The 110334-nt window shown below is 40.5% G+C and overlaps 1 protein-coding gene and 2 long non-coding RNA genes across 14 annotated transcripts in view; 1 reads left to right on the top strand and 2 right to left on the bottom strand.

The window, feature by feature from the left end:
• The window catches only part of LOC117000459, a 13500-nt gene extending 6956 nt beyond the window's left edge, over positions 1 to 6544 (bottom strand). For 3 of the 6 annotated variants that reach the window (XR_004418784.1, XR_004418780.1, XR_004418779.1), the window contains exons 1-3: positions 5902 to 5974; positions 4590 to 4979; positions 1 to 109 (exon numbers count right to left, since the gene is read on the bottom strand). The exon at positions 1 to 109 is cut by the window's left edge and continues 32 nt beyond it. This is a non-coding gene — a long non-coding RNA (uncharacterized LOC117000459). Of the gene's footprint in view, positions 110 to 4589; positions 4980 to 5901; positions 5977 to 6303 lie in introns of those variants that run through there. The other 3 variants (XR_004418782.1, XR_004418783.1, XR_004418781.1) reach the window with 3 other exon arrangements.
• A 14826-nt stretch (positions 6545 to 21370) lies between these two features.
• ZNF644 (zinc finger protein 644) lies at positions 21371 to 98019 on the bottom strand. Of its 7 annotated transcripts, XM_033068070.2 has the most exons (9): positions 97825 to 98009; positions 53249 to 53304; positions 41183 to 41255; positions 37928 to 39974; positions 36943 to 37498; positions 36169 to 36774; positions 33503 to 33625; positions 26263 to 26365; positions 21371 to 25793 (listed from the first exon to the last, which is right to left on the bottom strand). In XM_033068070.2, exons 4-9 carry the CDS (start codon positions 39941 to 39943, stop codon positions 25601 to 25603), a joined length of 3597 nt encoding a protein of 1198 aa, XP_032923961.1. In that variant the 5' UTR covers positions 39944 to 39974; positions 41183 to 41255; positions 53249 to 53304; positions 97825 to 98009; the 3' UTR covers positions 21371 to 25600. The 7 variants fall into 7 exon arrangements, with proteins under 7 accessions (XP_032923961.1, XP_032923955.1, XP_032923956.1 ...); XM_033068064.2 differs by lacking the exon at positions 33503 to 33625 and adding an exon at positions 65732 to 65846 and having other exon boundaries at positions 36943 to 39974; positions 97825 to 98019; XM_033068065.2 differs by lacking the exons at positions 33503 to 33625; positions 97825 to 98009 and adding exons at positions 65732 to 65846; positions 72315 to 72364 and having other exon boundaries at positions 36943 to 39974.
• On the top strand, positions 72592 to 76631 carry LOC117000444. The gene is made up of 2 exons (XR_004418763.1): positions 72592 to 72748; positions 72895 to 76631. It is a non-coding gene; the product is annotated as an uncharacterized LOC117000444 (long non-coding RNA).
• Positions 98020 to 110334: the final 12315 nt, after the last annotated feature.

Genomic DNA, 110334 nt, shown 5'->3' on the forward strand with positions numbered 1-110334 from the left:
CGCAAATAATTCACTGCAACAAGGCAGATAATTCACCCGGCCAATCGCTCCGCTCCGCTCCTCCGGGCGGTGACATACGAGTCCTCCTGCCGCACAAAGAAGCATCATTCTCCAGCGTGAACAGCGGTCGGTGTCACGGAGGGGGGAAGAGGGGGAGAGAGAGAAAGAAAGGTGGAAGAAGTGAACACAAAAGGAGAGCCGAGAAAGGAGAAGTTGCTTTTGGGCAATGGGCACAGCCGTCTACCTTTTCCGTGCTGAGCACAGGCCGAGCCATTCAGCCCCAATTGTCATTATCATATTGATTAAGTTCATCAGAGAGCAATTTTAGGTTTAACGCCAGCGGATTGGGAGAGGGAGCAAAGAATTATCTAAGAAAAGCACAACATTCTTACCTCAGGGACGTTTCCCTGTTCCAGTTCATTGAGGGAGTTGATTAAGTTTAAATGAAGCAGACACTGGATAAAAGTAAGGGTATTGACCACTGGGCAGCGCGGTCTGCGCTTGAAAAGGCCTGATACATGCAGAAAAGCAAGATTTGCTAAATGCTCTAATCTTCAATCAAATCTTACATCAATACAGACAAAGTTTGGTAATGAGAGATTCAATGAAGCATGCGGGAGAAAGAATTAATCCTCTTGGTCTAAACTGGGTTCAACTTTGAAGCCTGCTCCGAAGGAAAGACAGTTATCTAAATGCTAAATAAGAAACTTATTGTACTTTTCATGGCATGCTAATCTTTTGTCTATTTCATCTCTATTATTTGTATGCTTATAGGCGGCAGTTGTCATGGTGATTATATCAAACCACTTCTGTGTGGATGGCTGCGAGGAATCAGGGCCTCCCTCCAGCCGTCCGCCGGGGCCAGCTCGCCCGCCCGCTGCTCTGCGCGCCCGCGGCAGCGCCCGCACCCGCGGCCGGCCCCGCACCAGCCCCGCCGCCCGGCCCGCGGGGACACGGCCGGGCCACAAATCGCCTCCCTGGCACCAGCGGCGTTTTGACAACGCCGGCCCCTTCCTCCCTCCCCTGCATCACCCAAACCGCAGGGAGCTCCCTCCATGAAAAGGTACATCCCCCCAACACTTTTTTTTTTTTTTTTGGTGAGCTTGCCTTGATAAGCTTTTGATGTCACAAATCAAACACTCGCCAGGAGGTAGATAATGGGGAGTGTGATCTCCTCTATTTGTACATAGACAGCGCTTTTGCACCGATGCTGCCTTGAACCAGTGCCGAACTCGCCGGGCTTTGTTGGACCCTGCCCGCCGGCCCCGGCCCGGAGCCCGCCCCGCTCCCCGCCCGGTCCCACCGGGAGTCGCGGCTGCCCCGGCCCGGGCGGCCCTGACAGGCGAATTCAGATTCACGTTATGCAAATGCCGAGGTGAGTGCAGACAGTCTAATCGCGAAAGGTTTGAAGAAAGAGAAGAGGGGCCGGGGGCGGGAAGAGAGGAAGAGCGCAAGGATTTATCTTTTTTTTTTTTTTTTTTTACTGCACGTTGCTGGCACCTGAGGGAGCCAACCGGACCAAGGGCAGCGCCACCCCGGCAGCCCACGCCCAGCAGAGCCGGGTAGAGCTAACGTGGGAGGGGGTGGAAATTCCAGGATATGGATTTTAATTTCTCTCCCGGTACCCATGAAGCTTTTTGCACAACTCCTGAGGGGAGGGAACCAACTCAAATAGGTGGGTGCGGGATCGAGGGGGCCTTCCCCTGGTTTGTTCCCTGCGACATTATAATCTGAGCGCACAAGGCTGGCACCCGAGCTTTTATGTTTTCTACAAAAGTTGCCAAATTAAGGTCGGATTAGGGCTCCATTCAGGATTTGTGGGCTCTTTAGAGACTGGGAGCTGCCCGTATAGCCCGCTAGTGCTTATGAAAAGCTTAAAAAGTAATAAAAGGGGGAGTGATCCCGAGAGAAAGTAACATGTATAACTCTTATTAAAGGAGCAGCAAGAGGGGCTGTGAACTTGAATAACTGTTTGAACTTTAATTTGTTCATTAACAGGATTTGCCCCTGACTGTGAATGTTATTACTTCTCTTAAAGGCGAGGTGCAAATGAAAACCCATAATGAAAGAGCCTGGCAAAAAGTTAAACGCCTCGTAATTACACCAGCCTCATTGAAAACGTAAAGTAACACAAAAGTGAAGAAAACGGGAGCCGGGCTGATACTCTACCGGCGCCCCAGCCTTGCACAACGGTGGCGTTGAGCTCCGGGCCCCAGCTTCCGACAGCTCACTGGATCCGTACGCCCAACAGTTGTGTCGAAACAAGTTTTAATCCCCTTAAAACATTAAAAGAAAATTCCATGTTTTCCTCGGTGGGGCAAGCCCGGTTTATTCCTCTGACTGTCCTAAATCTTCAGTGAAACACGGGGTCTGAAAGTCTGATCTAATCTGCATGTTTGTATCCTAAACAGGGCACATAAGCTCCTCACTACCCCATTACACCGATAGGAGACAAAACTCTGGAGCACCGGAATAAAACAAACTACTCCTCCTCTCAGAAGGAATCTGACTTTGTACCGATGCGTTTGCCAGTTAGCTCCGCGCTGACTCTCGTTTCATCTGTCAGTCATCCCTTTCCGGGGCTTGTCAACTGCGTTTTTATAGATTCGCTTGTGATCTGCATCCCTCCTCAACAGGAACATGCAGCCAGGTCGCAATTAAATATACAGATACACGAGCTGTTAGCAAGATTCCACCCTCCCATCCGCAGCCGAGCCGAGGAGATGATTGCCCTGTCACTTCTCCTCTAGACTTAAAGTGCCTTAAAAGTCGCCGGCGGAGCCCCGCGTGGGGAGCCCGGCGCTCGCTTTGTCCGCTCCCCTGCCCCGCCGGCTCCTCTGAAGCCTCCCTGGAGCGGCGCCGGGTCCGCTCCCCGGCCGGGGCTCAGCAATGGCTTTGGCCGGGCTTGGGAGCTCGCCACGCCGGGAGCCCCCCGAAAGCGGGACAGGGAATGCAGAAAGCGGGACAGGGAATGCAGACGGGCCCTGGCAAGGCCTAGAGCTGCCGGGCAAGCGGCGCTCTGCCAACGCCGGCGGCAGCCCGCACCTCCTCCGGCCGGGCGGATGTGTTTTCCAGCAGAGGTGCACATGGACACTCCCGATCGAACCAGGTTTGCAGTCACGTTTAAGACCAGAGGAAAAAGCAAGACGGCGCCTCATTGAGGAAGCGAATGTGAAAATCCCTTTGCTAGTTTAAAATGCTTTCCTACTTCTAAAGCTGCCTGTACCATAAGGAGATTGTACTACACACTAACAACTGGAACGTCTTCAATTAGAACACTAAAACAAATACCCTATAAGTAAAAATTTACTTACTATGTTTTAAGCACCATTAAACTCACTAAAAAAACCCAAAACAAAACAACCCACCAAAACTGTTTAATTGAATTGGTACTCAGAAAAAAAAAAATTACCATATTACTCACAAAGCCAAGTAACTTTAACTCTACTTGCCAATTCCACCATGGACAGTGAGCACTGCCACCCCAGGGAAGATTTTAAAACCCGGCCAACCCAGCTACCTACCATTTGAGAAGCAATAAATATAGCCTAGGCTTGACCAAGAAGACATCAGGCAGGACAGGTATACCATTTTCTGTACTTCAACTTATCAGAATCGTTCTATTAACTTGGAATTGGAAGCAAACTTCCTAAAATAACCAGGTCCCAAGACAGTAACATCTTAACCAAAAAAGCCCCACCCTTTTTCTACACCTGTAGGTGAAGCAGCAGGCTGGGCAGGGCATGAAGCATGGGTGGAGCATGTCTCCTATAAGAAACAGGACAAACTCACGCTGCCATTCAGTGCCACATTTGAGCGGCCTTCAGCTCCCGTCGTCCCCTCCGTGCACAAGCGGAGTTACCTCATAGCGTCCTTGAAGGAAGAGCCCCAGCCTTCTCACCAAGCAGACGAAAAGCATTCCTGGCAAGGTTTGCTAAGTAATGCATGCCCAAGCTGTAATCTGGTTAGGAAACAGTAAGAGAGTGCTGTTCCTGTCCTGGGAATAGGAGCCTCACCTTGGCCGTGAAATGGCCACATCCCAATACAGGCTGCTGCGCTCCTTTGGCTGTACTGAGATGGAACTACACAGCATTTCTCCCAGGATCAGGGTAGGAACTGCACTGCGTTGTTAGTTCCCCCCATCTAGCCTCTGAGGACTGCTTTAGATTTGAAGAAAATTTGATATACCACAGATATATCCAAGGCTTCATCAGGCACTGATTAAAGTGCTGAACTTCACCAAGTAGGCTTGATTAACCACAGACTTGGAGCGGGATGTGACCTTCATGTGAGCACCACAAGCCTACCTATGGATAGGAAAGCGTCTCTGCAGGGGAGTGTGGCAGAACGGAGCCTGCAGGAGCACACAGCCCCAGTCCTCCAGAGCCCTCGTGGGCACAGAGGCTACTGAAGCTTCTCAGAGAGCAACTGCTTATGGGAAAGCAACACCCTCGGAGGCTCATAGGCCCGAGGATGTGTCACCTGCTGGTCAAGAGCCCCTCAAAGTCAGAAAAGATTTTTTTTAAATGAGGAGGCATCTATTTGGCTCACAGGAGGTGTTTTTCACCGTGGCAGGGCAGGGTGCTTACCGCTCCCAGCAAGGCTGTGGTGAGGGTTAGGTCCTGGGGGTTTGTTACCAGGGTACAGGATTGCTTTGCCACAGCTTCTCCAGGCTGGTGGGTTGGAAGATGCACCTTCTGGCTTCTGCTCCCGTACATCTCTGGCACCCTCACCTTTAGAGACAACATGATGCTTTAAAATAAGCACTGGCACATTAATCCTCTACGTACTTCTGATCATATAATGCATGCAATTCTACCTGCAAGATTACAGACTGTAACACTTTTATAAATCAGCATTTTACACAACACATCCGGCTTCTGTGAGGTAACCTTGTCTTCAGAGCTGACAATTCCCAGCACCATCACTTTGAAGCATTGAAATGGTGAGACAGCAGTCTACTGAGCCAGAAAGTACCTCTGAAAATAAGTATATAAATACTGTACAATGCATCTAGAGTTGATTTATTAAATAATCAGGAGTTAAAATCTTTATATATTAGCAAAAATAACTAGACCTTTAAATCCAATAAGCCCTTAGGCTGTAGTGAAAAATCATTGATGTAGGAAAAGCATCTGTATTTTGATGACAGTACTATCACACACAGGAAAAAAAAACCCATAAAACTGTTTTTCTTTTCCCGTAGCTGAACAGTAAAAGCCAAAAACCTTGCGATTTTGCACCAGCTGCGTTAAATGCTTCCTAGTGAAGCGTTTGCGTTTTAACTTTCGATTATTAGCCATCCAACTTTACATCGCCGCATGAAAACACCGACTTCTTAGCAGTGAAAATCAAGAGAATGACAACAAACACCAGCAAGTCCCGGTCCGGCAGGGTCTGCAGCCTGCGCGGGGGCTCCGTGCCCGCGGTGCCGCTCACCTGCGCGCTCCGGGCGGGCTGCAGGGCTGATCGCCGCTGGGCACTCACCTACGGATCGACCCCAGCGCCCTCTGCCTACAGCCTTTTCGTTTTTAAAAAATAAAATTACTAATGCGCTCGGTTGTTTCATTTTCTTTTTTTTTTTTTTTTCTTAGTTTTTTTTTTTATTTCCACGCGGGGACTGCAGCCCGCAGGTATCGTTCGCAGCAGGGCGGCACCTGCGAGCATCGCCGGCGCTACCTCGCCGCGGCTCCGGCGCCGTGGCTGCCGGGGTGGTGTCCGCGGCCATCGGAGCCCCGCTGTAGCTGAACACATACATGGATTTATACGTATTTATAGCGACAATGAATCTAGCTAGCTAGCGAGGGGACAGGGAGGCTGGCGATACCCGCCCGAGCGCCGAGGCCGTGCCGGGCGGTGTGGGGTGGGGCGCGGTGTGGGTGTCGGTATCCCGGTACTCACGGTACTCCCGGTGTTCCCGGTATTCCCGGTGTTCCCGGCCTGCCGAGGGACGCGCGGGCACCAGCGGGAGCGGAGCGGCCGCGCGGGAGCGGCGCCCCCTGGCGGCTCTGGGGGGAGGCGCGCCGGTGCCGGTGCCGGTGCCGAGGCGGGCCCGTCCCGCCGCCCCCCGTGTCCTTCCCTGGCCGCCACTCGTGCCGCACTGTCCCCGGGCTGTGGCATCAATTAGCGCCGCCAGGTCAATTGCCTCTCACCCCGTCGGGGGTACACGCGCATGGAGCGCCGGGAGGTGCCCCAGTGCCGCGCCCGCGGGCCCGACACAGCCCCCGCTGCTGTCCCCGTTACTGTCCCCGCTGCTGTCCCCGCTCCTCGCGGGGATCCTCGCCCGGCCACGGCCCAACTCACCCGGCCCGCTCGCCTTCCTCGGCTCCGCTCGGCTTTGCCCGCGCAGGGAGCCGCCCGCTCCCTCCCCCGCATCTGGAATCTGCAATCAAGAGCCCAATTTTGTCATTTGGAAACACTAATTATCTAATCACGCCACGCTGCAGAGCGTACTTGTCTGCCCAATTAGCTAGGACAATTATTAAAATTCGGGGGCCTAATTATGTCTCAATTTAATGCTGGCAAACTCGCGCGCAGCGCAGTAATTAAAATCCTCCCCTCGCCTGTGCCTTTAGGGCAGCGGCTGATGGGACCTGTCAGGGGCCGCGCCGCGCCGAACCAGCCGAGCGGATTGCGCTACATGACCCCGCATTGTTAAGTGTGTCAACATATTAACCTGAATTCCCTTCAGCCCCCGTAATCACATTTGGAAGGAGGACGAAGAGGGGCTAAAACATGAAGCATTTTATTAAAAAAACATAAATTCTTTTTAATTAATGCTGTAAGAGATCTGACGCGGCTTGAGCTACCAAATGCTGCAAGTCATATAAGACTGGTGCTTCTAATTACCAGTAAAGGAAGGTTTGCTCTTCTCTGTTAAAAAGACTTCCCTCTCCTCTCATTTAAAGCAAATGATCTTTCTTTTGGGTAGTGTATTTTTTAAAACCCAGCTAGTTGGCTTCCAGTGATAAAGTTGATTACCAGTTTTTTGTTTGATGATGGAGCACAAGTGAATATTGACTTCTGTGAGAATCAAACAGACGACCGGAGGCATAAATAAAACGGTCAGGATTTAACACTTGAAAGAAGTTAATAAAGTTGAAAATTAAAAATCATAATATTGGGATAATTTCCAAATATTTATTTTTGCTCTGCTCTCAAATTTGATAGGAACTCAGTGCTGAAACACAGTGAAGAAATTGAGTTAACCCTGTCATCTGCATTCCCACCTGCTGTAGCACAGGCACCTGCCATGGACCAGAAGCCCTGAGCCCATATCCCTTAGCAGTGGTCACTGCAGGCAGAAAGCTCCTCTGGCCTTGCTGGCAGCAGCAGTCCCTTTTAGCACGTCCCTTTCTGGTTGGAAAAACACGGTGCAGAGGAAGGTGGCACCTTCATCTCCACTTGGTGAGTTCTCTGGTGTTTGGGACTACAGCAACAAACCTGAATTCCCTGGGCAGGGAGGGGGAAAGGGGCCCTACATCTTGGAAAAGGCCCCACTCCCAGCCTTCTCAGGTGGTAAACTGAAGTGCAAACCTGTGTTCTGGCTTGTTCCAGTGGCTGTCAGCATGTTTTCCTTTTGTCAGCAGCAATTGACTGGTCAGGTTCACCCTTGTACAGCAATTGTAACAGCTCATTGACAGACTAGTGACCCAGCCGGACCTGATAATGGAAAACTATTGATTTCTGTGGGCTCAGCAGTTCTAAAATGAATGCCCAATATAATGTCATCAACTGTCTTGGACTCAGATATCCCTTGGACTTGGATAAAGAGACGATTGCCTATCTTGACAATTTATTCACAAGAAACATACTGGGTACAAACAACGAAGTGGTATCGCTCAGTCTTCCCCCTCTCCCAATAAGCAACGAGGAATCAATGTCCAGGAAAATGTCAAGAAACCGCAGCCCACATGTGGTGGTGACTCCAGCTGTCCCTTTCACCAAGGAGGCCCAGGACAGCCTCTCCAGGTTTTAACCCTTGCCACTGAAGAATAAGCATGTAGGTGAGTGACACTGCACTGCACAGCCATCCAGCAGCCTCCAGAGAGCAAGAAACACGACAGGCAAAGGCTGCCAGGAGATGTAACCCAACAGGGACGACAATTAACTCCCATCTGCAGGAGAGCAAAAAGGCTTGAACAAGTCCATGATGCTTAAGTTAATCATATCCCCTTCTTGTGTCACAACAAATGCTCTGAACTCAGGAGGATGTCAGGTAATAATAACAAATTTTGGTTAATAAAAATCCAGTGAGGCAAGGTGAAATTTTCAATTTGTACAGCAGCCCTCATTGAGTTGAGGTGATTTGGGATAAAAAAGTACTGCAAGTCCAACTGAAATTTTTGAATAAAAAAGTATGCAAGTCCAACTGAAATTTTGGGACGTCACTGTTTAAAGATTTGCAGAATTGGATGGATTGTTTGCCATAAACAGCACCATGTATAATTTTAAAGGGGGAGAGACATGAGTATGGCAGCCTTCCTGGAAAATGTTTAACTTGGGAGCAAAAAATCAAGTGCTCAAAGATGCAAAAACGCAGAACATTTTTTGGTCTTAGGGAGCCAAAGTGTGGTCTGTCCTTCCTAGTAGCTCGTTGCACACAGATAAAGCAGCTGTCACTTGTATCTCTGGCAGAACTCAAACCTCACTGACACCTTGGCAGGAAGACAGGGACGTTTACCAGCACAAGGTCTAGGGAAATTCGGATCAGACAGGTACTGGCTTTCTATGGGATACCAAGAGTTTGCAGGAAAAGTTCTACTGTGCCCCAAATCTCTTCCTCTGGGGCATGAAGTCTTCCAGAACTTAAATTCTTCCAGATGAACCAAGCTTCCTGTAAGGGTGGGAGGAGGAAACAAAGATACTTACCCTGGCAGATGTAAGCAGACATTTTATTCAAGCTCAAACATCAGTGGAGGTTAGAACAGCTTTGTGATCCTGGCAAAAAAAAAATTAAAGTGACCTTGGCAAACATATTTTTAATTATGGACAACTGGTCAGTTTTATCACAAAAATACCAGCCCTTCTTGAATGCACTTTCATCTTTCGCAGCCTTCTGCTCGGTGGTTCTCCCCACGTGTGCCTCAGCCCCGGTATGGTTGCTGTCCATGACATGCACACGTGTGTGTATTGCCTTTGCCTTGCCCTGACAACATTCCCAGCTCTGTGATGTGCTGCATACACTCGTCAAGAGGAAATGACTGCACGGATTACACTGACATGACTGCTGCTGAATACCTTTCAGTTTCTACATATTTTCATTTTCTACACACTTCCCACCGCGTAGCCTTGGCTCCCTCTCCTGAAGACAGCTCCTGAACCCACCTATCTCCACTCAAGCTTTTACTTCGTGTTCAATTTCCATATGTTGTTTTCAAGCATTTCTCTTCTTGGCATCCCCTCAGGGCCTGATCCTGTGAGAGTAACTGTGCTGCACCTCAGAAGTGTTAAACAAGGCTGTGCGAATTGCCAAGTATACTTTGGGGTTTGCTTTTTCAATGATCATTTTGAATTAAATTAAATGTAATTTTTTTCATATCTTTGTTTTGTTTATCCAAAACAACCCCCAAACTTTTCATATTAGGTATAATGAGGAGCCCAAATCCCTGGAGAAGAGTTTTTCAGAGCACCAGAAGCTCATGGGTGATGCTCAGACCCAGATGTCTTGTCCCTGGAGCAGCTCAGGTCTATTCTCAGCTCCCCTTCCTGCCCATTTCTCAGAACCCCAAATCTCATGTTAGGCCAAGCGTGGATGACATCTCCACACTACTCCCTCCCTGAGTATCACAAATATGTTCAGGCCTTCAGATAAGAAGCTCCTGAGGCAGGGATTATGCTCTGTAGTATTACTGTTGTCATATTTTCCCTGTTGTAATGTTCCATGTACATTCATGTCATTTATAATACACAATTAACAGACACAGTGGAATGCACAATGGCCCAAAGAAGGGAATAACAGACATAGAGTAAGTATGTTAATTTTCTTCCTACAACTATGCTGGCTACAACTATGTGGTGACTCCCAACCAGCAGATGAGTAGTAAAAATGAAACACAATTCTGAATATTTTAAAAGTATGCTAAAGTTGTCCATACCTCTTTTACACTTAGCAGAGGCTTCATAATGATGTTCAGCTTTTCTCTGCCTGAAGACACGGATCTCACTCTGTCTTCACAGCACACCTCACCTCCTTCCAGTGACTAGGTCAGAACTCCTATGACCTACTGTCTTGTCCAGCCACCAAATAAGCATGAAAACAGTCACCCAAAATGAGCCACAGGAAGGATTGTACCAGGCATTGTCCTTCCCCAACAAAGGCCACTGCAATGTGGATCCAACAGCACTTCCTGAAGAGAATCACTCTGGGACCAGCTGTCACTTGTTTTCAATGAAAGCCACCAAGGGAATATAGAGTGCCTCTTATTTACTAAAGTTTCTAAATGGATGTAAATATATATTTCACAGTGTTCAGTATTTCAGCAGTGTGTACACATACCCATCTACTCACAAGCCCATGCCTACTGCACCACCTCAGTGAGCTCTGCTCAACTGGAAGTTATTGTTGGGGTCACAGTCTGCCAGTATAGGCTGAGATTTTGTAGGCAAATGTCCTCCAGCAAAGCCCAAATTTACAAATTGGTTTGTGCAAATAATTGATTATGCTCTCTAGCAATGGAATGAAACTTAAGGGAGAAAAACCCCCCACCATTAGATCAATCTGAAATAATATTTTCTGGCTTTCTTTGCTGAAATTAAAACAAATCCCATATATCTTGCAGTGAGGAAAGTGCTCTGTTTCATCCAAAATGTTTTGTTTCAGGCACTTGCAACAGAAAGAAAAAAAAATCCTCAAAGATATAAGAGGTTGGATTCACCACAGCTGCTGTCATTCCCTTCTTATCCCCTAACCCAGTAATTAGGGCAGTGACCCAGGATGTGGGAGATCCATGTTCAATCCCTTTTCTGCCTGAAGGGATTTGAACCTCCATCTCCAAGGAGAGCTTTAGAGCCATTGCTGGAGGGGCCCTTCCCTGCTGTCTGCTCTCTGCTTGCCCCTCCTGCACAAGTGTTGGGCAGGAACCGTGGGTGCTGTGGGTGCCCCCTCTCACCTGGCTACAGCCCAGCTCCCCAAATCTGGCCTTACTGCCCTCCCTCTGCCCGTGGCTCCGTGGAGGCAGAGATGCTCTGTGGCAGGTGCAGGAGTTTCAGTGGGTCAGACCACTCTCAGCTACACAACACCAAAATGTTTAAGGTGCATCCATAACCGGATCCCCGAGGTGATCCTAGGTCTGGGCATGGATGCTGGAAGGCAGAATGTGAGTCCTTCCTTGTTCCATACCATAATACCACGGCCTTCCCCCAGTAAATGAGAAATAAGCTAGTATTAAAAAAATTAAAATTATATAATTTACAAAATATCATATTCCTTTAAGCCTAAATTTCTTCCCACATTTCTAATTGCACTTTGCTACTGTTTCAATTACTGTCCTAATTAATTTTTTTTCTATGCTTGTAAATTGCCCGTGATGTTAGGAAGGATTGACCTTAAGAAGATTTTAGTAATGTGAACTTATTACTTTCTTGCCATCTTTTCTTGTACCTTTTAACCATAATTAGCATCATAAGCAGCTTACACTCACCCAGAAATTAGCTGTACAGTACTGAGTATAGAACTGAACACATGAAACATTCAGCCTTATGCATATCTTTGCAGGGAAGATTTGCACATAGTAGTTCACATGCATCATTTTCATGTCACCAGTGAGATCAGCTGAAGTTCTTTCTTTAATTAGGAAAATTTGGCACCTCAATGCTATAATTTTGCCAATTCTAAAATCAGAATAATTTTAATAATGGTATTTAAAATTATTTTCTACTACGTATTTCTATTGAAAAAATTACCCTCCTTTATTGGGTTTTTGCTCTGTTGTTTCCAGAATATAAATAAATTATCTGGCACTTCTTAGGAGCAGACTTTGATTACTGAGAAGCCTATAATTTCTTGGTATTTGATAACCTTTTATTAGGGCTGACCTCTGGGGACTCTCCAGACAAGTGGCCACACAAAGTCACAGTCAGAGAAGGGGATTCACCCATCCAAGTGTGAGAAGGACTCCTTTGTAATGAACATTAAAAAAAAAACCCCTACTTTCATCTTGCTGTAAGAGCCTCTAGCACAGCATATTTACAGAATAATAAAACAGAGCTTCAGGCCTTTTCTTCTCATACATCAGTAACAGGATTCTCATCTCATGCTTACGTGCTCTGTACACTGTATAGTTTTTGCATCTCGCTTCTCATAGTGAATAGTCCCAAATACACTAAATGAAATAAATCTTCTGCTACTGCTCTCATACAAGAATTAAATCAGAGCACAAAACTGGCTGAGAATATCCCTGTGACAACTTCTGCCCCCTCCTTCCCCTGTGAGTTACCCAGTCCTACCCTGGCACGCCTGCTTGCGTGACTCATTTATTGTTGCCTAGAACAAACCATTGTGAGATTGCTATTTATTCATGCTATGAAGAAGAAACTTCAAATGAAATCCCTAGTATCAAAAGCTACACAGATACAAAGCTAAGATGCTTCCCCTATCAAAGAGCCAATGCTCTAAAGAGACAGGAGGTGGGAGGAAGGAGCAGGGTGTTTTCAAGTACAGTCATCAGAGCCAACTGTGTGCACAAATAAAGGGAAACCACTGCTCCTAGAATTAATGTTTTTTCTCCTTTGCACCAATTTTAGAAATTATAAAAAACTGTGGAGTTACTAGAGTTAGAAATGAAAATAGTGAATGAATGGCTTGTTCTGGGGAAAAGCATGAATCACAACCCATCAAGCTAAACTCAGACTTTCATCTCAAAAGCAAGAAACATCTGGGATTTTTATAACCACTTATGTTGGTGGGAAAATGCTATTGAAAATTATCTGTATCTGATGTGCATGTAGGAATGGATGTGTGTGTGTGTGTTCATTGTTTCGTTTAAACTTTGTATCTATCAAAATACATTGAACGGTACAGAAAAATGATGGTATTTATTCTCATGGTAATTTTAATCTGAGCTAGTACAAGAGAGGAAAAACCCAAAGTCTCATGCTATTTTGGATCATAAGGAAGGGGTAGATTTTTTTGTAGTGAAGGCTCAGAGAGGCTGTAAACACTGAAGGAAGTCACCAAGCTCAGGCACCCTTGAGCCCAGAGATGTGGCCCTGGCCTGCAGACACCCAAAGCCCAGATCAAGGAGGGTACAGCACCCAGTTGTCAGCACAAAGCCTACAGCCCCTGCCTTCTCAGGTCTGCAACACTAAACCTGCCACAAACGTACGTCTGGCTCTCCTGAGCCCTCTCAGTAAGGAGAAACAAGGAGTCAGGGCACAGATTTGGAGGTGCCGGGCAGGGCTCCTGCAGCAGCGCTGCTGCTCCGTTGCAAGCTTCTCTAGCAAACAGATTGAAAAAGGAAGGAAAGCCTCTGTCATTCTGCTCTCTTATGTCTCCACCCATTAGCTCAAATACAGTTTTGAAGTGATTCAGGATCATGGCCCAGGAGTCCATCCACAGAATGATGGACAATGCATTAGTGTGATCCTGCTGCCATCCTACTTTGCAGAGAAGTGTGAAATAACACTTCCATTGGCTACTGACAGTCCCTGCCAGGAACACCCCTATTCCTAAGTGGTATGGGGCACTTTCAATTTAGTCTCACTTGGAGCACCAGATGCTCTAATTACATCATCCTGGTCTTCTGTAAGGAGTTTCAGATGAACAAATGCCACATCTGTAACAGTGACAAGTACTATTTGTAAGCACATCCACGATGGTTTTGTTTCAAAGCTCAAGAATCCTTTCCCAGCAGACCCATTTAATGCTTTTACAAGACCCAAGAGTCTCAGTGAGGAACTCCTGAGATACATTCACTTGTATCTGTTTACCAAAAGTTGAAGGCACATAAGGCTATGAACATTTCTGGCCCATCTGCCCCATAAATTTTTTTGTAAGGCTTTTCGCAGAGCGCAGTAAATGAGTTATAGGCAGCCAGCTTCAGCTGTTGCTTTCCATATTTGGCACATTTGTTGCTCAGCAGGCTGCAGGTAAAGCCCAAACCTGCATCAGCCTGCTTGATACAATCTCTGTCCCAGTGAAACTCTTACATGCAGTATCCAAATTACTGTACCTGCATCATGTCTTAATTAGTCCTCTACCCTGGTTATATACAGCTGCTGGAAATGACCCTGAGGTCTGTAAGTTATTTTATTAGAATATTATAGAAAACAGATGTTTTCCCCCTAATCCTGATGACATGTTTAAATACAGCCTGGGACAATTAGAAATACAATGCCCTGGAGACTAATTATCCATCACTGACAATTTTCCAGATTATCCTTTTCTGTTTTCACATTTGATACTTGTATCATTACCTGCCTCCATCCTCTTAGTGTAAAGAAAACTTCTGAAAAGCAGTTCTCTCCTAAATTGCTTCAGCAACAGCAGCAGTAACATCCAACCTGGTATCTGTTCAGAAATAACGGATCAACTTTGTTTAAATATTTAAATTAAAAATGTATAATTTACAGAAACAGTTTATGAAATTGTTGTTTCTATAAAATATCCAGTTACATGTTTGCTTTACAGAATAATTTCAACTAACAAAACTGTGTGGTCCAAGTAGAGTCTCACAAATAAGGTGACAATTATGCCTCTCTATTTATGACATGTAAGGAGAAAACACCAATTTTTCTACATAGTGCAATCAAAAGGAGAGAGATGTAGGAAGACAACTCCCTTCAGAGCCAAGACAAAGCAGAGAGAGAAGTGACTGAGGTCAATTCTCAAAAAAGTTGTTTCCCAAGAGGAACCCAGAGCAGCTTGGGCTGGGACTTCAGGAATGGGAGCTGCCCTGCTGTTAGTGACAGTCTCTGAGGAGCTGCAGAGATGAATCCATGACACTTTAAAGGACAGTAACATGTACCCACTGCAGACTTGGGAACACTCAGTAGATGGCACATGTGTAGATGGCACAGGAAGTTTAGAAGTACCGTGTCCATGTCCTGTGTCCTGTGTGCCCGTATCCCATAGTCCGTACCCATATCCCTGTATCCCATGTCCTGTGTCCCATGTCCCATAATCCATGTCCCATATTCCATGTCCCTGGCCAGGTGCCTGGGGCAGAGCCCTTTCAGGGGCACAGCTCTGCGGAGGAGGCTGTCCCACTGCACTCGGTGACCAGACTGTCACTGAATGCAACTCCGTCATGGTATTTAAATCACATTAAAGCTTTCTTTTATTACCTATCCCCTTGTGATTTTGCCTGCTACATTCTAATTACCAGCCTTGCTGCAGCACACGTGGGCTCCACTGCTTGCTCCTCCTCCCATTTTATGGCAAATGGCTTATCTTGCACAATCCTAATCAAAATACTGCAGTGAGATAACTCTCTCCTTTCATATTGCAGCTCCCACTCTACAGTGTAAAATGTTTTCTGTGGAGGGAGAGACCACAAAATATTCAGGGTTTCATGCATTTTTAGAAACAGCAGATAAATCTGCTAAGGGTCCCCAAGGTAGTTTAATAATTTTTATTATTCTCTTCCGTAATATCTAATCTTGAAGTATCAATATGTTTTTCCATATCAGATGTTATGTGCAGCACATTAGTTGCACCTGTTTTTTAAAGATTTTGCAATTTTTTTATTTCTTAAAAAAAATTGAAACATTTTGCTTTTCTTATGCCCCACCTATTAACTTCTCAAACAGAGTATTTTAAAGAAGATGCATCTCACTAACTTCTTATGACTTACATATTTTTTTTCTGAGCAGTAGGCACAAATAATGTTTTTTTAGCAGTAGGCACAAATCCTCTCTCCTATTCAATTAGCTCCCAGTACTAATCAGGTCAGAGATCATGTGAATTTTAATGCAGAACTTAATAATGTTCAGGAAAGCTTAAGAACTAGGATGTGGTGTCCTTTGGTGTGCCCATAACCCCATCCTTGTCCAGGCTCTGCCATCCCCCATTTTCCAATTACAGCACTAACCATACCTAAACAGCACAAAGTTTTTATACTGCCTTTCTCTTGAGCAAGATCAAAACAATTTTGACTGATAATCAAGGCAAAGTTCCCATGTGGCAAAAGGCTACATTTACACTTGCTATTTCATTTGATTTACCACAGTTCCAGATACAGATCCACAGTTCCTGGGTACAGGTCTGGAGATGGGTCTCATTAACCTGCATGGAGAGACCACCTTCGGGCAGGGCAGTTCAGATCTGCAGAGTGAAGAGGGGTAAAAATCTCACCTTTGCAAGTCTTCTGGAATTAAGACAGAATTTTAACAAGAACTTTTCCAGTTAAAAACAACACAACTAACACTTTCCTGAGGGCAGGGGAAAGGAACTGAGAGAGAAAGTACATGCAAGGAAAGTTAAAAAAAATGGGAAAATGCTCAGGTTTGCTCTGATAATAAATGAGCTCCGTGTGACAGCAGCAAGCAGCAGCTCTGGCTGCAGGCAGCACGTGCTGCTGTTTCTTTGCAGCAGAAACATGAAGCAGTTGAAACTCTGAATACATCTGGTTCAATTTTCTTTAACAGCTCAATTTTTATTGTGATTCCAGACCTGTCAGGCTTTCTCTCTGTGCAACAGTGATAACAACAACAGTAGAAAAGATTTTCAGCTTTGGTCAAATTCTCAGCTTTCAGAGACACAAAACAGAAATAAAGCTCCTGTGGTGGGCTGACCCTGGCTGGACAACAGGTGCTGACAAAAGCTGCTCTGTCACTTCTCAACTGGACACAGGAGAGAAATATAACAAGAGGCTTATGGGTCAGAACAAGGATAGGGAGAAATCACTCACCAGTGGGCAAGAGACGTATGGAAATTAGTTGAATTTATTACCAATCAAATCAGAGTAGGATCATGAGAAATGAAAAAATAAATCTTAAAACACCTTCCCCCACCCACTCTTTTTCCTGGGCTTAACTTTTTCCTCCTGAGGACTACAGTCAGTTGATCACAGGTTATCTCTGCCTTTTCTCCCTCTGCAGAGGCAGGACCCCTTACACTCTTACCTGCTCCAGTGTGGAGTCCCTCCCCTGAGAGACAGTTCTCCATGAAGTTCTCCATCGTGAGTCCTTCCCACAGGCTGTAGATCTTCATTAACTGCTCCAGGTCCTTCATGGGGTCACCGCCTCCTTCCGGCATTTACTGGATCCAGTGCGGGGCCCTCCAGAGGCTGCAGGTGGAGCTCTGCTCCACCCTGGACCTTCATGGGCTGCAGGAGCACAGCTGCCTCCCCATGGTCCTCACCAGGGGCTGCAGGGGAATCTGCTCTGGCACCTGGAGCACCTCCTGCCCCTCCTTCCGCACTGACCTTGGTGTCGGCAGAGCTGTGGCTCTCACATTTTCTCTCTCCTCTCTCTGGCTGAAGTTGTACAGTTTTATCCCCGAGTCACTGCCACCACCGCTGATGGGCTCAGCCTTGGCCAGCAGTGGGTCCATCCTGGATCCATCCAGCACTGCTCTATCAGACATAAGGGAAACTTCTAGTGCCACCCCATGACCCCTCCTGCTACCAAAACCTTGTCATGTAAACACAACACAGCACTTAAATTCAAATGCAGCCTTGACTGCTTGAGTATGGGGAGTTCTCACAGGCCATTCAGGCATCTCTCTCAGACCAGGACTCTAGCTCAGTGCCTAGCATCAGACAGCCAGGATTGACATTCTCAATCTGTTAAGGTAGGAGGAAAGTCTGAAATCTCTAAGACACAGCAAGATGAGCATCTTCCACTTTAGAAGAGGAAAAAAAAATGCCCACTGTAAATCTGGGCACTACAGCAGCAAGTATCATACACATCTAAATTGTAGATCCTCTCCTGTAACACACTCACTGCTTTTAATTTCTAATGCAGCAAGAAGAAAAGTCTGGGCCACCACACAACTCCCACAGCCCAGCACACAACACATACTGCAGCAGGAGCCAATGGAAAGCAGGGCTGACCTCTCCTCTCCCCACCCTTTATGAACTGGGTGTCAACTGCTCCATAACACAGGAAATTACAGAAACCCGTAGGTTGCTGATTTTGCTGCTGGTAATGGAGAGGGCTGCTCACATACTTCTTGCACAGCTCTCCACCTAAATCTAAAATCACAGTTTAACTTCCTAAGAATTTCATGCCATCTATCACATTTATCTTTTATCAGTAAGTAGGCTGAGATTCTTATCTCCGATGTTTTTAATAGATATCCCTGTTTTGCTTTGCTCAAAGAACCCAACCAGTGGTACATTCACAAAAATCATTCAAGCAAGTGCTCCATTTTCTAAATACTTCTGTGATTTCAGAAAGGCTGCCAGAAAAAAAGAAAAAAGAAAAGACAGTAAATTCAACCCTGTGCAGACAAAACAGAAAGGTAACTTTATGAGTTCAGCTCCCAGCAGCAGTATCAAGGGTTGGTACAACTGTGTAACTTGGGATTTTTGGTGTGTGTACCCAAAATCACTCTAAAATCTAAATATTTCCTCCTCCCTCCAGGTACACAGAGCTACTATATAAAATAAACCATAAATCGGGCCAATAGCTATGCTTTCAAGAATACTAAGCAGTACTCTATCTGTTTTTACAGTAATCTAGGGCTTTCCCAAAAAGTTTCATCACTGGTAGCCAGCGGTAAAATAAAGTCCTAAAGAAAAAAAAAAAAAAAAAGAGATGAAAAATGAAGACAAAAACCCAAATGTGGATATAAGCAAAAACTGAGGAAAGGGAAAACAAACGCAGCTGGGAATGAAGATAATGAAAACAGTCAGGTTAGCAGCCCAGTGAGACGCGGCTAAGTACCGTTCCCAGATGGGAACCTGGGCCTGAGGGCAAAGAAATGAGTTTGGGATCCTGCAAGAACACTCACATTCTGGGTCAGGGTCTTCAGTCATTCATTAGCACTCATGGTCAGCTGCAGCCAGAGAACACTGATTTGAGTAGTGGAGGTTATTTCCATGAGAAGAGAATATTGCAAAATAGTGGATGTCGAATAGTAAAGGAGAAAATTTTTGGAGGCAATGAATGGCAATCTCTCATGAACAGAAGCTGAAAAATCAGGTTTCAGTAGCAAATTCATAACTGAGGCCATACATGGAGAGAGCAGCTCACGTTCTTCCATGATTGGACTAAGGATCTATGGATTTATACAAAGTGCTTAAAAAGCTTCAGTGAATGCACTCCAGATGGCAAAGGGAATGGGTACAGTTGACTTCCAACACAAGAAATTGGACTTAAAGCCTCTTTCCCCTGTCACTGCCTATCTCTTTAATAGTTTTGGGTGAAAACTCCTTCCTCGGCTGTTCAGCTAAGGATAGTATTTGCCCTAGCCTCCTCTGTGCCAGGAACCCAAGTGCACCCCTGAAGATTTGGAGGCATAGCAAATGCAGCCATCAGCTAGATTTCAGGGACTACAAAATAAGTGTCAACCCCAGGCTTATACTGTCTTCTCCTCTTTGCAGTTTCTTTTTCAACCTATGGAGTTTTTGTTTGTTTTTAAGATTTTTTTTCCCCAGCTTTTTAAAATCCAAATAAGGCTGTTTTCTTTCTCCTGCTTTCACACAATTAAGTTGTTTGGTTTTTTTTTTTTCAGAGAAGACAGATGAAAGAATTATTTCTTGTCATTAAGACTTATATACCTGGGTGACACACAATTCCTTATTTGGTTAAAATACAGACTAATGCTGTTAGTTTGCATTCTCCTTTATTAGTCTATTATTTTCTGAAGCTGTTTCAAAGAGCACAGTGGGACTCAGAGCTTCAGCATTTGTTGCTACAGCAGTGAGGATGGATTTGGCTGGGTTTCACAGAGAGATACAAACATGATTCACAGCTGCTGCTGACTTAAAGATATATAATCAAAGGCTTACATGCAAAGTTTTCAGTCTCTAATAAACAGATTTAAAAAAAGAGGTAGATTATATTTAGGAATACATGCCAAGAGTATGATGTAAGCCTGTTTTGTGTTGCGGGTCTCTAACGCAAAAGCAGAAGGGTTATCATCACTTGGTACACAAACCTCAGATCTTACAAGTTAAAAGTGTACTTTTAAGTGAAAATACAGGACAGAAAGTGCAAAAGTGTTGTGATTTATACAACATAAGGAATACAAGCATCTTGAAAGCTCTGGAAAGGCTCCAAGGCTCCCTTTGAGCCCTAACTGGACAGTAAGAGTTGGAATTTTGGTACCTCTGGACTCACAGTTACTGAGGATGCTGTTTGCTTGGGGTTCAATTGCAGTGAAAAGAGCATGGGAGCCTGCATGAGGAAGATCTTTCAGGGGCTTTGTAAAAAAGTTTGCCTCTACTTAGATAAGAGCATTCCCACAGGAATGCATTTATTCCTATTTCTGTTTTTAGCCAAAATAACTAAATTTCAGTCTTCAGGCAATGTGTGCAAGCCACCCTCACAGGCAGTGACACTGCCCAGATCCCTCCACCTGCCCTTCTGGCACCCTGGAGCCACCTGCACACAAGCTAAGGTAGCCAGGACCACTTCCCTGAGGGGCCAGCACTGCAGCCAGACACCAGCTACTGGACCACAAGGTTTTTCTACTTGATGGACTTGAGTTACTAAGCAGTTTTAGAAAAAGGCTGTCAGCTGACTTACCCTAAAATCTTAATAGGGGAGTAGGGCACTAAACTTAAGAGAGATTTCTTAATTGCTTTTTAAAATACAAGCTTATTAGTCTATAGCACAAACTAGAAACAAAAATAAGCAGTGCCAGAGTTCAACCTCAGCAAAACATGGAAGGGATCCCCACTCCAGCACTTATTTAAAGCAAACAACCCCCCCAACAGTCTTCTGGGCTGTATTTGATCAACTCCTGCATTTTTTTCTTACTCTGTGTGTGAATGGCTGTGGATGGCAACGAATCCTCTCATGCTGCAGGAAGAGACCAGAACTTGCAGAGCACCAGGCAGATTGGATTTTTCAGTATTCTCTGTCCAGGTACATGTGGCAGACACTGCGCAGCCAAAGCTGCAAGGAAAAATTTCTCTTAACTGGGAGAGAAGGCGGCAGTGAGACCAGATTGTAGAGAGTGAAAATTAGGCAGATGGGCACAGATGAGAGCCCTGTCACTTGGGATTCAGCGTCACATTTGGGCCCCTGGCTCTGGTGCCATTCCCTCTACCATCAATTTTCATCCTCAGTCTCTAGCACTGGAATGTAAATACCTCCCCCTTCTTGCCTCACCTCTCTGAATTTTCAGGTGACTACAGCCAGCAAATCTGCCCTGTGCACCACCACAAACTGCTCTGGTTGGGGTGGAATTCCCCAGTTAAATGACACGTGCAGTGCAGCTCACCTCCGAGCAATGGGAAGAATACCAAGAAGCCTGCAGTGTTAAAAAGGAACATTTTATTGCAAGAGATTACAAACCCGGCACTATGGCCAAATGTTTCCATTACATCACAATTGCTACCCATGTATCAGGCAACAGCACCTACAAAGCATGGTGGATTGAAATATCTGAAATCATAATGCAGTCAGCTTCTTAAAGTACCACCCAAAAAAGTTTGGGGTTTTCTTTAAACAAACTCAAAACTATATAAATCAATTTTTAAAATACGAAACTGGTGTTTAAATATCCAGGCCACTAACTACTGTTATAAAAAGTGGAAAAGTATGTTAACCATAGTGCTGAACTAAAAGGGGTTTGTTCACAGCCCATAACCATTTAGTTAAAAGCAAGTACTGGTTATTCACTGCTAATGCTTCCACATTTGTTCAGCCCAATTTATCTTCTGTAGGTTTTCAGAATCAGGTAGTTAATGCATAACCCCTCTTTAAAGCACTGCAGGAAACCTAGAACCATAACTAACCCACGAAAAGCATCACAGTCAAAACAGCATCACTTTTTTCCATCTCAGTCCTGTGAGAGTGACCTTTAGAAACTCTGGATGCTCTTCTCTGAGCCCTAATTCATAACTCTCATTTCTCCTGTGATCACTTACCTCAAAGAGCTTGGTGATTTCCCTGAGCATGGCTGAAACAGCAGGAATTAGCACAGGCACACGGCTCAAACACGACCCGCCTGGCCCAGCACACCCCACTGGCAGTGCCCACCTTCGGCATGGCCGCGCTCGCTCTCCCTCCCCACACCCAGCCAGTCCTTCCTCTCCCAGCGGGAGCAGCCAGCAGCTCATTTCCTGACACTGCTGCCTGGGCAAGAAGTTGGATCTGTGGGCACAGCTGGGCCCCCTCAGCCCGTGGGAGCAGCCCAGCTCTCCCAGCTCCCCAAGGAACACAAAGCACCGGGCAGGCCGCAGGAAGTGCCCAGCACGTGTTGTCTGCTCACCTCAATTTCCCGCGTGTTCCAGCCTCAATACACTACACTTGGCAGCAGCTACCATGGGCGCTTCAAATTAATCACCTATCCAGGGTTCTGCAGAAACATCTTCCCAAGGAATACAAAGAGTTTTAATTTTTGGAAGAGGATTTGGAAATATCACTGGGGCTAGGGAATATAGGCCATCATCTTATGAAAAGTGTATGGGAGTGGTCTTCTACAATTTTCCTGAGGCTACTACTAAAGAGACCTTGACCAGAAACTAGGTTAACTTCAGAAACAAGTAGGACTGTGATAATCAAAATCCACCAAACAAAAATCACTGTGCCACTGTGGCCTTTACCCCAAAGCAATCTAAGCCAACCTGAACAGACTAACACTCGTGTGTAGATGTGCAGCTCTGGAAGTCCAGCTCTTTAGCACAGAGTGTCACAGAGCCCCTTAAGCCACATAACATCAGACTGGCACCACAAAGTGACAGTTAATTTACCCTCTTCTACCACATTACTTAGAATTTTGGTAACTCAGAGAGGGAGATTTATAATTCCTTGTAGATAATGATAAAAAACTACCTGTATTTCCAAACAACAGAAACCAGGAAAACAAATAGTCCTACATGAGAACTAGAACCTAAGGACAGCTAATAGTACTCTATTTTTTTTAAAAGATTATTCAGCCTGTATCAACCGCATTTGCAATTAACTGAATAATCAGAGAGTTCTAGAATTCCTACACATTTTTTTAACTATGCCGCAAGGATCTGATGCCAGCAGGGCACACAGCCTGTCACTGAAAACTGCTCCTCATCAACAGAATCTCATTTTGGAAACTGATCAGCCTTAGAGTTCTTCAGACACAATCTTGCATTTTAGTATTACATAAAGCAGCTCACTATTGGGGTTTAATGAATTAAATAGAATTAAGTAGGGTTTTAAAAATTATTATTATTATGATTCTAGTAAGAATTTTTTGCTAATGCAAAATTCTGCACAGTATGGCTTCACCTTACAAGCATTCTTAACAATACTAGATAAATATCATTTGCACTTAATTGATCTTTTCATTTGCTAAACAGCCATAAAACATGGTGCTCTCACAAGCACCTTTTTGGTGAGAAGGGTAAACAAGCACTCTATTAAAGCATTATAAACATTCAAGGTGATGTGGTTACTTCCCTCTATTCTGTTTCAACACATTGCTTCAAATCTTCAGCTTTCACATTGTATAAAAAAGTCCCACAAATATCCACAAACTCAGAAATTTGTTACTCTGCATACACATGATTTGTCTGCAATATGCTTCAACATCCCAGTTATCTTTTCTAGAATCTCTGAAGTATGTATTCCTCCAGCCTTCAAATGTAACGATGTAGATTTTCCACTTACGAGAGAATAAATTTCAACAAGAAAGCTAAACTTAACTGTAGCAATTTGTACAGTTAAACACCTGACAGCACTAATCTAATGATAACCTTGACAGAGCTAGGATGGCCTTGTCTGAGGCCTCTGCCTTGCACAGCTGTGCTTTTTTAGCCCATCTATTCTATCAGAACATTAACAAGTCGCTTGTGTTAACTCTGAGCTCCATGCATCCAGGAAGACAGACATTTATTCATACTTTCCACCAATCAAATGTAATGCATCTGTGAACAATTCAGTTTATTGCAAGTAAATGTATTTTTACTTAAGATCATGAGAAGATTCTAATCTCAAGCAAGACAAATCAATTCCACAAACTTAATTCACACAATGCAAATAAATGCTTCACATTATAGACATTTAGATTTTCTTTAAACCTTTTTATTTAGAGATTTTTCTGGTAAGGAGATATACCATAGGAAAGCAATTTCACTGGCAGTGAGGTATGTATATACTCTACCAAAATACTCCTCTTGCTTTAACTGCTTTTAACTTTATTTACATATAAAGAAAATATCAATGCATATCCTTGGCTTAACTACAGTATCTGTTACCCTATATGAGTAAAATGAAATGTTACTTGCATACAAAATTGATTTGTAGAGGAATCTAATTTGATTTAAACAAAATTCATGTTCTGAAGACAGTTTAAATGAACAAACACAATTCATCATGACCAAGACACCTGCACCATATTTCCATCCTCACAGCACATTTATTTCAATAATTCTGTAAGTAGGTCCTTAGCATGAGCATAGTGTTACAGTTTTCATACATATAATCACATCCAAAACAAGCTCTAAAATTTAAGTTGTAAACATTCTCTTCATATGTAGAAACATCTCAATCTGTGTTTGAATTTTCTAAAATGATCAATCTTTTAAACAGAATTATAAATGAAAAGCCTACTCTAACCGTGTAGTGAGCAATGCTTATTAGTACATTTCTACAGTGTTAAATAAAATAGTAGAGGCAAACTTCTGTAAGCAAGTCAGACTTTAAGTAAATTGTCATAAAAGTAACAAACTTGTTAACAAAAAGATGCTTTGTAATAAAGGAAGTTGGATTGAATCTACTATGATACAAAAACATAAGGGTAAATACCATCTTTGTTGACAAGTAGGAGGTAGCATGGATGCACCACTTTATTGTCAGTGAGAAATGCAACTGAAGTAAAGAATATTTCCTTACCACAAATTTCCAGTATTATGTACATATTTCTCTTTAGAAATTTGTTTAAACAAGTTTCCCTCCACTTTTTAGTAAAAAAAGCCTCATGTGATTTAAAAAAAACACTTACACACCTAGATAGAATAGTACTAATTGCCCTATTTGAACGAAACAGTCTCTTGAACTATGAAGTACATGGTATTTAATGCCCTAAATTGAGTAAATTGTATTAGCAGTTCTTGGTATTATACAAAACACTACATACATACAAACAAAATATAATAGTATCTTATTTTACTATGCAATTCTTTTTGGAATAAACAGAATTTTGATTTGGGTAACACTGAAGAGAACGTGGTTTCTTTGTTTTATTAAAATCTGTCTTTTAAGTACCCATGTGCAACAATTCAAAAATGGCTGCCATACATATAATGGTCTTGTATTGATAGTGAACACAGTAACTGACAAAAACATAATAAACCTTAAAAACACATCTTCCACCCTATATAAAATATAAAGACTACTTACTGTAACTGTTAAGTATTCAATTTATTTTGATGTTACTGTAATCCACTTCCTCTATTTTCTGTCTTTAGCATTTATAAACATAATTTAGTGTAGCAATTTATTTTAAAAAATGATGAAGTATTTCAAATTTACACCCAATTAAAATTTAAAATGTTTCTGTGTTCTATGATGCTGCTTCTGCCATCAGTAAAGAAAATGAAGTTTCAGTAATTGAAGCAGGCTTTTTAAGTAGTGATGTGACCTCGACCATGCCAGCTCCAGTCCGTGGAAGATTTGCGTTGACAATGTGTCGCTGCAAGTGCTTTATCCAGTCTTCTTGAACAGACAAAGGTCCTCGAAAGACCAGACCACAAAACCTATGCAAATATCAAAATTAATCCATCAAGATACATTGACCTCTACTGAAAAGTTATAAAATAAAGACAGTAAGAGGAAAGCATTAATTTTCTTGAAGCTTGTTTCTACATGTTTTAGCTGGAAAATGTAGTAATTGAGTTCATTAGTAGTAACTGTGAGCACAAAACCCTGCAGCTTATACAACTCACATTCTCACACTTTCAATGCCAGTAATAACAATCTGTTGTTCTTCTGTAAGGTTTCTTTTGAATGACAGAATATTACTCAGACATGACTAGTAATAGTGCAGCTAGAGAAACAACTGGCAATCAAATTCTCTTGTTTAAATTAATGAAAATGGACAATTCCTTTCCCCCTTATTATTCAATTTAATCACAAACATTTACAGATACCATCACAAATTTTTTTATGACTAACATTAGCAAGCTCCTAAGAATGTATTCTTCCAATTAAAGTAACACTATGTACCTGCATCTGAGTATGTAAACTTCATCAGCACTATGAGGTAACGGCAGCATTTTCTTCTTGCTTCCAGATCTTGACCTTGACTTCTTCTGCTTACAGTCTAAAGCTAAGAAGAGAAATTTTCATATGTGAAAATAATACTTCAATGAATATTAGTTATTCAGTAAGCATCCCCTATAGCAATAATGAAAAGACATCTACCTCCTTGTTTTTCTATATTTAATTACAACGTAAATCCAATACAAGCACAGTGTATTCTAAGAAATACACTGGCAAAACACACAAAGCTGATTTTTTTAGCTTAACATTGTGCTTGTTCTTTGAAAGACTAGATAATTGAGATTCAGAATTAAACTGTTGTTTTAGTATCAGCAAGCACCTACAAACCTATTGAAGAATTATACAGAAGCAAAGCACCATTGGAAATTCCCTTTCATGCATAAAACACTGTCAGAATCTCAGAACTTGTTTTGTAGTTCAAGCACCATCATAAGACCACTCATGTTCAACCAAGTTACAACTTTATGAAGTTGTACCTTTCAGCTAGTACAATCAGGAATTTCTAGTTTGAATAAAACACCTGCCATTTATTTTCAACACAAAGCAAAAATTTGTCTTTTTGTTCTAAGAATTTCAAATGAAGCTTCCCCTTCACTCCTGTCTGAATTCTAATGAAGCTTATAAAAAGTATGTGTTAGTCCTTGGCAGTGGGAGCTGGTATTAGGACAATCAACAAGGATGGCAAGGCCAATTTTTAAATTCAGTCTAAGCATTTGAAACTGTGTATGAAAGTAACGTGTGTGAACAGGAAACACATAACAAATGAGTTCAGATAGCTTTGAGGTCTGCATCTCCCATAAACAAATGAAATGAAAATCTGAAACAAAATCTGGAGATCCTAAGAAGCAGGCAAAGTGGGGGATTAAACTGAATTAATATTGTTATGATGCAAACAGCTAATAAAGCTCAAGAAGTTTGTGACTGCTTGAACTGAGAAGTGTATCTAGCTACACTCTATTCCAAAACACCAGACACCAACAACAGAACTCCAACACAAAAACTTTTTGCAAACAAGTTACACCACTTCAACAAAAACTCGACAGAAACCAGAAAGACAGTACCAGGTGGTATTCTTGATACCAAGAAGGCATAATGCTATGCTACTGAAGCATCTTAACAGTAAAATGGGGAAAAAGAAATTGTTACACTTGGCTAAAGTTTTGACTCCTAGAATATAAAACAGAAGAATTAACTTCTTAGCATTCTGAAGCATAAGACATCATCTGGCGAGGTAAAACATGTTGATTTAAAGAACACACAGTCTTGATTGTATCCTTAATTTTCCTCATGCCCTCCAAATGAGCACCTCTCAAGCTTTTACCTTGTAGCCCAACTTTTAACTTGGCAGACATACTATACATATCCCAGTTCTATCCCCAGATTTAAGAATTTCTACCTATCTAAAATTTAGAATGAATTTCTGATATTTGAAGGTATCAGAGAACCAACAGAATAAGTGGAAAGCAGACACCATCCTAGAGAGACTTATTCAGATCAACATTAGGAAAATGAGGCTTAACAGCATTTTTCTGACAGCAACAACAAAACCGGTCTCGATTAAAAGGCAGTAACCCAAGGTGGCAGGGGGCAGAGAGAGAGAGAAATGGCCAAGATGCTTCTGGAAAAGCATCAATGGGTTCTTAATACATTATTCTCTCACCAGAAACATATTCTTCATTTAATTACGAAGAAAAAAGCTAACTATTGTATCAGGTAGGAACTACCACATACATAAATATTTTACATACCATAACTTCAGTAACACCATCAGCAATGTAAGTAGATAAAATACTGGAACCCAGACAGACACTCATGCTTTGAAGAGAACTGTTTGTATGAGGGGCAACTTATCTGCAGCAGTTATTACAGCAAAAGCTTTGCCAATTTTGTGGAGTATCACGGGAAGAAGGGAAACAGAAGTCGGTATTACCAGAAGGCAAACACGTCCACGAGTTGAATCTGATGACAGTTAGTTGATGTTGGTTTATATGCATGGAAAAACAAAGAAGCAGTAGTGACAACAGATTCCTCCTAGAGAGGTCAACCTGCATTTGGAACAAGAACTTGCTGATTTCCTTGATGTTGGCAAAGACATTCATTCTCATCAAGAAATTTGATTCTACTTACATACATCTGGAGCATTTCAGAGAGCTTTCCCTTTCCTGTAAGACCTGGATTGGTCTTCTGCAACAGATTCCTGACACCTAATGGGCTCGTGTGTGTGTATAATCTTCTTAATCTTCTAAGAAAAAACTCCCTCTGAACTACTGTGCAAACAAACAACAGCAACACTGACAGAAATTGCCATAATGAACCAGGAGAGGTAGTTTCTACTTCCTTCGAAGTACCTTTTCCATGAACAGTGAGAAAACAAGGAAAACAAAAGAAAGGGCACGTTCTCTGAGCCATTTATGATAGAGGCTCTATACAAGGAAATTATAAAACAAAGAGAAGAAAATATCACCATAAAAGACCACAAAAAAGAATTCAGATTATGCTATGAACTCTCAGAACAACTTAGCTAAATCTGAACATAGATTTGCCCAAGCAAGAAGCTGTTATGAAAGACAAAACACTAAGGACACTAAGCCCATGTTCTGCAAGGGTCATTTTCTGTTGCCTTTGTCTTCTGAGATAGTGCACATATTCTTTCAAATTTTAGGGAGCTCAAAGCAACACTAGTATGTTTAGAATTTACTCCAGTGAAGACGGAGAGTGAAGGAGAAGGAATATCTGAGTAAAGCTCATTGAAAACTACAATTCAAACAGCAGTTATGAGGCATGGGTCACTGTAACCACCACATAAATTTCATTTTGTCTATCCAGACAGCAACAAGTTTAAATAAAGTCACATGCACACACTTGAGTACTCTGTTGGTAGGATGCTTATAAGTGGTTGCAAACATCAAGTAAATCACACAATTGCCTCAGCCATTTCCACCCCATAAAGTAGCCATGTTCTGACCAAAACTCAGTTCTGCTTTTTCTGTGCCTTTACTGTAACAAAACATGACCTCCTCAGAAACTGTATTTTTTATCACATCTGGGAAGAGACCTAGGATAATTTGGCATGGAAACTGCAGCAAGTTGCTAGAGAGACGCAGGAATTACCTATCCTCAACACCTACTTTGTAGTTATAACAGCTTCCAAACTATCATTCCTCATTCTCCATAAAGGCCTACTCCTTTTTGGAAGAACTCTCCTTCTTTCACATTTGGCCACCTGGTGTTTCCTAGTTGGTACCTGAAAAACTTCTTGTAAACAACCAGTCACATCACTTCCTCAAACTGCTGACAGAACATGATGGAGAAACAACCCATTTAAAACAAAAGACTATCAGACTTTAGAGGAATCTCCTTGAGATACTTATGAACAATTTCAGAGCGCACCAAAAAATATATGCTAGGTATAAACACTGCATACAAAAACCTCTGCGATGACTTGTCAAGAAAGACTACAAGCAGATGGACACAGGAGGTTGCAATGAGCGTGACTAAGTGAATTAGACAGGTCACAATTACAGGCCCTTTCATGCCATGACATTTGGTCTGCAGCTCCAAATTAAAATGCTCTGCTTCCTGATGTCCTCCAACATGCAATGTTTCTTATTTCAGGAAACCTGAAGCTGGATCTTTTATTCAGACTTCATTACTTTTGTCAAAGCGCATGTAAGCTAAAACAAGTTGAATAACTGGACACAGAAATGGAACTAATTAACCATTTGAAAACACTACCAATTAAAAAAGTAAAAAAAAAAAATGGACTATCTTTCTCGTACATTTTGTCACTAATTTTCAACATTCAATCACCTGCACGTCCTCATCAGTACTGCACAGTGAAGTACATTAAAAAAAACCCTATCACTTGCTCCCTACAGGATTTTATTTATAGGATACTGAAAATTAGCTCATCATTCCAGTGGATTCATTATGACTGCAACAGCACAAAATAATGACACACAAAGCCAGCGGATCTCAGATTTCTGCATACCTGACATGCTTCCACCACAAACATCCCAAAGCCACATGTTTGACAGAACAACATTTGAAATTATTTGAACACATAGTAGCCCTCATGAACTGCTACCTCACTCACACTCTTGCCTTGAAGACCAAACTCCTTGCTATGTACTTTAATTTTCCCTCCCAAATTTCTGACAAAGCAGTCTCCACCTACAGAAGCAGAGATCAAAGAAGAAAGTGGTGATTTCCCAGAAGATGAAAGCCAGTAAGAAGAGACTGAGAATGTGAAAAGAGTCAATAAAGAGAAGATGTAAAAAGCCAGGGTGCAAGAAAGAATCAAGAGACTTAAGAGCCAGGGCAAGAGGGAGCAAGAGAAGCCCAGAGAGAAAAGAAGAAAGGAAGCTGAATATACAACTATAACAAAGAAGAGTGAGAAGCATTTTGAAGATTTTGTGTAGGTTTGTCCACGGTCTAAAGATACTCAGAAGAAAGAAGTAAGTTAATCACCTGCTCTGAAAAACACCAATATGTTGCTATACATCAAAATAGTTATAAAAGCAAATTAACATCTACTCAAGATGAGCAATTAGATCATTACATTGTTAAAAATTGGACTGAATAACAACAACAACAAAAGTTCCAGCCAGACATCTGAAGACACAGGTATTTCCTCTGCAGTAGAGCTATAATCCATTGGTATAGGCACAAATATTAATAAAGACTAACCTCAAACAGCCAACAGGCTAGGATGTTTTTCTTGAGTTCCTTCTCCAAAGCTACCACTAGGCTTCACTATGTCTACTACCATACTGCCAGAACTGTCAAGTTGCATTTGGAAAGAAAAATAGGCTAAGATTTAACTAAATATGATGACGTTACTGACTGAAGAAGCAGGGCGTCTGCTAGAAGTACAATATGGTAACAGTCAATACTAAAAACATGTGCAGACAAATGGAAAATCTGAGATTAGTACGTAAGCTAATGTAATGCTCAGAAAGGTCTCACATTGGTAGCATGCAGAGATCACATAATTCTCATGCATTTCTCCTAAAAAACAGCATAGATAGGTCCCATAAAAGAATTACAGCATTCATGTTTAGAGACCATTATTTTATAACAGCAAGAAACTGAGATAACTATTCAACTGATGTGATTTGGTTTTGGTAGTTATGTTTGTTGCAGAAGATATAAGAAAGGCTTAATGAGAAGGAACATGTATAAACACGTCCTCATTGTCTCCATACAATGGTTGAGGACCACTGAAGGTTCAGCTGTGGCTGAGGCCCAACTGAAGACATCTTCAATCAGAAATTGCTCTCAAGCACAACTGTATTTAATCAGAAAACCTGAGATCTACCCAAGAGCAACACTCATAACAAGTGTGTAGTTTAAAACTAGCATACTAGTGAAACCTTGCATTAAAATAATTCTCTTCACAAAACTTATCAAGTGGAATATCAAATAGAACAACTGTTTAAAAGTGTATTTTTTGGTCTACAAGCCTTGCATTAAGCGTGCTTGAATGAGAAGGCAATGAATAAAAGTTTACAACCTTCAGAACTGAAGAAGAGTAAAGACTAAGTTACTACAAATATACATTGGTTGCATGATGTTATAGCCAGAACTCAACATTGACTCCTTAAGTCAATGGTTTCAGTGACAGACCTCTATCCATTTATCTGGCTTAGCTCCAGCTTCTGAGAGCAAAATATTTTTTTCCCCAAACTTCTGTTTCCTACCTAATTCAAAATCACAAGACTTGTGTACATCATGCTTTCTTTACATTCTTTTAAGAAAAGTGGTAACTCTTCTGATGACTATGCAACTGCTTCACTAGTAAAATATGTTTCTAAGAGAAAATGAACAAAAAATCCCTTGAAGTATCTAAACAAGCTTCCTTCACTTTTCCCACTTAGCAAAAGGGAAGCAAAGTGCTTGCTCAGGATTCAATGTCTGTGTACTAGCCTGTTTGCAAGTGTCTCTTTCATTGAATTACTGTTAAGTTATTAATATGCAATTTAAAAATACTTCCTTGGTATGTATATAAGAAAAGTAACTTACTACAGAACTTATCAAATCACAGCAGTGGTAAATCAAGTTCGCTACCATCACCCTTCTACTGAAAAAATATGAAAATTTTCAGCATCACTGACTAAAGGCATATTCTTCTACATGTTAGGTATTACTGCATATGCTGACTTCCTTCCAAATCTGCTTTATTATAGCATTAACGTAGTGCAACGTAAGACCTGGCAGCCACAGGCCCATAGTATAAAAATATTTATTTTAGCCTTCCACAGAAAAAGCCTGCTACTCGGTTTGTCATTCTTAGCATAATGAATTACATTTGCAGATAAAAAAAGGATTATGCATTTTCCAAAAGCATTATGTAAAAGTCTGTGTTTATTGACACAGAAATCTGATGGTTGCCCTTCTTAATTACAGAATCTTTCAGGCTTCATATCTCCAAATTTTCCTCATTATATTGCATCTCTGGTCCTCAATTTGTTGTTGATCACGTGAAGTCCCACTAATCTCAGCAATTATCCAAGTAAACTCAGAAACTGCCTACAGCCAAGCAAGCTCAGGTCTCTGAAAACATACATGGCATAGTAGAAGAATTTCAAAATGAAGTGTGTTTTAATAAAAATATTAATAGCAGTGCCAAATGCTGTACTACCCTCACTCAGTGTCAGAGTAGGTAGTTTTTGGGTTATGAGCCAAACAAGATATGAAACCAACTACATATAATATGTTGTTAGAAATACACAAAGTGTAAAATTACTTGTTTTTCCTATTTTACTGAAGCAGTCTTTGCAATTGTATGTACTAGAAAGTAAAAATTACTTGTATTGTTGCCTTTTTTTTATCCCCACCGCTCTCACATCTGAGATAATTTAAAACACTTCATTAGAAGGCAAACTATCTGGTTTGTAAGTTGTGATATATCACAGGAGAATGAATTTAAGCAACCATCTCTTAGTTTTGCTTACATACCTTAAGTGTTGGATCCAAAATCAAAGACTAAGAATGAAAATCAGACATGAGAGTGGACAACAGCAACATACATTTTCTTACAAGTTGCTGAAGTTTTATGGCAAATAAATTGTTTACCAGCAGAAGCTTCAAAATTATTCTGAATTAACATATGCTTTTGTCCAGTCTGATGAAGAAAATGTATCATAGACAGACTTGCTTTTACATCTGTAACAAAACATACCTGTCCCAGTCAAAAGTCCAGCACTCTTCTTTCGTGCATAAGCGCGTAAGTGGTTGGACAGGCTAACAGCACTTGTAAACGTCGTATTGCAATGCACACACGTTCTAAGCTTCACAGGCATACCTATCATTCAAAAGAAAACTATAATCCAGTTCTCTCTTCAAAAAATGAAATTCTCAAAGCGTTGTAAAAAGTTTTCTGCAATAAAGATGGTTTAAAATATATTCACTGCATTGACGCGATTGTTTAGTATATCAGAAGGATCCAAGTTAACCATTATTAGTTTTCCACCTAGTGCTTTAAGCCAAACCATGTTATTTGAAAAAGAACAGAAAGGAGGCAACTTAAACCAGTAGGCTACTCTGCATTTAATACCTACTATCAAGCTCCTACAGAGCTCCACATAATGAACTCTAATTCCAAAACACAATCCTGCAATTTGAATAGCACAGTTCTGTTGAGAAATTTCAGAGCTTTCAGAACTTCCAATAAAGAGAATTTGAAAAGTCAAGTTGACAAAGTGGTAATTAGAAGTGTTTTACCCATAAGACCAAAGTGCTCAATACTAAAATTAGACTGCTGTTGAAGGCTTGGAGAAAAAGGTGGTAAAACACACCACTGAACACCTGTTAGACAAAACATTTTGTTTAGGGCATTTTCTATTCATTACTTTAGATGCACAACTGATAATGAAAGTAAATTATTTGAAGTTTTTTGCTAAAATCTTTGTGCTAAATAAATATCAACAAAGCAACATGCTATTTATCACACGAAAACAATGAAACAATACTGAATTCCTCACTTACAGACAAAGAAACCATTATAACTTATCTCCTGCTCAACTTCACCATAGTATTTCTCCCTGTATGTTACCAAAGATATATTGTTTTGGTCAACTAATATTTCAGGTTCTCTACTAATAAATTATTAAAAGAATAAATGAAAAAGCTAAAACTACTCAGCCAAAAAGTCTCTGCAGGAAAAGAAAGAATGCTATTCTCCAGCAGCCCACAGAAGACATGCTGTTTTTTCAGGCAAGTTACAGAAGAAGAATACCTGGTTGGTAAAAGCCTTTTTAAAACTAAAACCAGAATTAAGAATATTTGCCCTTTTTAGGAAAACCAGAAGATTTTCAACTTGATGTTAAATATTTTCTTATTAACTCAACTGGCACAGTGCGTTAGTTATCAAATTCTGTTACCTCAGCCACAGAAAACTATCGGGCCCCATTCAGAACTGTTAGTACTATGCGAGCATATGTTTATTTTTACTTGGTTGTTCATCATAACCAAACAGGTTCTACCTAGTATTGAGCAGTAAATATTACACAGAAAGCAAAACACAGTGTCAGGTTTGGCAAGCTATTCCATGAGCATTGTTTTTCAAATCATTAAACCTGTCAGATACACTTCCTTTATTAAGCAATCTCCAGTCTTAAGGGACAACCACAGACGTACAGAAGACATAAAATGTAATTCTTTCCCACTTCTACCATGTCATTTTAGAAAGCCACCTTTCTTAAGAGATTTACTGCCACACTTTTATAGCCCTCTAAAAGAACTTCTGAGCACATCAGATTGTTGGGGTTTTTTGTTTAAAGGAAGAAAAGAATATAGGTGAAAAAGTACTAGGCACTGCCAGTTTTACTAACCTAGTTAATAACAAGAAAAGAAACAGCACCAAAAAAAGTCAGGGGTATAAAAATAAGAACCTGCTCCTCAGTCTAGAGAATCCTGCAGCATTGGTGGTGTCCAACCAAGAAACCAGTAAATGCAACCTCTACATACACATTAAAAAGGATGTTGTAAAAGTTCCCCAAGACTAGAAATAACTCTTATGTGACAAGTAACTTAAAAACATCACCCTAAGAGCCTGCTCTAATAGAGTCTGTATACTAATAGTATATGGAGTAGCTAGGAAGTTGATTATAGAATTGTTTGATTAGCACAATTCTCAGTGGAGGGACAATCTAGGTCCTTATTGGTCAGAGGCTGTGCATTGGAAACCTGCTGGCTACAACTGTATGCCAACAAAGCTTGAACCAGCACAGGTTGTCACTCAGGATAGACAGGTCCTAAGCAAGCACGAGTTTCTCACAGTAGGCACAATTTGCAACAAACAAGAATTAATCTATGTTGTAAGAGTTTGCTAGCCTAAAATCACCAAAATTAGTTGACAATGATTCACCAATTTGCAGTATTTATAATGGTATCAACAGTTCTGTTAGTTTGAGCAAATGCTGCCTTGCACAAACCTTGAAGACTTAAATGCAGTATTCCCAAACCAGCTGTTTTAACGTCCAAAACCAGGGTCGCAAGCCCAAACATTTCAGAACTGTTAGTCTACCAAATAAGCATGGACACTTCAACTTGTTTACTGCAGGATATGTCTTCTTCCTTACTGAGGCTCACTTTGTGTCCGCTTTCAATATGCATGCCCAGTCATATGCAGAACAGGAACTATATTCCATGCAAAAACCCCTCAGTGCTGCTGAGGGGTTTTTTCACTTTAGGAAAAACATGTCAGAAAAATTTGCTGTGCTACCTCTCGCAGTCAATTGTCCTCTGGAAATGAAACAAGAATTAAATGTACAGAATCCCAAACAAAATTTACATTTTCTATGAATTATGATTCTTTGGAAATGTTGTGAAGAGACACCTTCTTACCTGACTGCATAGTCAAGTCCATTTTTTGTGGCTGATACATCAATGGACTGTCTTCATTTAATGGAAGAACACATTTCTGAACAAACCTCTTTCTTGCAGTTTGATTATGAATCTTTTGAGGGGAAATATCAGGATTCCTTTCTTCTCCTAACCTCTTGTTTTTCAGGAGTTCTATCAGTGTAAGCGACTGATTTCTTTTTTCATCATGTAGTACTGCTTTTGCTTCGTCACATTCATTTAGGAAACTCAGCCCATCTTCCTCCGATGCAGACACAGATATATCTTCAGTCTTTAGGCCATTATGGTATGCTTCAAGAGGTATAACATTCTGAGATAAAAAGTCATCATTTGATGCATATTTCTGAGCAACAAATGGTCTGGGAATAATACGGCGACTGTTCAAAGCCTTTAGGATTTTTTCATACTTCTCTTCATTTTGCATCATCTCATTCAGAACACAGATGGGAGACTTGTGTGCGTCCCACTTGGTTTTGCCAAGCCTCTTCAGGTGTCCTCGCACATGATTAGACAATCCAATTTTAGTATCGAACCAGCCACCACAGAGCTGACATGTATGCTCAGAGGAAGTTTCAGATTTCTCAATCGCTACAAAGAAAATAATTATAATGTTTTTTGACAATTACAAACAGTTAAACATGACAACTGCAAATCACAAGAAGAGAGACTTTATAAGATAAATCAAGTCTTGTTCAGTGTTCGTAAACCCCTTTGTCCCCCCTTTACTTTGTACCCAAATAAAAAACCAAATCTTACCTTTTCTGACACGTTTAACAGGAGTCCCTGTTCCAGCTCTTTTAAAATGCTGCATTTTGTCACTTGTTGCTATCTGTTCTGGTGAAACAACATGACGGGCTTCATAGCTTAGTCCAGCTCTGTGAAGATGTCCTCTGACATGATTGGACAAGCCAACACCTGTTTCAAAGGTTGCTGGACAGTATGGGCACGACTTCTTTTCAAGTGACAAATCAGTCCAATGGAAAACTGAATTATGCTTTGGCAATGCTGATCCTACATTTTCTAAATTCTGAGGATCATGCAAATCATGCAAGAAGTTACCACCCTCAGCATCTTCGTAATACTCAAAATAAAAGCCATCATTCTGCTCATAACCAAGTGAAGATTTATCAGCAGCTTCATTATCTTCCATTTTACCTTTGAATATGGGGAATAGGTTTACATGCTCCTGATTAATATCACTGTAAGATTCATCCTCCACAGACTGTGTAGTGTAATCACATAGTTCAACATTTTCCCATGAACTTTCATCCTCCGTTTCATAGCTGTCTTTTTTTTCAGCAGAGTTTAGTTTCTGTAAAACAACAACAGTCATTTTATGCAGAAAATCTGGATAGCAATCCAAATCATCTCCTGTAACAGAGCCTTCCCTCTTGGATTCTTTAACCACTCTTTTTACAGCTATATGCCTATGATCTTTACAGCCTTCTGCCCTTTTGCAATCAAGGCTATTTGAATCCATGACAAAACAATTATTACTTGATGAAGAAAATAAATGTAAAGCACTGACAGATTTGGACCCTTCCTTTTTTAAATGCAAAGGGTAAGAGTCACTAGATTTTTTAATAATCCTGTAGTTTTCATATTTGTGTCTATATAAATAATTACTTTTTTTGGCACTAGCTTTCTGTTTTGTTGCTTGATGAAAACATTTACGTTTTTGGTTAATACTACTTCTAATAAAAAAGTTCTTGTTTGTAGAATTTAGATTGCACACACTTACAGATGACTGTGAAACGCTTTTCCGAGCCTTCTGTATCCTGTAGGGCCTCTTGTGAAGTTTTGTGAAGTTACTGGACTGTGAAGTAGAGCCAAATGATCTTTTAACATCCTGTTTTAAAGCAGAGTTCTTTGGAAAAGTAGAAGAATGTTTCATCATCTGTTTTGTCCTGCTACGAAAATCTAAAGATTCCTCTATTATGCTGCCTTTTCTTTTCTCTAGTCTAAGATGGCTACCAAAGGGATCAATGCATGATGCTGAATGCAAATACGCCATGTGTTTTTTTAAAATGCTTCTAGCTGAAGTAGCAAATGGACACAGCTTACACATATATGTCGATGACTTTCTTGAGGATCCTAAATAAGGATCTTTCAAGGATGCCTTTTTCTGGGTTTTTCTCTGGGACAAGTCGCTACCAATAATTGAACATTTGACTACTGCTCCATGAGCAATCCCTCGATGGCATTCCAGTTCATTTTCTGTCACAGCCATGAAATTGCATTCCTCACAACAGTAATATCTTTTATCTTTTTCATGGGTTTTTGCATGCTGCACAAATGTTTTGGGACAATTGGTACCAAATACACACTGTGGGCATTGTAACCGTGCACTCCTACCCTCATCCTGAAGTTCTTTCAGCTCACGGATTTCTTCCATCAGTTTCTGCCTTCTTTCCTGGTGAATTATCATATGTTTAAGAAGTGAATTGCGATCTCGAAATGTCCTTCCACATTCCCTACATGCATAGGGCCTGGGGACATTGAGATGCCGGAAATGACTGTTCCCATCTAAATGGTACATCATATGCCTGTGCAGGTGCTTCTTCTCTCTAAAATTCACATTGCACTTTGTACAGGGATAAAATGATGGTTCATCAGTACTGAAAGTAGATGGTGGTTCAGAATCATTCTCTTCACATTTGTTTTTCAAAGTATTGGATAGAAAAGTGCTAGTGTGAACAGGAGAAGTATCTTCTGCACAGTTACTAGTAGGACTATAAATGAGCTGCTGGATACCATCAACAGTTTCTAGCTCTTCATCTGTGGATTCAGGCTTTACTTTACTCAATGAATACTTCTGTGGTTCTACTATTTGTAGCTCCTCATTCTGCTCTAAGAATTCAACATTTAACAGTTTTGATTTACTAGGAATACAACTGGTATCATCGAAACAGTCTTCAGTATAACGTGTTATTTTACTAACATCCATTTTCCTTTTTCTCTTCTTTTCTATCCCTACCTTACAGTGAACGGGAGACTTCTCTATTGTTTCTTCATTTGTCATAAGAAACTGTATAAACTCTTTTTGTGGATCCCAGCTAGGATCACATCCCGATCTGAAGCCACCTGTACCTGAGGAAATGCCTGTTAATGTATCAACACAATCATCTTTTAATAGTAAATTTTTATCATCCTCACAAACTTCTACTTGGTCTACTAAAGTGCTATCTACACTGTTTTCTACTGTTTTCTGTGAATCACAACCAATTGAAGCAGAGGTAGGTAGATTTTTAATGGAATGAGTCAGGTTCTTAGCGTGTGCTACATCAGGTAACAAAAATAAAACTTGGTGCTGATTTGATTTCTGTGTTGTACTCTTTGCAGGCAGCTGAAGATCATGAACCACTGTCAAAGATGAGCAGGAATCTGTGAGATGACCTCCAGGCTGTCCAGTGGTTACTGAAGCACTGCCCTTATTCATAATGGAAGTCTTTGTTGAGGCGGAGTGTGAAACTGGTCCATTAACAGCAGTTCCTCTAGACAACATAAAGTTTTCACTAGAAACAGTAGGAGCACCAGTGTGTATAAATAGAGAAGCCTGGCCTCCACTTAAGGCTTTTTCAGATCTGTCCCTTGATAGCTCGTCAGTCGGAGACAATGTGTTTTTCTTCTGAAATGATGTGTCACTCTCTTCTGGTTTGGGAATGCCAACTTCTTCCTCAGATACAAAATTATCATCACATAGGATTTCTTCTTCTTTAGCACCAGTGACGCCACTATTTATCTCTAAATCATCCATATTGCTGGTCAGTCCATTAAATACATTTATACTAAAAAACAAACAAGAAAAAAATTAGGTAATTGCAGAAACAGATCATGACAACTTTAATTTACAGTTTTTCTTCAGGATCAGTCTTCACACTGTAATCTAAAAAGATGTTTTGAACTTGTCAAAAATCTACTTTTCATTTAGGATATCCAGGACATTTATAGTGAATCAATGAAGCAATAAAAAATACAATTTTTTTGCTATGCAATATTAATAACCATACAGCAAACTAATCATTGCCAAATATTCCAGTTTAAAGAAGCTCAAGACCCACACACAACAAAGATGGGTAAATTTAGATTGTCAAACTCGAATACATTTTCTATGGACATAAATGCATATTATCTTCAGTTGCCCTCCAGAAGCAGAAGTAAGGAATAAAGGCTACCCAGACATCTACTAGCAATTATGTTTTTTTCAAAACATACTTTTCTTTAGGAAACTAAAGCAGTCTTTACATTTCTCTTTACTCTTTTTGAAGTACTTCCATACAATTGACCTGATGCTACATGGAAGCCTGTAGAAGGAAATAACACAATGAAACTGATTTTGAGCATCTGGTTAGTGACAGAGACATAGCAAAGGATCAAACTCACTGAGGAAACCAGATGTCTTCCTATTCCCTTCCTACAAAAGGACTCTCCTTGCTTTAAAACAAAAGAATCCTATTTGCTTATAAGGTTATTTTAAACTATAAGCAAATTAAACAATTTATCGAAGGTAAGGAAAAAAATACTCTAAGAACAAAACATTTCATTAGGATTTACCTACCAAATGAAGTCACCACGTTGAATCCAGAGCATGACACTAACAGTATCTTCCAGCACAGAGAACTACTGCATATTAATTCCCTGTGGGTGGCCTTGTCTTTCTACAAGTGACTCTTATTCATACACCAAATCATCTATTCAATGCTTAGTGGGCACAAAGGAGTTGCCTACATATGAAAATCAGTGTGTGACCTGGCATTCACTCTTCATACGAGTCCTCAGAACAGTGAGCGTAAGGCATTAAAACATTCACCTAGGAGTCACGATATCTATATTTTACAGAAATCAAATATTTTACCCTCAGAGAGTACTACTCACTTGGTTTCTGCAAACTGACTCCTGCAATCACATAGTTTCAAATACTAATTAACATTTTGAATAGAACTCAGTTATAAGGAGTTATTACCTAGACTCTTTGAATTAAGATGTTATAACTCACAACTAGTATCCATGGCTTCCTGCAATGGTCCTTTATCGAAATCCAGGAAGACCACTTTGGACATCCTTTTTTCCTAAGGAAAGAAAACAACCTAATTAAACAACACCTTCACACATAACGTTTGAAAATATGTCCAGTACTTTCAATTCAACAGAACGACAGCTATCCACACAATTCAAAGCTAACTACGGCTTCATGGAAATTCTCTTTTATGGCACTTGTTTTGTTTCAAATCAGCAAAAGGACAAAACAATTATTTAACCTCTTCTGAGTTTGTAAAAAACAAACCTTATAACTTACCTCTGTAGATACAAGAATTTTATTTGGAGTAGAAATACAATGAAATATTAAGTCATTAAAAATGTATTTCTTTTGCTACTCCATCAGTGAACTGGCCAATTTAGAAATACAGAAATGCTCACACCAGAGCCATAATAAATGTTTGAAGTGTGTGAAATATTTTGTTGTATTACTATCTCTAACGTATCTTTACACAAATGTTTTACTAGACGCCCCAGTTTCTCATCTTGTCATTTCTTAGATTTTTGCTTTTCTTTGCTGTTTTGAGATGGGTCATTTTTCACTATAATAACGACTTCCAATAAGATCACATCCAAAGCTATCACCCTAAAATGGTGATAATGCACCACCCAGCAGGAGTCTTTACATCACCTACACAAGTTAGAAATGGGCAGTGCAAACATGCGCTAAGAATCAGTAATGCAAAAGTCAATTAAAAGAAGTGAAGCCTACAATGATGCACAACAGCTCCAGCAATTTTACAACTCAGTAATGTAGGCTTCATACAGAATCAGGTAGCAAAGTATAAAACTGTTCACAAAACATTTCTAAGAAACTGATCGAGACAATTTTGCCTGGAAGATGTGCTTTTTCCTTGGTTTATTGCTGCAGAAGCAGACAAAAGCATGCTCAGTCAACCTGAGAGCCTGTATTAGCTTTTCTCAACAGGAAGCAACGTTGCTAACGAAGTGGTAAATTCAGTGTTAATGAGTGGCTTCACTGTTACCACCTCTGAGGTAAAACCTTCCATGTTCCAAGTTCCACCCATCTGTTCTGGTGTGAGGGGTTCAGAGGAAGAACAGACGCTTCCCATTTAAAGCAACTTCATTGGTACCCCCTGAACAGCAGGGAGGCAGACTGAGAATATTGTGCTGCTTAGAGACTGCAATCCTCATTATCAGAATGGCTCCTCAAAACTTCTCACAGGTTTACAAGATGAAGACAAAACTACGTTGCTGTACATACAAAACCATACTGCTAACGAATATTAGTGTTAAAGCTGAAGTCAGGAAGGTGGCTATGACATCCTGTGGTCACCATTAACTGAGATTCTCTTCAGAGTTATCAGCGATATCTAAAGCATTACCTAACACAATCTTGTAAGAGACTCCTCTCCGTACTTTGTATTTATAGAGACTGTGAACTATTCCATATGGGTATGATTAGAAGTATTCTGTGGTAAGATAGGTATTCCTACAGATTTCAGTCTTTGAATCAAGTCAGAAATGCTCACTGTATCAATAATATCGCTGCTATATTTTAAAAATTTTCAGCTAATTATAGTTTGTATTCTTATCATCATGCATTATTATTCTTTCCAGCTATCAAGGTGGTACAATGCACTATTTTTTTGTGCAGGACAACAACAATAAAGTTAACAGTTTTAACAGTGTGGCATTAGAGAAAACAGAAAAAGTATTTTTAAATTACAATAATTTAGTCTTGTGATAACACTGAACCAAGATGCAATACTTCAGTTACTCTATATACTCCATGTGCCAGAATTTATGCAGTAACAATGATAGGTATAACTAATGACACAATGCCATGTTTTTTGAGAAAATGTTATCATCTAACTTGTCTCTTGGGAAAAAAAGAAAAATCAATCATTGTAACTAAGATGTAACCAAGGCTATGCAATATTCTTTGCAAGCTTCCATCAGTTTTAAAATTATTTTCTCTACACTAATACAAAATTATTAATTCTGTCAAAATATATAGCATTTAATACTTAGTGTATTTGAAAAATTAAAAATTGAGATCAAACTTTCAATTTGTTGAAAGTACTGCTTACCATATCCACTACCAGGACTATATTACCTCAACTAGACAGCTGAGGTAATTTTTACTTAAGCATCTAGTGCAATATACCTTGGAGATATATACATGTAAAAATGGTGATGGAAAGTGTCTGGAAAAGCCTGCACAAGAGTACACAATCCCAGCTCCTACCTTTGAAACACACTATCTAATGGCTGGGTCAAATTCAATTCAGTTATTTCAGCTAAACCTAAAATGACTGCAGTTCACTTAACAGTGCTACTCTTGGTTTACATGCAATGCTATTTACTATACGGAAATAATTTCATACTCAAAAGTAGAAACCATTTATTTATCCAGCTAAGCCACACTCCACTCTCTATTAATTGATTTAAAATCTAGCTAATTTTAAATACTGTTTTTATTCATAAAGTATCAGTTTTAAAAATCATAATGTGTTCTGCAGATATGACTGCCTGTGGCCAGACAGTCTAAGCATTAAAAAAGTGTAAGGTCAGATCTATCTTCAAGCTGACAGATCATAATTTAAATGCCTTAAGCTACTCTTATTGTCTTAAAAAATCTTGAACATCAGTATTTTTGCAAACTATCAGCACTTGCTATAACACCCTTACTACACTACATCTTGAGGTTACTACAGAAGAAATGAGGTGATAATTGCATATTAACATAATTATTTGGTAATCCCTCCAAGCAAACTTCCTAGGTCACTCAGTAATTCAGATTAGATGCAACCTTCCTGTCATCAGATCTAAGCTGTCCACTTTCTGTTCATTAATAATTCTTTTTGATAGGGATGTATTTAATCCATTGTTCTATGTACATTATTAATTGTATTTATTACCAGTATGTTTATGACCTTTCCAAGTTCTTATTTCATAAGGACAACCTCTAGTATGCAGTAGGGTCACACACCAAATTAAGAGCACTGCCTGCATGCAATGCTAGTTCAGTAAAGCTTACACCTCAGTCCCAAGCACACCATGCTGTTGCCTACTAGCAGTTGTAGGTAAGAGATCTGCCAGCCCCTGTTGCAAGCCCTGTGTAATTTTATAGGGACTTAAAATAAATTTGAAAGCACATTGGAGCTGAAAAATTAAGACAGAAGAATTTAGCTGAGTTTGTGAAAAGCATGAAGTGCCTTTATGTGTTCTAATACCAAGTTTCTCACAAAATTCATAAATATGAGCCAATGAGCTAAAAGCACAGTTCAATTATTAAGCAGCACAAAAACTTAGAAACCATCTCCTAAATGGTTTGAATTTCATCAGCTTGGTTAAAGAAACGGAAGAAATACAGTGTCTTTCAGCAATGCTGTAACAAAGGCAAAAATGTACTTGTCCTGTGCTAAACAACTCCTCCTAAGTCAAGTTCTTTAAGCAGATATGTGAATAACCAGGACACTCAAGATTGTTCAAATATGCAAGAGATAGAAGAGCTGCTTCAGGTTTGCACTGCTCCCATTTAGATCTTTCATCAAGACTTCATAATGTAAACAGAGAAAACTAACAAAACTTACCATTTTTTCCATAAGTGTTCCATAATAAAGCTTTCTCAAATGACAGATTATATTAAAGGTGATGGAACCAAAGTCACAGATTTTTAGGCAACAGAGTACCAGAGAGAGTTAAAGTACATCATGGTACAGGACTAAAAAGGTATCTCCTTCCATTTTGCCCCATCACACTCCAGGCTTTAAAACCTTAATCATGGCAAACATCAAGCACAGAACTTCTGCCAACAGAGAAAGGTTTAAGAACCTCCAGAAAATGAAGGTTTGTACAGTGCAAGAGAAGAACTGGTAATGTATCAGCACAAACCAGTCACCTCTTGAGAAAAAAACCCAACCCTCAGAATACAGCTGCACAATATTTTTGCCTCTTCCACAGAGTAATGCAGTTCATGCCTCTGGAGCTTTGGGTGTTATCTAGCAATAATAATGCCCCAAATCAATAAAATCATGATACTTTGATCATTAAAATATCTATCACTTGATTTCCAGTTTATTTATTTTTGAAAAGCTATCCCAATCCACCCTTCAGATGGAAATAAAACCACAAAGCCTGACAACTAGAGGACAAGTCAGTGACCCACCTTGCCTTCCCCCAGCTTCTGTTTGTAAATTAAGTTGTTGAAAATACATTTCCTTCTGCATAGCAGAAACACTAGTTGTAGACTGCCTTATTTAGCTTTCAAATCTACAGATGAACACTTCTGCATTTTTTTCTAACTTCTGTAGTGAAGAGACAGCTTGTTTAATATGCATAACACCATGAGTACGCCCCCCCACACCTACTTTACAGACAATCTGCAGTTGTTAATCTAACTACAACATGAGGAGTTCCATTCAAAACTAGTTATCTTCAATACAATTCAAATCCCCAGCTGTTCACATAACAACACGAACACTGAAAAACTCTCACAACTAACTAGACTGTCATATTAAATTTTTTTAAAGCAGTATGAAATATTACTAATACATTTGCATTATACCTAAATAAATAAAAGTTACTGCCACCCACCAGCATAACCTTTTTTATACTGTTAGAAAGTACACCGAGTTGTCAAGTATCTCTGCAGAAAAAGGTGACCATAGAGAAATTCTCAGTTACAGAGGAGCCATGACAGGAACAGCTCGTCTTTTCAGTAAGATCGTAATTGGGAAGAGCAAACCCGAAGGACACTTTTTCAGAAAGTTATTTTCTTTAAACTTAGCTCCTAATGCAACAATGTCTTCAAAAGCTCTCCGTCAAGAACAGTAAGAAAACCAAAAATTCCTTAAAAATGCCAAAATGTCAGAAACTCTATTTCTGGTCTAAAACATCTAAGAATGGTAAGTTAACATCTCATGTGAAAAGAAACTGAACAAAACTTAAGAACAACCACCATACAATTAGAAACCACAAAAGAGAATTCCATTACTGCCACCAACCATTCTTAATCTTACTCCTCTAGTATTGATTTGCTTGGGGAAATAAACCAGTTTGTCACAATGGGGGGCATCATGCTAAAATTCAATACTGAAATCAATAATAATAAATGACAGTACAATTTAAGTGTCACAAGATCCACATGTATCATTATAAAAAATACTCCTCTGGTTTTAACTGCTCATGCAGCAGTTTAAGATGGTTTCATTGGCAGGTGCTTTTCAAAATGAACTAGGTATTTCTAAAAGATGACTCATCAAAACACAGAAGTAAGATGTTGAATTTGGTAACTCTAGAACAGTCACACACTGTCTGGCAACTCCACAGGCTTCATAACTCCTGATGAGAAGTCCACAGTCCTGATCACAGAGGACAGCCAGGTACTTTGTCTCTATGTTCCTGCAGCTCTCTAGTTTGGATTTTTAGTAGCACAAGGTAGTTTGAATTGTACTGTCATTAGCTCTACTAGAGATGAGAACTACAATCAAATACTGAATTGTCCTAAATACAGACACACATGGTTATGACTAGCAGTATTCCAATAAAGACATAGAAGTATTAAAAATATAGAATTAATGCTCTGTGAAAATACACACAATTTCTCTTCTAAACTGCTCCCTTTTCCATGCATAAATTCTATTCCTTGATGCCATTTCATGCTTTCTCTCTAAAGAAACTAAATGTCTGAGAAAAAACTAATAATCTCTTTCAGCGCCATTACCTTTGTTTTTCAGCGAAACATATTCCTAAGCCTCAAGTATGGTACAAAAAATTACTTTTACACACACAATAAATAATTTTATTAACCAGCAGCATTATTAAAACCAGAAAGCTTTTCTTCATTACAATCTAAAAATAAAAGTCCTGCTCCTATCCTTGCTGTGAGGCACCCTTATCACTGCCAAAAAATTAATGGTTGTGATCAGAGGTATGAAATGCGTAGGGACTAAATCTGTACCCCGAGGCTGGTATCAGGTCCCACACTGTTCAATGTCTTCATAACCCACGTGGATGATGGGGAAGAAGGGACCCTTGGCAAGGCTGCTGATCACACAAGGCTGATACAGCAGCAGGTTGTGATGCCACTGAGAGGCACCTCAACAGGATGGACAATGGGATTGAACAAGATGGCTTCCTCTCAAACTCAACTGTTTTGTGATTTTGCCTTAGTACACTTTGCCACACAGTATCCAAATTGTTGTTTACTTTAGTCCTCTTTAGAGTGCTCCACAATAGCTCAGACCTTACACAATTCTTCAGTTGAAAAATATCAATATAGGTATGAAAGTATTTTTGAAAAGGTTTCCAACCACAAACTCTGAATTTATCATTCTGACAGCTGAAGAAAATTACACCAAAATTATTAGGCATAGAGTAAAAGCATGTTCTCTCTATCCCATGCAAGTATCCCAAGTTATGCAGAATATATTGACAGCAAAACTATTATTTGATGCTCCTCTCCCTTCTACCTCTCTTCCAGAGATCCTGTTTTCCCGAGTTCTCTCACTAAATAAAACAACATTATGACTGAGTAGTATTATCACACTCGAATTTATAAACATGCATTTCCCAAGTCCCACCTCATTTTCTAATTGTATTTCTATAATTTTTGATTTTACACAGAATTACTCCCTCACCACCATATACTTAAATACCTTCCTGATGTGTCACACCTGAGAGGTTTCTCAGTGTTGGCCCTTCAGGCAGTACAGTAAAAGTATTTCCTCCTTACAGAATCCACTGCCACCAGCAACGTTCACCTCCAGTCACACGGAGACATTCCACAAAGACACCATGTTTAGGAAAATATCTGCACTCTTCCAGACTTTAAGATCACCACTACAGTCCTTACATGGGGCATTAGGTTAAAATTAAAGAACCTGCTGACCATTGCAGAAGATTTTGACTTCCAGAGAAGAGGAAGTATTTTCAACACGGCATCACATACAGTCAAATCACTGTGCTATTCACTGGAATTGCACTTTTCTTTGCAGCAAAGTCAGTTTAAATATTTTCTGCCTTCTTCCACTCTCCCAAGTTCCTTCTTCCACACTTTATCAGCCATTTCATTATCCAGTTTCCAAGGCTGGGATCCAAACACCACTGAACCAGCACAGTCGAGAGGCAACAACTATGGGTAAGGGCACAAACTTTTACTAGCTTTGTTGACAGAACAATCCACTCAGGAATCTTTTCCTAACATCTATATGAATAAATAAAAAAGTAAAAATGTAGAGAACATTTCACAAGGCAAAAAAGAAGCTTTGACAGTCCTCTATTAAATTGCAGAATGCAGCACTATAAGGAATTCTACCATGAAGCAAATTTTATGTTTTAAAATTGCTTGAACTAAACTACTCAACTGAAGCAAACTGCTGGAAGTAAATGCTAAAATAATTCAACTGGGGAACATTAAACATATCTTCTGAGAATACTATTAACACAAGCAATACTCTTAAATTGCATATTAGACATGATAGCTAGATTTTCCATAGAGACATACAAATGCAAATCCTTCTAGTGGGTTAAATAAAAAGTATTTTCATTTCTAAAACACATAACTAACTTTCAAAAATTTAAAAACTAATCTGCTCCTCCTTAACCTATAGTTTTATAGGATCAGCCACCTTATCTGCTCAGACACAAGTCCTTTTGAAGCCAGGTACTGCCACCAAGTGGCAGTGAAATCTGGATTTGCAAACCCAATTATTCCCCACGTGTAAAGCACACAGAACTGAAAAACGTTCCTGCAGCTGCCAAATATGAGTAATGTTCTGCTAACACAAGACATTTAAAAATTAATCAAAGCAGAACCCAGATATCCAAATCTAAAACTGATCTTCAATGTAAAACAAAGGTTTTTCTAACAATTTGGTCCTTTTTTTTCCAGACACCGCTTGTAAGCAGTTGGGTAAAGAAACCTTTTCCCAACACAAATCCAAGATATATCAATAAAAAACTAATAATTAAATGCTTTATGCAACTTTATGCAAATCTCCAATGATTACAACTGTATCACCAGAGAGGTCTTATTTTCAGGGTTTCAAGAAAAAGTGAATTCTGTAACTGACATAAAAAACCTCTTAAGGTATAAATATCCAGCTTGTTATCCGGATAAGCTACCCACTCAATCTACATCCATTAGCATGTAAAGATCACAAACAGACTGAGAGGAATTTTTAGAAATCATATATATCTATTTTTACAGAAATATTTCACAAGTTAACTAAACAATATTGTTGGTTACCTGCATGAACTAGTTGTGAAGTGTCAATGCAACAGATCACAGATGAAAACTTGAATGATAACATGATGCTGCTGCATAATGGATTTACCCAGAGACTTTCTTAAAGATGATATTAAGAATACTTTAACTCAATTAACATAACACATCTTTCAGCTTCAAAACAATTCAGACCTTATTTACTGTTATATTGAATAAAAGTTGTCATTCTTTTTATTCAGCATGACCTGAAACACATCTAGCAGTTTCTCGTGATTTTTGCTTTTTAGGCTGATAACCACTTGCTGTGCAAATGTTAATGTAATCACAAATTTTAAGACTGTATCTCCTGCTAATGTAAACAGATTTTTTAATTTCTAAAGCATGACATCCTTCCCAATTCTAAAAACACTAGCTGAAATAAACACTCTGCTTTTACTCATTTAATTCAGAACCTTAGAGCAATGAAATACATTAGTGATATTCACTCATCCTTATCAGCAAACTGGCTCTCATCCTATGTTCTTTCAGTTATTAAGGATTAAAAAGCTAGTAAGATTCTAAGTAGCAGTACCAGGTAAGGCAAAAAATGCTATCTTGTACCTTTTCAGATTAAGAACAAAAAATTCTGTTGACTTGGAGAAGGTGATCATGCTTGCTGATGAAAATACAAAATCAGAGCTTTTGAAGGACTCAAACCTATGTAATACCATACATAACCAGAAAAACATAGGTGAGAAGAAAAGCTCAGGTCAGTCCACTGAAACTTGGGGTTTGTTTCTTTATTTTTTAATTTAAAACAAAAAAGTCATCACCTGAAGTGATTAACAGTAGAAAACTCAACTTCATGGATAATATAAATGACATAAAAATTGTAAGATCTTCTTTGAGCCAAAGAAACAAAAATCCCACATACTAAAATGTATCCTGTGCAGAATGCTGTATATAACCTATCCTTCTTCAGTATTCACGATACTACTATTCACTAATTACATCCTTCTACTTTTAGGTAAAGCACTACTAAATACATCCAAGGTAGTTTCTAGAAGCAAGTTTGGTTTGCCTGGTATCTAAAATGCTTAAAACATGATCTCACCTCACTGTACACACTTAATTACAGGGAAATGCAGCACAAACGTGTAACTTCTGCAACCTATCCTGCTACACGGAAGTGTGGTCCGTTGCACTGCTAACATACTGAGAACAAGCTTATTTTTTCCTAACTTTCCCCTGCATTTAAAACAAGACAGATTCTCCTGTGGAGTTCAGAAATGCAGTCTGTGAATCAGAAATTTTAAGAACAAATACTATGGTTACCCCAATAAAATACATTCAACTGTTGTAAACAGTATCTTATACCTGTGTGTGTTTTTAACTAGCAACAGATTTCTTTATTTATTTACAAAAGTCAGGATATGGTATCTTTTATATTTGCCTTAGGAACATGAATGATTTGAAATTGTAAGAACAAAACTCCAAACCCCTAACAAAAAAACCCAACCCTACAGGGAAAGCACACTAGCAGAGTCATCAGGAAATGTATTATGGTCAAGTGTACAAGTAAAATGCCTGAGTAAATAACTAAATCATATTTTCAGCTACTGCTTTAAAAGACATAAGCTTACACAAAAATACAAGTCTCACAGAGCTGTGTGAGTGAAAATTATTGTTTAGAAGTCTCTGAGATGCTGCAGTCACTACACTCATGAGTGGAGACTGAAGACAGAGGCAGTTGGGAAATGCAGGTTGTTCTTGAAAATGAACTCTTTCAGTCATCCCTGCTGCCCCTCTCTGAACCTTCTTTAGGTCTGCTATGTTGTTTTTCAGTCCCCAGTCTAGAAGCAGCAATATACATTGCAATGCAATGCAGCTATGGTACACCACAAATTTGTAGAACTGGATCTGGTTATTGTTTTGTCCCCTAATAAAGCACAATAATGTCACTGATTTACTGACTATTCAGTTGTCATTGTTTACTGAACTCTGAGAACATCAAGATTTCCTCCAAGCAATAGCAATACTGATCAAACGTCATTACACTGTTTCCATTTATCCTTCCACACATTTTTCTGTCCTCTCACTGTGAATGTGTACTCTACAGGCGTTCTCAGAGACAGCTTTTTCCTACTAAACACAGATAACCACCATTAAGATGAAAGGTCTTCAGAGTTTCATTCAGAAGACTTCATGCTTAAAATATACAGTTACTTATACATTAGAATTTTCAATTAATTTTGTGTATTTAAACAATTAGAAAACACACAAATGCAAAAGAAACAGAGCATAAATGGCAAGCCTTAAGTACTGAAAGCATTAGAAGGCACAAGGAACAGTTTCAACTTTACTGTCAATTCAAGTCCCTTTTCTAGCCATAATTCTTAATTTTATATTCATCATTAGATGAAATATTTCCTTTTGCAGAGTTATATTCATTTGTTTTCTCAAAGCAGCACATTCCAGAAACCAGCAAAGTCATGTTAAGGCAGTAAACATCTTCTACACATAAGTATATGCAGAACACAGCAGCAGAACTTGTTTTTAATTGTTCATAGTTCAGAAGACTATTCATAATCAAAGTTCAGAATCGGTTATACATTATACAAAAGATCAATACTCAATACAAGAGTTACTTTAAAATTCCCCACAAAGCACTCTTCTATAACCAGTATTTTAAAGCTGACAGCAATAGGGGAACAGAAGTTATGAACAAAGCAGTTCATGTCTATTTTAAAATGCATATACCACGATTTCAAGACAATATTAAGTCTACAAATTAATTGGAGCTTGGAATTGAGGAACAAACTTATTTAAGCAAATGGGATCTCCCTCTCACCTCTTCGAAATATCAAGTCACTGCAAGCAGCCACATTCTGAGATGGCACATTAGTCAAACAGGAAGCAGGAAACTTGAGAACACAGTTTTGGTTTGTAAGAGAGGCCTCTGTAGCGAGTCCATCAGGCCATGTCTCCAAAGCAGAGAATTTACTGAACTGTGAGGCCTTACCTAAAGAGTCTCTTGAAAGACTCAAAGCAGATTAAAGCTCTTTGTTACACGTTTCACAAAACTATATAGAGACAAGATTAATTTTATAGTTCAAATTATTCCTCGAGCTGCAAGTAAATGGAAGAGAAAAAGATAAGCATCTTAGTTCTTTTTCTCAAAATAACAGAGGAAGGGGGTGGGGGGAAGGAGGAAAACGCCAGTTAAAGAACATTTTTCCTAGATGGACACTTTGCAATTGCAAATGGACACTTCATTTCTTCCAGCACTAAATCTCCATAAACTTTGTCTTTCAAATAGCTTGCAAATGGGTTCCTAAAGACAGAAAGAGAGGGGAAAATTCCAACAGAGTTTTACTGCTTAACACTTGAAATGCTGCTCTGATAGTTGGTCAAATTTCCCACTCAGTAAGTGCAAGTTTAACATGCTGCTTTTACAGTGCAAAGTACACTTTCAGTGCTTTGAAACTAGGTCGATAATATTTAGAGGAAAAATTAATTTTAAACGTCTATAATTTTGGCTTTCAACAGCTAGCAGAACACCTTGATAGCTTTTTGACTATAATAATTTATGGAAGAAAAACATAACTATCATCATAACATTAAATAATGGGGGAATATCTTTTGTTCCTCTTTTGGTTTTGTAGAAGTAACACTGCACAGTTACAGTTACATTACATACACTGCATATATTACAGTAATCAAGATACAAATTTCAAGAGAATTTTCACTGACCACTTTTCTGCAGGTTTAGCAAAATGTCATAATCTGCCGTATATGCAAATGGTAATTTTTGGGAAAAACAATCAGCAACACAAAACTCCTACTTACCTTTGCTTGTATGATTTACATTATGCTGTAAGAGCCACTTCCACATTAAAACAAACCTGCAAAAATAAAAAAACGAACTTACTGTTCAGCTGCCACTGTTTCCTGCTTGTGTCCTACGCTATCATACAAGACAAGCAAAGCAGAGAGGTAAGAAATCCACAGCCATAAAAGTATTCTATCTTTTTGATCTTAGGGTAAAAGTATCAACATTCCAGTGGTCTTCTTTCAAACATATGTAATTTCCACATAACATAGCTATTAGCATTTTAATAAAAAAATCTACCAAGCAGTTGTATCAAATACACACATGCTATTAAATTAAGTGGGCAGAACAGGGGAAAAGAAGTTGCATGGCATAAAAAGCTCTGCATTTGCTGCTAGCGCCTTCAAAGTCATTTATCACCAAGTCCCTGAACAAGGAATGATGCATGGAAAGGAAATGGTTACAAATGAAAGCTTTTAAAAAATCTTTTTAGCAAAAATTATCAGCATATCTGAGATTAAGAGTTGGAGGACTTTAAGCCTGGGCCTTTCTAATTTCTCACCTTTCCTAAGGCAAAGTTGTGTTTATGATTCTAAGGTTAGCTGGACCACTAAAAAGTAATTTATTTCTCTTCATGAAAGTTGATCAATGTCAGATGAACTTTTTTTGCTAATTTATCTCTAGAGTTAACTATACAAGGTCATTTTTCACTTCCTACTTGGAAATTCTGAAGAGACTCCAAAAGCAACTGAAGCTGCACAAAAACAAGAATGAATTTGGGTATGGTATTTCTACAGAACTGGGTCTGCTAATGAAGACACAACTACCAGCATAGAGCTTTACAGAAAGGGTGGGTTCTTATCTAAACTAAATGTTTAGGCATCATCGAAACTGACTCTGAATTAAGTAACTACTGTCACACACTGTCCTTACTTCATTTTATTCACAGACAGCTTTTTGATTCAGAGCTCCCCAATGAATCTGCAACTTTCTCAAAGCCCTTTGCCTAAATTACAAAGACTGATAGTAAGGGAAGACAAACCTTTCAAAAAGCCTGACTGGACAATATAAAGCAACAGAAGATAAGTATTTGAATTCCTCTTCCTAGCCCCAGGATTGTGTCCCAAGTATCACATTAAACTGTAGCTTTATGAGTGAATGTTATTCAATACATATACTCATTTCTCAAATAAAATTTGTAACAGAAACAGAATTCTTTAATCAGATTTTAAAACAATATTCACCTAGAGAAACAGAAGTGTTACTTTCAAACAGCAGTGGAGTTATACTGTATGTAGAAAGTAATTGTAAAGCTACAGTTACCTGCCCACAAAAATAACAGCCTCCATATACAAAGAACCAAAATACCTTTCAAAAAATGAGAAAGTCAATGGTCATGGCTTTACATGATCAAACATACAGATGAGCACTAAACCAGACATCTCAGTAAGCCTATGCACTTGGGGTGGGGAGTGACAACCACAGTCTAACACTTCTCCCATTAAGGACTACAATGACTGCCCCCCGTGCAAAATGGCCTCAACACCCACACCCTCTAAACTTTGCAATCAACTAAACATTAGCAATATCTGTTCTCAACACAGATTTCCTGGTTCGTGACTCCAGTGCAGACAGAATCTTTCCATCAAAGGATTGACCCAGACAGCTGCAGATCTCTGGAGTGATACAGCAGTACAGTGCCATACACACTGTAACAGTCTTACTTAGGAACACCTTACTTCAGACCAATCCATTGACTTAGTATAGGGCAAGACTTCCCATTTTATGTGAACAGTCTATCTAGAGGACATGTACTCTTGTACTCATTGAAGATGCACTTTGCAGAAAACTTAAATGTAAATACTCTTGCATTTTAGTATTCCTTGGATCACAGGAAGCTCACAAACCCCTTTGGGCATAAATCTGGGGTTATTCTACATTTGGCACAGAGGGAAAGAGAAGGAAAAAGAGAAGATGAGCCATCATAATCAAACCCTCTGATTAACAAAGCTCCACCCAATGGGAGATGGAACTTGCAGTGTCATGCAAACATCTTCACAAAGGTAACACAATCCACAGGACACCAGCTCTTAGCCCAAACTATTGGTAGCATTGAGACTGATTAAAGATACCCACCTATAGTGCTCAAGCAGCACCCATAATCTCCTCTCAAAGATCTTTCTGCTGTCAAGTAAGATTTCTCTCACTCTAGCACAATCAAACTCTAACACCTACTATTAATTTCAAGGGTTATGACATTCTTTACCAGCAGATTCAAGCAAGGTAGTTCTCCAAAAATTTCCTTAGGGAAAGGAAAAGATTTCAACATCATAAACGTTTTTGCTTCAATGCGCCTGTCTTAATTCACATTATCAGGAAAGGAAGCGAGAATGAAAGTCACTCTCCCACACCAGGTAATAAAAGAGGGCATGAAAAAGGACAGAGTTGAGTAAGTAATGCAGTTACAGAGCACTCACCTGGAGGCCTTGATACTCAGAGTGAGAAGGGGGACCACAGCAGGCAAGAAGGACTGCTGTAAAATGGTCAGGCTTCTGATTAGCGATAAGCACTTCCTGTTCTGACATGGGCACTGAACAGGAAGTGAAAGAAAACTGAAATGGTGGAGATGAAAGAGAACATAAATGCAGCCCCAGTGATACTGAACAAAAAAAGATGGACTGAAAACTCTTGCTATAATGAAGTATCTCCTAACAGCATATCCCCTCCCTCTCTGAGGAAAAAGTTTAAGAAAAACCGGAATGCAAAGGTGTACAATGACTAAGTACAGTTTGCTGTAATCCTAAAAGAGTTTTGATCCATTTGTTTACTATGAAGCCCCTATTTCATAACAGATCTGCATTATAACTGGCATTTCTACATCTATTTGGGAAAAGACATCACCACCTTTAACTACCACCATCTCCTGGAATGACTGCAGCTAGGAATGTAGTTCATATGGAAGCTTTGCAGGTGGTTTATTCGACACTTTTTGTTTTACTGTATGTTGCTGTTAAACACAAAACCGGTTTTTCCCCCTATAGCTTTCCCCCCTGTGTGGGAAGAAAGAAAAAGGAAGAAGCAAAGACTAGAATAACTATATTACACAAACTATTTTTGTTGATATAAACTGTGGCTAAACAGTCAATTCGACCAGCTTGACACAACATAGCAAAAAGGCTTGCAACGGTAGTCTTAGCTTCACAGCTTCGAAAATTTGATCATTTGAGTTGAGAGTGGCAGCTACATTTATTAGGACATGACCATCCCAGCATTAAATTCAAAAGCAGGGTGTGGGGTGTGGAATAAATTTCATTCTAGTATCTGTTGCAGCTCTGGAAAAAAATACATAATCTTACAAAAATCTAACAATCCTAAATATCAGTGCAGGAAAAAACAGCCAGCAGAAAACAGAGATCACTGAGAAAAGGCTACTACTTCTGGCTACAAGAAATCCAGAAGTTCCTTCCAAAATTGTACATGCAGTATCAGGGATAAAGCAATTTCAGAAGATGACTGGAAAGGCAAAAACTTAGCTGACGAGAGTCCTAGATCAGCTGATACAGCTGAAAAGCTCTTTAAATACAAGCCTACACTGCCATTTTCCAAACAAGTAGCCAGCAATGACCTTGTCTGTATGAAATGTAGTTTCCTGCTTTCTATTTGCAGAAGGAGATTTGATTGTCTTTGATTTCTATTTTAAAAGTATAAAAACAACTTAATCTACATTCAGTACCCACAAATATCTAGAACTAACATCCAGTGGAGATTAAACAATCATTTGAATTTAAACATGAGGTTTTCTAAAACCACAAAATTAATCCCTTTTGAGAATCTGTAGAACCTCTCAATCTATGCTATTCCAACTGTACTTCAACCAACTGAATTATATATGTCACAATCCCATTTACCAAAATTAAATTTGTAAAGAAAAATAACAATGACTTTTCTTAAAATAGTTAGGAGGAGCAATATTTAAGAACAGGTGGAGCTTGAAGAACCCAGATGCCAAATTAAGCAAAAGCTTAACATTCTATAACGTTAAGAGACAAAACTTATGTCTTTTTACTGGAGATGCTCCTGACTTCAAAGAATCTGCAATGAGTGAACAAAAGCAAGCAAGGGACTGCAAGAGAGAAGACTGCCTTCTGAATCTCCTGCTAGATTTTGAGAGTTATCTGAAAAATAGTTCAAAGAAGTTACAGTTCTTCCTTTGTCTACTCATCATAGTAAAAGCCACACACACAGTTCCCAAAGCTGTGGTAGGGCTTTCACGTGGAAATGTTGAAATCTCTCATTTTTCTACTCGCAGAAAATTTAGCTCTTTGACAACTCTCCATATGGGACAGTGAAGCACTTCAAGAAAACATGTGACAGCATAAAAAATGAACACAACTGATCATACCTCAGACTGGGAAACTGTTTCAGTCCAAACAAGATTACAAGTATCTGAATGCAATATTAGAATATCAAGAATCCAACTTTAATAGGAGTATCACAGTAGGGAAAAAAGTAGTTTGAGAGAGTAGCTTGAATGGAAAAAAAGAACCTCTGTTTATACCATCAATGAGGTCGAGATTTAATTATTATTTCAAAAATGTGCATACCACAAAAAAAAATTGAAGTCATCACAGTGAAAAGTATTCTAGGTAGGCAGGAGTTTGGATTAACAAAACATACTGCTTGAAAAGATTATTTTTCCTCTCTATCAGTAAACAGATCAGATGCAAATATTCAAAGATGTACACAACAGGAACACAATAAAGATGCAAAGATGTCTACAGAAAAGCAAGGGGAAACAATTTGAGAGCTATTTACTTTGAGCATACATTATCCAGTAAGCAAATATGTAACAATGAACACACAAATGAAAGCATAATAAAAACATTAAACTGAAGCATCAGTTTGAAGATGGGAGTCCTGCAAACATTTAGAATTTCAAGACCTTAAGAGAAAATACTAACATGTTGTTTCTGAAGGTTACTTACCAATGCAGTTTCTCCCCTCAGCTAAGATGGGTGCAATATTCTAAGTATCACTGATATAAAAAAGTTTACAGTCCATCAATACCCTACTAAATTAAATGGCATTCTTCACAATGAGATCTACCATAAGCAACAAGCTATAGAAAAATAAATTGTCATTATAATTTCTCCGCCTGTTTAAGCTACAAATCAACCTACCACCTGCATAATAAACATCCATACACTTTCAGTCACCCTTCAGCTATTCATTTTGACCACATGAACTAGCTCTTTGTTTGCTGCACTTACATACCTTAAATATAACAGCTTTTCTTAAATAGGGAAAGCTTAAAGCACAGAATGACACATCTCTCCAGTCCACTCCAAACTGCTAAAGGCACTGTACACACCCTTGGATCATCCTTGACTCTGAACATATCTCCATTCATTATGCTGTCAGCAAAATCTCATCAATACATTACCTGGACAGCAACTGCCTCTACCCTTCCAGTTAACCAATCACTTTGTGTCCAGTCTGAAATAGATATATTTGCACACACACATATATACATGTATTGCTTCACCAGACATCATCATGTAGGCTTTACACAGCACCTCAAGATACAGTGACTATGACTACAAGCACTGCAAAACAAACATATTTACACATCTTCCCTAGCTCATAAGAAAATTGATTATAGTTCCTTACAAATTTTTAGTTCAAGTTTGCACCTTCCATTTCTCAGCTGAAAAGTAACTGAAAATGCAAACCAGGAAAGTTTGATCACTGAAGCGCTTTCTAAAGAACCAACACCCTTAAGTAAAAAAAAATGCATTTTGTGTCTTAAAAAAAGGCAAATTTTTAGAAACATCTGAGGCAGCCTCCTATATATTTCAAAGCTTGTTTTTAAAATACTAAACTGCACAATGCTGTTACATATTTCTAGTGTTGTCCTCTCCTTTCACCAGAACTACAAAATTTTAATAAAAACATGAAGCAGGCCAAGTTAAGCATAAAAGTAAAGAAAGTTTAAGCTAAGATTGTGTCCATCAAATTAGTGCATCCCCTTTAGTGTACCACTAAGCAACACCACTCTACAGTTCAAACGTCTGTCTTCACATACTACTCATTTTTCTACAACCTCTAAGTTTTATCTTATGTGTGTTTGACACACATTACTGTAAATAATTTATCAGCCCCACCTCTACTGAATGAACCCAGTGACTTCAGTCAAGGAAGTCCAACAGAGAACCAAAATCCCAAAAGATGAAGAATGTACAGAAAAATGGGATCTACTATAGATACAAAACATATCACACACATGGGACTTTGATTAAGTGCAGACACAGCTAAATTCCTCACTATAACTGCAACCTATTAATAAAAAAAATGCAAGTTTACTACACAATGTACACTTACATCCTTATGAAATAAAATACAATACAGTATCCCAAGTAGATTCCACTCTACAATGACCCTTATTTATATATCTTAATCCTTACTTATAAAGCTTCAAAAAAGATTTAGGTTGGGTATATTTATTTCAAACTCAAAATATAAAGAAATATTTTTAAAAACCCAACTTTGCTGCATGCAGAAAAAACACTCAGGGCTTAATTTCAGAAAACCAGAATTATGTTACCAGATATTTTGTGAAATAGTATCACTGTAATGTTTTTTTCCCTGCAAGTTGTTTTATAAGGGCATTATGTTTATTACTAAAATTTAAAGCCATTAAGCAAATTTTTTAGTGAAGAAAAGGCAGTAACGAGGTTTTAAAAGATATTTACCAGAAATTAGTTTCTCCACTAAATTGACTGGCATTCTAAAACAAGAATGCCTGATGATATCCATTATATCTAAATGGATTAAAATATCTGTTCCCTTTAAGGACACTTTTACTTCAAGGCAGTATCTCACACAACATTTCTAACAGTAGTTAAAGCAGCACATTAATAATCACGCCATGTTCTTACTGTAGCAACAATAATTTCTGGTAGCCATTTTCTTTCCAGCTTTAGCACTGTTTCAAAGCCAACAGTCCTTCCTGCAACCTCTGCACAAACCCAAAGGCTCAGCAGTTCTCCCTGGGAACACTCTCGAGATGTCTCCGTGCAGACCACCTTCACTCCAGTGTACTCACCTGGTATCAGTATGCTCTAGCGCTGCACTCGACTCAATTTCAGTTTGTGCTAATGAAAATGTAACAGCGTGGCTGTTCCCTTTTTTTAAAAACACCAAACGACCAACCCCGCCATTTAGGAGAGGAACAGTTTGGTACTGCAGGATACTTGAGGGGAAGTGCTGCAGTTCATTATTTCCACCTGCAGGCGCTCAGAACACACAGCCCAGGGCAGGATCGCCGAGCCGCAGGCAGCGCCCCGGTCACCGCAGCCAGCAGCCAGCTAACTCCACACATCACACATTACACCATCAAAGCCAGTGCTGCAGCCAAAACTCATTTCTTAGTAAACTGCTTCTGGATAGCTCTACATTTTCTACGTTGTAAGACAAATTAGTGTAACGTTCACTTCCAAGTCTTCCTCTGCTTTTCCTCTGTGTTTCTAAAGTCCTAAAAATGACAAAACTTGAAATACTTTCTTGAATTAAGACTGCAACACAGATTTTAAAAAAGGTTGAGCCTAAAATCCTCCAGCTCAAAATTAGTGATAAATTACTATTTTCTTCTTTAAAAAAAAATTAAAAACCCTCTCTCCTTCTTGCTATCATGACAGTTTGAAAGAAAGCAGTAGAGAACAGAAAGTGAATTACATAAACATTTGTAACAGCAGCGACAGGAAATAGTGCACTGGTATTAACACATAAGTACTCCCTACAAAACAGGATCCTAATCCCAAATTCAGTTCCTCACAAGTTTGTTCCAGTTGAAAGGGTAGCTATGCTGGGATCACGAGCTCTAATGCCTGCTGTTGTCTGTCTAGACAGCGTTTCTGACATTTCCTGATTATAGCAGGAAAGGGAATCTCCTGTTCCTAGCCTCAGAGGAAGTGCATTTTCTGCGCCCGTGAAAATGTAAAACCTAACAAAAATTTCCTGGAGATTTCATGCATACTTTTGGTAAGTATTCACAAAGCTTTGCTCATGAAGTGCTAAAAAATATCTCATATATAAAGGGTAACACTTAAAATGAAAGTAGGCTTATGGTGAGCTCTGAATTGGTGCGACAGAGATTTTATTCCGGTATCCCTATGACAGTACCTTCCAGCAGAGGACAGAGCAGACACTCACAGGTATCACTCCCTGTAAACAGCACTGCTAACTCTCAGACATCCTTCTTCCTTATCAGAGGACTAAGCTGCCACTACAATGAATGTTCCAAGATGACGAAAATAACCATATAAAAGAACCCTCCAAAAATACAAATTCCAAACCAACCACCTACAAACTTAAATTCCAGCACTGCTATTCTTCCAGCAAAAGCTTTTTCCAAATAAAATATGCACACATTTCATACAATAGCATTCAGCCACCACTTACCAGATTTGAAGTGAAGCTACAAAATGTTTCGTAATTGGGTTGATATGCAAGCTATAATCTTTATAATCTATGAAAGAGCACTTTGGGGAGTCACATATACTTAGCCAGTAACATAAGGACTTCCCTTCATTTTGCAGGAGCCTGCCTTTTGGTGACAGAGGAATGGTTTTGGTGAAGAAGGAAAGTTATAATATGCTGTCAACACTAACACCTTAATAGCCATTGAAAATGTAAAAATTCCTCACTGAGCTGCACAGTGTTCACTTTTGGTTTGGTGACACTAAGTTTCCAGCATTGTTCATAGCCTACATAAATAGGTAAAAACGATTTCCTGCCTTAGATAAGCTGCAGCAATGCAACAAAATTTAGTCAGATGTGTTTTATTTTACACCTTCATGCCAGATAGCTGCATTAGTGTTTTCTGAATAGGAACAGCACACATCTTAGAATTGAGGTTATACCACCTGGCAAGCAAACTGTGGCAAATGCTTCCACATCCCTCTTTGAAACGTGGTTTGTGACCACCAGTTACTATCGTGAACGCTCAATTGAGCCAGTCACACCACCAGCACCACAACCACACTTCAGGTCTGACACAGCATCCATGTCTCATTAATAAGCTCCAATTCATGGTCCCTGTATGCAATTGGACAGGGTCCACAAGCTTTATTATTAATACAGTCATCATACAGGAGGGCTTCCTATAGTAAAATTTCACAGTTTACTAAAATTACTGCCTTTGCCACAAAATTATTCAATGAAAAGCATTTTGCTAGGAAGCAGGTGTGTTCAAGATCTACCCTAAGGATTCTACCCACATTATGCAGTACCTTGAGGTACTTTCTAAATTGTTTAATAAACATCTGTACAGTCCTTATGCAAGATTGCAAGAAGATGCAGCAGTTCTATGCAGGCTTCACTTCAAGATTAGAGTTTCATTAATAATTCTCTTTTCTGCCTTAAACCCTTTAAACACCTGTTGACTTGTTCACTTCCTTTTGTTTCAGGCAAAAGCTTAAAATCTTTGATTCTTTTGCTATTTGAATTAGTTCTTCCAAATATGTGAAGGTAAATGAAAAAACTTGGTATCTCCAGCATGCCACACCAGTTATCCTCATCTGAGCACATCTGGCCCATTGCCTGTCCTTAGATATCTCATCTTGTTGGAGCTGAAGAATCCATACATACTTGATTGGTCAGTTTGCCTAACCAGAGCAGGTTTCCCAACCAAATTTTCAAAAGTAGCTCAAAAAACACAAGAGACAAGATAGATACTGCAAGCCTGTTTCATATGCTTTACACTGGATTATTAGGATAGCACTAAAGAACTGGATCTGCATGGGCTAAGATTGCATAAAATCCAAGAGTATAAATGGCACAAGTCAGTCACATCATTACTCTGTTTCAGAATACAGACACAGCTTTTTAACAGAAGCAAAGAAACCTGTATGCTTCCCACCCTAAAAAGGACATAGCTCCAAGACAGAAATATTTTCTTCTAGCAAGTAAACAGCTTATGTTATCCACATTAATAAAAAAGCTTCTTAAAACAAACCAAAGTCAACACCAAAGGTAAGGGCAACTTTGCCATTGTCTTGGACATTCACAGTTAAAATAAAACCCCCCTGAATACCTTGTTCAAAGGCTTCATAAATTCACCATGACTAATATGTCCCAAAAGCTTAGTGATGTACATCAGCAGAGGTTCTGTGCCTTCTTCTAGGCCCATAAATAGAACTGACTATTTGCCTACTGGCTGGCCCCAGAGCTGCTGTGTTTCTTCATTACTGGGAATTTTGTAAGCACACAAGTTAGATTTCAAGACCTCATGCTTGTTTTCCAGTGAAACACTGAAAAAATACAGCCAACACTTAAATGTTGAGAGAATATGTATGAATATGAAATCTTGTTTAAATGGATAAAAGGAGCAAGAGTAACTTTTCCTTAAGTTCAAAGACAACATATAGAAGCACACTAAATTAAAGCAATTCTGGTAAAAAGGTTCAGAACTTATTCAATACCTACTCAATCAACTTTAAACAGCTCCAGAGAAAACAAAAGCTATGAATGACTTGGCAGAACTGATAAAAGTTCAAAAATACATAAGGTATTGTTACAAATTTGAGAAGTAACCAGTCTTTAGCCTCAGATTCAAAAAACTAAAGAAATTTCAAGAACAAATAAAACAGAAAACAAAGAAAGTTATAGCACAGAAAAGGTTAACTTCTCAAAAATTAAGCCTACAGAATATTTTAACCAAAGCTCTTTCTTGAACCAGAAAACTGTTTGGAATTTACGATATTTAGAGGAAAACAGTGATATTAGTATCTTCGATTTTTTAGTGAGATACAGGCAGCCACAAACCACCCAGACTTGTACTTTAGTCTTGAAAAGACAAGAGAGTTTTGGGGTGGAGGGTTTTTTGTTGTTTTCTGGTCAGGGTTTTTTTTTTGGGGGGGGGGTGCGGGGAGTGGAAGTGAGGTGGGTTTTTTTACACTAACAGGATTGTCCTGTGGAAAAGTGTTGGTAACTTTAACAGTTTTGCATTCTTTCAAATAGCTTTCCATTTAACACCATCCAGGTTTGGTTTTTATTTCTGAATACTAAAATCTCCTTTAAGGACAGGAAGAAATGCTAATGAATCTACTGTGACAGAAAACATGAAGAAAAAGAACAGCCTCAAGCAGGTAAAAACCAGAGCACTCTTTCCAGCTGAAAATGGCGTTCTGGAAAATTACTTTAAAAGATGGAAGAAAAGTTAAGGTAAAACTGTCTGTCAGAACAAAAGTGAAATCACAGAGATACTACTTTGGACAAAAGCACCCTAGCTCCTAGTATCACTAGCACTTAGCATCACTAAGTTGGAAGAAAACTTGGATCAAAGTAGACCATGGAAACCACAACACAGGTGATCACTAATTAATCCACCCGCCTTTATATTTACATCCTTTGAAAACAGTATGCATCAGCATGCTTCAGGAGCTGCTTACTAGATGGACCTAAAGCAAAGTTACTAGAAATATATTAAATAGAACTTTATTTAAAACAGCACCCAGTATCCTCAACATCAAAGTGATCACCTTGCAGGAGTCAAACCAACTTTTCTCTAAATGACTCCACAAGAAAAAAAACCCAGAAAAACCAAAACCCAAAAACGAACTCATCATTAATGCTCCAAATGACATGAAGGAAGGTCCTGCTACAATACTGCAGTACTTCTTGTTCAAAACTATCAACTCGTCTCTCTAATTTCCTAATGGACATAACTGAACTTCTGAAGAGACTACAGAACCTGGATGCCTCCAGTTTTACTGAATGTCAGCACATTATCCTAAATATTGCCTTTATTTAGAACCTTGTATGATGCTCCAAAACACAATATTCCAACTTAAAATTGTTTGTCTATATAGACATATTGATAAATATCTGTAAAGATATGCAAAGAAACACAAGTGCTTATTTGTTCTTGACGTAACTCCGTACCGGACAAGTCATCATCTCTGCTCACCTCTGGTAACATTTCACTGGACTGAAAAATGGAAGGCAAATTCCAAAGTTGTTTTTAGTGTCTAAAAGACATTTCTAAGAGTGAATTATCACAGTACCTGTATGGTATTTTTGGAAATGCTGTGACATTTTGGTTATATAGGAACCTGGATGGCTTCTCCCAAGGATCATTTCTATTTTTTGCGTTCTCCTTTGTGCAAAAGTATGTTATGCCTTCTAGTGCTCATTACTGCTAAAAACCTTAAAACATTACTGGTAAAACTGGTAAAACATTGAAAAGCAATAGCAGTCTTACCACTGTGGTAGAGAGATACCTGGAGAACAATTTTTTTCTGGACAAGCTGTTCTTCCTCTCCTAATCTCACACATGCTGGGAAAGAAACAATCTCTCTCATCCAGCAGCTTTTTCAGTCACATGTACAGCAGTGAGAATAAACCTGAACTTCCACAGCAAGTCTCATCACCGCCAAAGTTTGGGAACAAGGGCTTGGCATTTAGAGGAATGTGGCACAGAACACTATTGATGTACCTACCTTACTCCAAAACAGGAACAAAAGGAAAGGTCTCTAGGAATCCATGCTAAAGCAGTTCCCCAACAACTCCACTGCTTTTCATCACTTGAGTCACTACTGTCCAACACAGTCAAGGCTTTACAAGGACAGAAAAAGACAATCACTATCTTGAACCACTTTTGTAAGAAAACAAGTCAAATAAAACAAACATTCAATCCTTTTCTCAAAGCAAAGATCTAGAAAGACCATGGACAGTACCTATCATCTTTGGTTTAAGTAACAACACAAACAACTCCTTCCACCTCAGTTTATTCAGCATTTCAGCTCAGCTTGCATTCCAGACATGCAAGTTCTATCCCCTCCCACTCTGTAATTGTTCCAAACCCTTCCAGTTTTTTCACTGTGGCTTATCTAGGTTAGCTCACCATCACATGTCTCCTCAACTTATCTTCCTCCTTTTTATCCCAGTAAAAAACACTGTCACAACATAATTTTTTGTTAATAACTATCTCATTAGGGAGTTCCAACTGCCATTTTGCTCTCAACTTTCAACAAGATGAGAAACTGTTTTAAAAGTTATTTCAGAGTGCAAATATTCACTACAATTCATACACAATGCAGTTATTTTCATTACATGCCACAGATTCTCAATGTCAAAAAGTTTTGGCCAAGAACACAAAAGATCAGGTGATTTCAATATGTCAATAAGCGTATTAGGAAAAAGGAAGCAAAAGAGGGCAGAGTACTCACTTCAGTGAGAGAGAGAACTGTGAGAAGCCAGCTGCAGAACTGCCACTTCCCACTCCCCGTGACAGCACACACAATCAAGACTTTCTCATATGAGATACACTCACAGCTATGGTATTAAAACAAAAAACCCAGCACTTCTGCGTGAAGAAAAAACGTTATTTATATTGGAGCTTAGCAGGCAGCGCCTGTCCTCTGTTGAAAATATTGTTTCTAATACCAAGCTGACTGAGTAGCAACAACAAAAATACAGCTGTTAGAAAAAAATACTCCCCTTCCCTGCCCTCCCTACCAATTATCACAGGGGAGAACACAGAATCTAGTGTCTTTAGTGAAGGCTCCTAAGAACATTCATAAGAATACACAATATTCTTACATGCATAAACAGAATAACCTAAGTAAACACAATAACAAATGCAATAACCTACAGCCACTGTTTTGGTTGTTGGGAGCCTAATTTTAGGATACAAATGCTATAAATTTCTCTTCTGACTGAAAAAGATAAATCCAGAAAACTAAGTCAATATCAGAGAAAAGTTCCTGAAACTCTACAGTCACAAAACTGTTGTATATGCCCACATTTTAAGATAAAGAAAAGTATCAGCAACAAACATTATAAACATCGAGGGCTTTCCAAAAGTAAGTACCAAAAATTATAACACATAGAAGCTCCTAGGAGAGCTGAGCAGAAGCAGACATCAGAAATACACAGAGGACAACCACACCAGAAAAATAAAAAAAATGCTGAAGCTAAAATAGAAAAAACCCTATCAGCCAGAACACCCCAACCAAACCAATGAAAACCCTAAACCATAACCACCACCCACCACACACTGACTGCAGCCAGGCAAGTAACAGACTCCAGGCACTTCCTCCAGAAGCAGCAAGGAGCAGACATAAGGATCAGTTTTCCAAAAGCAGTCACTTGGCCTCCTGTTGTCTGCCTTTTCTGGAAAACTCACTCCTGTCCCTACCAAAGAGCCACACTGGGAAAGTAGATGGGATAAAGCATAACTCAATGCCATCAATGTACCAAAATATTATTCTGTGGAAAGGCAGGCAGAAGGAACTCATCACTACTTTTCAGTGACTATATTTGCTAAGGAATTCCCTGTCTTTCACTAAAACTATAAATGGATGCATCAGGTAAAAGCCTGTAAATAAAGGTAAATTACACAAGAGATATTTTTCTGTGGAAACTACTTTTACAAATGGGTGCTAACAGTTGGTCCAGGAAACAGGGAAGGTACAATGATCTTGATTCATGACCAGCCACAATTGGACCAATCAATAAGGCACCTGTAATTCCTCCCATCCTGTTTCCCAAAATGTGCCTTCTCTCCTGTTCCACTGCTCTGTAAAAATGAGCATTATCAAGTAGCCATTTAGGGCAAGTAAAAAATATTCAAATACTCACAAAATAGTGTCCCTTTATGAAGAAAAAAAGATCCAATTAAGTATGCTAAGTATCTAACTTGTAGTATTCAGCATACTGAAAAGTTACAACACACTAACAATGGGCCTGAAATATTTCTAAACCCTGCCATCTGACCTTTATTCTGATTTGAGCATGAACTTCACAAACGGGATTAATTTTCAAGAAATACTGAATTACTAAATAGCTCCTCATCTTCAAACTAGTTAATTATTTGTAAGACAAAGCACTCAATATCAATCAATAAACATCAACTAGAGAATTCCATTTCCAGAATCTGGATTTAATATGAGCCATTAGTTCCCATACCAAGAGCATTACTGTTACTTCTACTGAAGTTCTCTGCAATCCAAGTTTGCTCAAAAGCATGCTATCACTCAACATTTAATGTAACCAAAACACATACACACACAGAGTTAAGGAAGTCTTCCCTCATTTAACCTCACTGGCAATATAAGGGCATGGCTGCAACATTTTGTCAACCTAACAGCTGCTGTGTACAGTAGAACAGAGGCAGAAAGGCATCAAATGATTTAAAATAAATTATTTTATATTAAACTATTTTATAATATATTTCATTATGAAATATTTAAAAAGTTCGCTCTCCTTCTAAGTGACAGAGCCTATTCATGCTTTTAAAAATTTTGAAAACAACACATATTAGAAGTTTATGCAAACTCATTACATGGTCCTTCTTGGTGGCGAACTGTGATTTGAGCATCAGATGGCATCCCACAGGACTGCTGCACTGTAGAGGTGCAGGGCATTTGCATCTGTTTTTATGTGAAATCAAGGCATTTCACAATTCTGTGAACCACGTGCGCATTCCTTCTTCCATTACTGCTTGCATGAAATGTTCCCATTAATTCATCTAAGGACACAATGCATATAGGCAATGTTTATGTGAGCTTTCTGTCTGGGTTTTTTTGGGTTTTCTGTTAATTGGGCATAAAAAGGATATTTTTTCATGATACTACAAACTTATGAAATCTTTTAACTTGTTCTGACAATATCTTTATGTCTACCAGCGCCAGATATCAGTGACCAACAACCACAATTTCCACAGGTAACTAAAGTCCTTTATATAGTATCAATATGAAGTTTACAACTACATTGGTAAAAAAATGCAGCAAGGAAAAACGTTAATTAACAAAAGTCAGCTTAAAGATTTGGTTTATAGGCAGAGTACTCGGGAAAACCAATGAATATATTTTCAGAGAAGACAAACTGGTTTTGGTTTATTTCACCAGGGATACCTTCACACTCTGAAGTAGGGTGGACATTATTTTCATCTGAACAAATCCGGTTTCGGAGGTTATGCCAAGTTTACTCAGCCTCAAAATCAGTTTAAGTGAGTGCGACATAGTTTAATTTTATTGTCATTTTCCCAGTCTCTGGCTACATAATACAAAATGCTCTGCAATTCAGAGCACAAAGGAAAGCAATTGAACGTGGCTTGTAGTAACCAACATTGGAGCAATGCATTCGGTACTTAAAGAATAAAGGGAATAAAAACAAGTATCTTAAGGTAGATCTGACAGACACATCACTGGAACTTGGCTAAAGATAAAAAGTTGCTTGAAAATGTAAAAATACGAGGACAGTGCTAACTGACACAGTGAATCAGCAGCTGTTCAAAAACCTTTAATTCAAACCAATTTCAGGTGAAGCTGCAGAGCATGTGACATAACTATTCTGTATTTTCTTCAGTTTTAAGTTCTCAGAGCTTTTAAAAGCCTGAGAGTGTTTGAAACCACTAACTGTGTGTAAGCACATGTGTGCTTGATTACTATTGAGAATTTTATTCCTTTTTCAGTTCCATTTTCTCCATAAGTGACTTGAAAAGGCTGAAGTTAAAAAGTACACATACTAGTAGGCTGGGTAATACTTGCCAGCGTAAGCACAAACTATTGCTCAAGAAATTCCACTGACAACCCTTGACTTTAGTGTCCATATGAAATTCAGTTATTTTAAAGTCAAAGGCATTACCATTCTTGTTTAAAATCACGTTTATTCAGCTGCTGATGTTCCTATTTCACTCAATCTTTTCTCTATTAAATTAGCTCACAAAGATGCTCCAAGTGGTCAGTGCCTTTTTCTCCTACTAGCCAGGTCACCTGTTGAGAGTTCAACTCCCTTTCTGCATTAAGAACTTTCATACTTTCCTAGGCATATTCCTCTGAGTGATACTAAGCATAAATCAGACACTAGACTTCACGAAATGTTAAAAAAAAAAAAAAGAGTAGTACACCCTTGGTTGTTAGGTTGGTTTTAGGGGTTTTATTAAAGTGATAATTGCCCAGGACTTTTTTTAATTAAAAAAAAACTAAATAAAAAATCATGCAGACTGAACAAAAGAAAGGAAAATGTATAAAAAGACAAGTCAAATCTCTCTGGTGACATTTATGGGAGTTTTCCTCCACAAAATTACTGTTCCTTAGGTTGGTCTTCCTAGTACGAGACATCAGAATAAACTATTCTAAGAAGATATTCTTAAGATTATTAATTTCAATTCTTGCTGTAATTCTTGTATAACTCTGCACCAAATCCCTCTGCAGTTACATTATACAGGTTTGCAACATCAGCTCTGACTCTAAGTCAGTGTAACAGGATTGTCACACTGCACTGCTCATCGATGCATTCTGCTTCAACTCCTCTCCAATAAGAAAATTGCTGCATTTTCTTGCACCTAAGTGACCCACTAAAAGCTTCCCCAGATTTATTCTGCATTATCTAATCAACGACTTTGCCAAGTCAAGTAGTAAAGAATTCTACACAGAAGAAACATATTAAGTTACCAAAACTCTGAAGCACTTCACCTTCTACTGTGAAGAATCTTCTCTTTAAATTTTTTTCATAATTTGAATCAAAAATTATGTTGCAACTTGTATTTAAAAACCCTATCAACTACTTAATGTGTTCATTCATTACTCTATACAACATGAAATGACTTCTCACTCTAAAAATCTGGTGCACATTCGTTCCTCACATGTGTTTGAAAGCAAAGTTCCATGACACAATCTTCATAATTTAATTATGTGCTGGAAAGGGGGACAGGAATCAGAATATCACCGCAAATGAGGTTTTGCTTAAAGCGCTAGAGCTGTACAGCACTGAGGGAAACCTATTTTGATATATCATACTTGTTTTCCATTGCCACTTGATTGGTCAACTACAGACAGAGGTATTGCCAATAGGCTGAAGGTTACACACAAGTCGTAAAAGAAAAAAAACTTTCTGCATTTCGCACAAGTTCCATTTGTAAGAATGATGCTCATCACTGCAAGCTGGTAACGCAAACTTTGTCAGAGAAACCGCCAGATCCTGAAGCTGCTGGGAGCCCGAACACACGACTTTGATACCTGAACCGTAACTTTTCCCTCGCTGTTATAAAGCGCCTCTGCGCCAGGAGCTCTGCCACCGCTCCCGGAGGGCACACAGGCCAGCGCCGCGGCCGGCCGGGGACTCGCCACCTCTTTGTACCGACACCAGGGCTTCAGAGCCCCTCCGCTTCACACCAAGCAGGAAGGGAACCAAGGGGAGAGTGAAGAGAGCACGCTCCCGCTGTCCCAGGACCGCAGCACAACCTTTCCCGGGCTGGCCGCCAGCACAGGGGGGCAGCGCGGGCGGGACCCGCACCAGGGAGACGCGCGGCGGAGCGGAGCCGGCCCTGCGGGACCCGCCGGGGCGGGCGGCGGCAGGGCACGGACGCCTGCGGGCCCCCACGGTGACGCGGTCACCCTCGAGCGACGGCATTGTCCCGCCCGGCCGCCCCCGCCCGCGGGGCATTACCTGGCTCCCCCGACCGGGCTGTCGCCGGCCCGGCCCCAGGCCCCGAGCGGCGGCCCCGGGTTGCCCAGCTCCTCCGCGCCTGGCAATGGCGGCGGCCCCGCTCCCCCTCCCCGCTCCGCGCTCACTGGCTGCGCCGCTGCATGTGACCGAACAAAACCCTCCTCGACACAGCCCTTTGTGTCCCGCCCGGCCGGGGCACCGGGAACGCCGCTCGCCGGCTCGGGGAGGTGGCGAGGGGCACTTGAAGGGACGGAGAGAGGCGACAAGGCGGGCTGGAGAAGGAAGGTCCGGGGAGGGCAGCGCCTGTCGCGGCCGCTCGACCTCCGCCACGCCGCCGCCCCGGCCCGGCCACTTACCGCGGCGGGGGCGGCTGCGGCCGAGCCGCGGTGCCGCACCAGGTCGGAGGCGGCCGCCATGTTCCCGATGCGGCAGGATGGGGCAGAGCCGCCCGCTCCGCCACCCGCCGCTAGGGCGGCCGGCCCGGCCCGGATTGGGTGGGCTCCGCTCGGCCCCGGCCCGCGCCCCCCGGCCCGCGGGGCCCTGCGCCTCCTGCTCTCCCCGCTCACTCCGCGGCCGGGCGGGGGCGGCGGGGGCGCGATACGAAAAAATAAATCGTAACGGGAAACTCACGGGCTCGCCGGGCTGTGCGTCACGCCGGGGTTACGTCCTGCGCGCGCCGTCGTGACGTCATCGCGCAAGCCTCCTGACCGCCCCGCCGCTCCGCGCGCGGCTACACGCACACGGACACAAGCGCGCACGCGCCCTGCGGCGGGCGAAAGGCGCAGGCGCACAGCATCCCTCCCTTCCCCCGCAGGGAGCGCGCGCCCCCGCCCCGCCGCGGCGGGCGCGCGCCTGTCCCGGTCCCGGGCGCGTCCCCGCGGGCGGCCCCCGAACGGGCTGGGCGCACAAGGCCGGGTGCCAGCGCCGCTGCCGCCCGCCCGGAGGGGTCCCCTCCCCGCAGGCCCGGGAAACCAGGTCAGGTGGGCAGGATGTGCGCCGGGGCGCTCCCGGGCCAGCGCGGAGCCAGAGGAGGGCTCAGGCTGCTGCGGACCGTCAGCCGAGAGGTGACAGAAAGACACGATCGGTGCTATTCTCTCCTCACATTAATGCTGCTGAAGCAAACCCCGGCTCAGCGAGGGAATTCTCCCAGAATCGGGGGAGAATGCTAAGTGTGTAGAGAGTGCTTAGATGAGTTAATTTTTCCCTTCAGACTTGCTGGGCCCGGGAGATTTCGCAGCAGAGTGACGAGCTGATAAACACAACGTCAGAGGTGCGAGCGGCGGTCAGAGTGCTCAGGAGACAACAGATGTCAGGAGAGAGCGAGAGGAACAACACGCCAGTGTAATCAAAAGGGGGGAATAGGTACAGCCAAGCACTGCCAATCATTCCAGCCTCTGTTCCCAGAAAAGTACTGAAGCAAATAATCACACATCTTTAAGTACATGATAGCTAATGAAGTGATAAGTTACAGCCAACATAGATTTGTCAGAAAAATCACATCAAGCCAAACTCATCCCAAGCTGTGACAGGATAACAGCCCTTGGATGTGAGTTGTGCTCGGTTGGTTATGGCTTGACTTAAGTAAGGTTTTTTACACCATCTCAGAGAAGTCTTAATTGAGCAAGCAAAAGACATAACATAATGAAATGACTGCAGTGGTGCAAAATCACATCAGCAATGTTTCACTGTGACAAATAGCAGAACAGAAAATACGGTTCCCTGGAGGAGGGTATGTCCTGTGTGTGATACCAAGTCTAATTAAACGAGTGACAGAATACAGTTTACATGGATTGGATTTGCCAACAATGCCAAACTGGCACAGTTTGGAAACATGTTACAGCACAAGAAAAGAATTCAAAACCTTCCTGAAAAAGTAGTTGCAGAAATATGATGCAATTGAATAAATACAAGTGCCAACGTCAACATTTAAGCAGGAAAATAACAATTGCACAATTGCAAGACTGGGAACAGATGAATAAACACCAGGTTTACAGAAAAGGGGCTGGGGATCAGAGTAAATCACAAACTGAACATGCATCAACAATGTCACACCATTGTGAAAAAGGCTGCAGTACAGAGAGATGTGTAAACAGAACTGTCATATCTAGGACAAGGAAGAATTCCTCATCTTTAATACTGGTGAAGTCTCATCTGTATGTTCAGATTTGGCCTCTGCGTTTCAAGAAAAATTTCTTCGAAAAATTTCTTCAAAAGACTTCCAGTAGAAGACAGTACAAGGAAGGTGGAAAATTTTCACCATTTTAAAAGATGTGACCCTAACTGAAAGTAGGAATGTGTGAGATTTTAGTCTAGAGAATAAAAGACCATAGGCAGAAAAACCCATTGTTCACTGAGCCCACTGCAGACAAATGTAACAGCTCTAACTGTACTGAGAAAATTTCAGTTAGACATAGGAAAAGTTCTGTTATGATACAGATAAATAAAACTGGCATATATTCTCTACAGGATGCTGGAAATGTTATTAGTATGGTTTTTAATATTAAATTAAATACCTATACGAAAAATAAGAAGCATTTGACTGCTGTGAAGTAATGGATGCACACTAGGTAATAATTGTTTTCAGCATAATTTTCTGTAGCTATCCAGATACCCAGATATCTGTTCTGGTCCTGTTTTTTTCTGACAAAAGTGAATCCCAGAGGCATTTAAACATTTAATGTGTTGTCATGATCTTATGCACAGGTGTAGATATCCCCTTTGGGAGTTTTTGTCATGTTACAATCAGTATAACTGTGTGGCAACATATGTCACATGCTCAGCTAATTTACTAATTTATAAACTTTATATATCACTATAAATTCCACATTTTAAAATAATGTGTGTGTTAGTGCCCAAATAACCATCTATCACAGCTTTTACTTTTCTTTGCTTTTTCTCTATGGTACCAGAGGCTAATTTTCCCCAAAATCCATTAAATTTAGGGGTTTCTCTGGAGCTTGCCAGTTAGGAGAAGGCAGTGTGAGTGGTTTATGTTGTGGGACTGAGACCCACCAAACTCAACTCATTAGAGATGACTAAAAGGCCATTAAATAGGCCAATTTTCGATCTCCACTGAGTTAGACTGAATTCAAACTGATAGCCCACAGGCAAAAGGCTATGAATTTCATTAACACTACCCCAAAGCATTCAGTCCTCTAATGAGTGCTAATATTATTCTTCTGAGAATTAAGCTTGTTTTCTGAAAATATACATTTATAAAATTGAGTTCTGATTATTTTGGAGCTTGTAAGGAGTTTTTCCATTGCTCTTAAACACAAGAAACATTATCATCTTGTTCAATCCACAGATTCTTTCTAAGATTCTTACATCATATGTGCTCCATGCTAACCAAAATACAAACAATAAAAATGTGAAAAAACAAACATTAATGCTACCCCTAAGCTTCTTGCTGAGAATCATATATTTTATTGCATGCAATAATTTTAAGGTCATCACACTTACTTAAATATATTTTGTTTCATAGAAGGCAAGATTTAAGGAATAACAATTCATGTTTTGATTCTGCAATTAATAACTGAAGGAAATAATCAAATTTCATAAAATTATTAACTTATAGAAAATGCAGTGTTTTATTATATTTCCATTTATTATATTACTATTTATGAACAAGTAAAATGCTTAGCATAAAAAACCTGAACTTCAGTTCTAATGCTGCCAAATCCCATAATTTATCAATAGTTTAACGACATCTAGCAATTTTTTAATCTCTCAATTTAATACTTCAAGTAAGAGGCCCAATTCCATTAGCACTAGTGGACTCTTAAAAATACTTATGATTCACATAATCTGTGGATCAAAAGAAAAATCCACATTTGGTGTGAATGAATAGAGCACATAAATGCAATATTTCATTAAAATGGCAGTGTGGTAAAAGATTATGTCCAGTGGTGTCAGAAGTCTTCTGATTCCTAATTCCACTTCTGTTGCCATTTATAGTATGTGAAAAGTAGTAGATCATCTTATAGGTTGCCTGATGGATTAAGAAGACTTGAAAAATAGACACAAAATGACATAAAATTGGGATTTCATGTCTGCACAAAACAGAAACTTTAGGACCAGTGAAGCATTCCAATGTCAGTAAAAGAAAATGTATGGCCAGTAAAGAACCACACAATAGGATTCTTGAAAATCAAGCCAGATACTGCACAGCTGGCTTTTTGTTTGCAGAATTCTGGCTGTGTCCTGTATTATTTCTCCACCAATGCAGACAAGGCCTAAATAATGGTTAAAATAGCATTTGAAAATCTCTTGAGAGAATGGTGCTGCCTAGCTCCTCCTGGTCTTCAACAAGGCTATAAAAAACTTTAACCAAGGCAGGTTCTTTCAAGTTAGCAGCAAAGTATGATTAACTGGAACCAATTTAAAAACTGTTTCTTCATATAAACGTTTTTGTAGCTGAAGCTGCGAGGGAGACTTGGAACAGGTTTAAGCTGAAGCATTTTGAATGAAAGAAGACTGCAAATGCCTCCTTGTAACACATAGCAAAATCCCAAATGCCTGGAGGGAAAAACTTTTTAATGATAATTTCTTACATTTATATAGCACCTTTAATTCCCTAGGACCCCAAGCACTTCATTAACTCGATGCAAAAAGCTTCACCATGGAAATACAGCCACTATATGCATCATTCCTTGAAAATTTCATATTCAGTTGACACATATTCTGGTTATCCTGTGTATAGCAAACAAAACAACAACAGATAAAATATTAAGCTATCTAATTTTGAGTTGTAGAACAATTTAAGTCTCTATGGTTTACAAAATGCTCTCATGTAATGGATACATGGCATTTAGCCCATTTATTTTCCTTCTCCATTTACTATTTCAATCTCATCTTTATACCAAAGCCCTTGGTAGAAAGTCTTGTCTTCCATAACATTTTCAAAATTGAAATGATTCCTGATGTCTGAATTTCAGATAAAAATGGTCTCTATAGGAAAAAGTAGCATCTTTTATTAAATACATGACTACAGTCTAAAAAAGTAGAATTTCTGAGTACCTAAGATATAATGATGGGAATTTTTTAAGGTGAGATGGCTGTACTAATAAAATCCCTTAACTTTGTGTGTAAAGCTTGTCTTCTCTTTGCCTTTAGACCCTTGTAGCTACAAAAACAAGCACACAGAAACATGATATGAAAGATATCTGTGTTTTATTGCTCAACCTGCCATAGAGTATTTCTTTACACTCTACAGAGATATTTCTGGTTTCTTGGCCTTTCTTACAATGACATAATCCTGATTTCACTAATATCCATAAATTTAGGAACTGAATGTACTGCTTGTTTCAACAAACATTAATCAACATTATTTCAATTGAAATATTAGAAGAACTAATAAAATAATTATTTTGAGCAGTTTGATTTATTTCAACATTGTAAAAACCAAAAGGAGGAAAGTGACTTCTCCTAATATCGTTTTTGCTGCTTGAGCTGTTGATTCATGTTTTGCTGGCCTGCTTGTTACACAGGCTCTTTTGAGATACAGTTGTCAATGTTAATTAAAGAGGATTGTCTTGTCTATTTTTCAGACAGAACAAAAATATATTTTATTTATAAATTTAGTCTCTGACATAAATCAAGATATTCTAGTCATCTTCATCAATGTGAATTAAATTTTTAGAATTACCAGTAAAATCATAAGAGAGCAGTAAGAGCATATAGGTAAAATTAAATCCATTAACCATTAAACCTACGTCTCTCTTAACAGTGATCCCAAGATAAGGTTAGTCCTGAAATAAAGTATTTTGCAACAGAAGGGTGTTTAGACAGCATGCCTAGGGAAACATTACTGCTTGGCACTGTGGATTGCCTTTAGAACTGTCCTACTGTTGTGTTTGAAATCTCGAAGCTAGGAGAAGATTGCTCAGATTACATAATAAAGACAACTGCCATTCTGTTTTGTCACTGCTCAGCTTCTGTCCATAGGCAATGGTATGAAAATTTCTGTGTCTGTTGCTTAGGCTAGGCCTGTGCTTGCAATCACAAAACAGCTTTTGTCAGGACAGCAGCTCGTTCCCAGCTTCCCACAGTCGTCTGCTGTTCTCGGTGTTCCCACTATGGAGTGTTCCTGTCATCTGCCACTGATCAGAGGGGAGCAGCTGCTGGGGCAGCACTGCCTGCCTGGCACACCAGGCTCCATTCTTAGCTGTTCCACAGGTACCACCACAGTAAACATGATCAGTTACAAATCCTGGATTAACTATCAATAGTCATTAATCAACCTTAGTCCTTATGCTTATTTTATTTCATCAGGTGTTATTCTAATTCATCCTCCATTAAAAAGACAATAGCTAAGCCTACATCTGTGTTCCTTTCAGGAGGGTCTGCCATCTCTCTTCCCACATCTCAGTTACTAAGCTAAAGTCCCACAGAATTCAAAGATCACAAGAAAGCAGATTAGTGTAGGAAAATACCACCATACATTATAACACTGACCTTCTTAAAAACAATGCATTACCTTGGAGAGTTGCCATTTGCATCACACACAGGAAGCATTAATGTATGAAAATATGCTATGAGCAACAAAACCATAACAGATACCTTCCTGAATCTGTTGATTAATTACAATTTAGTGTGAGAGGAAGAAAGCAGTGGCAATAAACTGGCCTTCAACAGATAATGGAAAAGGACCTAGATCTAATAGGTATAAATTATCATAGCTCCACTTAACTGATGATTCAGTTCACATTATAGTGCCAAACTGATGCACAGGGAGTGGACAGAAATAGTAATTGCAAGATCCTTGTTTCAGGTGTCACTGGTAGCCTTAACATGCTCCTGCAGAGGTCAGAGCATGAATGAATCCAGCTTCTACCACTACAGGCCCTGTGCCAGACCTTTGCCACGACTGTGCTAGGCTGGCAGAGTGTTAGTGATGAGAAGGAAACTGCACTAGGCCTGGAGTGTCATGTTCTGTCTCCGTCAAGGTGTGTCACCCCACTTCGTGTGATCAGGGTCACACCCATGGCTGCAGCTTGTATTAGAGACCAGAGCATGTCAACATGGAGAATTGGTGACAAGAATCCTTCCAGGCATGCTCCATCTCCAAAACTGTGACTTCTCTATGAGGTAGGGACACAGGTCAGGTGGCACAACACAGCCAAGTCCCCTCCCTCAGACAAAGCCCATTTCAACACCCTCCCCACAAGGAAAAGGCTTTGCTAGCCAACCCCCACACTTCTGCACTTCAAAGCCATCTGGCCAGATGGAAGCCAGCACAAAGATCCAAGTGAAGACATCTTCACCAAAACCCTGTGCCTTTAGAAGCAAGTTCCATATGTTTTAGTAGCACTTGAAAAATGAACAGTCTCTCCCTCGTCAAAATCATTGCCAGGCAGGATTTCAAACCGCCTTCTTTTCCCTGCAATCTCCTACTCCTCTGCCTGGTAGGCAGTTGCTACACCAGCAATTCTGATTTCTCTCACTGTTGAATGGACATACACATTCTTGTCTTTATTCCTGACACAATTACAAAAATCTTTATTATTGTTTGTTTGTAAAGTGTCAGAGGTTTGTGCATGGGAGGACATAGCAATCGGTTTTGAAGAAGAAGTAAAGAAAGCAGAAAACCCATTTTACTACTATTAATGTGGAAGTACTGAGGATCTTCTTTTGTGTTTAGGTAAGATCACAGCAGCAGAAAGTCTGTTTGATATGCCATACCTTCTGTTTGTTTCTTAATTGTAAGGAGTTTGGTTTTGATCAAGACAATTAATTATGAATATACCTGAGTTTTCAAACATCAGAGATAAAGCTTAAAAAAAAACTACAAAAGATTTTTTAGACTATATTGTAGTGTATGGATAAGTATATATCTTCAGGGCATAAAAACAGACATCTTTGTAATTGAATCCTGAAAATGAGGGGGGCAAAATACATAAAACTGCAATAGTTCTACACAGTCTTAGAGTTAATACACAATTGTGAAAAATTATGTATTAAATTTTGTGGTTGCACAGAATCAGTGTATAGAGTGGGTTGTTAGAAAAAAAAGAAAAGACCAAGGTACAGCCTAGGGTTATTATAATGACAGCATTGTTACCCAGTAACTTTTTCCTTTCCACCTCCCTGCCAATCACTTTTTATGCCAAAAGAAGAGGAGCATCTCTTAGCTCCTCACTTTGACCACATCCATTACCACTCATCTGCCAAAAAGTATCTTCAGTGCAATGTTCAAAAACTATATTAAAACTTTTGATTCTCTCTTGTTCATACAGTATTTCCATATCACATTCCACTTAAACTCTCAGGTGAATTATTTTGAACAGCAGTTCATTTGCCATTATCTCATTCAGGAAATAATGTCAGGTTTAGGATTTGCAGGCAGATTTGTATTATACCACCACTGGTTTTATTGTGAAGCTCATATGAACATAAAGTGTCTCATTATAAGTTCATTGAAATAACTTCAAAGACTTTAATGAGCTTTCAACCAGGCTCTAAGAAAGAAAATTCCAGCACTAATTTCCTACTAACAAAAATCTAGGTATTAAAAATACCTGTAAAATAGGTATTTCAGTATCCTGGAATGCATGCTGAGTAGAGGTTTCTCAGACAAAAGCAAGAGGGAGGAAACTGAGAAGAACGGTCATGTTCAGTTTTGAAATTTGTCCCAGTTTCACAGGCCTTGCCCCTGGGTTCCAACAAAGTGTGTGGAGATGGACTCAGGTAAAGCTTTGGAAGTGTATTTTTAGTTAGATCATACAGATAATTCATAGAGTAAAAATGGGGTATCTGTAAAAGCTGAAATAGCAGAGTAGTATAATTTTGGGAATTTCAGCAGAAGCTGCTGTATCTGAACACTCAGGAAGCACTCAAATCTGTCTATTAGTGTGTCAAATGTGCCCCTCTAATTCCATCCCAAGCATATTAGAATTTCTTCTTAAGAAGTCATTGTCATTCAAATATACCTCTGGCTTTTACTTACTACATTCATATTCTACTCTAAAACACTTTTTACTTACTCTGCACAAAAGAGAATCCTGATTCTGAATTTTAACAGAAGCCAGATAATGATGGTTTAATATTTCATGTAGACGTCTTAATCAGCAAGTCATTTAACTCAATCAATGTAAGAGAGTACTTTTTAAAGTATCCCATTTACAAATAACCAATAACCATGTTTTGTCACATTTTATCAATTATGCTTTCCAAAAGAGGAGGGTGGCATCTCATTTGTGATAGTTTTAGGAAGCAGAGCTCTCCACAGTGACTGTTAAAATGCTGGGAAAAACAGTGCTTATTCGGATTAATTTAAGACAATGGGTACTCACTAAGCCTGAATTGTATATGATCACTCCCACCATTAATGCATTACAGTTTAACTCATCCTTTAAAAAGAAATAATTATATATTGAAAATTCTTTTTTCTCCCTGACAGAGCTGACAGAATTTAAATCTCAGGCCCAAGGGAGGAGAGCAGTGGCTCGAGGCATGCAGCACTCTTGTTCTGCAGCAGGACAGTGCAGAGGACAGTTCAGGCCAGCAAGGGCTATGAGGAACAGTGACAGCCCATCCTTCCAGGAGTTTCAAGTAGTAGGTTGTGGAAAATTAATGATGCCTGACTGTCAAAGCTTGTGTTGATCAAACAGCTCTGCTGGGAGCAGAGAAGCTGAAAACACCTCTGAGAGCACATCCTGCTTTTGCTGCATAGGACCCAGAAACAGGAGATCATAGTGCTTCACAGCAGTTCAGGGAGCTGATACCTGGTGTTAACAAGAGGCCCAGGCTGGAAACAAGAGAGAAAATTCAGGATACAGAGCCACCATTTCTAACCCCAGGCATATGTGAACACTGGCCCCTTTGTATCTCTTGTGCCAAAAAGAGCACAAGTAAAGGGTCACTGTAAAGTACAGCCTGGGGCAAGCAAGTAGGGGAGCTCCTGAATGCAGAGATGTTGGGAATCAAGGTAGGGCAATCACAACATGTGCACAGGGACTGTCCCTACACGCTGTGCTACGTCTCCAGACCTCATAGGCACCTCTATCCCAGAGCAGCAAGATACCACGCGAGGCTTTCCAGTCCTCACGTGACACCACTACACATGTACCACACACAACCTACACACCTTTATGTTAAAAACCTCATCTGTGACCAGCCTTCTGATCCTGCTGCAGCAGCCACTTGGTCTCCTGGTGAGCACGTCTGTGGTCCCTCAGTCCATTCTGAGGTGACCCACTCAGGCCTTCACTTCAGAAACAAAGTCTGTAGCACTCTCTCTTTTTGCTTTGCAAACAGTATAGAGAAGGAGAAGGGGGGTGGGGTGGTTGTCACTCCTCCTTCTGGGAAGGAAGGTAGCTGATCCTCCTCTGGGTTAAGTGATGCAGGAAAGGCTTGGCTTGTAGCTGTGGCCTCCCAAATGTGGCAGAAGACTGTGAGAAGCCCAAAGTGTTTGCAGATGGCAGCCTAGGGCCAGGTGGAGGGGGCTGCACTGGGGGTGATGAAGAACACACCACTGATAACCAGAGGGCCAAATGGCCAGCTGGTGCTGAACAGGTGTGGGCAGGTGTGGCACACACAGGTGTGGGCAGGTGTGGCACACACAGGTGCAGAGCTGCACTCTAAAGACTGAGCCACATGGCTGTGTTGGACAGGTATGGGGATGCATCAGGGAAAGTCACTGAGTGGAGATGGTCCAAATTCTATGCATGAGAGGAGAAACTGAGAAGGTTTCTGAGCAGTTTTCCTGTAGCAGCCCAGCTGGAGAGCTCCCAGGGAGTCCCAGAGGGGCACATGATGCTCAGGCAACACCACCTTAATGGTAGCACAGGAGCACTTTTACTGGACAGAAGGACAAAACTAGTTGACCTGCCTGTATCTGTCAGTTCTTTTGTTCTGAGCAGGATGAGGATATTTTGCTTGCAGGAAGAGGAGGCTGATTGAACAAGTCCCATTTCCCAGAGGAGCAGGAAAATTAAATGGCTTGGGGAGTACCCCATTGGAAATATCATGTGAGTGATTACCTGTGTACCTAAAAGGAAAAATAACCTAATATAAAATGTAGTATATATCAACCTCAACTTAAAATGCCTCCTAGCTATGGCATCTCAAAAAAAACCCCACAATCTCAAGCCTTGAGTTTAATTTAATTTAGAAATTAAAATTTTTATTTATTTTTTCCCCCTTACACTGGGCTGGGTTTGAAAAGAGACTATAAAAAAAGGAACTACCATGAAAGCACTTGCAGAAAAACCCAAAATTTCTCCCTATTTTATATTTTACTTCAATGAAACTTTAAATGTAAGAAGAATGGCCTGGTCCAGATTTGATCATTCTTTTCCAAAGCCTGGGAGACTTGCAGGAGTGCCTGTGCTTTACATTCTGCTTCATGGGAATATGATTTTGATTTTTATTTTACTAGTATTTAAAAGCACTCACTAGAAGTTCCTGCAGCTGTTTGGCCACATAATAACAGACAGCCTCTAATTCTTCATGCATGGCACTCAGCATGGTGCAATCAGAAAAAAGGCCCCAACCTGTTCCTGCATTCTAATAAGTGTGTGTGTCACTTTGTAGGAGATCAGAATCCTGTCCAAATTCTGCAAAGTCTAACAGAACAACAGTTGCCAAATGACAAAACTGATCAGAAGACACCGAGTAAAAAGGCACATCTATGTTTCTGATCTTCACAGTGCCAGTACTGGCAAGAGAAACGTCAAGGTTTCCAAAATAAAGTCAGTTAACCACTGCAACTGTTATTAGATATAAACAAAGACATAAAAGTAGGGTCCTTGGAAGGCAGTGTATGAATGTTTGAAGCAGTAGTTATGTATACAATTACTGCTTTGTTAACATTATTTTTACCTCTTGGAGCTGTGCAGCTCCACTGCCTCTGCTGGGAATACAGGCACAGACCTCTGGGACCTGTAGCAGGAATCCCAAGAACAAAATATTTGTGCAGCCACACTGTGGAGTGGTGGCAGGAGAACAGGGACTGCAGAGAGGTGCAGCTTCTTCCCATTTACTGTCAGGCAGGACACATTACACAAGGAAGCAGCAAGAGTACCTTCACTGTCCTTCTCCCCAGTAACTCCCCTCATCTTAGTAAAGGCCTGCAAGACAAATTTGTGACAGCAGCTAGTTGTTTTAAAGGCTCTGCCACTGTGGCAAGTAAGAAAATATATACTGGCAGTCTAAACCAGGTAAAACTACCTGGAAAATAACATAAAAGTGAGAGCTTAATAGGTACTAATTAGTATGTTAAAAATACAATATTTTTCTTGCATTGACACAGCTGTTCAATAAATGCACTGTTCTGATCACCCATAAAAGATAAAGATGGCATTTTCCTAAGTATGAATTATGGTCTTGTCTGTACACAAAACCTGTATCCATCTAATTTAATCAGCAAAGAAATGGATGCAGTACTGTCAACATGTAGATAAAATGCAGAAGGTAAAATGACATTGTATGGGTCTATTCAATATTTATAATTTCAGCAGCCTTGTTTTCTGCAGGTACAATGCTGGCATTTTTCATCTGAGCACATCCTATAATGATCCAGATTGTGGATGTGAGGAACAAGACTCTGATCCATTATGCACTGGAGTACATGCTAGTCTTTTGGGGAACTGCTAGAAGAATCCAAACAGAACTGTTTGTGCAGAATTGCACTGAACTACTGTCCAAGACATGGCTGTTATTGGAGTATTGCTAGTGCTTCAGTATTACAAAACAAATACTCTAAAATAATTAACTGGTGTCATTAAACTGCTGGTGTTTACTACGGTGTTGAACACATATTACACTCAAACATCTTGAATGTTGACAATTTATTATTTCAGGTTTTGTGACAATGCCTCTGTGGTAATATTTCTGCAAAATCTGTAAGATACAGGAAGGGGAAGACTGCACACTATAAAGTGCCACAAAACTGAAGACTTGTCAAAACAAAATGAGCTATAAAAACAATAATATTCAAGCAACATCACTCTCATTAAACACCTAATGATGCCACAGGCATATTAGTGGGGAAATGCTCATGAGGCTCATAAAGAATTAGGAGAAAAAAAAAAAATAAAACCCCTTCTAAAACGGCTTGCCAAGCTGTTTGTACATTGTGCCGCAGGCAGTTTCTTGAAAAAGATGGAGACGAGAAGGGAGACAGGCAGTGACTATTAGATGCTGATGATGGTGAGGGCAAGCAGAACTGATGCTAGAGATCAAGGGCTGCATTTTGCTTCCCATTGTCTCGCCTGTCCCAGCATTTCATAGTATTTAACTGAATCTGTTACATAAGGCATTTCTCCTGTCTATGCTGCTCAGCAGCCATATTCTCCTTTCTGGTATGGATTGTCTTGGGAAACTTGCCAAGCTGTGACAGAGCAGTGCATAAAAGGAAATCATGCTCATAAGCTGGGGGTGGGGAGAGCTGCAGGTGAACAGATTCAGTGCAGCAATGTACATACACTCTCCTGTCTCACAAACTGAGGGTTTAAATGAAACGGGAGCCACAGTGCTACTTTTAAAAAGTGCATAGGGTTGCTGAAGACCCCAAACATCCCAGTCATTTGCTCTAGGGAGGGTGTGAACATAGTGGAGCAGAGTGCTCAACACTGCACTCACTAGCTGCTGCTTTGACAGACTGGATGAACAAGCAAGTACTATCTCTGAAGACACCAAAAAAGCCACATCCAGTTTTGAAGCACATCCGTGACATCCAACATCTCCTTTACACTAAGGAAGGATCTAGACCTTTTAATGAAAGAGGGAAACACAGGACACTGCCTCTTGTCGAGTTAAGTTATTACCTGCCTGCCAGGGTTGGCATTTCCTATAAAACTCAGGGAATGCACTCAATGTTAATATTGATTATTTTATTTATTAATAGTCAGGCTCTCGGTAGCGGTTGGCTTTTCATCTCTATGCCTTAAAATGCTTTATAAAAGAGATCATTACTAACAAAGGGACTGCAGTTGGGCTTTGGCATGGAAAGAGTGTCACAGTTCACCTGTAAAGTAGATTGGCCAGCTCAGCTTCATTCTGGTCACCTGCCCTGGAAACAATTAAAATACTGGGGAAGGTGGAAGGATCCATAGCTGAAGTTCAGGAAGGTGGAGGGATCCATAGCTGAAGTTCAGGAACACATCTACAGGAGATAAGGCAACCCTACAGAATGTTGTGCCTGGCTGGAAGACGTGGAGGTCAAGGAGACTCTCAGCTTGAAGCCTACAGCACTGCAGCAACCTCCAGGCATCACCAGATCAGACCAAGATTCATTACTGCAAGGTACTGCTGTGGATTACTGCACTGAACACTTTTAACTGCTCCATCCCTGACAAAGATTTAGTGTGCTTTCACCATTTTCACTTGTTAAAGACAGGTAAAAAAATGTGTTTGAGCTGATAAATTTTTTGGCAGTTTTGCACAGCACACAGACTAGGGCTTTTTTATCTTAATGACCTGCAGCTGAAACAGATGTTGTGCTTTAGTGTTTTAAAGCACTTCACAAAACTTAACACTAATTTATTCTTTCACAGTGCATGGGGGGAAAAAAAAAGTTTGACATCGTTACTCACATAACAGAACAATGTGAAAAATGGAAACAGATGTGTCTCATTTAAGCATGAATAAGAAGGAAGTGAAAGAAAAAAGATGATGATGATGATGATGATGTACTAGTGATTAAGAGAAATACCACAGCTTGGTTAAGTCAAGACAATTTCTTATGGATCTCCAGTGAGTCCTGAAAGATCTTCCTAACAACTTGGTCCCTGATTCAGCAAGCACATGGAAGTGCTTAACTCCAGCTGTAGAGGTTGTCTCACATGATTCATTTATAATACTTTTAAAAGCTGTAGAGCCAAATGAATGCTTTACAGTTAGGAGCTGAGGGATCAATGGCACTGTTCCTGAAGATAGTAAGGCACTTAGAGTTTTCCCAAACTACAGACATCAGAATTTGAATATCAGAATAGAAATAAAGTCAAACTCCAAATACATTGTTCCTAAAACATAAGTGATTTGATTTTCTGCAGCACAGAGAACTGCAAGATCCATAAACAGCAGCCAGGGATCCACTGAGAGCTCCAGCCTTCCCCCTAAGGGATGCAGCTCCTGGCTGAGGGATCTGATCTGCTTTGGCAACTGCCTCTCACCAGAGACTGTCCCTGCAGAAAGAAACATCCAGTTTCAGCTGCAGGGCCTTGCCCTTTAAAAAACTTTTGTAAGCCTTCAGTGACATGAGTTTCACTGAGGGAAATGCAACCCTTTAACAATCTACCACTGAGAAAAAAATTACTTGCAGGTATGCACTAAGCCTGGGCAAGGGGCAAATGCAAAGGGCCCCTCTATTTCTGTGTCTGGTGGGAATTGGGTGCAGACAAAGAACTCATCTTTCATTGTTGGTACTAACTGTGTCTTAAGCCTGCCTTGGACAGTGAAGGATCCCTCCTTCCAGAGTAAAACCCAGGCCAAGAAATGTGTCCTTGTCAGGCAGTGAAACCCCACTTGTGCTCACAGCCAGGACTGAGGTGCAGAGATTTTCCACCACAGGAGATCCCCCTTGTATTTCCATTTCATCAAATGCCTGTTCAGCCAGTTTTCACTCTTTATTACCCCAGAGCAAATGATCCTCTCTTCAGCCTAACTGAATTATTTTTGGTCCATCTGCAGCTGCATGTCCTTCCCCAACTGGATGAAGTGTAGCTACTCCTGATGTTCCCAGGAGAAGAACGGCAAAAGAAAGGTTCACATTCCCCATGAACTACAGCACTATTAAAAAATGAAATCCTTTAGTTTCCAGACTGTAGCAATGTATCATTGGGTAGAAAAATAGAGCAGTATAAAATGCCTTTTACAAAAGAATTCTTAGAAGGAAAAATTGAAAATAAGACCTCAAATATTCTTGTTTGACTTTTAAGGACAACCTTTGAGTTCTAGGAAACTGTCACTTTCCACTCGGCATTTTTAATATGAAAATATTGCTTCTGAATTTGTCACTGACTTCAGCACAGTTGCCAAGAGAGATTTGGCCCTGTGTGCAGGCCACAGACTGTGCATGCAGAATTAATACTCTCGTTAACATTACTATATGCAAATGCTCCCAGGTTGCAAAAAGAGATTTGTATTTCAGATTAATATTTTATGGGAGTTTTGTGTGTACACGATAAATGAATAAATGGAGGGACACAAGGGGACATGAAGAACATGTGCATCATGTGTGAGAACTGCATTAATTCTTAAATGTTTGCAATGGCCACAAGATGGTTAAGGAACAAAAAAGATTTATTATTGCAATTACATAGGCAGAGAGAATAAGGGAAGAAAGATGAGAGATCAAGGGAGTCGTTTCATGTTACAGTTTCTCCAGCTGCAGAGCTGGCTTCAGAGGTTCTCCAGACCCTCCTGCCCCCATCCTTTCCACCCTGTGTGCCTTCCCCTGGCTACACATCACCATGCCTTTAATTCTGCCAATTCAACCATTTGCATGATCAAACTTTAAATCAGCTCTTAATTACAACATGGAATCACACTCTTCATTTACTTGGCCTCTCCTTCCTTTCCACATTGAGGGCTAGCACCATATAAAATCTCAGCACTAACACAGTGCTGTGGATATGAAAAAATAGGCATGTCAGGGAGACTGAGATCTCAGAATTTGCAGGTCAAAAAGGAGAGTTATGTGGAAAAACTGTCCCTAATTTCCTGATGTTTCAGCTTCTGCATCACCCCTTCCCTACCATTCCAGTTGTCCTTATTCCACTGAAGCTTTATTGCTACTCTGGAATGACATGAAGCTCTCTCACACTTTCACTATCAGAAATGTAATATTGTATTTGTCCAAAAACCTACATGAGTAAAAGAAGATCCCTGAGGGGATATTATTAACTGCCTGCTACTTATCATTGATGGTTATTCTCTGAGACAACTCTCCTGTTTAATCTTTATGCTCTCGACAATAACCCCTCTCTCTTTTTGATCAAGTGTTTAATTTTCCTGAAAGATTTTCTCCGACTTTAGTTATTATTGAAGGGGATTTTAATTTTACCCCAACTCTTTAATGGCTAAATCTTGCATATCCACTATTTCAAATAGGGGTATTTCAGTTACTCTAAGTAAATAGTTCAAGGATTTGGTCTTGATAGGTAGCTGGAAAATTTCAAATCAAAACAAAATTGAAATTGCAGTTTCTTTTCCACTTTAGAATAGCGTTTTTTGTCTCCCTGAATGACCTGTCAGTGTATTGGAATAAGAAATGGATACTGCTAGACTGCTACAGAGCATACTCCCATGTCAACACAGTTTCATCAGCAGGAGTGGCAGCCCTGTATAGAAAATCAGTTAGCTGGTTATTTCATCTGCAGCTGATCAAAGATAAACAAGATAAAAAAGACAAACAAAGGAAAACAGTGATGTAGAATGTATTCTTTACTATCCTAGCCTCCACAGGCAATATTATAGCTAAATTTCCTCTAATTGTTTATAGTAGAACTTTAAAGCAAAACCTAAGAAAAATAAAGGGAAAGAAAAACAAAACCAAAAGAGGTTCAGAAGAAAGCAAAGCCCAGAAACCCTTGAAACTTTCTTGCTGCCCCTTCTAACAAGAATTGTCAATCCTTCCCCATTGTCACTGCATTCCACCCTAATAATATAACAGTTACATTTAGAGCAGCCCATTGAGCATGGAAAGATTGCACCACAGGACCGAGAAGTCTTTTTGGGAGGCTTGTTTTGTTATCCTGGGTACTCCAGTTTCCAATGACCTTGTTGTCTGTCATAATTACAGTGTACAACATTCTCCTGTTCCTGGAGCCAGTAAGTTATTAGAGGGCCCATGATTTTGCCTGTATTCCCAATATTAGTTCACTGTGTTCTCTTGTCTGATCTGGATGTCTGGGAATGGAAACAGAGCCTCAGTCTGCTCCCTCCCATGCAGCCACTCTCCTTCCCTGGTTCCCATGGTCAAAATGGGATCTTGGTACATCTTCCTTAAAGCCCGAAGCAAGACAATCGTTGCCTTATCTTCCTTGCCCCTTTTCCACAATAACCCTCCTCATTGCTAACCTCTCTCCCAGCATGGACTTGCTCACAGGCTGCAATCAGAGAGATGCCAGGGGCTGCAGAGGACACAGCTGCTCCATGACCAGGAGTTCAGTTGAGTAAAGATGAAGTGAAAGTAAGCAGGGCCAAATGCTAGGTAGCACACATTAGAACGTACAGATCTAGATCGATACATCTCAGCCTTACGGTCTGTAAAAACAATGTTGAAATACTTCCTTATTTCTTAAGAAAGTTACTAGGGTTAATAAATGAATGCTCACCTAACACCATACCGTCAGAAAAACATTTTTCCTAGATAAACATGTTTTCAAATATTTCAATTGATGATAGAAATTAATTTTACAAACAGGTACAATACAGACTATGAATAGGCACTAACCATCTCAAAATAATCCCCTTAAGACTCTTCTAATATTGCAAAATCTTTCAGACTGAGTATGCAATTCCTGTTGCATTTCTGTTGATGCAGTTGGACTCAACACCCCATTTGCTTTCTCAGCATTAGATGCCAGAGTACACAACAGTATGGCTGGAAAGAACACAGCAAGAGTGAGGTGTAATCAACAAAGAAATGGAGCAACAGACTTAAGAAGAGCATGATTCTCACAGCAGGTCAGCTGAAGTGGCAGCTGTGCATTTCTGGGCTAGTACTAAGTGTCCACTACTATCTCAGAAGAGCATTGTGGTTTTAAATTTTATCCTGATTGACTCAAATGCATACATATTTTCTAACAGTACCATGCTTTTCATGAAGTACTGGTTCTGCCCCAACACAGGACAATACTTAATTCTCCTACCCTCTGAGGCTCAAACAAGAGAGGTGTAGACAATCTTTGTGTGCTGCCCTTCACACTCAAAATCAAACCTTCCCTGCTTAATGTGCCACAGGCTGTTGCTCTGAAACAGAGGACATTAACAGTTCAGAAAAAATAAACTCCTGCAGATTAATCACCTGGCTTCTTCATGGGCCCAATTACAACCAGCAGACAGTGTGAGCATCTCCATGTACACTGCCTGACTGAAGCATATTAGCTGATCCCCATGCCTGGCTTTGACAAGCATATAGCACACAAGTCTTATTTCAAATATATATCAGATCTCCAAATGTCAATATATTCACAGAAATTAACAATATGCAGTCATTTAATGATTCTCCTAGTGTTCCCCTCTTCCTGCCCCAGTAAAATAGATACTATTTCATGCTTTGTGATTTTAAAGTGAGTATTTTATTGCTGTCTGAACAGCACTTTAATAGGTTATCATTTCTGTATTAACCATGCAGTAATCCTTGCAAAGACACAGACCTCAATTCATCTTGAGAAGTACACTTTGCTAGAAACTGCCCCCTGACTAAGGGTTTTCCTGCTCCTACTGGTAAATCACTAGCAGTTTTATTGTTACTCAGTCTGATCACTGCATTTTGGTACAGAAGCCATAGTAGTAAAAGGAAGCAGGATTAAGTGTTGGGCAAAAGGATGGCAAACCCATTAAAAGCCCTTTGCCAAACCCTGAACGTAGCAGGACACAGTGCTTAATTTGCTGGAAACACAGAGAAAAGAAGCAGCCAAACAACCAGTTATGCTGTCAGGACAGTTTCCTCCATTCCAGTGCAAAGTAAGCTCAGAAAAGACTAACTGGATATGGCACTAAACAGTTAAACAGACTTGAAATGCTCCAATTTATGTAATGACAATACCCTTCCATCACCATAACCCACCTCTTCACCCCTCTCTGCCCCAGCTCTCCATGGTTCAGGAGCCTTTTAGAACAGAGTGATTCTAGCATAACATGAAGGAAATACCAGCTTTATCTTTTCATCATTTCTTACTCATCTCCTTTCTCTTGCTGGGTCAAATCTCAGTCTCAATGAACTCCTGATTTAGCCTATAGCAGGTAACAGTGAGCCCTCATCCTCATTTCATATAGCTATGACCTTGTTTCCCACATTTTCATTTTTATAGCCCTTAGAAGCTGCAGGAACATGCTGCTTTGATTGCCTTTACCTTATCCTTCCTATGGATAATGTGAGTCACTGGCACACCTGAAATAAACTGGGACTGTTATTTCTAACATCAGTCACTCTTCAGCTGGAAGGCAGAGCTCTATTGGCAGGGAGACTCCGGAGCAAAGCAGAGGACAGTGGTGTCTTTGATGGTAGCTGTGTACTTCAGCTCCCACCTGTTAACAGTATCCATGGGCACCACTGTTCCCCTGGCTCTGCTTCCATCTGATCATGTTCTGTTGCTATTGGAGCATTTCAGTAAACAGGACCCAGAGCAGGGTGTCTGCCTGTGACCATGCACCAAGGCCAAACCCTCCACAGTTTAAAAGCCAAAAAAAGCTGTGGTGTTTTCCTGAGCTGAGGATTTGGGCCTGCAGAATTAATGTTACTCTGCCACCAAGCAGGGCTCTTTTCAGGTGAGACACTGAACAGCATTTGCTTAAAGCCAATGTGAGTGGAGTGTGCACAGCACCACAAATCCCTCAGAAATGGGCCTTTAGAAAGAACCACCTGGATGCTACAACATGAGTCATAAATGTGGAGATCTCATAAATATAACAGTACTTCAAACTGGACATCTTTGTAGCCCTTCAGTGTCTGCTGGGGTGACAAGCCCTGGAGTTGGGCATATTAATTCACCACATCTTCAAGGAGGCAAGAACACTGCTGAGAGGGATGCAAACACGTTTGCTTTATAATGACGCATAAGAACTCTGCCTGGAGTCTCCCAAACAAGCCTCCCCTTTCCTTTAGTGGCACAAGAACAGCGCACACTACATGCTTTAAATGGGATTCAAGTCACTTTTTCGTTGCTACTAGAGCAGGTACTGCTGGAGATAAAAGCAACTGTCTCAGAAGAGCAGGTATGACATCTGGTACATAGCACCAAAAATAAATCTTTAACTTCCTCTCATACCTGCCAAACCTGTTCCAAGGAAATAAGCCTGGGAAATATTACAAATACACACTTCTCTCTGATTTCAAAGGAAGAACTGACCTATTTTTTCTTTTCCCATTTAAAACATTTCCTATGAGAAGATCAGCTTGCTAAAACAATAGGCTATGTTTGGAATAATCCCAATCATAAAACAAAACTGCATGCATATGAAAAGGGCAAATGGCCTGATGTTTGCACTGGAGGCAATTCAGGTTAACACCTCTATTTGTAGTGCAGCAGCACCTTAGGGACCCAGCCATGCTCAGCACACCCACTTGGTACACACTATACAAACATGAAATTGGATAGTCTCTCCCCTGCAGTGTGCTCATCATACTGGTGATTTATGGAAACTGGTTCTGTAATGCCATATAACTTGGGAGTGGTCCTTTGTGAAATCATATTCTCTGCTCTTATTTGTGTAGCAATTATTTTCCATATCCTTTTCAACAGCTGACCTGGCTTACAAGAAGGCAAGAGATTTGTGTATTGGTGAAGATGACCTACTTAAATCAGGAACAATTAAAAGACCCAGTTCCTATTTACAGGATTGTATAAGGAAACACATACACACACAAATCAAAATGAAGATGCCAGGAAATGTTTCTCAGTGCTACAATTCTGGTCATACAGGAGGGTCTAAGATGGGGGAAACAATAAAAGGAAGTGCTTGTGATTCATTATTAGCAATGTAAATAGGACACATTTGGAGCCTGTCATCATCCTGATCGCTCATCTGCTTTTATTAGTCCTCATTCTTTATTCTTACTGTCTTGTTTTCTGTGCTTGTCGTTAAAGTTAGTTATATTATAGGCATCTGTTTAGCATATTCTATATGAAAATGCAAATAGAGATGAAAACCACCCATTAAATAAATATATGCAGCTTCCATGTCATATATGTATTTGGCTGCAGCACGTCAAACACAAAAGAATTATCACTTCCTAAGTCTAAATGTTCATTATGTGCATTACTTTTTTACCAGCAGATGGCAGTTTACTATTGCTTCAAATAGGTTGTTTTCTTAATGTCAGATGTTTCCAAGTCCTGTGTGGTTGGTAAACTTTCATTTCAAAGTTAATTTTTAATTCCATTTTCTTCTGCATCATCCCTTCTAGAAAATGTAACCAGGACCAAGCTATTTGCTTCAGTTTACAGTCCTGCCACTGACCAATGCTAAACATTACCTAAACAGCTCTCTGACAGCAAGTTCATGGAGCACCGGTGGGAATTATCCAGCCTCAAACATTCACTGCTGCTACCAGCCCCTTAAGGCACACCTCACACTCCCCACAACTCCCGGTCTGTGTCTGGGAAATTGTGCAAAACATTATTAACACTGGTGGCAGGGGCAACACGAGGGACGTGACTGTACAAAGAGGCCAGTGGTTTATTTGCTGCTGTGTTACTTTGAAACTGTCTGAGTTTTAGATAACAAAGAGTTAAAATTACCACCCAGGCAATGCTGGCTGCCTCCTGCACTGCAGCCAAGGAGGCCCAAGGGCAGCAGGGAGTCCGTGCCAGGAGATGCAGCCTACAGGGGCTTTTAGAAATCCTGCTGCTGCCCAAGGCCAAACTTTAACCCAGTCAGAGCTCAACTCTGGGGACTGTGAATGCAGTTTTCCTAGTGGAACACTCCAGCAGAGAGCACAAGCACTGTGGAAGAATAGGTCAGTCCAACACCTGGGCATCAACCGACTCGTACAGACCTCACAGGCACAGCAGTGCCATCCACATCCTAAAACCAGGCACCAGGAAGAGACTCATGCTCCCAAAGCTTCCCTCTACACTGACCCTGTGGTGACATGGCTCAGTTTACATCAACCCATCTTCCCTTCCTGCCCCAAAAGCTTCCTCCTTTACATCAACATCGGCATTTGTGTCTGCCCCACAAGGCAACACGGTAGCTCAGTTGGATTTGTTTCCTCATCTAACTGCCACCCACCACAACAAATGTTCCTTTTGACTGCATCAGCCACAGAGATTTGTGCAGGATTAAAGCAATCACATGACTCCTGGCTTCCCAGAGGAGCAGAGCTCCTCTCACACCACACGTGTGGCCCTTACTACGTGGTTAACTACAGGCACACATCTGTAGCAATTACATCGAGACAGACACGACTAGTACCAACACCAGTATTTTATTAACAATTTTTCATACCTTCTCTCCATAGATTCCTCTCAGGCAACTCTGACTCCTTTCCTCACAGGCAGCTCCACACAGCACTGACTCTCTGTACAAGTTCCCTTCTTTCTGCATGACTGGCTAAACCCCAACCTGTCCCTTACCCGGCCACCTAACCCTGTCTGTCCTTCACACAGCATCTTCTTACCTTATCTGTCCCTTGCATGGCCGCATGTCCCTTACCTCCTCACAGCACTGCCAGCAGACTCCATCCCAAACTACAACTATCTCTTGACTAGCTGACCCACTCTTTTATAATCCCCATCCTCACAATGGGCAGGCAAGGCTGTTTCCACTCCTCAGCAATCAGTACAGCTGGTATTCTTTGGGAAAGATTGCCTTCTGCACTGTCCTTACAAACGATCTTCCCACACACATCCATTCTGCCAGCTTGCCAGCCTCTGGTCACAGTGGTGGGTGGAAACAGACTGTACAGAGGGCAGGAAGGAGGGAAGGACTCCTGTGAACTGCCCACAGGCTGAGGACAGATAGTTTTATGGCTGGATGGGGTTTTTGTAAATTTGACTTTTTTGCTTTGCTTACACAGGAAACTGCCCCTTACCTGGGGTTGCACAGGTCCTTTCAAGTCCTACAACTCTTGAATTTGTATTCTCACACTGACGTGGCAAACAAGAAACCCAGAGATCACTTTGCATCTGTTAAAGAACTAAAGCTAAAAGTTCCAAAACAGAGTAATGACACACACCAGTTTGTAACCTGTCTTGGGAATGAAGTTTTTTCTTTCACAAGTAGTCCCACATAGCCCTTTTTAATGATCTGCAGACACAGACAAATTCACTGGTGGTATTAAATTAGAAGTGAAAAACAACAGAGACAGAAAATGCATTACAAATGGGAAAGAGAAATGAAAAATAGAGGAAGGAGAAAGAAAATATAACAACATTTGGGGAAAAACAGGAGAGCATTAAAGTGTGGAGAAGAATAAGATATATATACATGGTATGAGGCACAGATTGACCAAGAAAGATCAAAAATGTAACAAGAGGAACAGCTCAGCAGTAGGAGGGGAAAGACTAACAGTTCTTTTTTCCTCAGTGCTGAAGACTCCTGCAGATGCAGGACACTGGATACCCTGTGGTGAAGTCCTCACGCATGGAGCCATGCTTGTAAAACAACATGGATACAGCCTTTTGTTGGAACAAAGAGCAAATGGAAGTATTTAAAAATCACATAATGACTTTTAATAATTCCTAAACAATCATATAACCAGACAACACATGCTGATCAACCCCTCTTCCTCATGGGACAACAGTGTAAGTAAAGGTTATGTCCATGTGAGACCGACACCATCCTATCAACTTTTGTTTCCATCTGAGAAATCCTTTAAATAACATTCAGAGTAGGTTTAACATCCATTATCACTCTGTTATTCCATTCCTAAGAGAATGGATTTCAAAAATTATTTTCCAGTTGAAGATTAAAGAGCTATTTCTAGGCTTCTGACCTTCTTTAACAAAATAAAATTCCACTGCATCTCAAAAGATAAAGATTAATACAGACGAGATTTGCTGTCGTTCTGGTAAATGTTAGCAGCAAACATTTAGCGTTCCCATTACTTTCCCACCCAAACCTTATCTAGTCATGTTGAGAAGCAAAATGGATTTCTTATACCCTCACGTTGCCTTCCTCTTGTGCTCAGGGATACTGCCACTATCGGACCCCAGCTTTTCTGCTCGGCTTCACAAAGTAAAAGCAGGTTGTTGCCTCAGGGCCTAAAGAGGGCAGCTTTTCACGCCTGTGATGCACAGGTACCCCGCTGACCTTTTCAGCAGCCTGCTGGCCTCCAGGGAGGCTGCTGGAACAGGGGGAATGCTGCTGGCTCACCGCATGGCACACGTGCAAAGAGCAGCTCCCCACATCTGATGCTGTGGTATGTACTTGGCACTGGAAAGCAACACACATTGCAGAGTGCAAGGCAAGACAGGAATTTTTCATTGCACATCAGCAGGCAGTGTAAGTCCATTCAGACAGCCTTGCATTTCTTACAGACACACTACCTTCATATTGCAGGCAGAGTCACAGCACCGGCCTCTCACCACAGCACACATCCCCAGAAACATGGAGGGGAGGGGACACGGGGAGATAAGACAAATGTCACACTAAGGGACAGAGATGGGCCCTTGCAATTTCACCCTGTGAGCCACAAACTCCTGGCCCTGCTGCTGGGGAAAACAGAGGGAAAATCCCACATGCTCATAAGAATCCAGAGCAAAACTATGCCCTGTGGATTTTGTCTGAGGTACGGCATTGCCTAAATCGGGTCTAACTGCCACGCAAGATAGGATGAAGAATCTCTTAATTCCCCAGAATCTGTCCCAAAGGCTGAGCATTCTTAGCGCTCATAATCTTGTGCACTGAGTCATATTAAAGAAGTTGCAGGACTCAGCCTAGGTTTGCCACACTTCTTCCAGTGCACTGCTTTAGAAGGAAGGGTGAGTTGCAATCTGAGCCTAAAAACCAGGGTGTGCACTCTCTTCCTCCACTTTCCCCATGCTTTATACCTAAAGCAGAGCAGGAACTAGCTGACTTTTCTGCTTCAGCACCTTCTACGTTTTTAAGTTTTCTATGAGGACACAGAAGAGCTATAATAATGAAGAACTACATTATCTCACTTTGCATCAGATTTCCCACCTCCCTCTGTGATCTACCATGCCAAAATCTCTGCTATTTGAGTGATACGGAAAGCGGGAGATGAAGGCTCAAAACCTGCAATTTTGCCTGGAATATGCAGCAAATAGAGTCTAATTAGAAATTAACATTTATGAGCTATCTTCTTCTAACGTAATTCGTTCTGCCCCAAAGTATCACTAGAGTATCACTTAGAAGACAATAAGGTTTGAGGTGAAGTCTCTTAAGTAGAGAAACACAGCAGATGCCATGTGGGGAGGAGCAGCCTGGAGGCTGACAGGACCTGCCTGGGCAGAGAGAGGGGCAGAAGAGCCCACGGACAGGAAGGCTCCGAGACATTAAATACCTGCTGGCTGAGAGCCGGTAGAGCTGCGACAACCAAGAGGGGCTGGTCCGCATCAGCTGCGCAGGGCTGCGGGCTCCTTCCCGGCGGAGGCGGACGTGGGCGCGTCACGTGCGGCCGTGTCCCCGCAGCCCGGCTTCCTGCGGCCGTGTCCCCTCAGCCGTGTCCCTGCAGCCCGGCTTCCTGCGGCCGTGTCCCCTCAGCCGTGTCCCTGCAGCCCGGCTTCCTGCGGCCGTGTCCCCTCAGCCGTGTCCCCTCAGCCCGGCTTCCTGCGGCCGTGTCCCCTCAGCCGTGTCCCTGCAGCCAGGCTTCCTGCGGCCGTATCCCCTCAGCCGTGTCCCCGCAGCCCGGCTTCCTGCGGCCGTGTCCCCGCAGCCAGGCTTCCTGCGGCCGTGTCCCCTCAGCCCGGCTTCCTGCGGCCGTGTCCCCTCAGCCGTGTCCCTTTAGCCCGGCTTCCTGCGGCCGTGTCCCCTCAGCCGTGTCCCTTCAGCCCGGCTTCCTGTGGCCGTGTCCCTGCGGCCTTGTCCCCTCGGCCATGTCCTCTCGGCCATGTCCCCTCGGCCCATCTTCCTGCAGCCGTGGCCCTTCAGCCGTGTCTCCTCGGCCATGTCCCCTCAGCCCAGCTTCATGCAGCCATGGCCCTTCAGCCGTGTCCCCTCGGCCATGTCCCCTCAGCCCCGCTCCTGCAGCCATGGCCCTTCAGCCGTGTCCCCTGGGCCGTGTCCCCTCAGCCCCGCTCCTGTGGCCGTGTCCTCACGGAGGGCCGGGGCTTTGCCCCACAGCGAGTATGGCCAGCGGGGAAGCGCTGCTGTCTCGGCACGGCTCACTGGGATAATGTCCCTGAACAACATCGCTGCCTTTGCCTTCTGGTTTGTAGAACTAAGTCCTAGAAATGAGTGTCTCCCAAAACGGAGCTTCCACACAACTGGATGCTTACAGAAACTGCACCACAATGTGTATAACACTGTGGAGAAACACTGAGGAGAAATTCAGGATTTGACTGTGTGTATAAAGGAGGCCTTGTCCCATCAGAAGTCAACCGATGACTAAAACCAGGAACAAAACAAACCCGGAGCACCTGCAGGACAGAAAATACCCTCGAATGAAGCAAACAGCTAAAAAAATAGAACCATTAGAATTATATCCCCTTTCACCTCCTAGCAGTTTGTAAATACAGGAAGGTCAAACCTAGACAGAAGTGTTGAGTGTGTGACAAGTTTTCTCCAAGAACCCGTTTTTAATCCAGCATGTGAGATCTTTGCACAAGCTCCACAATCCTCCATACCCTAGTTCTTCTTGGCTGGAGTGTGGGACAAACACAAGATGAATTCTTCAGCCAAGACTGTATGGCAAAAACAATGAACTAAGAATACCTCCCTGGGCCAGCAGGCCCTCTACATCAGAAGCACTTCAAGGGTTAACAGTAAAAGAAATGGAAGATGTACTGAGTTTCAGTTACAGCTTGTATACTGAAAGTAAGGATCCTTATTCAGGAGTGAATTCTACTCAATGAAACTCAAATTTAAAGTAAATGCAAATAGCCTACACTAAAAATGTGAAAAATAAACAAAATATCATTTAATTTAATTTGAGTGCCCAAGCAAGTAATTTTCAAGTCTGTTTAATGTTTAGGAAGCAAAAGCCTTAGTTCAGTCTCTGCAAATGGTTTTAGTTACTTCTGTGACTTTCCATCTCTTGAGGATAATCTACTCCTAATAAGGACAATTGCTTAGATTTATTACCCCACTGAGGTCTTGTTAAAGATCTAACAAAAATCCTATTTAAATGAAAAGGACAATAGAATCTTTAAAGTCAGTGTAGAGTTTAATTAAAACCTGAAACAGAATCAATGTCTTTATGCATTAGAAAAGCAAAAACAGATTTCAAAGCTGTTAAACTACATGTAATTGGCATAAACTATCCATAGAGCCAAAAAAAAAAAAGTCAGACTATCGTATGGAAATTGGAGTCTATTAATAAATAAAAAACGGATACATGTGCATAGCACCATATTTTCGCATACATTTTTTTATTTGCCTAATTTGCTAAGCATATCTTAGAGCAAACATGAAACAAGCTAGCTGTTAAGTTGAACAAATCCAAAAGGGACAAAAAGAGACTGATTGAAATCAATGCATTAACATGAACCAGTATTTAAAAACGTTTCATAATGTTCCCAAAGAGAGCATGTAAACTGCAGCAGTCTCAGTGCAAAACTGCTGTAATCTGTGTTCCCATGTAGTCATTATTCATACATGGGAGTATACAGCTCCTACAGTCATTTTTCATGCATGAATAGTTTAAAACCCAAAATCACTGACATAAATCCACAAGGGACACCTCCCTTTTGGAAGTTAACATCTCGAGAACTCTGGGAAGGAATGTGAAGCCAGATACCAGTCCGTGTGCTGACACAACTTTTCTGCAGGAAAGGATCGGCGTGCAGCCCCACTCCGACCACAGGCACACCCAAGCCTTCCCCAGCCCCAGAACCACCGCCGGCCTCTGGGGTCCCGTTTGCAGAGCCAAGCCCAGCAAGGCCGCAGAGCCAAGCCAAGTCTTGCCACTCCTCCCTTCTCCCACCGCCATGCACGGGAACCTTGCACACAGGGAAGAGAGGTCAGCGCTTTGGGCACGCACTTTCCTTTTCAGGAGAAAATAAATTCTGCGACAAAACCTATCCCCTAACCTATTTCTGCATTAAGGAAAAGGCTCTTTTCTTTCCTTTCTTTCGCTCAGGAAGGGTGACGGGCTGGCCGGGGGGTGCAGACACGGGGATGAGCTCGGTGCAGAGGAGCTCATCTGGAAATGGTGCCCCGGCCGGCCCAGCTGTCACCCCAGAGTGACAAAGAGTCAGGAGGGAACTGTGGTGCTGCAGTGGCTCACACGACTCCCCTCTCGTCTGGAAAAATCACGAAAGGATGTTATGTCATCTTCCCTCTGCAGCACATCAGTCCCTAGTTAACCATTTAATTTATTTGGTTACAATACACTGCAAGCCCACAGAACGGGCCATCTCACGTAGGCCTCTCTCCGTGTAAAATTACAGCTCCTGGCTGTGCTACGGTAGAGTTGGCTCCCTTATTTTTAAACTTGCATTTTGCCTAAGTGTTCATTATTTAGGGCTGCCTTCAAGGCCGGAAACACCTGCCCGAGGCCGGGCGTGCCCTGCCACCGGGTCCCTCCGGGGCGCGGGTGGGCGGCAGCGGCAGGGCCCCTTTCGGGTGTGTGTGTGTGTGTGTCACCTCCCCAGCAGTGCCGAGACGCGAGAGCCCTCTGGACAAGCACCCTGCAACACAACATGGGGTGCCTGCACCACGAGCTGCACCTCATCTCGGTCTCACCCTGAGCCTGGTGCCAGCACCGAGGGGAAGCGCACGCTGACACGCGAGTGACACCGGCTAAAGCACCCGGAGGGCGGCACCCCCCGGCCGTCCTGTGCTGCCCCGCGCGCGGCCAGCGCGGCCCGCGGGCTGCAGGCAGCGGACGCGGAGCCGAGGCCCCCGCGCTGTCCCCGGGCCCGCCCCGGCTGTTCCCCCCGCGCTGTGCCGGGGGCGCGGAGCTCCCGCGGGTGTGCGCTAAACCAGGGCTCGTTCCAGGCGCGGTTCCTGCACGGCGCATGGGCGAGTCCTCCCTCAATACGCCTCAGGCCGGCAATTGTGAGCGCAGTAACGGAGGAGAAATGTCCGATGTGAGCCCTCTGTGAAAGACACGCTAAACACTTAGTGTGGGTTGCAGCCTGGGGGCTGCATTCCTCAATGAACTTTTAAAAGAAATATGGTCTGAAATCTCTTGTCTGGGTCTGTAGAAAGACACAGCTGTTTACAAATGGTAGCCAGTACCTGTAATTATATTATCTGTGCCACTTGGTGACAAAGAGCTCCTCATTTCCCATTCCATCCACACAAAGAGGGGAAATGTAGATTTCGTGCTGCTCTTTCCTTAGTTCTTTCACTACAGATACGAAGCCTAGCACACTTTCAAGGCAATGAGGAATGTTACGAAGCTGGGATGAAATCTTGGAGCATTCAAAGCCCTTTCAACCATCTCTATAGCTAACAAGCAGAACTACATCTTGGTGAATTTTGACTAAGCTGCAAATAAAAAATACTAATGAAAATATATTAATAGCTGCCAATGACAATTCTAAGCAGGATTTAGGATCTCTGTTTCATTAATGTCATGTAGTTTACTTGCCACATACACAAAACAAAGGCTACTTTCCAATTCAAGGATGAGTGAAATACAACTGTGCTTTCCTCTTTGTACACATGAACTTTTTTCTGGCAATAACAGCATTGCCAAGAGATAAGAGACAGGATTCTCGAAAGATAATTCACATAACTAACAGAACAACTGGCCTGGTACAACAGCTGAGTGACACACAGCAAGAGTGGAGCTCCACAGCATGAACAAGCTTTTCTGACAGAACACAGATTTATACTCAGTGACTGTTTTCATTACTGATAAGGTTTTCATGTCTTCACAAGCACATTCCAGTCATACTTCCAAAAGTATCTGGCCAGTCAGCACAACTTTGTATAGCAGTAGACAAAATGGCATCTACGTAAAGTTTGTCTACAGGGGAGAAAAGGCAAAAATACAGGAATGAAGGTGAGGATTGTCCCAAACTCAGCATTACCCTCGAAGCCTCAGTGCTTCATTGAAGCAGCAGGTGGTTCCTAAAGCTGTGCCTCTGAAGGAGGCAATACTTTGTACACTATTTTCCTCCTGTTTTGCTTTCTAGTCATGTTATGTCCTGAATTAAAAGTCTTAGAACAGATACCCCACTCCCACATTAAAAGTTATGGGAAGGACTTTTTTACAAGAACATGTCTATCAGATGCTTCTTTAGTAAACTTATTCTGTTGAGTAATGGGTTGTTGTCCCTGTCCTGGAGGAGGCTGATGCTGGGCATGTGGCTGCTTTGTGTGCCCTCCAGATGCAGAGCTCTGGGACTCCCCTTCCAGGGCTGGATCATGATGTTTTCATGTCTGACATCAACTCTACCTATGGCTGCCTCTCTACCTCAGTAGAGAGTAAATGTTTCTGCACCTAACACCTGAAAGCTTGAAATTGGGTCACACATTTTCAAATTAGCGTCAGAGTGACAAACAACCCAAATGAAAATATATAGCTACTTTGTAAAGTGCTAATGCAGATTAAATCCAATCAATATCAGAAGTTAGAGTTATTAATAAAATTCTTCTGGTTCTCAGATCTTCTCTTCCAGAAGAAAAGCACTTGAAAAATGCAACAGATGCTTTGCTTTTGAGCACACTCCAGTAGATCTCAGTACAGCTCACATGCACCTGAACAAGTTCATTCAAGTGAGGAGCAGGCCTATCCCACATCTGTTATAACTTAACCACTTGTAGGACTAACACTGAGTTACCTCTATAAAGCTAAAACCAGCCAACCAAAACCAGGAAGAGGTGAGGTGTAAGAGTTGTTAGCCCTTTTTCATCCTGTCCACAAGGACCTGGAATTAGCAATTGTGTTTAGGTAGATGTTCTGTTTGGTGAGCACACACACAGAATCCAGATTTATAAATGCAAGTGTTACTGGAATGGGAGGATAGAAATGTTCTTTAAATCATGACAAGTCTGATCTGTTGGAGAGCTAGAATTAATAAAAAAGATTGAAAATTAATGTTCCTATTGTGTCACTCCAGGGTATATCTTTCTTCCCAGTCCTCCTTCCAATCTGAAAATTTCTGAAATGGTTCACAGAGGTGCCACAAACACCTGCTCTAGGAAACTTAGCTTTCTCCTCTCACTTCCAAAGCTTGCTCTGTCCCACAGGCAAAATCCCAGCTCCTCCACAACACTGCCCACAAGATCTCAGATCACTACATTTCCCTTCTCTACTCAACTCACCCCACTGAGCACTGCTCAGTTCCTCTGAGAGGAGATGTCTGCCCCTTCCAGAACACAGAAGGCAAACGGGTTCTCTCCTTGTAGCTTTCTTCACATCTGCAAAAGCTGCAGCAACAGAGTGTAACAGTACTGCAGTGAGCTCAGTGTTCACCACCCACACAAGAAGGGAAGGTACAGGAACATCACAAACAACTGAGGAGGGACTTGGGTTTTTCTTTGAGACAAACCTTTTTATTTACAAAGACTGTAGAAAAGTCCTATTTTCTTGAGCATAGTTATTTTTTAAAAGCAGGAGGCGTTTTCTTTGCTTACAATTCAAAGAGGCACTCAAATGCAAAAACAGGCTTTTAGCATTTTATTAAGCAGGCTGCTTCTGGTCCTATCTTACTGACACCTTTCCTCAGTTACTCACTAGTGCTGCATGAACATGCAGATACACCCATCTACCAAAACAAAATGCAACAAAGCCTCTACCCAACTTTAAATATGTTTAAACTAACAGTAAAGTCACAAGTTACAATAATAACTATATAATAAGTATATAAATATAATAAGTATTCTCAAGAAAATACAATTAAATAACAAAACTAGAAAAAAAATCACAGCAGGTCCTGTAAGAGTGTTCAGACAAGAACTTAAAATAACACCTCATTTCTTTCAGGGTACCACTTGTTTTGCACTACATCTGAATACTGAAGAATGCTAGTAGAAAAAAAATATTTTTTATTCTTCTACCGTGTCTCTAGGCACTGTAAGGCAGTCATTCTGCAGGAAAACTTTTGCTGAATTAGGCTTTGGTGATGGAATGCATTTAGAAATGATGGCCAGATGATGGCACAGTAAACGTCCTTCTTTTGACAGGTTGTACATGTCTATTAGAAATATTCCTTGTTCCATATGCATGTGGAGGATTACACACATACACTCCTCACACAGAACAGTTACCTTCTGGAACATGTCAGCAGAGTATTTACTACCAAATCCAGAAGGAGTTTGTGCTTCTTACCTTGTCCCCATTAATGAGAAAAATGTCACTATACAAAAGCTCTCTCTTTTTTCCCCTTTCTTATCAAATCCTTCAAACAGCTGATAACTAGCTTTTATAGATTGGAGAGTCAGATGGAATTCTGAATCTATTGTTTTACTAAAACCCCAGGGGTCAACTTATCACCTGAAAACCATTTTACATGGACAATTTGACTTTCATGTGGAGTGTCAGAACATACCCTAGATGGAAATCTAAAATAAATTATATGGAATAGTGCCTTCTTTGTGCTGAAATTTATCGGTCCCACACTACAATAATTTTGAAAATTGTATCCCTTAAGCTACAGTGCTGAGATATTATTAACTGCTTGAACTGAAAGAGCAGGTCTGATCGGCTGCTATAAAGTCTATGGACAGAGACTAATTTCTATTGAACCACATGCTTATCTGAAGCTGTGTTCCACCATTGCAAGCTGCCAAGTTTATTTTCTTCCAGAATACACTGCCCATCTTTTTACCATTATCCTCAGTATGCACTGTCACTTCAGCAAATCCATTCCAGAAGCTAAGAATGTGTTTAAGCTTCTACTAATGTGGTTGTCTGAGACAATCACACCCAGGAGACAAGGAGAGAGAGAGAGATCCACTTGTACCTCTTACCATCCTAACACAGGTTATTTTCCTCACTAAGGAAGCCTCCAGTCTCTCAAATGCATCTCTGGGATGTATCACAAGAAAAGCATATGCTGATGCTTTGGTCAATGCACCTTTTACATCTGTTAGTGCAATTTTTAAAAACCAAACTGACCTCAGAACCTAAAATCTTTATAATTGAGAAGATACTGAAAATGATAAATGATACACCTGCTGGGTGCTATTCTTAGAGTAGAAATTCCCAACTAGACAGAAAAACCTTCTCTAGGCATAACACATATGGCACAAGGAAAGAGTTCTGGGATAAAATAAGTGTACTTTTTACACCCAAGAACCTAACAAGTCTGGACTACAACAGCTAAAATATTACACTACAACCAGGAAAAATAGTAATAAACTGTACTGCCTCATTTTAATTCAGATAATTTAATAACCTTTATAAGCTGAAAGAAATTGCTAAAATGGAGGTTCTGATCTGCATATTCAAGTTTCTGTACAGCACTACTTTGACTTTTTCTTTACTAGACAGCGTCAAGCTCTCTGCAAGGCATTCAAAACTAATGGCAATTGACTGTGGCAAATCAATCTCTCTAGGTGTCAAACCTACTGCTTCTGGCAATGGCATTCAGCTCACTAAGGCCTTTGCCAGGCAGGAATTTGAAAACCAAGGTGTTTTCACCTGGTCTCTTCCAAACCTTTTAATGCCCAACATCCTTCTTTTATTTTAGGATGGATCTAACACTTGTCCTGAAGGAGTGGCTTGGCAGCTTAAAGAAACACCATCAAAGCAGGATATAATAAGAATTTGTGAAAATATACAGAGTTCAATGGCAAGGTTCATTGTAATACTTACTACACAGATTAAAGCACAAAAAAAAAAAAAAAAAGTTAATATTTCTGGGTCCACTTCCATTACATCCCATCATTTATTAAAGGGACTAGACAGCCATTTTCTGTCTTACCCAAACAGGAATTCTCTTACATCACAAATTCACAGTACTGGAGACAAGGAAAAGTGCCAAGTTCTAAATTTTCCACTTGTACTGATGAATATTCTGAGTACTTTTAAGTCCTTAAACTGATGAGATAAATGTTTTGCAGTCTATTTCTCTAAATTATAGCTTCATTAGATCAAAAGAAGAAATCCATAATTTCAAAGGATAAAGCCTGAATCTAGCCTGGATCTAGCTGGAAGTGTGATCAGGTATCAACATGCAGCAGCTTAAAACAAGTTACGCAAGCTGACCTTAATATGTGTGAATATCAGGTTTCCAATGTAGAAATATGTATTTTTCAATATACTTTTCTGAGCAGAAATCATGTCATTTATATGCAAATCAGACTATGTTCTGCAGCTGATTCTTCTGTGCTGAAGCCATGGGAATTATTTGCACTTAATAAAGCCTCATAAATAGGTTTTGCCTCTAAGTGGGTGGGGGAACAGCAAATATATCATAGCCATTTACAGTTACAAGAGTCTTTTTATTTTGAAAGCTATATGCATCCTTTAATAGGAAGTTTCACAGTTACAAAAGAAACATTTCTTCCTTTATATAAACAAAATATCCTTACAGCCTCCAAAACAAAATGTTTTGTCTTATTCCCTATGCTCAGCTATCTACAATGTAGGAATTGCAATCTAGCCTCAGTCAAAAAGACATGCTAATTCCATGCAGGATATGTTAAATAGAGGAAGAAATTACTTGTTATTTTACCTAGGCACTTTTATATTTTCTTATATTTGAAAGGACATACATCTTCTTTATGTAAGGTATGTCCACCCAGTACCATCTATTGCATTTCTGCAAAATGTGTTAACATTTTCACACACCACCAATTAGATGTGCCCCTCAAGTCCTGGCACATAGAAATCTTCCATTTAAAAAGCACAAGAGGACAGACTCAGGACCACTCAAAGCACATTCCCCAAAGTGTAGTGAAAGTGTAGTGTTTCAGTGTGACAGGTAGCACACTAAAGCCAATTGGGAAACAACTCTCCCTACCTGGTATAAACAGTCTAGACTGGGACTCCTGTTAAGGGCAGGACTGCAAGTTAACAGTAGCACCTCTTTTCCAGTCACTTCACAACCAGAGGGAAGAGCAACGGTGATCAGCAATACCTAGAGACAGACCAGTGACAAAAGGGCCCCAAGGGCTCCTGGTGCTTACAGAAGTGCAGTGCTTATCCCAGCCCATTCCATCTGAAATGCCCATCCAGGAGTTATAACACTGGGACAAAAATGAAGGCTTAAACTGATACAATTCAATGTCTCACAGATTTCAAGAACAAATACAGAAGCATGGCTCAGCCAGGTTGGCCTTTATCTCAACTGAACAGTGGCAACCAATAAACACCTGTCCTTTTTCTGATTGTTTTTAGTCAAGCTGAAATTCATCACTGAAAACACTCTAGGTGCCTCAGTTAACTCTCATGGTAGTCTTCCAAAGACTCAACGTGTTATTAGCCCTCTGCAGAAGTGAATTTTACCCTGATTAGTACTTTCTTTTCTATTTCCTTGTTAAGCAAAGGAGCTTGGAAAAAAAACAGGCATACATGGATCTCATTTCAGAGATATAATTAAAGATTCTGGCAGTAAAACAATTGACATAATACAGCTCTTTTGCTCATCTACATAAAATGCAAATGGGTGACATAAAGAGCTAATGCAAGACACCCTTTCTTTCAGAAGAGGTACCACTGGTACTGTCATAAAAATGCATTAGAGTGGGATCATTTGTGCTCCAAAATGACTGATTTTAACTATTTTGTGTATGTGGGTTCCATATGGTGACTTCTGTTCATCTTTATCATTATTCTGACTGCCTTTAAGGACACCAACTTTTATAACTCACATAACTATTCTGTGAAGGTATATCTAAGTAAAAATACACCCAAATAACAGCAGTCCAATGCTCTTATTTTAACAACTACTGTAATGTTTAACTCATTAAAATCTTCAAATAAATGAATAAAGGCTATGTAATTAAAATGTGCTCAAGGCATGTGCCACACAATGAAAATTATATCACAATACATTTGCAGTATTCTGTATGCTATAAACTTACCTTATATACAAATATGTCTGGCAACATGTTTTAACATTATACTTATTTCCCCACTGTTTTTGAAGATTATGGGTTTTGAGTGTATATTGCATTTTCTTCAGGCACAGATATGGTTGACCTCAGTTTTTATTTTGAAATCAATATGTGTGATAGGACAAGGAAGCATATAAGGAAGTTGAAGTTAAATTAAAAGCAGGTATAAGCATGTATTTTATTATGGAGAATCACACAAGTAAGATAGTAAAATCTGACTTCTCATCACACTGAATTTTCTTTCATTATAGGAAACAGTATTTTTTATAATGTAAATTTTGTAGAATCATCCCCAGACTAAAGTCTGTGGCATCCTGCTGTATCCCCAAAGAATTACTTACACAGTCCCACTGATTGAAACTCAAGCCACTCATTTAATGTTTCAACTCTATGTAGAATTAAATTAAGGATAAGTTTAGACTCTAACAATGTTTTAATGTATTTAAAAAAAGAATACTTTTCTGTATTTTACTCATTGTTAGTAGCTTAGTGAAAATGTCTGATGATAGCCTGTTGAATTTAATTAGTCTCTTTTAGCAATTTGGTCAGCACCTGAAACGAAGCACAGCCATCTTTTGCGATTTTATTCACCTTAGGAAAATTAGATCCTTACCTGGATACAGGAACTCAGTGTCTCATGTGCACAAGGAAGGCAATATTCACTGAACCTGTCTGAAATGACAGCACACCAGCTTCTCCATGTCACTCTCATCACAGGTAATTTGGAGAGGTCCACCAGAGAGTAATTCAGCCCAGTTACAATCTGAAATATCTTCTGACAGTGTCTGCCTCTTTCTAGTGACTATACAGGGAGTCTAGGTGAACTAGGTTTATCACTTAATGGGATTCAATTAAAAAGTGGCAATTACAGCTCTCCATAGCTATGTCAGCCCTGATCTTCTGGGGCATGACTTGTGGTTTTGGTCCACCAGTCATTTATATGAAGCATCTTTTGAGAAACACCACTGTGTCTGCCTGGGAGCCATCTGTTTCCCATGGAAATCAGAAGATGGTGATGGGCAGGAGATCTGCATTCTTAAATCTTACCCTGACACAGAACTATAATGTGTACATGACTAGGACTGCTGGGCTAAATGGAGCAGTAGTAAAGTAGTTCTGAGTTACATCCATTCGGAAGCTTAATTGAAAAAATCTGACTAAAAGAGATGTGACATAATAGTAACTTTGATATGTAATAACATACTTGAGGTACAGAAAAGTGAGTTAAGCTTGGGCCTGCTGGCATTTGCACAGTCAAAAACATATATAAAGTCATAAGCATAAGGAAACACTGGAGTGAAGCAAAATGTTATTAGTTTAGAAAATTACAACCTGGTAGTGCAGCAAAACATGGCTGCATTTAGTTGCACCACAAACAATGTTGAAAGAACAGACAGCTAATGTTCCAAATGTGATTGTAAAATTTTAATTCTTCACATTTTGAATAATTAACAGTAAAAATTAACATTCTCCTGTATTTTAGGCAGTATAATCTATTCCACTAACTGTTGAACTTGCAAGGTCTACTATTCAAATACTAAAGCTACAAGAAGATACCCACATCTAATACCTAGTGCCTAAATCTGTATTAGGACACATGAATGTCCATTTTATGACCTTGGATATGAAACTGAACAGGCAACAGAATTTCAGAGTATTTTTACAGACATTTAACAACTGGTTTGCTGAGAATCTGGAAACATATCTGCTTAAGCTGCACTTTTCATAGCATTGTCAAAGGGAATATCTAGAATCTAGAGCAATTCACCATTCCATTACTTCTACTTATAGATTTAACTATTTTACAGACTCTGCACTAAGCAAAAATCAGCTTTAGAGAAACTGAAAGAAAGACCCAAAAACATTACAAAATTTCCAAGGAAAGAGTCTTGCA

This window comes from Catharus ustulatus, chromosome 9 (assembly GCF_009819885.2).
Source record: "Catharus ustulatus isolate bCatUst1 chromosome 9, bCatUst1.pri.v2, whole genome shotgun sequence".
NCBI lineage: Eukaryota > Metazoa > Chordata > Aves > Passeriformes > Turdidae > Catharus > Catharus ustulatus.

What these genes read in the sequence shown, in the direction of transcription:
- ZNF644 (XM_033068063.2), bottom strand. Translation starts at nt 39,943, where the DNA reads ATGGATGATTTAGAGATAAATAGTGGCGTCACTGGTGCTAAAGAAGAA. An exon ending in GGACTTGACTATGCAGTCAG is followed by an intron (nt 26,366 to 36,168) that starts GTAAGAAGGTGT and finishes TTCTCTTCTTAG; the next exon opens with CTTTAGACTGTAAGCAGAAG. An exon ending in GTTTACATACTCAGATGCAG is followed by an intron (nt 25,794 to 26,262) that starts GTACATAGTGTT and finishes ATATTTGCATAG; the next exon opens with GTTTTGTGGTCTGGTCTTTC.